This window comes from Trichoderma harzianum (genome assembly GCF_003025095.1).
Source record: "Trichoderma harzianum CBS 226.95 unplaced genomic scaffold M431scaffold_2, whole genome shotgun sequence".
Taxonomy (NCBI): domain Eukaryota; kingdom Fungi; phylum Ascomycota; class Sordariomycetes; order Hypocreales; family Hypocreaceae; genus Trichoderma; species Trichoderma harzianum.
Window position 1 is genome coordinate 3,143,806 of NW_020209250.1, and position 128,550 is coordinate 3,272,355.

The window sequence follows — 128,550 nt, forward strand, 5'->3', positions numbered from 1 at the left end:
GTTCCAGCGCACAGTGGGCCCGTTTTTTCCCTGGGGGCGCCCGGCTTGGGTTTTAGAAGGCTGCAAGCATCTGGGGCGTGCGGCTAGCAGTCGCGCCTTGTATCTCGTGCCTGCGCATGTACTCAGACTCGTACACACGGCCTTCATAATCGCTTCAGTCGCACCCTTCCAATCCTTTCCCTTCTCCCTTTCTTCCTCAAAGCAATCACAACAACGCAAAACCGTGCAAACGATTCACATCGGGAATCATCTGTCACAGTCTCGATCGTCGCGCCAGCCCTGCCACCGAAGCCCTTTTCTCTTCTTTCCAACATCGCCTTTGTTTTGCCAGGCTGTCTGTCACTGGTTTGCTCCTTTTGGTACGTACTCCGCAGGCACCCCTGGCCAGTGACTCAACCCCCTTTGCCAGCAAAACTTGCATTACCGCTGCTCGAGCATCACCGCCTCTTGCTTGCTTGCATGCATGCGTTTTTCTTTTGTTTTCTTTTTGCCTTCTTCTTCCTTGTTTTGCGTGCGCCGGGCGAAAAACGAAAAAGTACATATACTGACCGAGTCGCCTCCCTTGCCGCAGACTTAGCTCCCAAGCATTTGCAAATCCCGGTAAAAGAGAAAGAAAACAATGGCTTCTTTGGCGACTGCTGCCCGTGATATCCCCCAGGCCTCCTTGAGCCGAGACAACTTAACTGCTGTAGCGGCTCGGAGTGATCCTGCGATGACTGTGACACGATCTCGGGACCTCCCGACCCCTCCAAACTCCATCTCTCCCTCCTTGCCGGCCCACGGCCTCAAGGCCCAGCTTCAGAAGGCCAGGCTCGACCCTATCGACTCTGACTTGGATCTTCACGACAACGCCAGCGGAAGGTCGCTGTCCCCGGCGCTTGAGTCTGCAGGCGCCATCACCAGCTCCATGCTGGCTAAATACCACCTGCCCGAGATTCTGCTAAACCACGGACCGCTGGCCATCCGCCACATCATGGGATACCTTACCACGTCAGTTCCTGGATTTTCTGGCATCCCGCCGACCAAGGCGCGCAGGGTAGTTGTTGGTGCGTTGGAAGGACGTGGTGGCGAAGGTCGCGGTGTCGATGGGGACGTCGTCTTCGAGAAAGTGGGTTGGGGAAGATGGGATGCGCGCCGACGGGGACAGGCTGCCCGACACCGTCAAGCAACTCCGCCCAGCGGCCCATCCTCGTACACCGCTGGAATCCCAATTTCTAGGGTCAGCGGCCGGGGCTTGAGCCTGAGCAGGGCGAGGCTGAACATGGCCGGGTCCAACGGCGGGGATTCGGTGCACTTCTCCCACGACGACCACTATGACATCTCCATGATGGAGCACGAGGCCGATAAGATGTCCATGGATGATGACTCTGCGTCGGCTTCCTGCTCCGAGGCCCCTGACGATGATGTCGCTATGAATGATGACCCGGAGGATGTGACGGACGACGAAGACTGGGCCGCCGTCGGAGCCGCCGCTCTGCGGGCCGACTCATACCCAAACATGGCCGCAGCCTTCGAGTCCGGCCTGTCCTCCAACACCTACGCTGGCGGGATGCGCACGCTGCCTTCGACCTTTGGAGGTGTGGCGCATCCACCACAAGTCAAGATTGACTATTCTGCGTTCCCCGGTCCTTCGGACGCTCAGGAGCGCGAAGCTGTCGAAGCCCTTCTTCGACTAGGTTCTGTATAATACCAACTGCATGCACGGCGTTTGCTTTTTTTTTTTATTTTTCCTTTTTTTAATCGGGTGGGCGCGGCTTGCTTCTTTTTGGGTTCCCACGGTGGGAGGGTTTTCACTCGGGTTCTGGGTGGGCTGGTTGGCTGGACCATGGAATACGTGTCACGCAATGCCCGGGGCGGCGTCCCGGATCAAACCCTTTCATGCTCATGACGACACGGTTGTTCTGCACGCATTGATGTTATGTTTTTGGACCCTTTTACTTTCGATACTCCGCACGCGGCATGTTTCTGTTTTTGCGTTTTGGCCCCTCATCTTCCCCTCCAAACTGAGGGGAGGATCACCACTCTTTTCCATCTGCCTAGATGGGGACGAGCCTTGGGCGGCTCGCATACCTCACTGCGACCCTAGCCTATATCGGCTTTCAATGGGACTCTTCAAAATGAGGAGAGAAAACGGACACACTGATCCGAGTCACCACCAGCACTCGCTATTGGGATATTTTCTGCCTGGATTTTGGCAACTAATGCCCGTCATGCATGTCGAAGAGCAGTGTCCTTACTGCTTTGTGGCACAACCCGCATACCGGAGAACTCTTATACCCTCGTCTCACGACGAAAACTTTTTGGGTCTTCCCTCGATGGGATGACTTGCCCCCTTTGCCCATTTCATCTTTTTCCTATAACGGGCTTTTTTCTTGCACATACAGATTTTTTGAAATGAAAAAAACTTAATAATACGGCGCTTCCCGAAAGCGCTTGGCTCTTCAACACACCACTCGCGGAAGAATTTCCAATCTGCCATGGCTGCCCAATGGCGGCACTTCAGGCTCGAGATGCAACAATTCTCCACTTCAGTTGCTTTTTATTTTTATCTTATTTTTCACACTCCCTTGCTTGATATTGCACAAGAGGAGAGGGGATTGGTTGGCTTTATAGAAATGGGAATGGCATCATGACGGTGAAGGACTGGGTGTTGGATTTACGTGGAGAAAGAGGTCACAAATGCGCAAAGCTGAAAAAAAGAGGAAGTGAGGGGGAACAACAGAGGTGACGTGGCTTCTGATGCTTGTCTCTTTACAGAGCCCCTCAAAGAGAAAGATATATCTCAGTGAGGGAAACACAAAGAAAAAAAATAGTATTAACCGAGGACTGGCATTGCCAGATGGGCTCCTAGCTTCCGGTCTCATTGAGGGACTCGATTATATAGAATGGAAGTATTGACCATTTCCTCAAGTTTTGGCATTTCTGTGGCATCCAGTGACGTGCTTGTGATTGATAATTGATTCAATGTTGGTTGTGCATGTCAAGATGGCTTACTGTTGGAGGTGGAGCGGACTGACTATTGCTGCTCGTATGCAGCACACAATGCATGCCGGCCAGCAGAGGCACAAAGGCAATAGCGTGGCGCTCCTGCAGGGAGCTGGGCTGAATAGGCAAAAAGGTTTGCTGGCAAGATGCTAGGAGGACGCTCGCTGAGTTGTCAGCGCAGATGAGGCTACGATTTGCGTACGAGCAGGGAATGCAGATGAAGATCAACGAAGGGGGGGGGGGGAAGAAGGTTGTCGATCAGGATGCGAGAGCCGAGGAGGGGTCCTTGAACGAGACTTTGGAAAAGGACATGTTGAGTGTATGCGTGTGCAGGGAGAGATTAACATGATGTGGTGGCATGATCTGGTGTTGAGAAGAGAGAAAGTGGAACATGATGGAGAATATGATGAGTGATAGTAAGTATTAATAGCTTTTGTGTAAGCGTTTTTAGTTGATGCCTTGCGTAGAGACGACGTGATGGGTTTAAGAACACAGCCGTGGGCGTTTTCGGTCGATGTTTTGCGTGGGGACATGATGGGTTTAAAACACAACCATATGCTCATACTTATGCGGGAGACATGAGGGGAAGTGAAAAGAAGATGACAGATTGTCACATTTGGAAAACAGAGAAGAAGAAAAGAACAAGAACAAAAATCTAGGATTACCTCAAGGATTGCACATGTAAGCTTAAAAGATTCCATGCAAGTAAGAAATGAGCAAGATGAATGGAAGGATGATTAGATAACAGCTGGAGGGTCTTGGCGAGCAATTGCGTTACGCCCGGAAGGGCTGGTGCCAAGACATTGTCTTTTTTGACGAGATAGTTGGCCATTCTGATGTGATGGGACGGAAGAAACGCTCCTGTTGGACACGGGATAATAAAGGTGCGGATTTGAGACTGGTTTGAGGCTCGGGTTTATGGCGATACGTTGGATACGAAAGGTCTACTAATACTGCTGTTAGGTGATGGGTGATGGTAGTACAGATACAGGAGTAGTAGTAATACGGAATCCTTCCGAATTGCTTGGCTGTTTTTCTTCCATTTTATTCGAAATCTTTGTTCCTATGAGAAAAGGAATTGGTGAAATAGAGCTATACTATCATAATGTGCCTATCTTGATATCTGGCCTTCTTTCGAACCTCCGCCATGACTAACAAATTGTGTAATAAGCACCTCGGAATTCTCAAAAGACAAGGGATCTTTTCTCTTCTATTTTTTAGGTTCGATGCACTGCCACCATCCTCGGGGAAAGGTGTGTGTAGCGGACAATGTATGTGTGTCATTGAAGAAAGTAGGAGCAGGTGGCGGCTCCTTGGCAAAGTGGCAATGTTTCTGGGCATTACGGAGTAGTGGGTTGTGCCCAGCTGGAATGGCTTGTCTTGGCGATAGGGGGAATATGGAGTCGTTTTGATGGGAACGGCCTTTTTGGTTTACCGAGGAGGGGTCACTGTTTGTGTGTGTATGTGCAAAGACGAGGGAGGGAGAAAGGAAAAGCAATGAATAATGAATCATGTGTGAATGCCCGGGGGGGTATATGTGTGTTCCAAGTATCAGTATAAACTGCACAATTGGGTTAGATGAGTTTGTGGTTTGGTTATTGAATGTTGGCCAGGAGAACGGCCAGAACGGAATCGGAAACAGCGGTTTAGGTGATGCAAGAGCAGCAACATTTGATGATATCTACGGACTTCTGCCAGGTAGAGAGACCCTGGCCAGCATAGAATTGACATAGACCTCCTTCCTAGTCCATGGCATTGGGCCAATCTGATGGTATCCAGCATCCATGTGTCAGATACAGTCCATCCTGTATTAGGTAGTAGATACCCGGACAGACATCAAGCAGCGTCAGCATCAGGTACGAGTATGGGGTACTGCGTACAATTAGCCAGGCACAGGCGCCGGGCCAGGGTCCTGTACCAGTGACCGGCTGCACGGATTGCTCAATCAGGAAAGGGGGGTCAACAGGACACAAAGAAAGGCCCCAAGATGCAATCAATTAGCACTTGGTTGCGCCGAGGAGGATCCATTCATGTACCAACAACAGCTGGTGTAACTCTCTGGATGTGAGAAATGATGGTAATAATAGCAAAAGCTGGCTACTCGTACTGGTAGTGAGCGTAATGTATAGCCACGGAATCCAGAGAGAGCGTATATGTATATAGCCGAACGTTATCTGGCTATCGGGATTGGTCGGAGTTCTCTGGGTCCGTCAGGCCGCCAATAAAGGAGCTGGGCCACGTTTGCACTCTGCCGTAGTCAATCGACTGAGAGCGAGTTAAAGTCAGATCGCAATTTGGCACCGGTTTCCGTCCCCCATTGCAAATGACCCCTGGTCCACCGAGCCACCCCATCTAAGGCCATGCCTCAATCGTCCAGCGATGCTACTCGAGGTGACTTGGAGCGATGCAAGCGATGATACCGGAGGCAAGTTCAGCACTCCGTACGAGCACATGTCCCGACGAGCTGAACCGAGACCCAAGGAACAAGCCGTTGTCGATCAATGCTTTCGGTATTCGGTACGCGCGAGCTGGCTGCGCGTGCAGCAGGCTTGAGCAGGCTAGCGGCTTTATCAATCTTCAACCTTCTCGCTGCTGGTCCCTTGCACGCGACCTGGCTGAAGGGAGAGGCGCTGACGCGGTGCTCAGACGCCAAACGGGGCGCTAGAGTTTGATTTGGGGAACATGACAGGCTAGTGTCGTCTCGGCGAGCTTGGCTTTGTCTCTAATGCGGCGGAAAGCTTGATTCAGGCGTCTCGAGATATGCATAATGTTGTTCCGACTTGGCGAGCATACATACGAGTACATTTACAGGTATACTGCTCATCCCTCCATCAGCTCCATGGGCATGTCATGTCATCCGCACATGGCCTGTTGTTTGGAAACGACAAGCTCAACCGTTGAGCCAAATGAACAGGCTAGAAGATAAGAATTTGCCACGGCCAAAGCAAATTGAAGCGTGGTGAGACCTGCGGCGGGTATAGGTCCTGCGCAGGTATTGCCGTAAAGGAGCACATCTGATAAGACGGAGGGCCAGACTCCGCATACGATTTCGTACCTGTTTCCAACTATTTCGTACTTGGTGCAAATTACTCCGTACGGGAAAAAAGAGCACCGCTTGTTTGCTTTGTTAGGGCCGCGTAACCGTTAGATATCGAGGCAACTCGCGGGTTGTTGCTGCTGCTGCTGCTATCCGTTGGTTTGGATGTTGTCATTTCCATCATGTCTGACAAAACGAGGTTCGTCCCGTCTTGTCTATGCCGTCTGAACCGGCGGTCCCTATTTTCATTGATGCTTTCCATTTCCATACATACGAGGTACCTGCAGCATAGGTGCCACCATACTCGTACCTGTATGGATATGGATGCATGCACCCATCCAACGTTTACTGTACAGTACCCGTATTAGTATCTGTATCACGCATGACAGACAGCATGACGGTACAAAGTAAAGTACAGTAGCACTGCCTCGCCGTAAATGCACGAGAGTAAGCCGACGGGAACCAGGAGACAGTAGAGAGAGGGAGAAAAGGAAAGAATTGGACAGTGACAGACATGTGCCATGGCTCGAATCGATTTACACAAAAGGTCGGAGTGAGCGGCCACAGCGACAGCAACTGCGACCAGAGCGACGCTGGCGAGGGCCACGAGGCCAATCGAGAGCGCTGGGTGGGCACCGCGCCAAGGATGCCAAGTCTTGGCATTTCTTGGCATTGTATGCGCCGCTGCTCTCCGGTGGGCTGGACTGCTAGGGGTTACCTGTGGGGGACCTTGGGAGACTACCAGAGTCCGCCTGTCAAACAAGTCTTCCTGAGTCCCCCTCCATCCGAACCCGCTAGCCCAGCAACGCCAAGAAATGCCAAGAAATGCCAAGAACGCCAAGAATTTCCGCTTGGCCCTCTCGCGCCTGCCCAGGCCTTTGTGTCGATGTAAAGGGAGCCTCTGCCCCCAGAAAGCCTCGACCAGAGGCGCGAGTCTTTTCCCCCGGAACTTGCGTCCATCATAATCCCATATTTCATATCCCGGCATCCCGTATCCCCCAGAAATTCCAGCGTCTGCCTTTTCGAGATAAAAACGCCCTGCAACCGCCCGCCCGCCGTTGTTGCGCATCCCGAATCTTGCATCTGCATCTCCCCTTCTGAAATTTTACTGCTACTGCGCCCAAAGCGCCTCTTGGCCCCTCCCCGAAGATCGCGGCACCTCTGGTTGACTTTTCTGCTGCCCCACCACCAACAAGCCCCCCGACAATGTCGGCCCAAGTCCCCGACCAGGCGTCGGCTCTGTCGCCCAGCCATGATCACAAATCCGCCTCACCAACTGATGCCTCGTCCACCACGAGCCCCAATGGCAGCACCAGCACCGGCAACAATGCCAGCAGTGCCTCGTCCAACGCGCAGGTGTCGCCGTCGCTTGGTGACGCCGTGGATGCGCCCCGGCAGCTCGTCTGCCGCTGGAACCAGTGCGGCTTGAAGTTTACCAACGCCGAGACGCTCTATGTAAGTGATTGACTGATGGATGATAGCATGGTAGCTTGGTAGCAGACATGAAGATGGTCTAGCTAGTCCTGAGCTTACTTTACTATACACTTTCTTATGCGTGGATGATGATGCTGACCAGATCTCGTGCAGGAACACATTTGTGAGCGTCATGTTGGTCGCAAGAGCACAAACAACCTGAGCCTCACCTGCCAATGGAACTCTTGTCGCACCACCACTGTAAAGCGTGATCACATCACTTCTCACATCCGTGTTCACGTCCCTCTCAAGCCTCACAAGTGCGAGTTCTGTGGCAAGTCTTTCAAGAGACCTCAGGACTTGAAGAAGCACGTCAAGGTACTTATTCTCCATGTTGGCGACAGTCGAGTTCTAGTTGACTTACTCATTCTCCTAGACCCATGCCGATGACTCGGTTCTCTCCCGACCTGGCCAGGACAACCAGCCCGGCATGAACTACAGACCACAAGCTCCCAAACGTGAGTACTCTGCAGCTTTGTTTCACTGTCTCGACCTTTCATCGCCACTAACTCGAATATCTCTTAGCCCCTAGCTATTATGACCACAACGGACAGATGCGAAGCCCTGTCACCGGCTTCCCTCAACCACATGCTGGCGGCTATTATGCTCCTCAGCCGTCGACCAACTATGGTCTCTACTTCAACCAGCAGCATGTCAACACGGCACCCCGCTCTGAGCACATTGGCTACGCTGCAAGCTATGACCGCAAGCGCACTCATACTCATGAGATGGTGGACGACTTCTTTGGCAACGTCAAGCGTCGCCAGATCGACCCGACTTCCTATGCTCAGATCGGACGTTCCCTGCTCCCTCTTCACAACGCCCTGTCTATCCCCAGCGGACCCATGGCCGCCACCGAATCTTACTTTCCTCAACCGGCTGGTCATGCTGTAGGTCACGGTGTGGTCCACGCCGCGCCTGCGCCCGCGCCTACTCAGAATCCCTTGGCTCAGCAGTACTATCTGCCCATGCCCAATGCAAGGTCGCAGAAAGACCTAATTCAGCTCGACCAGATGCTAGGGCAGATGCAAAATACTGTGTACGAGACCGCTCCTCAAATGACCACAGGAATGCACCCCCATGAAGGCCAATTCGCCGGATACCGCAGCACACCATCGCCAACTACCCTTCACCGCGGCCCAGATGCCATGCACGTTGGTGCTGATGGCTACCACCAGCCTGTCTCAGCAGCAAGCATGGCATCCCCTCTGACGGCCATCTCGTCTACCGGCACCCCTGCAGTGACACCACCGTCCAGCGCCATGTCATATACTTCTGGTCATTCCCCAAGCCCCTCTGCCTCTTCGGGATTTTCACCACAGTCCCGCCACAGCTCGACTGCCTCATCCATCATGTATCCTAGCCTGCCCACAAGCCTGCCGGCTGTTAGCCAGGGATTCGGACAGTCCACCACGGCAACGCTGGGCCCTAGCTTTGACGCCGGCGAGCGTCGCCGATACTCGGGTGGCATGCTCCAGAGAGCTCGCGGCGCACCGCCACGATCTGTCGAGGAGCCCACCGGTGCAGTCACTCCCAAGGCAAGCGAGTCTACCCAATCGATTGGATCTCCCTCCTCGGAATCATCAGACATCAGTGATGGCACCCGCGAAAAAGAGGAACAGTACGAGCGATGGGTAGATAACATGCGGGTGATTGAGGCCCTTCGCGAGTACGTCCAAGGGCGTCTCAAGCGCGGTGACTACGAAGACGAGTATCCTAGCGTTAGCAAGATTCGCAAGGATGTTGATGCCATGGACCTCGAAGGCAAATCCAGAAGCCCGCTTGCCAACGAGCGCCCCATGTCCAAGGAGAGCAACCCTCTATACCCTGTCCTGCCAGTTCCCGGTACCTAAATCATGTGCCCAGCTCATGAGATTGCTTGTATGAGGTGGCTTACTTTTCTTCTCTTCACATTTTTTTTTCATATGGTACCATGTTGGTGAAATTTGACGGATCAAAATGACGCACTGCGACGTTCATGGCATTTGGCGTATGTGATACTAGGTTTATTCTCTATTTATTCCCAATGTGTACGATTCAGGCTGGTGAAAGGGTTTTATATACTGGTGTGGGGAACAAATTCAAAGGGAATAGTATGAAGTGAATATTATAAGCTTGACTGTCCCCTGATGGCTGTACCTCGTAGTCAAGTGCAAGATGAGCTGTGTGCATGTAGAAGAGATGTATTTACCATGCTGTATTTTTACTAAGTACGTTTCACATTCTATCAAATAGATTAGTAGATATCTAGTGCCAACAAAGGGCAATAGAATCTTTGACTAGCGGAATACTGTGTCTATTTGCACCGAGTACTTCTCGCCAGAGTCTAAATTTAGAGACAAGGTGTCTCAAGCAACTCACGGGAACAAGCATCGTCATTTCTTAATCACTGTGCAACCACCGCAGAGTACACTGACGCAAAAGGCAATTCCCGAAAACAACGTTAACTCTCGGTGACGTCCTCGACGGTGGTGACGGCATTGACAAGATCAGGAAAGACCGAGAGAAAGGAAAGAGTCGGATCCTCTCTTGGCGAACCGAATGAGAACGTTGCTGATGTTGGTGCGGCTGTTCAGGTCTGGAACATATTAGTATGTAAGAGCATGCAGCCTCAAGCCAAGTAGATGCCCGTGCAGTGATTGACGGAGCGGGAGATTCTAATTTTGGGGCTGGAATGCGGCTGCAGAGTCGAGTTACACAGATGATGCTCAGATGGGGAGAGTCTGTGTGTACTTGCATTTACATTATGTAAAAAGAAGAAGAGGAAGAGGCAGGAAGGCCAAGAGAAGGAAGAGGCAAAGAGGAGAGTGACAAAAGGGCCGAGAATGTTTAAGGAATGAGGAGCTGGAATTGGGTGTTGGCAAGTAAACGAAGGAAGGAGCACGAGGCAACGGGAAGCCATGAGGAGAGCAGGGAAAGAGCCGGTTGTGTCTCGTCCGATGTTTCTCTCATAGCCCTAAGCTACTAAAGTACACGGACCATATCTCTATTCATTCTTCTTCCTATTCAAAACTCTCAACAAATCCGCTGGAAAGCCCCTTCTCAATTCTCATTTAACTCTCCTAACTGGATCTCTTCATTTTCTGCTTTCTCCTGGGATTTTCGTGTGCAAAAATCTGCCCTTGTTTGCGTCTTTCCGCCTGCGCAAACCAGAACACCGCACTTCCTCCCGAGACAGAAACGAGTGTTGGTTGCCCCAGACTGTCTTTGATTCTGAGACATTTGGCTTCCCTTGCAGGTAACTGACGGTGAGAATAAAAGCCGACGGGCCGCCGCCTGCGCAAACGAAACCAGCGACGTACAAAAAAAAAAACACAAACAAGCAAAATCAGAAAGAAGAAGCCCATCATGAAGATGCTTTCGTTTGCCGCTCTCTCGGTGCTCGTGTTGGGCGCTTCGGCCCTGGTGGCGCCGCCGGCCCCCCCCCCGGCCGACAATGGGTGCTGCTGCTGCGACATCAACAAGAAGAGAATCGACTGCGACAGGTCGATCCCGGCGTCGGAGTGCATCTGCCCCCAGGTCGTCTGCCCCGCCGGCGCGCCCACGTTCACGCACGGCACGCCGCCGAAAGCCACCCCGCCGCCCACGCCGCTGCCGACTTACAAGCAGTGCTGCTGCTGCAATCCCAACATCAACAAGATTGTGTGCTCGCTGAGGCTCGTGGAAGACTGTATCTGCTTGGCTGTGGCGTGTCCGACGGATGCAAAGACCATCTTTGTCAAGCCAACTGGCGTTCCGACTGCTGCTTAAGAGTATTCGTTGTTGAGCCGACTTGCCTGAATCCTGGACCGGGGACATGACATGGGGAGAGAGAAAATCCAAGGAAAGGCATTGTTGATGGTGAATGCACAACACGCGTGGCAGACTGGCCGAAAAATTGAGAATTTACTGATGGGCGGCTTTGGAGCTGACTGAAACTTGAGATGGGGCATGGCGGATGGGTTACTTGACAGTATTTACACCGTTTCTATTCAACATTGAATGGAATTCTCTATATAATTGTTAGTAAATTTTAACCGCACACCGCGGCCATGGTTGCATCTGATAGCCACGAATGTTGTAGAACAAAATCCAAATGCTTTTTTTATTGATTGAGTAGTTACACTGCATCATTGTAAAATCATTTAGGTATGCTACTCGGGTGCTCCCTCTAATTCCTTAAGACACAAATATGTGCTCAAGTTGGCACGGGTATGGCCCTACCGCTCTTTCTTTTTTCTTTTACCCATTCGTCGATTCTCCCCCCAGTATTAAATTCCAACTCCCAACACCAACACCAATACCAACAGCTAACAGCTAACAATATCAGCATTTCATTACATTATCAAAACATTCCTAAACCGCGGCTTGCCGGCTTCCAGGCTGTCGATGGCCTTCTTGACGTCGCTGAATTTGTACCGCTCAATCATGCACTTGACCCCGTGCGTCATGGCGAACTGAATGGCCTCCTCGCTATCCAACGCATGGCCACTCGCCCAGCCTTGCACGCTGGCGCCCTTCATAATCAGCGTCACAGTGTTGATATCGACAGAGCCAACCGGGGCCAAGCTCAGGATCTTGCCATTGGGAGCGAGGCCATCAGCCAAGGCGCCGACAACCTTTGGATTGGGCGCCGTCTGGACGATGATGGAGGCACCGCCCATCTTGGCCAGCTCGGCAGGACCGTCGGCCTTGCCCGTGTCGATGTAGTGGTGCGCACCCAGCTGCTTGGCAAACGACTCCTTGTCGCTGCCGTGGGACAGCACTGCCACCTCGTAGCCCATCTTGCTGGCAAACTGGACGGCCAAGTGGCCCAGCCCGCCGAGACCCTGGATGGCGACCAGGCGGCCCTGCTCGACTTTTTGCTTGCGGATGCCGTTGAAGACGGTGACGCCGGCGCATAGCAGCGGTGCGGCCTCGGCAGGGTCGATTTCCTTGGGGATGCGGACTACGGCCTCGGCTCGCAGCAGGACGTATTCAGCGTAGCCGCCGTCGCGGGACACGCCGTTGATGAGCTCGTTCTTACAGTACTGGAACTCGCCGCGTTGACACTCGCGGCACACGCCGTCGTGCCCTCCGTGCCACGGCCCGCCCACGCGCTGGCCCAATTCGAGATTCTTCACGTCGGAGCCGAGCTCGACAATGTCGCCGACGATTTCGTGGCCTGGGATACGGGGGAAGACGTCGCCCATGTGGCCGTGTGCGACTTCCATGTCGGACCAGCACACGCCGCAGGCGATGACCTTGACGAGAACCTGGCTGGCCTCGGGGTGTTTTAGGGGGACATCTTGGAGCTCGATGGGGGAGTTTGGCCCAGTGAGGACAAGGGCTTTGTAGGTTTTGGGGAGGGAGGGCGTCATTTCGAAGTTGTTTTGCTTATGATTCACCAACTAGGTATTGTATATGCCTGTCTTTAAGCTTCAAAAACAAAGTGCTGACAGACTTGGATTGAGAGACAGGGAGCTCAAGTTTGAAGAATTTGAATGTGCCTGAATGACAGCTCTCATGGCACAAACTTAAATTGGGAATGGAAGCTTCCTAGATATTTATAGCTTTTCCATTTCCTTATTGCCAGAATTGCTTTGCTACAAGGGCATTTAACAATGCCCATCGACCCAATGGGTCAAGCTGGTCTCCTCCCACTTGTACCACAGCACCGGCATCTAATCAGCCGAAACAGCGGTTCAGCTCTGCAATATCCATGGAAACTATCAAAAAGTTAAAAAGCCCATATCATCCGGGCGAGCTTGCTAGACGGAATGGGAAAAGAAGGACAAGAGCTAGTGCGACGGGCTGAAGTCAGTGTGACTTCACCAGTGGGGTTGGCTGAGTGCTCTGCAAGGAAACTGAGCTGATCGGAGGTAATTGGGGATAGGAGAAGGGGGGAAGCGACATATAGGATCTTCCTTATCTTCTATATCTGCGTTGTGCGCGAAGAGGTGGGAAGCACTTGGTTGGTTGCGAGCCGGGGGTTAGTGGCTTCTGTGTCTTGCATTTTGGTGTATTAGTGATTACTGGGATCGAGATTGCGACATTGGGACTGACACTGCTTACTTGTCTATTTTCCCCCGATGTCCGATTTTGTAGACTATCTGCTAGGAGTCGAAATGTTTTCTTTCTAATACGGAGACTTGTTGGTCCTAATGAGATGAGTGGAATTGGTTTTCTTCTGTACGCTCTTAGTTCTAGTTGTATATGCATTGTCGGACGACTCTCAGCTCTGAACTTGCAACCATCCCCATATGTTCCTGTGAGAAGCAATGGCTACCTAGTAGGAAAACATGATTTATTACAAAGGATTCGTACCACACCCTATTACTCATGTAGCTATGTATGCGCAAAATCAAGATGCCAACACCTTGGCGATCTCTTCTCTTATCTTCAACTTCCCCCAAAATCAGGAAAAAAGCTCCCGGGTAGCCTTCCATCATAGAAGCCCATCTATGACAGCGGGGAGGCGAACTTGGCGAAATCCCCCACGGCTAATCCTCGCTCCCACCCATCTCACCCAGCCAATCAGCGTCCTCGTAATTCCGGCATCACGGGGCGAAAGAGGCGAATCAATCAATCAATCAACCTATCTTGGTCCTCCCTCAACCTCGCCCAGCTTCTCTCCAACAGCCGCGGCTTCTTCAATCGCCCAACCTCCCCAACAGGTCTGTTCGTTTGAAGCTCATTCGAAGCTCCTGTTCGCCTTTCCCCCCTTCACAGCAGCAATGTTGCCGGCAACGCGATCCGCGGCCTCAATGGCCATCCGAGGTGCGTCAAATTTTCCAAAGCAGCCAAACAACACAACACACACGCGCTCTCTCTCTCTCGTGAAGCCAGCACAGCAAATATAAACCAATGGGATGAAAGTTGCTAATGCAGAATCTTCGTCACAATTTTAGTCAAGCCTGCCTCTGCGCTGATTCCCTTCCGAGCTGCCGCCGCCTTCACAACAACGTCTCGACAAGATGCCACCTCGCTGACCCCCCACTCCGCGAGCTTCGGCAAGGTTCGCAAGGAAGTTCCCCTCCCCAGCGAGGAGGGCACCAAGGGCGTCATGCAATATGCGCTGTACGTTCAAATCTACCAGAAAAAAAAGAAGAGGCAAAAGCAAAAAGCAAAAACAATTTCTAACCCATCAACCACAGCACCACGCTCGACATCGTCGCCAACTGGGCCCGTCAATCCTCCCTCTGGCCCATGACCTTTGGCCTCGCCTGCTGCGCCGTCGAAATGATGCACCTTTCCACCCCACGATACGACCAGGACCGCCTGGGAATCATCTTCCGTGCCTCCCCCCGTCAATCCGACGTCATGATCGTCGCCGGCACCCTCACCAACAAGATGGCTCCCGCCCTGCGCCAGGTCTACGACCAGATGCCCGAGCCCCGATGGGTCATCTCCATGGGCAGCTGCGCAAACGGCGGCGGCTACTACCACTACAGCTACAGCGTCGTCCGAGGCTGCGACCGCATCGTCCCCGTCGACATTTACGTTCCGGGTTGCCCGCCTACGAGCGAGGCCCTCATGTATGGCATCTTTCAGCTGCAGAGGAAGATGCGCAACACCAAGATTACGCGAATGTGGTACAGACGGTAAAGGAAGAGCGAGGGAAAGAAGGAAGAGAATGAGGCGGCAACATGGGGTGGACATGTCCAAGTGGTTTCAACGACACAGAAGATGCTATAAGGAAGGATTGATGAGGGAGGAAAGGGGGTCCCCTTTCACTTTCTTGGGAGAGAAAGAAATCACTTGGCGGATTTGGGATTTGAGATGAGATTCAATGGAATCCAAAGAAAGAAAGGAAGCAACGTCAAACATCTGACTCGACGTCCCATAATTCTTTTTTATTTAACCTGTTTTTTTGTCTTCAAAAGTGTACATACACTCGCTGGGTTGTGGGAGGTTAGAGGTGTAAAGTATCTACCAAAAATACTGTACCAATTCCAAAGACCATAAGCGATCCAAGAATGGAGCATATCATGATTGTGTGAGCCAGTAATAACAGCCTCACTTGCCAGAATGAACAATCCCTTATAAGGGTTCAATCTCAGCCCATCAAACTATTGAATTAGAATGAAAAAGGGAGATTGGAGAAATAAAAAAGTCAAATTCCATTCAATGCTTGCCTTTACTATATATATATCGTAATACCTCCAGCTATTAATAAATATTGGCGCTCCAATCATTCACAACATCAAAAAATGCCCATGCAACAAGGCACATTGGTCATCGACATTCGAGTCCAAACACCTTGGTGCACAAACGCTAGCCCATCTCTTCTCATCCGACATCATGGGCTGTCTTTTGATCTCGCATCTTCTTTTTCGCTCTCATGTCAATTGACAGCGCTGCATTTCGTTCCATCCCGTCTCGTCTGATAACAAATAGATCCCACCAGCGCCAAACCAAGCATACCAAGTCTGTCTGCTGACTCTTCAACCAAAGCATATGTACCCAAAGAAAAACCCAAATACTGTCAATGAGGGGATGTGAAGGGATCTGAGTTAAAAAAGCAATACTGCTACACAGCACTGTACAGGGCTGTGGCTTCAGGGGGCCCCTTGATTTGGGCACTCCATACACCAAACCTCTTGTCTATTCTTGGCCAAAGCCCATGGTCTCCTCAACGGCAATGGTAAGCTTCTGTTGTAGCGTTTCCAATGTCTTATATGCAGGCAGATCAATTCGGTTGAAGCTGTGTCAAGATTGTTAGCTTTTTGCGCCTTCTGCTTTATGGAGAGATATAGTTAAAAAAAACTTACCAAGTGTGCGCCTTGGGTAGGTTAGTCAGGTCACCAGCCTTTTCAATAGTGAATCTTCTGGGGCCATCACTGCCCTGAAGGTCCTTGAATCCGTTGACTGGGATTCTGGAGGTTCCTGTGGTGAACTGCAGCAGACGCGACTTCTGCTCGCCATCCCAGGACCGTACGGTTGCCCAGAAGTTCTGGATAACCTCATCGGACTCCGTATATCCGCGGTAATCTGTGTGCTTCTTCCAGTCGTCGACGTCAATCTCAGCAATGCCACCGATGAGCAGTTCGAGCTCACGCTCGTCAAATACGTTGATGAGATCCTGAGGGATCAGCTCCTGGAAGCCCTCCTTGAAGGCTTGGAATTGCTCGGCAATGCGCTTCTCGATGCGCCACTTGACCATGAGCTCCACATACTCCTTCTTGTTCTCGTTGGTCACCTCAATATCACGACCGCCAGGGATCAGATCCTCCGTCGTCAAAACTCCGAAGCGCTCGTCTTCCGTGGAGAATGTTTGCTCAAGGATACCTCCCGAAATGTCGTTATCCAGCATCCATTGCAGTGAACGATGGAAATCTGCATCTACACCCTCCATATCTGCCAGCGTGACACCCTTGCCAAGCACCATCTTGTAGAGAGCACCAATGAAGAAGGCGTCCAAGAATCGTCGGTGGAAGATGGCCATACCAACCACGCGTCCGATAAACTTGAAGTAGTTGAGATGTTCGGGGTTGATGCCGGAGTGAGGGTTGATCTGGAGGGTATAATTATCGTGCGCTGAGTATTCGAATAAGCAGTAGAAGGGATTGAACATTTCGTGAGAAAGGAGGAAGAAGAACTCTCGGGAGAGACCGCCGTAATCCAGGCCGTCTTCGCCATCAAACTTGATCATGAGTCGCTTCTTCAGATCCGTAGCAGACTGGCGGGTGATTTCGGCGAACGAGTCTTCAAAAATGTGTGATCGTCGGACCTTGATGTGGCACTGCCCGCTAAGAATGCGCATGGCAGGCTGAGATCGGAAGTAAATGAGCTTTCGTCTAAAATCTCGCTTGTACTGGGGCACATTTTGATCCAGCGATGAAGGAAGGCGTGGATCATCCCAGGTAGTCGTCTTGGTATTGTGGTCAACAAAGTAGACTCTGGCCGTATTTGTGAGACGCATCTCCCACCCGCTGGGCAGAGGGCCGAGCTGAGATACGGGCTGCTGCTGAATCTGGCCATTGGTGTTGTTCTGGCCGTACATGCGGATGAACTGCTGGCGGCGTGGGTCGACCCACGTCGTGGTCCGCGTGTTGTGGTCGACAAAGTAGGGGCGTCCTTCGGGGGTCCAGCGCTGTTCCCATCCTGGAGGAAGCTCACCGGAGCCGGGCTGGGTAGCACCCGTATGCATCATGGCCGTGTGGCTGTTAGGGGCGGCATTGCTAGCAGCGGCGCTGTTAGGGCTGCCCGCGCCAGAGCCTTGTTGTTGCTGCTGGAGAGTGGGCGAGCTTGTACCGGTCCTATCCTCGGGGAGGGTTCTGTTTTGGTGTCTCTGGCGTTCAACCTGAGTAACGGCCTCTCGCTCGTTTCGGGTTTCCGCGGCGCCGCCGGCGGCCGTAGGGCGATTCCAGCTGGTGGTGCGAGTGTTATGGTCAACATAATATGTACGGCCGAGGTTATCCTCCCTGCGTTCCCAACCGGCAGGCAAACGGCCTTGGGAATCCTCAAACGGGCTCAGCTGACTATTGGGGCGGGATTGAGAGCCATTGACGCTCGAAGACGTGGGTACGGCACTGACACTGGCGGGATGGTGGGAGGAGAGGTTGGGTTGAGAAACAAGCGCGTTGCCGTTGGGACCAGACATGGCAGAACTCGGCCGGTCACCGGCCGGAGCGGACAGGGTCGATAGGTTAGAGGCACTGGGCGCACCAAGGGTAGGTCTGTTGGATGACGCTTGGCCTGCGCGAATGGGGGTGCTAAGATTGCAGGATAGGTTGAGAATGAGTTTGCCGTGCACGACGAGGTTATCAGTCGACTTCTTCAGGTCTCTCGTAATCATTTGATCTGGAAATAACTAAGCGTTAGCGAGCTACTAGCAGGCTTTGAGAAAATAAAAGGGGGAAGGGAGGGCTGAGACATACCGTCGGCTTCGGGTCCGACTTCTGGAATCAGGTCACCGATTCGGATATTGATAACGCCAAGGAAACCCTGGTCCTTCTTTTTAAACTTCTTTTGATCGAAGACCTGGACGGCCAGGATGCTTCCCTCGTCGACCCGACTATGCAAATATCAATATTCAGCTCATCAATGGGGCACATGGTGGATGCGAGGGGAGGATATTGGTCGTACAAATCAAAGCTCTCGTTCCAGTATGGGTTGAGCGTCTTCTTGCTCACAGTCGTCGTCTTGGTCTGCTCTCCATTGATGGTCGCTACAGCAAAGGGGTCCGGGAAGCCTGGTGTTGTTAGCGAGATCCGAACTGGCGAGAGGAAGCGGACAGCGCTTATTAGCAAGCAGGAGGGGAAGACACATACGAAAGACATCTCGCTTGTACAAACCATCGGCGGCGATGACTATGAGAACGCATCCATGTTAATAACGAACATAAGGGTCTCTTAAGCGGGAGTGGGCTTTGTATCTAGGACGCACTTGTAATCCGCAGATTGGGTCTACTGTACGACATGCGTGTTAGCTGGACGAGGCTTGCATAAAGATAGGCTCCGCGGTCTGATATAAAACCAAAGCCAAAACAAAAACAAAACAGTGAATGTGATGCTTACCCAGAATCGTTTCGGCTCGCCATGGTGACGGGATCTCGGTCGTGTTCGCAGCGCTCCAGGCACGGCAGCACCAGCCTTCCGACAAGGCACAGCAGGCAAGACAAGCGGACGGCAGCGGTTGTCGATGGCGCAGTTTAAGGAGAAGGACGACGAGACGCTGCAAGTGACGACGATGCGAACTGGACTGAGCAAAAGTTGGGGCTGTGCAGCAATAGCAGCGCCAGACACTCCCCGCTCTATGGCTTGGGTGGCGGGCGATAAGGAGCACGTGACGCGATCTCGTGCTCAGCAGCGAGGGCAGCGACGAGAGGCAGACGCGAGGGGCTGGGATCTCACTGCAGCAGCGATAGTGATGGCAGGGCAATGGGCGGGATGGCAGAGCTGATGATGGAGGAGATGGAATCCAGTTCGAGTCGGGATTGCAAAGGCGGGCTGACAAGTGGAATCCCCTCTCAGCGTTACTGTAACGGGGCTGTTGCGGCCAGTGCCAGGGTGGGGAGCCAAGAGGCGGCCTCCTTTGGTCTCCTTTAGGCTTGCCGTTGCCGCTGTGCTTTCAATTCTTTACAGTGTATTTGACCACTCTACGGAGTACGGGACCGGCATCTAGACCACCTACTTATAATGCTTTTAAGAAATCGATATTTTGCCATGTTGTGTAAGTATTTATAATACTTGTGGATGAACCGACAAGATGAGCCCGCTATTTTGCTTGTTCCGAAAGCAGCTACAGTACCTGTATTAGTAGGTAGAGGGCCATCTGGTGACGTTTTGGGTACATTACCCTTCACCTCACGCTTCTTTTCCTCTCTGCAGCCTCTACTGCTTCTACCAACACCAACTACCACTAACTCCTCCATACTACTTCGACACGGCCAGTCGGCACAGAACAGCCACAGAAAGCTTGCTGCTAGTCGTCCTCCCCTGCCATCTGATTGGATGTCGCCCTGATGTACTCGTACATCCTACTGCCAACACGCACCGCTGATACTGCACTTTGCCCGCTCCAGACCCGGTAGAGGTACCTCGCAGTAACCAGCGACGGGCAATGCAACAAGCACGGGAGCATGATCCTGGCGCGATAGACACCTTTGACGCCCTGACAAACTCCTAAGGCGCCCGACTGATTTGCATGTTTGCCTGTGGGAGCACGACATGCCCAGCTCTTCCGCTGGCACTGCCTCTATCCGGGGGTGGGTGCCGTGCTGTATCTTCCTTGCTAACCACCAGGCACTAAGGCACCCGACTTGTAGCACGAGCACTGCACGAATCGCCCACCTAGCTAACCTGTCAATGGAATCTCTCAAGGTGCTCATATTAGTGCATAGCTGCTCTCGTTCTCTTGTGGAACATGAGGAGCCATGTCGGCACAGCCAGCCTTGACTAATGCTGTCAAATCAATTTTATCGGGGCAGCGTGGTTGAAAGAAGCCCTCTCGTCCGTGATGACCAATGTTTACAGTGCAAAGGTACAGCCGCTCTAGGGCGCAGTTTTTGCCATCGAACCAAGCGGGTACAGAACAAGCACCGCTTTACGGAGCAAATCGAATCCATCCCCCTCTATTACTCAGACGTCTGTACGTGTATTACTCTGTACTTTGTACCACCAACTGCCTTCTTGTGCTGTACTATTATTGGCATCAAATGCTCAATCTGGAGATGGGGGTGCCGGACTGGTGACCCCGACCTCATCCAATCCAAAGCCAGATCGCTACCCCCCAGTTTCCGAGTAGCACGGAAGATGGATAGGTAAACTAACATGGGTTGGCTGACACAAGCTCCCAACTGGATCATGATGTGAAAAGGAATCGGAAGTTGTGCCAAAAGGGATTAAGCAAAATGAACAAGGACCAAAGAGAAAAAGAAGGGGATTCGAATGCTGTAGGCTGAACGGCAAAAGTCACAAGCCACCTGGCCTCAAAATGAGACCATCTTGTTGGTGTGGCCGGCCGGCTTCTGCGCGGAGCTGTATCATCAAAAGATAAAAAACGCCACCTTGCAAAGCCCATGCTGCTTGGTTTGTCATCCTTTGGAGCAACCTCATAGGGCGTGCCATGACTCTGTCAAGTCGGGATGACCACTACGGGCATGGATCTGCTCTATCTTCTTTGTCTATGATGTGAGAATCGGCCGAAGGAACGTCGAATGTCGTCAATAGTAGGGCGGAAGTCGGTGGAGGAGGGGTCACCTTCCCCTGCATTCACGCTTTGTAAGAGACGCCCTAAAGAGTATGATTGACCAAGTTTGAATCATCACATATCACGATGTATGGCAATTGACTGTACATGATAACCTTGCAACAAGCATAGCTTAGACATGATGCGCCTTAACTGTACGCCTTAGCAGTGCGCCTTGGCAAAGAGCAAATCGTAATAAAGCTAACAAGCATAGAAAATCAATTTACTTCTCGTCTAGCCTCCGATTAGCATCTGGTGTCAATACCAAGGCCTAAAACTCCAGATCCTTTCCCTTGTCGAATTCTGATACTATACACGCAATCTCGTCGCCCATATCTGATCCTGTCTTTCTCAACTTGGACTCGGCTACTGGATGACACGCAGCTCTTCCATCAAAGTAGAGCAATACCGGCGTCCTCATCCCCGTCCATTTTCTTGTTGTAGCTCCCCCCCAGCCCTTCTCCTCAATTATGCCAACCTAGATGCTGGATATCTTTCGTCATCTGCGTAGAGAAAAGAAGGAAAAAAGAATCCGCCATAACTCTCCAAAACAAAAAAAAAAGTCAAAGAAAAGCAAGCAACCGTTTTAGTCGCGAGAAATGATAAACCTCCCCTCAAAGCCGGTACCTAAAAGACCATCACTCGATCCATCGCCCTGGGCAGGTCGTGTAATTGGAGAAACACTTCCTTGCTCCTAGTAAGGGGCGTAGCCTCGTCCACGGCCCCGGTAACCGCCACGGTAGCCGCCGCCGCGGGGGAATCCGCCTCCGCCGCCGCGTCCAAAACCTCCCCGACCACCGCCGCGGAAGCCTCCTCTTCCACGACCGCGGCTCATGCCAGGAATATTGGTGCGCTTGGGGGTGACCTTGATGTTGCGTCCTTTGAAGACGCTCTCGTTCAGGACGAGGGCTTGGGCCACCAAGCTAGGCTCGGTAAACTCGACATAGGCGTAGCTATAGAAGGGGGATGCCATTGTTAGCTTATAGGTTGCACAGCAATAAGAGAGAGAGAGAAGGGAGCCAGAAGCTAGTTAAGGCGGGATTGGTAAAGATGTTGTGCTTACCCCTTGGGCTGTCCGGTGAACTTGTCTAGAAGGATAGTGACTCGGTTGATGGAGCCGCAGCTCTGGAAGTGCGCCTGAACCTCCTCAGGAGAGGCCGAGTAATCGACGTTGCCCACAAAGATGCTGCGCGCATCCACAGACTCCTTGTCGTCGGCGAGATCAGCAGACTGCTGCTCCAGCGTCGCCTGCATCTCGCGGAGCTTCTTGGCTTCTTCCTCCATCTCAGCAACTCGGCGCTTCATCGCCAGAATCTCCTCCTAGCAGGCAGGCGTGTCAGATCCATCACGTAACAGCTTCTCGTCTCGAAGCGCGCGTCAAACTAAACCCACCTCTTCACTGGCCGCAGTCTCGTGCTCCGGCTCACGCTCCCCCTCGGGGATGCCCTCAGGCTTGTCTGCGTCCGACATTGTGCTTGACCGAATGAATCGACAGAGTCTCTTACTGGGATAACTGAAAAGGACGACAATGGTATCAGCGATGGTTGTTCGAATGCGACCAATACAGCGGCTTGTCTTTGTTACATCAACAAAGAGCTGTTGATAGGACGGGAAGAAAAAAAAAAAAAGCTAGGATGCGAACCACCCCTGTGCAGATTGGGAATAACCTTTAGACGGAGCCTGAAGCGCGACCGCTTTAGGTTTTCTGCGTCGAAATAGGATTCATCGAAGCGCCAAATGCTACTGACCTGGATTAACTGGCTGCAGCGATATCGGACGCGACAGCTCGGTTGTCTGCGACGTAAAGGACAGTAACGGATCTGAAAGAGCAAAGAGAGGAAGAATTCGAGATGGGAACAATCGTCACTTGAGCCTCGTGTTGCCGCGACGCAGAGCCGAAGTTTGCCCGCCCATAAGGCTGCTTGTCGTGCGCGGCCCACTGGAGTTACTGCTGGCGCAAGGCGGTGGTAGCTGGGGCCTGGTTATGTGGGGGAGCAGATTCACTGGGTTACAGTATTATCCACTGGCTAAATGACTTCACATGGATTGCTGCCCGCGTATCAGCATGGATGGATAGCTGTTGACGAGCATCTTCAGCTCAACCACTCAAATCACTAGCAGCTGACACTCGATACCTTGCTAGACTAATGCATTCCAGCTTCTCTTGACTTGTAGCGTCCTTTTTCTGCAGTGCAAAATCCCGGGCTTGCTCCTAGACCTGCGCATATATCTTGAGGCTCTGTAGTGTTGTTTATCTCCGACTCATATCAAAACACTGACAATATAACTCACTCACCCACCAGCCTCCCACGACTACTATCTCATCATGGCGGATCGTGCATCCGCCCCCTTGCTTCAGTCCTACCATGGCGACGACAGCGATGATTCTCCCACCTGGGACAGGTCCTCCCAGCAAGCTTCATCTACATCTCGCCGCTGGCAAGGATGGCGCAGGACAAGCCAGCGCCTCCTCGAGTCTCGTACCAAGCACTTCGTCGTCATGGGCATCGTTGCGCTGGATGTCGCTGCGCTTCTTGCAAACGTCTTTATCCAGCTGATTGCTTGCGAGATGCACCAAAACGATGAGCCCTGGGTGGAGCAGCTGACCGAGGGTCTGGAAATTGCCGGTCTGGTATTCAGCAGCCTCTTTCTCATTGAACTCGGGGCATGTTTATTTGCTTTTGGCTTGCGGTAGGTCGAAAAAAAATCATTTATTTGTTTGTTTGTTTTATTAAAATTGCTTTTGTTCATGTCTATCTAACTCTGTTGGCAACCTGAAGCTTTCTTGCCTCTTGGTTTCATCTCTTTGATGCTGCTGTCATTATTGCCAGCTTCGTCATAGATGTAACATCTAGAGGCTTGACTGAGTCCATTGGATCTCTGATTGTCGTGCTTCGTCTATGGAGACTGGCCAAGATATCCGAAGAAGTGGTGCTGGGCGCTACTGAGAGAATGGAGGTGCTGGAGAAGCAGTTGGAAGACCTCGAGGCCGAGAATAGCAGATTGCGATCCCAGCTCGGCATCGAGTTCTCTGACCATTCAGGCACTGAGTAGGATTCGAATCAAAAATTGGTATCATTGACATATATTACAGTTACAATTAATCTGTTGCACAATCAATGGCCCCCAAAACAAATTCGCGTGTCCAGACAATTCAGAGCTGACATGTTAGCTCTGATTCATGGTATATGTATGTTCCTAGATTACTCCCATTCATTCCTTCTATTCGAGACAAACTCCAGGTATGTATGACAGAATCCTTCATCCATTTACACCATCGATGCAGTTTCGTTCCTCCAAAATGAAAAATAAAAAAACGCCCCTGATATCTATGCTACCTCCCGCCCATGTCCCGCAGTTGCCCTATGTTCCCATCCTATGTATACGAAATATGTGGCGGTGCTATGTCTGCCATCTCTGAACGACATGGTGATCGCTGGTAGAAAAAAAAAACAAAGAAGAAAGAAAGAAGCGTCGCTGAGAGTGGAAAGCGATCATGTATGTCGACTGCGTTTGCTTCCGTTGTTCACAGGATCTTTGCCGCCTAGGCAACCTCCAAAAAAGTCGTCAAAGTCCATCCTCCGTTTCGTTCCGGCTCCGCGACCAAGGTGTGGTGAGGACCGCGGGCCCGTCCGAGAAGAGCTTCCTCCAAATTTGGAACTGAAAGATGTTGGGAAAGCAGGTACCTCCTGCTGTCTTTGGTCTGATAAATCCAAGGTGGCGATATTAGGATACGACGAGTGGAAAGTAAAGGCGTCTTGCGTGGGTACGACGAAGTGGGTTGGTTCTTCGTTCATAGGAGCGACATGGACGGCAGCAGGAGGGGAGACGGTTCGTGTTTCGATCGGAATTGGTGTCGAGGTGGATGGTTCGGCGCTGGCTCTAGCGATCTCGGGAGATGTGTTCCGTTCGCCCTTGTCGACCTCATCCTCGCTCTCGGCGCTCTGGTGTCCCGCATCTCGGCCATCAAGCCTTTCCGTGGCCCACCTCCTAATCCGCCAGCCCTCGCCATCGTCCAAGCCAATGTTTTCCCTGTCCAGGAACAGGAGCAGTTCGTCCAAGCACTCCTGGTACCCATCTGCACGAGCGCGAGCTTCTGCCTTGGCGGAGGTCTTGTAGAGCTTAGTAACGGAGAGGGCGGCGGCCTTGAAAACGTCGAGAAGCTGTTCAGGTGAGTCATACTGCGCCGCCTGCTTCCCAACGGCGCTTCGGGTTTTCGACGAGTCCATCTTCAAAGAGGGTATTTGTTGTTATGGCAAGCGCGTGTGTGTATGTATGGCCTAGCTTCTGGTTAGGGTGGCGTAACGACAAACTGGGAGCTTTGTGTTCCTACCTGAGGACTCGTATGGATTCTAGCAAGCAGGCTCAGGGAGAGAGATTCCGCGGCCTGGTTTTAGGGGGTCGCACGGCAGAGACAATGCCGAGTTGTGGGCTAGGCAGCCTCAAAGAATATCAAGCTCTCAAAAAAGGAAGAGAATGAGCGAAAGCTTTGGAGATGGTCCCCAAATCGGATCAAACGATGGAGGGGAAAGTCCTGGCAATTTAGTCTGGAGCGGCAAACTTCGAGGTCAGCAGGTTCGAAAGGTGGGCGAAGGCGGTAGAACGGCACGTGGGGTTGATGGGTCGATACCCTGGCATCTACCACGTGACTTTGAAGCTGGCCGCAAGCTACTGCTATTAGACGAGAGCAGCGAGAGATGCTTTGAGATATGAGAGCGATACGGGAGAATTTATTATTAAAGTTCAAGGCTTTGATTATGAGGTGTGTATGGCGAGCTGCTGAGTGCTGGGAGCTGGACGAGACACGTGCACGCACCGCGCGGTGATTTCAAATGCTACGAGTACGAGTTGCATGCACTGCGCACTCCTTGCAGGCCTTGAATGACGGGAGGCAAATCCCCTGCTAAATTGAACTGCATCTGCATTTGCAGCGCTGAAAAGCCCCTGACGCTGTTGACGTCGTTGGCTAATCCCGCTTGGGCTCCGGACTTTTCTTGTTCCTTTGAGCAATAAGTGGGGGGCCCGAATCGGCTTTCTTTGGCGGAGAGACAAGGGTGGGACCTGCACAAAGCGCTAGGCCCAAAGGCGACAACCTCTGGATGAGCACGTCGAGCCTCTTGCCAGGCGCAATTCTAGAAAAAACATCTTCTCCTTTCCACCAGCAACAGGGAGGTCGATTCACGGCTTCCAACACCGCCCAAAACATCTCGAGAAGCCAGAGGCCACTGCTAGATTTACGGAATCATCACCGGCCCCTCGCACTTTCGCCCAGCGGCGCATTTGAAGCGCGTTTCGTGCACGCAAGTCGCGTAAAGAGGCTCCCCTCTGAGATTTTAGTCGCAATGGCTCCGCGACCTCGAGCCAACGGCGTGGATACGGACGCGTCCATGTCTGATGCTCCGGAGCATCCTCATGCTGAGGAAATGGTATGTTCATCTATTTAATTGCTACTTTTCTCTGCTTGATCGATGTTTAACAGCTATAACCCCAGGAGGTTGATGAGACTCCCGACTATACCGATTCCGACACCAACCCCAACACCACAGCTAGCAGCGTAGCTGGTGAGCCCCTCACAGATGGTAGGAAGCGACGTAGCGAGGCGAATCAATTGCGTCGGAGCATCTTCGGAAAGAAGCATGACCGCCTTGGAGAATCAAAGGTATGCTTTCCTATATTGCCCAGTTATAAGACAGTGTCCGCTGGGGATTGTATTCGATATTAACGCTTTGACCCTTTTCTTTCTCTTTCAAACAGGAAGATGATACCATTCGAAGATTTCGATACTTGCTCGGCCTTACCGATCTCTTCCGGCACTTTATCGAGACGAACCCCGACCCTAAAATCCGTGACATTATGGCCGAGATCGATCATCAGAATGCCGAAGCTGCTCGAGGCAAGAAGGGCGCTGGAAGAAAAGGTGGCGCCACGAGTGATCGACGGCGACGAACGGAGGCCGAGGAAGACGCGGAACTCTTGAGCGACGAGAAGCATGGTGGATCCGCAGATACAGTCTTCAGAGAGTCACCCTCGTTTATCCAGGGTACCATGAGGGATTACCAGGTTGCAGGCCTCAACTGGCTCATTTCGCTGCATGAAAACGGCATTTCAGGCATTTTGGCCGATGAAATGGGCTTGGGTAAAACTCTGCAGACCATCTCCTTTCTGGGCTATCTCCGCCACATCATGGGTATTACTGGTCCCCACCTTGTGACGGTGCCCAAGTCGACGCTCGACAACTGGAAGCGAGAGTTTGCAAAGTGGACCCCCGAAGTCAATGTGCTGGTGCTTCAAGGTGCAAAGGATGAGCGTCACGAACTCATCAACGAGCGTCTTGTTGACGAGAAGTTTGACGTTTGCATTACGAGCTACGAAATGGTCCTGAGAGAAAAGGCACATCTCAAGAAATTTGCTTGGGAGTATATCATCATTGACGAGGCACATCGCATCAAGAACGAAGAGTCATCTCTCTCGCAGGTCATCCGACTCTTCAACTCCCGTAACCGACTGCTCATTACCGGCACCCCGCTGCAAAACAACTTGCACGAGCTCTGGGCTCTCCTCAACTTCCTCCTGCCCGACGTCTTTGGCGATGCTGATGCGTTCGACCAATGGTTTTCAGGACAAGACCAGGATCAAGACAAGGTGGTGCAACAGCTGCATCGAGTTTTGCGTCCGTTCTTGCTCCGACGTGTCAAGAGTGATGTTGAAAAGAGTCTTTTGCCGAAGAAAGAGGTCAACGTGTACCTGGGCATGTCCGAGATGCAGGTCAAATGGTACCAGAAGATTTTGGAAAAAGATATCGATGCCGTCAACGGTGCTGGAGGCAAGCGGGAGTCCAAAACTAGGCTTTTGAACATTGTTATGCAGCTGCGAAAGTGCTGCAACCATCCCTATCTCTTCGAAGGTGCTGAGCCGGGTCCTCCCTACACAACTGACGAGCATCTGATCTACAACGCTGGCAAGATGAAGGTCCTGGACAAGTTGCTAGGACGACTTCAGAAGCAGGGGAGCAGAGTCTTGATCTTTTCACAAATGAGTCGACTGCTCGATATTTTGGAGGATTATTGCGTCTTTAGGCAGTATAAGTATTGCCGTATTGACGGTGGTACTGCTCACGAGGACCGAATTGCAGCCATCGACGATTACAACAAGCCTGGATCAGAAAAGTTTGTCTTTTTGCTCACGACGAGAGCTGGTGGCCTGGGCATCAACTTGACCACGGCCGACATTGTCATTCTCTACGATAGTGATTGGAACCCGCAGGCCGATCTGCAGGCCATGGACCGCGCACATCGTATCGGACAGACTAAGCAAGTCGTAGTGTACAGATTCGTCACTGATAATGCGATTGAAGAAAAGGTCCTTGAGCGAGCGGCCCAGAAACTGCGACTCGACCAAGTCGTCATTCAGCAGGGCCGTGCCCAGGTTGCGGCCAAGGCCGCTGCAAACAAGGATGAACTCCTGTCCATGATTCAACATGGTGCCGAGAAAGTATTCCAGTCAAAAAGCTCTACGGACGAAGCAGCAAACAAAGACAAGGAACTGGACGATGAGGATATCGATGAAATCTTGACTCGGGGCGAGTCCCGTACCAAGGAGCTGAATGCCAGGTACGAAAAGCTTGGTATCGAGGATCTTCAGAAATTCACTTCCGAATCTGCTTACGAGTGGAATGGAGAAAACTTTGCAGCTACAAAGAAGAACATCGGCATGAACTGGATTAATCCATCGAAGCGAGAACGCAGGGAACAGAGCTACTCGATGGACAAATACTTTAGACAGGCCATGTACCCTAACCCCAAGACTGATGCCAAGCCAAAGGCTCCCCGTGCGCCGAAGCAGGTACCAGTTCACGATTACCAGTTCTACCCTCCCCGACTGCAGGATCTGCAGGACAGAGAGACTGCCTTCTATCGGAAGGAGATTGGATACAAGGTTCCATTGCCTGATGGAGACGATGATAACTTGTCCGAGCGCGAGGCTGAGAGAGCACTCGAGCAGCAGGAGATTGACACTGCTACACCTCTCACAGAGGAAGAGCGAGCTGAAAAGGAGGAGCTTTCTAATCAAGGTTTTGGCCACTGGAACCGTCGTGATTTCCAGCAGTTTATCAACGGATCGGGGAAATATGGCCGCAACGATTACCAGGGCATTTCCAATGAGATTGATAGCAAGACGACGGCGGAAATCCGGGCTTATGCCAAGGTGTTCTGGCAGCGATACACGGAAATTTCCGACTATCCCAAGTACATCAAAGTTATCGAAGATGGTGAGGAGCGCACCAGGCGCATCGACCATCAAGGCAAGCTCCTTCGGAAGAAGATGCAGCAGTATCGCGTTCCTCTCCAGCAACTGAAGATCAATTACTCAGTCTCAACCACTAACAAGAAGGTCTACACCGAAGAAGAGGATCGGTTCCTGTTGGTTCTTCTCGACCGCTATGGCATCGACTCCGAGGGCCTCTATGAAAAGATGCGAGACGAGATCCGTGACTCTCCTCTTTTCCGCTTCGATTGGTTTTTCCTGAGCCGCACGCCTATTGAGCTGTCGCGACGATGCAACACACTGCTCACAACTATCGTGAAGGAGTTTGAGGACGGCCCTGGAACCGGAAAGAATGGGGTCAATGGCAAGTCCAAGCGCGATCTGGACGAGGAGAATGATGAGGATAGCATCCTGAGCATGGCACCGGCAAAGAAGAAGTCTAAGAATGGCGTCAAGGTATGTAAAGTTGCCGAGTCAATTAAAGGGGTCAATGCTAACACATGTCTTTAGAATAAGGCTCTTGACAACGTCAAGTCAAAGTCCAGCAAAGCCAGCTCAGCTTCCCCTTCAAGAGCCTCCAGCGTCGCTTCCAACGCTAACTCCGTTGCCGGTGGCTCTTCCAAGGGCAAGAAGACCAAGACCGCGGGTCGAAAGAAGAAATGAGTAAGATGAAAAGCGGGAAAAGCAAAGATTAAGGGCAAAACAACTCGGGCTCAAGGAAAGGATGCGGATACGAGGTTTAGAGAGGGGAATAACGTTGCTTTATTATGTCGACAAAACTTATGGCGTTTTCATGATTGGGGGATTAATGAGGATTGAATCAAGCTTCGTGGTGGATAATTCTGTCGGCAGGACAGTATCTCGATCCCGGGCAATGATGGTGTAGGAAGGGCATCGACGATGCTCCAGCTTCTGTGTCAGACGAAAAAAAGATATAGTTTGTGTAGTTGTACAGTAGTAATGCAATGAAGGAACTCAATTTGAGAGAAGTCGTTCACATCTTCTCTAATTAGGTATTTTTACCATCTGATCAAAGCCTCTGAAACAACAAAACCAACCGGTAGACAACACAATACACCGTCTCGTACTCGTATCTCCGCCGAGGCGCGACTCCATTCCCAGCGCCCGGAACAAAGTGGGCCCCGATCTCCGATCATCCCATCGAGTACCCGGAGAGCTCCAGAGGTGGCACCATCGCGATTCCTATTTCTACTCGCATGCTCGGCAAGAGCTCGACAATGATCAATTGAGCTGCCAACATGAGCCTTCAGCGCGCGGATGGCGCTGCAACGGCCCTCCTCAGGCTGTCAACCGCCTGGAGGAGAAGCGCCGCCTCAGCGACAACCCGATCCGGAGCCTGGCGCATCCTGAGCCGCGGCTTGAGCTCAGCTCGCAACTCGACCGACGATGGCGGTGCCGCTGCGAAACGGAGCAAGGCTGGGAAGCTGCCTGATAACGCAAGCGTGGCCGTTCTGGGAGGCGGCCTGACGGGCTTGACGACGGCGTATTACCTGGCCAAGTGGCTGCCGGCGACGACCAAGATTACGCTGCTCGAGGGCGGCGATCGGCTGGGTGGATGGATTAGGACGGACAAGGTCCCTGTTAAAGTTGGCGGTGTTGAGGGAGTGGTGAATTTCGAGCGTGGCCCGCGGTCGTTTTCGTCGTTGAACAAGAGCACCTGGCGGTTTGACGACTTGGTGCTCTGGGATCTGGTGCGTCTGCCTGCGAGGAAGAGGATGTTCAAGTGAAGAAACAGAAGGCTAACAAGGCTGCGCTGCTTTCATAGGCTCTCGACCTGGGTCTCAAAGTCGTCTCGCCTCCCGACCAACCACGATACATCTACTATCCCGACCATCTCGTGCCGCTCCCTCCACACACCAGCCTGGCCGCGTTCGCACGCGAGCCCGTCGTTCTCGAATCTCTATGGGCCGGGTTCGGATACGTGATGCGACGGCTCTTCAGCAGAAAGGACGGCGTGCCCGTCCAAGACCTCTCCATCGCCGACTGGATCTACCACATCACGGGCAGCAAAGCCGTGGCCGAGAACCTGGCCTCGGCCATGGTCCACGGCATCTACGGCGGCGACATCTACACCCTTAGCGCGCGGAGCGTCCTCGACCGTTTCTACTGGGTGCATTATCTGCCGGCTCTGGGGCCCAACATCCGGCACATGGCCATCTCGGAGCAGACGTTTATGGAGGCCATGGGCCAGGATCCGCAGATCCGGAAGCTTGCGCAGCAGCCGAGGGGTGCGCTGTTGAATTTTGGCGAGACGGGCATGGAGACGTTGCCGATTGCGTTGGGAGATGCTCTCAAGGGCCAGGCGAATGTTGAGGTTAAGCTTAATGCCAAGGTTACTGATATTGATTATGACTCGGAGACTGAGCTCATCAAGGTACGGCCTAACAACTGACATGTATACACTCGTTCTTGCTAATACCTCGAAATCCAGGTCACAACCGACCAAAACTCATCTGAAAAATACCACAAGGTCATCTCTACCCTGCCCTCCCAGCATCTCGCCCGCATCACCAATGACATCCCCAGCCTCGGCTCCTCACACGCAGTCTCTATCATGACCGTCAACATCTGGTATCCCCAGACAAACCTCAAGCCCCCCGGCTTCGGCTACCTCATCCCCCTCTCCGTGCCCGCCGAGCAGAACCCCGAGCGCGCCCTGGGCGTCTTCTTCGACTCCGACGTTGGCGTCAGGGGCCCCGACGAGCCCGCCGGCACCAAGCTCTTCGTTCTCATGGGCGGCCACTACTACGACACCAAGAAGGAGCACGGCCCGACCGTCCGGGTGCCCTCCGAGGAAGAGGCTATCCAGCAGGCAAAGGTCGTCCTCGAGCGCCACCTTGGCATCCCCCAGTCCACGCCCTGCTTCGCCATGGCCCGCCTCGCCAGCGAGTGCATCCCGCAGTACAACCGCGGCCACCAGGATACCATGGCTGCTGCTGACCAGGAGCTGCACGATAGCTTCAAGGGCAGGCTCGCCGTTGCGGGAGGGTCGTATACGAAGATTGGCGCCATGGGTGCGCTGCGCAACGGCTATGACATTGCCAACACCGTTGCTAGGGAGAATTGGCTCACTACGGGGCTGGAGCAGCTGGAGTTCCCGACGCAGTTCTGCGGCGTGCCGACGGAGAGGATTCCCGTCAGGAGGTTTTCTAGAAGATAAATAAAAAGGGGACATCTGTACGAATCTCTTCCTCTGTTATTATCATATAGATGGCGGAAACGAAAGGGGAAAAAAGTACATATCAAAAGCTGGGTTGGTTCGACAGCAATCACCACTTTTCATCACCATAGCATAGACTTCGCATTCGACACATAAATATATATAAAAAAAAAACAGGGCATTAGAACCAAAGCAGGATCCCGCCGCACGTTATGCACATAACATTAATTACCAGGCATCTATCTCATAATACAAGCCGCCTCCAATCTTCCATCCACAAAATCTTTTTTTTTCTCGGTCAAAAGGGGGAGAGAAAGAAGAACAGAGTAATAAAAAGACGAATGATTATAGAAGCCCCCCCGTCCGCCCCCCTTCCAATGTAGATTACCCTGGCTGATGAATGCTCCCATTATCCAAATTCTCTCGCTGCGTAGTGAGCTTTTTTGCACGTTTCACTCGAGGTATCATTAGGCGAAAGAAAAAACAAAAAAAATAGACAAGAAAAGGAGCAGGAAAAAAAAAGCACGAATGCCGCAAGTTGCCCCCTTGATACCGAACCGACCAAACCCCCCTTCCAAGCTTCGTAACAGCCGCCCTTGGTTCTTTCGCAACCCGCCCCCTTTTTTGATATATCAAGTCTTGGCGGAAACTCTCCGCAAGATGGTCGTTTCGTTCGTGGAGAGTAAATATATATATACCTCTGCCTTATACCGTTGTAGGACCTCCCTTGCGACCTTGTAGTTAGTCTAATGTTATCACCTCCGCTTTCACGCCGCCAGGTGGTATTGATGGTGATGCATGTACAACTCCTCGAATCGCAGCATCAATCGCAAGCAGCATATCCATGACAGCCTCATTAGACTGGGCTGCTGCACCACTGGTAAGACCAAGCCAGTTGTTCCCTTTGCCTTCCCACACAGCTTTCAAAGCCTGGTCAAGATCATCAGGTGCTGCGTTGGTGGTGGACCGCCAAGCGTGCCACCACCCTTCACCACGGCGGGCCTTCATTTTGACATCTATGGAAATGCTCCTCTTGGTCTTGTCTCCCGGTTGACCTGTCGCAAGGTCCTTATACTTGAGATTGATCCACGTCATGGATTTCATGCTAAAATCCAGCTGGCCCTGTCCCTTTTTAAACAGCTCAGTCCACTGGGCGTCCAGCTGGACAAGAGCCTTCATGGCGTGTAATGACATGGGAAGCCAGGCCATCAGTAAGCCGATGCCACCTTCGGTGCTGGCCAAATTCCTTGCGAGATCGATAACCCGGACATGGGGATTATCCTTCTCCATGTGAATATCGATGTCTTCGCTGGATAGATCCATCTTCACTCTCCATAGTTCGCGAGCTGGAGGAGGAGCGGCAGCTTCCCCATCCGGCGGCGCGGGTAGCGGCGAGCTATAGCAAAACACAACTCCTTTCAACGTGATCGATTCGCTAATGATTGAGCCCTTAGCGTTCTCCATAGCTTCGAGAAAGTTGACAAATCTGTCAATTGCCTTGATCCGCGACTTGAGGATGTCAAAGACCGGCTCAGTGACGCGACGCTGGACTTGTAAGATGAATTCGCCCCTCTGAGGATTGTAGGAAACATTCCGATCCACCACGCCCTTCAGGTCCAAGAATCTTGTTGGTCGTCGCACTCTGATCACTACGTCTGAGGTGCAGACCAGCTCATGGGTTGTTGTGTAGCTTCCTTCGCTTGTCTCTTCACGTCTGGACTCTGAGTGAACACCCTTGAAGTTGATTGCAACCATATTTTCCGCCCACGGTTCCCTAGCCGAGGGAGAGATTCCCGCCTTCAACCGTAATAACGCGAGTACCTGCGGATCTTCGTTCAATCCAAAAGCGCTGTGGTGCTGTGATTTTACTTCGTCCGCGTCTTCTTGCGTGACTGTTGGGAATATGGCCGATAGCGCCACTTCGATGGATGGCATTCTGACTTGTTGAGGTAGAGATAAATCGATGCTTCCGTTCGATTGGCACTTAACCCTACGCCGATGTAGCTCTCTCATATCGACTGATTGAGTGATCATGCCACCTGCAAATAGATTCAGGTTATCCCAAAAACTGCCTGACATGTGAGGTGTCCCCTTGTTAAGTGGAAGCTTGGTGTGGAATTTGGAGACACCATTCGTTTGAGTAGAATCCCTAAAATTCTTGGTTAGCCGCGAGAGAGAAAAAGGGGGAGGAACAAGAAAAGATCAAGCTAAGAGCGGCATATACTCACGTCTCGAGCAACCACCATTCGTCGCCCTCCAGGCTGAGAATCACTCCAACAAACCAGGTTGAACCCCATCCTCCATGTTGTAGCCATAATGTACGGCTCCATCTCCGCATCTTGGTAATCGACCTCAACTCATCAACGTTTACGGGTGCTTTCCGGACAGACCAGCCCCTAGCAGTTCCCATTCTACCCAATTCATCTTCTATAATTGCGCATCGCAGGTGTTCCAAGAAGTTGACTCCGTCTTCCGTTGGGTTTTTGCCATTGTTCAGCTGAAGCTCCGGCTGAATGGAAAATTTTGAATGTGGCTTCATGGCAAAGGCACCGCTCGTTGGCTCGATTAAGAGTGACACTGTGCCATCGTACCCTACTTGCAGATTTAGGCAGGATGCCACCGGATCGGTTTTTGATATGTTTAGTATCACGCCGGTTTCGCGATTCTTGAATCTTGGCGCTGCCAGTAGCCCAGAGTGAATATTTGACAGGATGTGCTTGATGTGCCGTCCAACGACGTCTTTTAATAATGATTCCGCCGATAGATTCTCGGTATTCACCTTAATCTCAACGTCTTTGACTTCTTTACCATCGCGATACCACTTTGCTGCCAAGAAACTCGATGCCTTTGGATCTGTTCTGCCTCCATGCTTGCGTCCGCTGTTTACCGCTACGATGATCCAATTTTTCAGACCAGTAGCGGGTGAACGAGACGTCCAGTACTGGATGGACAGGGCTCTGTTTAGAGGTTCCACTGCCAACGTGCCAGTCCATGATGTCCGGCTCAGCTGCAATGCTTGGCGCTTCAGCTCATTAATCTTGGTTGTTAAGACGTATTCGTGCAAAAATTGATAGCAACCGGTTAATCCATCCTTTGCCAGTGCCTCATTTACGCAGTTTTCGAGTGGTGTTCGTAACGATTCGGGGAGTGATAGTGCCGCCGGTCGAAAGGCAAATCTGAAGTCGATGAACCAAAACTGCTTCTCGAAATCTTCGTCCGCAATCGTCAAATCCACTTCAAATTCTCCAGCAACTTTGAAAGTGACCCGGCCTGATCCAATCGTGTAGTTTCGGAACTGATGCGGAATTTTGTCAAAATCATCAAGGTTTAGCCGCAGAGATAGCAACGTATCCAGATCACCAATGCCCCTCAGCTGCTCCTCTGTTGTCAAAGGGGGAGGCTCAATGTATTGAAGCTAGAGACACGAACTTGTAAGAAAAAGGATCAATCTTTTTGGAGGTTTAAGAGATTTCCACTTACGTCTGGCATCCATGGCGCTGTTCCAGTGGAAAGAACTTGTAGCGCCGTCTTCAGATCAGGGCTTGGCATTCGGGCATACGTCAAGTCCCGCCTCACATTGATAATGCTATCCAGGGCCGTATCGTAAAGGATTCGTTGTTGATCGAGATGGAATTTGAGATCGATAAGTTTGCTGACCATGGAAGCCTTCCTGCTCCATTCCACAATAACAAGTGCTTTGACCCATTTTGCATGCATATCCTGGGTGAAGTGTAGTAACATCGCCTTCTTTCGAAGGTTTTCGCCTGAAGTATCATCCGGAGCGCTCTGAGTGTAGTTTGTGGTCCCATTCGTGGCAGCAGCAGGAAGTGGCAGTTTGGCCAGCTCGGCGATCTTGTCTTGTAACATGTTGTGTGTAGACTGAGCGAGTCGTGTTAGAAGGAGGGAGAGCGGAACGAAGCCCTGAGTGATGTGAACGATTTCATCAGGGAGATTGTTCATCCGCGAAACTTGCTCGGTCGGAGAATTTGATCGAGCCTCGCCCTCGGGCCCCCCTCCATTGACGGCATTGCTCCCATTGTTGGCTGTAGTTGTAGCTGGCGCCTTTCCCTTATCTGGCGCGACTCGCGGCCCGTCAATGCTCTTGACACCGTTAATGCCGTTCACGGCCGAGTCCTTGTGGTGGTCGGAAAGTGCGCCATTCTGGCCTCCACTGTCCATAGTGACGACGCCAGGCATTTATCGAGCTGTGAAAACGAAGTCGCCGCAGCCCCCACGCAGAAACTGATACTGCCAGCACCACGCCCCCTAACAACGCAATCGGCCTGGCTCGCGAGAGAGATGTCGAATTATCGCGCGCGTATCATGGAAGGGTTATGTTCTGCCTCTTTATGAGCGGCGGCAGTGGAGCATGACCGTCGAGGTCGTCTGCACCGATGCGGACGGTCGGAGGCGCGTTGGAAACGAGTTCGCATATAAATTCAAAGGCCGCGCTGGGGACTCAGGCAGCTATTCCGAAGAGGCTGCTAGGAATCAAAGTTCTCGATAGATGTCGCAACAAGATCAGCAGCGGCTGAGGGCGTCTGCACGTGTTGGATGGCTCGGTTTGATTATGGGCCTTTCGCGAGAGAAAGTGGCACGGAAGCAGCCGAGAGAGCGTGAACGCGGCTTGAATTCAGGCACTGAATGTTTCGAGACTCGGCGATACTAGCGGTGCTCGGATCAGTGCACCTTGAGGTGGGAGGAAGATGAAATACAGGCGCGGATTGGGTCGTGGTCGGGGGTTGAGGATGATGCGCCAACAAAGCCGCCCTTCTCCGTTTTCAAAGATTCGAGGTAACACGGGCAAGGCGGACGCCGAAAGCTACGGCAGATCACGTGAGTCTGCGCACGGACCAGATGGACTTAGGAAGCGCCCATAACCACTGCCCGACACGAAGTACCTGAACGGCCGCATCCTTAGCCAGCAATTCGGATGGTGGTTCCGATCAGTGCATGACAGCACTATATCGCCTAAAAGTTGGGTAGAATGGGGGTCATGTTGGCAAAGGAATATGGAAACTTGACCTTGAATAGCATTGAGTTCTAAAAACAATCAACCAGTCAAGTCATTAATTGCATGGTACGGTGTACGGGTGATTACTACTATTGATGGGATCGTTTGATTGAACTACCACACAAACCTCTTCCAAAACGTTGCGACATCATCACTCGGCAAAGACTACAACAAAGAAGTTGGAACACTAGAATGCGTTTCGGCAAAAAAAAATTGTCATCCAGAATTTTTATTTTCTTCATATTGCGAAATAGAAGCTTAAGCTCTTGATAATCCAGTACGTGCCACTGCAGCTTAGACGACGCTCAACTTTTTATGAAATCCATACTACCTCACAGCCATATCCCGCCTGAGACCCATGATACGTCCAATGCATTATATTTGGGGACGATGTATATAACAAAGATTTTTTTTCTTTTTGTTTAACTGCAACAATTGTTACTATGCTTGCTCCATCTAGGATCCAAGGCAATACATGTCAAACATTGTGCATTGCAATTGCACCAGCCACTTACAACTTGGTAGGAGGGGCAGCCGAGGTTGTCGGCCACTGGTAGCCGGCAGCATCGCTGAACTTGTATCCATAAGATGCTGTGAAATCATCCAAAACAGCGGGGCCACGAGAACCTACACCGACGGATTAGTTTAAAACTCGATTGAGATAGACCGCGAACATGCCCGGGGGCTGGAAAAGATGAGATCGAAACTTACCGTAGGGGTACTCCATGGGGATAATCTCCTTGTTGTCTTCCAGGTAGTGCAGCAGGGGAGTAAACATGCGCCAGCTAGCATCCAGCTCGTCGTCACGAACAAAGTTGGAGTGGTCGCCCTTCAAGCAGTCAAGGACAAGTGACTCGTATGCCTCGGGGATCTTGAGGTCCGAGAATCGGCGTCTGTAGGTAAGGTCAAGCTCGGTAACGACGGTCTGGGTGCTTAGTCCAGGAAGCTTGGAGTTCATCTTGATGTAGACACTCTCGTTGGGCTGAATGCGCATAACAAGCTCGTTCCGTGGAATGTCCTTGAAGATGCCTGAAGTAACGTCCTTGAATTGGATACGAATCTCCGTCTTTTGCTCGTTGAGGGCTTTGCCAGCCTTCATGATGAATGGAACGCCATCCCATCGCTCGTTCTTAATGTAGGCGACAAGGGCGCAGAAAGTTGGGCATCGAGAGTCCTTGGGCACAGTGTCGTCCTCCTTGTACGACGGCTTGCTGCCATCCAACGACCTTCCATACTGTCCAATGATGACGTTCTTGGGCTCAATAGCAGGCATGGCTCGGAGGACACGGACCTTCTCGTCTCGGATATCCTCGGAGTCGAAGGAGATGGGGCGCTCCATGGCCAGAAGAGTGAGAACTTGGAGAAGATGGTTTTGCATGACATCTCGGATAATGCCAAACTCGTCAAAGTAGCCTCCACGACCCTCGGTGCCAAAGGGCTCCTTGAAGGTGATTTGCACGTTGTCGATGTGGTGTCTGTTCCAGGTAGCACCAAGGAAGGAGTTACCGAAGCGCATGATGAGAATGTTCTTGACCATCTCCTTACCGAGGTAGTGGTCAATACGGTAGAGCTCCTCCTCCTTCCAGTCGGGCTCAAGAGACTTTTGCAGCTCGCGAGAGCTGGCAAGATCCTTGCCGAAGGGCTTCTCAATCTACAGGCGAGTGATTAGGAGGGGAATGGCAATAAAATGAATGAGACATCAAGGCAGAAAAGAAGCATGCCGTCAACTTACAATAACACGAGCGATACCCCGGGTTGGGTAGCAGCATCTCTTCAGGTGCTGGGAGACGATGGTAAAGACACTGGGAGGCAGCGCCATGTAGAACAGGCGGTGCGCCTCTGGCCATCCCTTCTCCAAGTCCTTGAGGTGGTTGTCCAAAACAGCAAAGGACTCATCCTTGTCGTACTGGCCGGAAATGTAGGTGCACAGGCTGGTAAACTCCTCAAGCTGCTTCTCAATCTCAGGGGTAGGCGTCTTGATGTATGACTTCACCCGTCGCAGGTACTCCTCGTGGTCCATCTTTGTCCGGGCATATCCGACGATTTTGACGCCCTTGGGCAGAAATTGGTTTCGGTACTAAGAATTGTCAGGTAAGCTGGTGCACATCTCGATGGCGGCGCTTCTCTTCAAAAAAACGCATAGCCTATCCTGTGGTTATGGTTGGGCTGCTTACCAGGCCAAAGAGCGCGGGGTACTGCGAAGTGCTTGTGTCAGCGCAAAGAGTTACAAAACAACGATGGATTAAGGTGGCCTCTCACAGTCTTCTTCTTAGCAAGATCTCCGGAGGCACCGAGAACGATAATCGTCGTGTTCTCCTTGAGCTCGAGCGCTTGGCTGCATCGCAATTGTTAGCAAACCGTACTCTCGCGGATGCTCTTTTTTTCTTTCTCGATGCCAAAGTTTTGGCTCAACCCCGCCGTGCATTGTAGCTTGTAGACGCAGTGACGATAGCTGGTGTCATGGTGGGGTTGCCGGTACTTACGGCTGGTTGGGGTCCATTGCTGCGGTTTGCTCTGGATTCGGACTGGATAAGGTAACGCGGGAAAGTGAAAACTGGCTTCTTGTTGAGCGTGCAAGAGAGTAGCAAACAACCGGTCGGGCTTGGGACGAAGATTGAAGGTGCAGGCGCCGGTCCAAGATCAAGGTTCAGCGTTGGGTTGGGGAGAGAAGAGAGGGAGCTTGAGGATCGGAGGGGGAGACGCGGTGGGCTTGCTTGGTTTTTTAGGCGACGGGGTTAGAATGCGCTGACGGAGTTTGGAGCTCTGGCAGTACAGCGTCAAGTGCTCCAGTGTTAGCGCAAGTCCTGCTAGAGCGCCCCTTAGTGCTGTTCTCCGTCGGTGCCGTCAGGTACCTGCTGGGCTGCAAAGTCATCAGGAAGCTCGGAGTCCTGCTAGCCGCACTGCGATAGTCACGTAGCCTCCGGGGCTCCTTTCGAGGGTCGTTCTCCACCATCTAGCACGGTTAGTAATTTGCCCGGCTTGAGTCTACCGGGAGAAGGATGGGGGTTTAACTGTGAGCCAGCGTGGGCGATACCGGGCGGAGGCAAACAGCCAAGAGACGAAGCTTGAAGTTTACGGCAGTGAAGTCGGGAATATCATGAAGGGACTGACCGGAGTTGAAAACAGGTTACTTGTCCAGGTAATTGTAAACCACTATTGTCAAGTATAGCACAACGGGGCATTCATTCAACTGGCACCTACCTATCATGGCTGTAGCATCTGCATAATTGCACATCGGCATCTTACTTTGCCTTCGTGGGTATGTACATGTAACTGACAAATGTAAGCACCGTATGCCTATTTCGTACTGAGGGGGTCACCCGCAGATTGAGTTGCAGATAACGCCTCAACTAAACACCAATTGCCAAAAAGGGCCATATTTGCATCCCCTAGCACACTCGCCAAGAGCACAAGATTCGGGACGGGAACATTATTATTGATTGTTAAAAATCTTTTGTCGTTTTCTAGTCATGGATCACCCCTTGTGAAGTATGTTGCTTACAAAGTCTGGGATAATCCACCTAGGTACCTTATGCGTGGAAGGAGAGGAACACAGTGGAAGAAAAAAAAGCGCAGCATAGAACTTGACGGATGTTCCCGATGCTTGACTGGGCCGAGCAACTAGCCAGCCCGTCTACTCTACACGTTATAGGACCTATTGTCCCGGGTTCCAGAGACATCAGGTGGTGCTTCTCTTTGGTTCTCAGGGCCTTGTTGCCGCTACGGGAATTCGATAATTCCGCTGGAAGCGCAGCAAACCCCCTAACACCGCACCAGTGGACCGAAAGAGCGAGTATACGGCAGAGCCTGTACAAGATTCTGCGAGTAATACCACATGGGAGGGATTGGTAATCTTACTTCTGCCTGTTTCGAGGTCTGGTCGCCCCGGCTTGCCCCCTCATGGAGCCGGGAACTTTTAGACGGCCTGTGGTTGATCAGTCGCCGCATCTTCCGAGAACAACCCGGGCCGGACTAGGAGTGGCCTCGGCGATTTTGGCACGCTGAATGGAACATTGGAAACTTTGTCCGAGCATCCATCCATGTTGGTGATTTACCACTAGCACTCGTAATAGCCATTCAACCCATATAACTTGCCTAATGCTGCCTCATGCCCTTTTGCCTCGTGTCTTCTTTTTTTCCGTTAGTTGGGTTTTCTTTTTCTTTTTACTGTTTTGTGCCAGTGCCTTGAGTTAAGTCAACCTGTTCAAATACATAGTCTCCATAGTTGGGTTTCATCTTGATGTGTGATAGCCTAACTATCATGGATTACCTAGTGTCTTTTGCATTTACCCAGGTAGGTAGTCGGCCTACCGAAAGTGACGTATGATCCCGTGGGCATAGAGATGGACAATTAATGGATCAAGATCCAAGAGAACTAAGAGAGCAGCGCTGAATGATTCGATCAATGTTATGCAAGCGAGGGGCTGAGCACTCAGCCGGCTATTTGATTGAAGAGGACAACGGTGACCAATGGTTAATCCCCGCGGCCCCCAACATTTTCTCTCATCTTCCAGAGCTCGGGAAGAATGATACGTTAGTATCTAGCTTGGTCATAGATTCAAGAAGGGAAAAAATATTCTCCGAAAAGCGTGATATCTCAGAGAGATCTAAGCAGGTAGGCCGTCTTCTGTAGAGGTAGGGCGAATTATTTGGACCAAAATGCATGCTTTTCCCAAATAGGCTAGCTGATGGAAGGCTTTAGCGAGAAAACCAAGTGTGGCTACTTATCGATATCTCAGATCACAGGAAATGAGGCGGTGCTGCACTCTTCAGCACTCTCCAGCCACAGTCGCTTGTGAACTAAAATGCCCTAAGCCACCACGTGATGCCGAGGGCTCAAATTTTCGTGCTAGAGCCACCACACACGATATCGCATCCACCCCGTTGCCATCAGTTCGACATCACGACAAACGACGAGCACCAGACCTCCTTGTATATCGGTTACTTGAGAGGGCGGAAGCTACACAACAGACACGATGCCTTCCGAAAGTGGTCACAGATGTGAGTTGCCTTGCCTTGCCGATGGACTCTGCGAAATTGTCATCTAATCGTACTAACTTTCTGGCAGTATACGTCAAGTAAGTAATTGCGATCGCGAATTCCGAATGGCAGCGGAGAAGGAGAGGGAATGCACAGAGATGGAATGGGAGAGATGGGTGCCTTCTTGGCTTTGACGAGAATTGCCTCATCACGTCGCGAAACACGTTCCTCCTCGAAATCTCCCGACTGCTTTGCACCAGATCCGAAAGAAACCGATCGTTGGCTAACAGAGACAACCATAGGGGACGTCACCTGAGCTACCAGCGCTCTCGTAACATCACCCACCCTGGCACCAGCCTGATCAAGATCGAGGGTGTTGACAGCACAAACGCTGCCAAGTACGTTTCACAATCTCGAGCGCAGAATGATGGAGAGGGCAACAGTACTAACAATGCGAAAACAGCTTCTACCTCGGCAAGAAGGTCGCCTTCGTCTACCGTGGCCAGAAGGAGATCCGCGGCACCAAGATCCGCGTGATCTGGGGCAAGGTTACCCGACCTCACGGTAATAATCTATTCTCGTCACTGAAGCCATTTTCGATCCAACTAACGCTCTCAACCAGGTAACTCCGGCGTTGTCCGCGCCAAGTTCGCCAAGCCTCTTCCCTCAAAGTCTTTCGGTGCTTCCGTTCGCGTCATGCTGTACCCCTCGTCGATATAAATAGGATTTCGGATTGGAGTTGGTTGTGAGGGCGGTTCTCATTTGGTTGCATTGGTCGAGGCAAGGATAAAGCATATCGCCTTGCTTTGAGGCTTTAAATCAAAAAGACGTCAAATTCCCAACTTCGAAAGGTTCTTGGGCATCTGTGACTCGACGTATGTGGCAGAAAATTTTGCGAACTGCAAAAATGGAGACTCGAAACGAAACGAACTGAGGCTATGGCAGACCAATTCTTCTTCTTTCTTCTTTTTCCCCCTCCAAAAATTGGCGCCTGTCTTGTTACTCGGTCTCTGGGCTTTTTTTTGTCGTGTATCCATCCAGCAAGAACTGCCTATCTCATGATGGCTTGCAATTCAAAGGAATTGCGCATAAAAAAAACAAAACAAAGAAAAATGATACACGACAGATGGCGGAGTATTCGTGATGCGAACCCTGCTTGGTGTTTTATATTGGCTTTAATGGATTTTGCACTGCAGAGCGACACTCCAGTCGCCTGCCCACGGCAATTCTCAAATAGAGAAGATAGTCGTCGGTTAATTCTTATGACTTCACTGCTGCTCTGTCTCCTCCAATTCGTTACTCCGCAATTCCTTTGGAGGCTTTGCAAGTCCACCCATGTGAAGATAAATGTAACAAGCCATTGAAAGGAAACACGACGGACCCAGTCTGAGCCGTAGTCGCCCTAATCCCAATGAGACCAATTCTTCACAGATCAGATCTAATCAGATCTATCGGACGTATATACGGCAGGATAGTAAGAGGCAGAAACAACACAAGTACCCAGGGCAGAGTCGTACCTAGTAGACATATCATTTATATAGAACGGTTGTTGCCATACTGAACTATCAGCTACCCAACGGTTCAAATTCATCAGTTCTACTCAATAGGCGAAGCTATTATTAGGCATTTTCACATGATAACTGCGAGGATATTCAGGCTGTATGTACCTCTAGGCAGCTCACAGGTCAGTTTATACATAGGCAGATAGGCATTAATCAACCTCGTAAACAATCGGTCACCCGCCTAGCTCTTTATCTTCTGTGCTACAAAAGTTTCCAGAGAAGAATGCCGCCGTTCTGGAAAAGATTGAAAGAAAAGCAGCCGAGTGCAGATCCGAAGAAAGACACCGGAATACATCTGTCTGCCAAGCCTGATTTTCCGACTGTGCCCAATGAATCTGTACCCGGTCTGAGCTTGCGCCAAACTGTAAGCCAGATTTCAAACCCAAGCGGCTTCAGGGGAGGCTATAGAATGAAGTATACGAACAGCTGAAGTCAAACAATGCCGAATCAGCCCATATAAGGAAATATTGCTACGTAATAGGCCAAGGTACGGAGTAGAGCAAAGAAAATATTGATTCAACAGTAAAACGAGACTGAGATTCCCATATCGACTGAAGAAGTTCTAACAACGACTATATCGAGTCAATGTTGAAGTCCATATCGAAGGACTAGATCTCAAGCACCTTCCCATAGCATATGGCCCGAGTAATAACACCAAACTGCCCACGTGTACTAGAATAGAAACACCATACGGTTCAAGCACAGTCGTCTAATTCAGCGGATGGAAAGCTTCAGTCTTCACAGTCTTCATGAGCTAGCATGTAAATGGGGAAACCCGCTTTTCATGCTGCAGAACAATAAGTTCGCATTACTTTTTACATTCCACATACGGGTCAGTACTTGTCCATCTCTAGATCTACTCAGTTACAATACTCGTATTCAGCAGCAGCAGCAGGCTCTTGGATCACCTCCAATCGCAAAATACAAATCGATATTTCACAGACAGATATCGCAGTGCGACATCGAAATGTGCATTCCACGATCATCATTCTACAAGACACCAAACAAAGCCAAAAAATGACCGACGCCCCCGCGTCATTATAGCACTTTGACTTTAATAGGACCCCTAAGTTCATGTGCGCGCGCAAAAACATTAACAAAAGACAAATCACGTCGAATTCCAAAAAAAATCCGTGGTGAGACACATAAATTCCATCGTTCCAGTGACGCCCAATGAGTCTCAGCCCGTGTGCGACCTCAAATGTCTTGGATAAGCACGCTTAAGCTATAACCACACTCCCATTATTTGAGTCAAAAAAGGATCTTACACGAGGTCTATGAAACCTTGTAAAAAAGAAGGAAAAAGAGAAAAAGAGAAAATTGTGGCGAGGGAAAGATCTCGGTCTGTCCCCTCTCATGGGCCCCGCGTGGCTAACAATCAGCTCACATGCCGTTATGGAAACGCCGAAACGTTCAACTCTAAATTCAATTCCTAGAGTTTTAGCATTTCAGCACATTGTTTTGCCGCTGTCGAAAAGGGAAGATTCAGTACAAAGGGCCAATCTCTTGACACGCTTCTCAGGCTTCGTGGAACCTGGACACACAGCCTCGGGCTCAGTTGCAGTTTAAAGCACAGTGTGTGCGGAATACTTACTCCGTGAGTTATGCTTACAACAAGAGAGAGAAAAAAAAAGGAAGAAACGCCATTGCCAATGGAAAACTAGGCTGGCCGCAGAAGCCACACGCCGCCAACTCACGCACTTGCGCAACCCCGAGCCACGTCTCTGAATGGATTGGGCGGATTGGCCAGGCAAGGTAACCTAGTCCCTGCAACTCTGTTCCCCCTCAAATCCTGTGTGTGCGATTGTTCGCTCGCATGTATGTGCCGAGAAGAGAAACATCAAAACAGGCTCATTGTCCGGGAGGCTCGGGACTGAGACGCCAATGTGTGGCTTGGGCATTGATGCATATCCCTTCATGCTGTTGTACTCCGTAAGGTACTTGTAGCCCTGAATTATAGTTTGCACTCTTTGCTTCGTATTACTTGCTTCTCAGCCTTCGTGTTGGCAGTGTCAGTCAGAAAACGCCCAAGATGTCTTACAATCATACCTTAAACCACTGTGGCTAGGACGCGCCACAGAAAAGAATGCTTCTGGGAGAGGCGTCTGGAGAAAGAACCGCGTCTGCATTCCATCCAACAGGAATAGAAACATAACGCCCGTCCTCCTGGGTTATGATCGGCCCGTCCTAGTGTCACGGTTTCTGGACTAACATCCAGCCATTGCCCCTCAGTTACTGGGATTCACCGAGTCTTCTAGAGTAAACAAAAAACAAAACAACAGATGAGGTCACTAGCTCTGGCTGAAGCACCTTTTAGCCGAATAATAAAGGAGCTCAAGTTTGGTACGCGGAACCACTACGGGTACGAGCACGTCCCAGAATAGTACCCGTACGGAGTCTTCTGTGGAATGATCGTCGATGGTCATTGTCTCGGGCATAAGAAAAGGATTGAGGCAAGCCTGCCTAGTGGTAGCCCCCCATCTCCCCCCCTCCCCCCGGGCGTGGATCGACGATTTGAGATGGCAATGCTGTTTGGCTCCGGCAGAATGCAATGCAGCATGTCGCAAAAATGACAATTGCATTATGCCGGGGAGGGCATTCATGACACCCAAGCTGATCCCATCGGGACATCCCATGAATAGAGAACCAGAAAAGAAAAGCATTAGTGTCCCTGAACGAAACAGCGCACCCTGGTAACTTGGAGGCACGATGAGGTGTAAGATACGTCAACGACATAGAATCGACAAGGGAGAAAGGAGATTGGTAGTGGCTTTTCGCGCGCCGTCTCTTCCAGGCTGGCGCGATAATCAAATCAGCTTGTGCATGCTTGGCATTAGTGCGCTGATTTCGAGAGCCTAGTAATTTTTTCTTTTTTTTTTCTCCATTGGAGGATTCATCTGGTCGTGCCAGTTGCCAAGAATCCGCTATTGAGAAACTACTCTCAATCAGCTCTGTGGAGTGGAATTGAGACAGCATGAGAGTCCTGCAGCTGCGACTGAGACAGAACAATTCGAAAGCTGCATGATGCCGTGATGAGCTCACGGTATTACTCCGTATTCCAGAGGGGAAATGAATTATCAAGACTTACCCCATATAGCCTGGAGGACGAGGCTCATGGTAAACGAGGAGCTAAAGAAGGTCGCTTGCAAGGTTGTTGGGGGAAAGGAGGGTGTGAGCAACGCCAGAACACGAAGCTCGGTGCCGACGCTTGTCCAGGAACATGAGGGCACACCTACTTGGCCGCGGCGCTATTGCCATACAGGTCGCACTGCCTGCGGGAGAATGCAGACTGATAACGGGATTTGATTAGTATCACTCGTATGCTCCGTTGATGCATCATTATCTATTTCGTAACGGCTCTTCGCAACCCATTCTGATGTCGTGGAATCAAGGGCAACCTGTGCAACACCTGACTTAAATTGCCATGTGTCTGGCCGAGCGCACACTTGTAGTATTCGAGCCTCTCATGTGACACGGCATCCGAAATGGAACGAGAAAACAAGATATCAGCCAGGTTGGTTCATTACTGGGAGGTAGCCGGTGAGAGTGAGAGCGAGGGCAACCGGGGACCCTATGGCATATCGTTAAGCTCAATAGCTCCTCTCACAAGCATTAAGGTTTGGTTCGAGGCCAATCTGGTCTCCGCCTCGAATTGCCTATCCCGGCCTTTTCCTGCCAAAATTAAAATTCATTGACGATTGCGGGTTGGACGACAGCGCGGGAATGGGGCGGACGGTGGAAAAGCAAAAAGAGCGTGAGGCCGAAACCATTGTCAAGGGCATGGCGAATTGGCCGAGCTCGAGGCAGCTGGTGATACTAGGTGCTCCATAAATGCTCCGTACAAGCAGCCCTAGCAGACGTAACGTGAAGGTAGCACTCCGTGGGCTTGCTGGGGCACCGGACTGGGCAAGTCGAAGTAATCGTGGCCAGGGCTGGGGGGGTTGCGGATATCACCGTCGAGACATAAACAAACCAGAGGCCTCTTTCTGCTGTTCTGCTGTTGATGTGATGTGCTCATCAAACCAGAAACAATGAAAAGCAGCGATGGCTGCTGCATACAGTACAAGAGGTATGCTGGTATGGTGTCACTGCCATCGGTGGGCAAAGAGGATTGACGCGCAGCTCGCCGCCACAGTTGTCGCACCTGTTGATCCCGGGTTTCGCAGACGGCACATCACATTAACTCCCGCTTATCAAAGCACTGGGGAAATCGTCAACCATCGAACGCCATGCGGGCATATGGCGCTTTAGGCGGCGCTCGCTTGCTGTTTTGTCTCGCAGCGAGGCGCATCCGGTGTCTTGATTGCCTGAGTCGCCCTGAGCTGCGGCGTCTAACTGCTGATCAGATCCTCGTACATATAGCGGGCTTGGATCCCGCAGGCGTATTCTTTTGCCGCCGACCTCGTATTCAGCCAGCATTACGCACATTACGCACATGCTTTGGTTGTCGCCTGAGCCGCCCAATCCCACCTCGCAGCACCTCGTTGTGCTATCGTAACCTGATCGATATTAGTTCTCTCGTCTTTTTCCATTTCTTTACCCTCCTCTTTTCTCGCCCTTCCCTCCTCCCATCTAGTTTTTCGTATTTGGGGCAGTATTATTCGTCGGTGTCGGACTAGTCCGAAATCTTGGACCATCGTCATCGTCCGTGCTAATCAATTTTTTTTTTCTTCTTTTTCTTTCACAGCCGCCGCATCTCGATTTGTCGCCTTTGGGTGGCGCCGAGACACACACGCGCTCCACTTGTTTATATTAACCAAGACAACTGCATGCGGTCTGAGACGGGCGGTTGTGTCATCGTCGCTCAAGAAGCCGTCAGTGGAGCAGGGGAAACCGGCAGACCAGTTCCAGGAACTCCGTATCGTCAGCTAGCAGCTCCATAGTATTTCGCACCAAGCCCTGTAGTGGTGTGCAAGCTCTTGGCCTCTAGCCACTCGCGTCCTCAGACGAAGAAAAAAAAAAAAGATAGACAGACGCCAGAAGCCTGCCCAGCTGGACCAAGCTCCTATTTCTAGCTTCCGGCTCCAGCAATCCAGTCCCCCCTGGGCTAGGCCGCGCTGTACACGTACTGGGCTTGTGTTTGATGCTGGACTGGACGCGGAACAAGAGCCAAATCCGAGGAACAAAGCGCAATCAATTGACGTCAGCTCACTGATGTGGTGACAGAGCGTCAGAGTACACGTTTGATGTGACTGGGACGGCACCAGCCACATTTGATGTCGGTCGATTCACTAGCCGCACCCCGTTTTCCGCAGCTCCAGTAGCAAGTACCTGTACCAGCACCAGTGGCTGTAGCAGTACCTGTGCCGGTGCCGGTGCCTTGTGCCTGGAACTTTGCTTGCATTGATAACTGTGCAGTAAGCGGCAGGCCAGGCCAGGCCGAGCAGAGAGGCACGGACAAGAACTTCCGAGGCCGCTTCATTCGCCCAACCTCGAGCTGTGAAAAATACAGTCGAAACGAGAAGAGAAGAAAAGACGGGCCCAAAGAAAAGAAAGCATCGACTTCGGAACAAAGAGACTCCAAAGGTGGCACAAGCTGCGCGCATTCAGCTGCTTACCTACGGGTACGAGCACGACTAGTTGGTGCTGTAGCTCAGCCACAAGGTTGTTTGCAGGCATCGGATCGAGCATCAAGCCATCGTCGTCGTTTTCATCTGCAGCATCGCAGTCACGACAAGCTCTCCCCATTTTCCCTTGCCTTTCCATCTCCATCCCGGCTGCGTTTTTCTACCTAAGGTTGTGCTTTTTGTCTTTTTGTCCTGTCCGAGCTCCATCTCACCTCCTTCGTCTGTTGTTCACTTCTCTTCTGTTATCTTCTTTCTTTCTTTCCTCTCCCCCCTTTCCGTTCCCCCTGCCACCGTCGTTCTGCATCGCTAAAGGGCTCTTCTCCCTTCGCCTTGCTTGGTTCTCCAAAAGCAAACGTCACGCCGCTTCTTGTGCCCTGTCGCAGCCCTGGTACCGCTACCAGACTATTTCATTCCCTCCTGTGCAGCTTCCAGCAACTGTACAAGCGGTTGACCTCCCGTTCTCGGCATTCCCCAGCGCCGCTACCAGGTACCAAACGCGTACAGACGCAGCTCCCTGGCCTGCAGCGCTTCCGCACACCCCTCCCCCCCTGGCACGTCGTTCTGCTAGCACTAGATTCCCTCTATCGTTACCCGCTGCCACGCAGTTCTGGCACCACAAGCTACTGGGCTACAGCTTCTTACAGGCTGCCCAGTTTCCACTTCTGATAGCCAAAAGGCTCCAGAAGCATCGTTCGCCTCGCCCCCAACCTCTCTTCCGCCAACCTCTTTTCTCCTCCCCCCAGCCCATTCCCTCCCGGCGACTCGTCAACACCATCGCGAGAATTCCAACGCCAGGAATTGTCTCTGTTAGCCGTCTCATTTTTTGGGCTCCACGCAAAACCGCTTCTTCTGGCCAGTTTGCTCGTCATCCTAGCATTGTTTCGACTCGACTCAGGCTGCCGTCGACCCGTGCCCGCCCCATTTGTGCTTTGGACAGGGGCCCCCGTAACATTAATTACTAGCACTGCTGTGCGACGACGACAAGAGTCAACCTTGGACATTATCGTCCGTCCTCTCTGCGACCCGCATTGATCGCTCGATCCCCACGACCGTGCCGAGTGCCCTAGGCGACGTCGTCGCAAGAGCCCCAGCTATCTCGTCTAGCTCAAGATAAAGAAGCTCCAGTCCCAGAATCAGGCACCATGGCGACTCCGGCAAACAAGGAGCGCCCTCTCCCGTCGCCTACTCAGCAGGCCTTCTCGTCGCAGTCGGCGCAGCAGCAGCAGCAGAGGCCCAATTCGCGACGATTTAGCTTCTTGTCCGACAAGTCTCGCAAGAACAGCGTCACCAACAAGATCGACCTGCACGAAACGCACGCTGAAAAGGATTCTAGACGCCTCCACAGCAAGGCCGATCCCACGTTGGCCATGAATGAAGCGGAGCCATGTATGTTATGTTCCTCTCCTCAGCAACGCGCCTAAGCAGCCTTGCCGCTTGGTCGTCCTTTTTCTGACACTTGGTAAAATAGCTGTCGAAGCTGTGATGACAGCGTCGTCACTGTCTTCTCTGCGCGCCATGCAACACAAGGATTCCTACGGGAACGTGATAGGTACGTGATTCTCCTTTGTCTGATACCAATGGCATTCGTTACTTACACTCCATTCTACTTTAGCCGACCCTGATTTGTCCAATCCGACGCGCAACCGATGGGAGCGACCTCTCGATACCATCCGAAGCTTCGAGGCGGCCATTGAAGGCGACTATGCGCGCAGGTCCATGCATCGTTCAGGTATGTTTGCATTCAAAGGAGAACTTTCATGATAAGCGCCTCAAGCTAACCCTACTTTTTTAGAAACCGACCCTGCTGCGAACTTTAGCCGTCGAAACAGCTACTATAAAGGTACGTTGGTGTGATACTCGCTGCTGGAGCTTACGCATTAGTTATTCTAACACTATTTGTTCTGTGGAATTAGCAAATCAGCCACCACGATTTCCTCAAGATAGCTACTATGGTAGCCGTGCGGCTTCTTTTCGAGGAGAGGAAGGCCCATACGGAGGCCCACCACCTGTCTCGACGAGGAACAGCTACTACGATAACCAGCATTATAGCAACAATGGCGGCTACTATACTACGAATGCAGGCCCTAGCGGCTATGGGCGCCGCCCTTCGCGAGAGCCAAGGATGGCTTCCGAACCACACCTCCGAAACTACGGCCGAGAGCAAAACGTCTATCCTTTGCCTCACAAGGATCGCTCTTATGAGACAGTGACGTCTGCGGCCGCCAGTGGAAATTCCGACCCCGCAGGCTACCAAACCGACCCTACTAGCAGTGATAACAGCTCGATTCATCGAACTTCTCCGGCTAAGCAAGTAAACGACTACGGCATCGCTTTCAGCCAGTCCCAGTCCTACAAGGCTCCGACCTTGACAGTGAACCTAAACCCTCCTGGAAACGGTAAAATGCCAAGCCCACCGACCGCGAGCTACCAAAATCCTCTCCCAGCGATCCCTAGAAAGGAGGCTTCGTTGCTTAAGAGACAGGTCTCTACTACGCCGTCTGGAGGAGAGAAGCGAAAGAGCTGGTTTTCTCGCCGGTTTAGCAAGAATTCCTAAGTCTTCTGGAAAGTCAAATACCCGATTACATCATCATCATTCCTTTACATTTTCCTTTGAACGCTCTACTGGACTTGGCTCCCTTTTGTTTGTCTTCTGTCTGTTTGTTTGTTGGGGTAGAAAAGGCTCCATTAAGTTGCTTCACGATTGGTTTTTTGGGCATTCATTGCTTGTTGCCTATAATTACGCCATTATTGCAGGTCTAGGAGAGACGAATACGGCTGGGCGGGGATACCATCATTTTTGCTTTTCATTTTTCATTTTTCTTTGCACCATTGGGAAACTCGTTTGTTTGAAGAGCTCTATTAGGAGCTCTTAGCACATGACATTCTGGACGAGGATGGGTATATACGCGGATAAACTCCGTATGTGGCGTTGAGGTGTTGATAAATCCTTGCCGTTGGCTCTGACGGAGAGTAATAGTCTGCTTCAGATGTATGGCAAGAAGAGCATGGATCTGTTCATGGCAATGATGCTAAATCATCCCCCGTCGACTAAGCTGATTGTGGCATATAGACGTGGTCTCCTGAGAGTAAGATTTCAGGAATCCGCATGTTGATGATGACAGGCTCTACAAACATAATGAATAGGAGATGTCTATTTTTTCTCGTGTTTTTTTCTATTTTGAATTCTTTTTTCTCTGAATTGGAAAAAATTGCTTCTTGTTCTGTCTTGTGAAATGTGATATTAACAACTATGATACGATGCGCCCCGCACACCTAGCTATTTACTGTGTCTTTTTGCTCTCCGGTTTGGTGCCCTCTCTTAGATCTGTTTGATCTTCCTTCATGGCTACCACTATGTATGAAATAAGCACAACGTTGGCCAGCACAGCAGCCATACCACCGGCGAGCGACGAGTTCCCTGCATGTAAAGAAAGGTAAATCAGTCACTAGATCTGCGCTGGTCTATGTCAAACGAAAGAAGGGGCGCTACCGTTAAAGACTGTATGGACGGTCGCAAAATATGATCCAATGGGGATAATGATCATGGCGGCGGAGAAGCCGAGGAGCTTGTAGATGACGTCTCTGGTGATTGTGAGGGGAGTTAGTTAGCTGGAATGCGCATATGTGTTTTCTTTGAGTTGAGAGTGCTCTCACTTGGGGACAGCGGGGCTGATGTTGGACTTTTCCTCCGCGTCATCTTTTTCGAGGATTGTCCTTTCGGAGTTGACGATGCGGCGGGTGGCCATTGTTGATGGTGTCGGTGATTGGTCGTTGGAGTGAAAGTGAGAGAGAGAGAGAGAGAGCTGGGTGAGATTGAGATTGAGACTGAGATTTAGATGAGATGAGATGAGATTGAGATGAGGCCCCCGTACTAACGAAACAAAGACTGATGGAGCTCTCGCCAGAAGAGGGTCCCAGCTATTCTTATCGACGCTACCCGTTAAAGTGGCTGGGGCAAATGCCAATCTGTACCTGCCCGTGCTTGCTCTCACTCTTTCGAGGTCTTTGTCATCTTTTCTCTCTTTGTTGAAACTCGATCTTCTCCAATTCTCGTCCTTGTTAAGAGCCCTTAAGCCTGTCGTCTGCTGCCACTGAAGCAGTCATGTTGTCCTTCTAAACTTCGTCCAGCCACCGCATCGAGAGTAAAGTGGTCATGTGACTTCGCGACTTGGTGTTCTAGGCACGGCGCGTCTCGGGTTGTCACGAAAATTGTTGCAAAAAAGTGCCACTTTGTTGCGCTTCAACTAACACCCGCCACCAGTTTCTTCTTCGGCTTTCCCCGTTTGTACGATCGCTACGCCACTTTAGATCTGGGCATCTGGCGGGCGGGTGCTTCAGATCTCTTTTTGACCCTGTGTGATTTTTTTTTTACTCGTTTCCTCACTTTCGTCTCACTTCCATCTCAGCTCTGCGTCAGGCTGCGGGCGGGAAGTTTTAGCTTCTTTGTCTTAGAGAACGAAAATCGCTTTTCCTCACTAATTGGCTCCTCCACTCTCGCCCCCTGAGGAAGAATTCTTCTCTTCTTCTCTTCTTCCTCATCATGGCACGAAGCTCATCGCCGCTGCCACCAATTGCGCATCTCGGCATTGTACCGCGAACGCCTTCTCTCGGACGAGGACGATTACAACCGCAGGCCGAAGACATGGATGAACTGGCTGGAGACACGATCCCTTGCTCACCGTCAGTCTTCATGAAAGATCACGACACCACCCAGGCGACGCAGGTCCTCAGCCGCCCTGGGCTTACAATGGCCGGGTCTTCCTCTCCCGCCCCGAGCGTAATTGAGGTTCCTGCATCATCGCCATTCCAGCCAAAGCTGCAGCAGACGCGGTTGGGCTCTCGTCTGGCACCAGCCGGCACCGTCTTCCGCCCCCCTCGACCACAGCCAGTCTCTGAGAAGAGACCAACGCCAGAGCCCATTGATCTCATCTCAGACGACGATGACGACCTTACGCCACCGAGAGGAAACATCCGCCCTACGAATTTTAAGGCACAGATTGCAGCCTTTGCTTACAAACAGCCCGCATCTTCGATCGACGAAAAGGAGACAACAAGGAAGCTACGGCAGATATTTGACGTTTTTGGCGATCGGTACCCGTCGGATAAGGTTAGGGAAGCTCTTAGGACGTGTAAAAACGACTTGGACGATTCAATAGAATGGCTGGAGCGCAATGTACCGCGCCAAACTCAGACTCAGAGCCGGATTGCGAAGCCTCCTTCGAACCCTACTGTCAACCGACGCTTGGTATCCAAGGGCCAAATGCTATCACTTTCAAAGCCCGCGTCTCGTGCTACTTCTCCTTCCATCACTTCTGTCACTTCAAGTCCTCCCAAACCACAACCCCCGCCGCCCAGGCGCCGACTCATGCAAGGGCTACGCAAGAGACGTGCCTCTACACTCGAACCTGACGTGGAAGAACTGCCCAAACCGGCCTCGAGCGACGATCCGCTAGTCATAGACCTGGTAGATGACGGCAGAGAAGAATCGTACGAAGCAGAGGAATCCCCGCTGGCCTCCCAGGAAGATGACGACAAGGTGCTTGACAGCATCAATGAAAGTAGTGTTCAGGAGTTGGCAGCCATGACCGGCATGAAGGAGGATCTTCTTAAACCTATCATCGACAAGCGTCCCTTCCACGACCTGATGCAGGCCAGGAGAGTGAGCGTCAACAAGAAGCCTGGCGCCCGCAAATCTGCCAGGGTCAGCATCGGAGAGACCGTTGTGGATGCTGTCGAAGTATTCATGGACGCTGTTACGGCCATTGACAAGGTCGTGGCCAAGTGCGAAATCAAAGGTCAGGCAGTTAAGGGAGTCGTCGATTCCTGGGACCTCAACATGTTTGGTCAGAACAAACGCAGCACGAGGTCGACCCCCTCCGATGACGATGCTCCTCTAACGCCGACGAGCTTGAGCAGTACCAAGTATTCAAAACCACTTGTCCCTCGTCAGCCGAAAATGATGGACGGTCACTGTGTAATGAAGCCGTTCCAGCTCTATGGCTTGAACTGGATGTCGGTCCTCTATAACTATGATATCGGCTGTATCCTTGCCGACGAAATGGGTCTCGGCAAGACCTGCCAAGTTATCTCATTCATGTGTCACCTCGTAGAGGAGGATGAGAGAGAACCCAAAGACAGACGGCCATGGCCAAATTTGATTGTGGTACCACCCAGTACATACAACAATTGGCTCGGCGAATTCAAGAAATTTGCGCCTGGACTATCCGTGATAGGGTATCGAGGGTCTCAAGCAGAACGTGCCGAGATAGGCTATATGGTTGAGCAAGACCCTGACTCCTACCATGTCGTCCTGGCTACATATTCGCAGATTAATTCTGAAGAGGACATTGCCGCTATGCGGTCGTTTGACCTCAACGCAGCCATATTTGATGAGGGGCACAAGATGAAGAACCCAGAAACCAAGATCTACAAGGACCTTCGAAGAATTCCATCCGCTTGGAAGATGCTACTTACAGGTAGGTGCCACCAAGCCCACTTATAGATCAGATTTTATATATATGGTGAAGAGGCAGGGGTAAAGGGAATCCGGAGAGCTAACAATGGTATGATGATATAGGCACTCCTGTTCAGAACAACTTACTAGAGATGACTTCGCTCCTAAACTTCATCAACCCTAGACTTTTTGACGGTTACATGAATCAGATCCAGTACATCTTCAGCCAAAAGGTCACAATCCGCGACGTCACGAATGGCGCTTTTCTGTACAGTGAGCGAGTCAAGCGCGCGAGGACAATTCTCGAGCCGTTTATCCTGCAGCGACGTAAGGATCAGGTTTTGTCTGATATGCCTCGCAAGATTTGCACCGTTGTTCACTGCGACATGCCCAAGGAGCAAAAGGAGGTTTACGATGAATACGAAGAACTGTTCAAGATGGAGCCATCACAACGCACCGCGCGAGGATCTCGCGGGCGTCAAAACGATCAGAACAACGTGTGGATACAGCTACGAAAGGCGGCGCTGCACCCGCTCCTCTTCCGCCGCCAGTTTACAGACGAGAAGATTACGGAAATGGCCAAGATACTAATGGATAGGCTCCCACAGTCAGAGCTTCATCAGCCGGATATCAAGCATCTCATCCAAGAGCTCAAAAACTCATCCGATTTTGAGCTTCATCTTTGGTGCCGCGATTATCCCCGCTTGTTGAAGGAATTCGACATCCCCCCTACAACAGAGCTTGACAGCGGCAAAATCAGAAAGCTCCTGGATCTTATTAAACAGTACCAGGAGAATGGTGATCGAGTCCTAGTCTTCAGCAAGTTTTCACGAATTATTGAGCTTTTGCAAGAGGTGCTTGCGCGCAAAGACATTGATCATCGCGTGCTCATGGGCAACACCAATGTGTCAGAACGACAGACGCTGATTGACGAATTCAATCAAGATACTAGCATCCCCGTCTTTTTGCTAACTACGGGTGCGGGTGGCACCGGCATCAACTTGACATCGGCCAATAAGGTCATCATCTTTGACCAGTCGGATAATCCACAAGACGACATCCAGGCGGAGAATCGCGCCCATCGCCTGGGACAGAAGCGAGACGTGGAAGTTATCCGGCTCATCTCAGCGCACACGATCGAGGAATTGATATACAAGGCCTGCCAGAAGAAGATTGAATTGGCAAACCAGGTTACCGGTGCCATTGAGGAAGATGCCGCAGACGCGAGCAAGAACCTCGAGCAGGAAGTTCGCAAGATGATGGAAGAGCAAATGACGCCCCCGTAGGTCGGTGAGGCCAGTCCGTTCTAATCACTGCCGAAGCCTTGGTTTTCTTATTCTTCTTCTATTTTGTTTTTTAAAGAGCATCATCTTAATGAACGGCATTTGAAAGAGCAGCATGATCAAAAGGAGCGTTGAAAGAATCGAGGGCAAGAGGAATAAAGAAGAAGCATAAATGCATACGTTAGCTTTAACATCTTGAGCCTGTTTTGCTACGTTCTTGTTCTGTTTATATTTCTTATTTGACTTTGTATAGATTATATGTCAACCAGTTATGCGATGGGGCCTGGTTGGTGAGCATGGATACCAACGTACACGCCTGATACAGTGCTGGTATAATGTTGCTTTGCAATTCAGAGCGGGATGGCATGATAACTTTGTCATCTACTTACAAGNTTTATTATTTTTGAGATTACGAGCTTTATTATTTTTGGGAGGGTGAATAGAGGAGAGGAGGATGAACGGCTGGGGAGATATAAAGTAGTAATTACATATAGAAAGCGAAAAGATATTACGTTGATGACAATGTTAAAAAGGGTGAAAGTACATGCAGCGAGGTGATTGTGTCTGCAGTCAAGATGTTAATCTAGATCGATAAGTCAAGTGACCATTGTTTCTACCTTACTAGCTGGAAGCAGATCCCTTGAAAGAGTATATGAGTATTGGGCTTATAAATTGAAGGGAGTAAGAGAGACAGGCCCGATTGCCATATTGAAGGGCTCCCTTGTATACTAATCCACGGAAAGTCACCGCGTTGAGATGGCTGGAGTTGGGATTGAGAGGTTTATAGATAGCGTTCCCTTTATGGATTGGAAGTGTTGACTCGTTTTTAGTGATGTTTTGTTTCCCCTTGGCTCTTTTGAAAGTTTGTGCCCTTGGTATGTTATACTCCCGTTGTTTCTACGCTTGTATCAATCCATTTTGAAGCAAAGAGTAGGTTTTGTGCAATGTTGATTATACATGTTCACGAGGTTTCACGAGGTTGACATACGAGACAACAACCCATTAGATTCACCACGAGCTTCTCTTCTCAAAGCTTAAAGACTACTTGTCAAGCTGAATCTGTTGAGCGGCCCCAAAAAATAATACTGCAGAAAGGTAACTGCAAAAGGAGTAAAGTTGTATGTGTCCTCCCTTGGCTGAAGGGGCGAGAGGAGGCTGGAAGCGTGGATACCTGGGGCTGGGGTTCAACAGATCGCCTTCTTTCGGCGGATTTAGCAGCTTGTGTGAAACAAAACGTGGCTTTTTTTTTCTTCAAGGGATTCGTTAAAGTGGTTGCATCGATGGATTGTGGCGATCTCTGAGTTGGTCCCTTGATGACGTTTCGAGGGCGCCCATCTACACAGACTACGGTAAAGTAAGTGGCTGTACCAAAGGTCACGAACAGGCAGAAACTCGTAATAATAATTATTTTGACTTCTTTTTTTCATTGTGCTGATCCAGCTAGTAATAGTAATAAGTAATAAGTAGCGGTAATAGTAGTACCGTAGTAATAGTTGTTGTAATAGTCCAAAAGGTAATAATATCCACGGCACCCAATATCCAGGTGTGCCTCAATAAAAAAAGAAAAAGCGTACAAGTAATAGTAGGTGGTAGTACCTAGTAGTAGTGAGTCTCCCCATTTCCTTTGTTTTTTCCCCTCGACGCCAGTGCCCGAAAGATATGCGCTGTTTACAGGTAGATAGATGATGAATTGACAAAGTAGGATGTTGTTGTTGGTACAATGCTTGACAAGATTAAAAAAGAGGTAATAAGCCAACAAAGCCATCTGACAAAGGAAAACAAAATAGTTGTCGAAAAGACAGACATATTAGTAGGTAGGCAGTAAATAATACACCGCTAGCTTGATCAGATTCGACGCCTCCCCCACAAAAGTACACAAGGAAAAATAAAGTGTAGTAATAAAAAGGATTGTAAGTGAATGATAGGAAGGGCTCATCGCCAAGTCGAGTGGATTCTCGCTCGGCGATTCCTCGTCTTGACGCCAATGTCGCCGTTCATAATGAGGCTTTTCCAGCGCCTATTGACGCTGTGCCGGTCCTTGCCCAGACTTCTCGCGCAGTCTTTCCACTCCATCTTGGACAGCTTCAGCTTCTCGAGCACCAGCTCAACCAGGACGCGGTCGTCCTCGACGCTCCATTCAGTGCCGTCCGCCTCGACTTGGACGTCTGTACCAGGCTTTTCCGTCTCCTGGTCAAGGGCGCTGCCTTCCTGGAGGTGGACGTTGTGAAAGTCGGAGCGCTCGAGGCCCAGGGGAAGTTGTTCGGGCGAAATGCGCGCGCGCTTGGGCGTCGACGGCGCCTGCGGCGATGATGATGACAAGGGCGGGATTTGTAGTGCTTCAGCCTCCAGCTCGGCCTCAGTGTCCATGTCGGACTCGTCGTTGCGCCCCATGTCGTCGTCGTCTGCGCGCCGGCGTTTGTTGACGCCTCTCGGGGGCGCGCGCTTCGCGATCCTCTTCCTTGCCACGGGAGTCTCGTCGCCTTTGCCGTCCGTCTTAGCGGCGCGCGACCGCAGGCGCAGCTTCATGGGCGTCGGGGCATGTGCGAGGGGCGGCGTAGGGAGTTGCGTGAGGGTTGGCGCGGGCGCAAGCGCGCCGTGGTCGGTGTTGGAGGCGGTCATGGAGATGAGAGACTGGAGGGAGCGGCAGGTGTTCATGATGTTGTCGATGGAGTATTGAGCAGACAGAGTCGTAGGGCTGGAGGGAGGCGATACGAAGCGGCCGGCCTGTGATCTGGCTTGAGGCGCGGCGTGCGATCCGCCATCGCAGGAGAACGCGGACGGGAGAAGCATGTTGATTGATGGTGGTATTTTCTTTTCCTTCGCAGGTAATTGTAGTATTCTATAGTTTTGGGTCTCTTGGGAGAAACGTCTTTTGAGTATTTGCGCCCAGCTGCGCTTGGATGTTGGTTGTTGTTGTCGCGACTTGGATGTTCAAGGATTCGCGCTCTCACAAGCCAGCAGGCAGACTTGATTGACTGAGGCGACAGAAGGGAAGTGAATGGACGCTGATTGCACAGTTGTAACTTGGTAAGATAAAACGGCGTATTGGATAATAGCGGATGCCAGCAGCCGAGGGTGAGCGAATTCGTGGTTGTTCAAAGGAATGAAGCTGTTGTTATTGTTGTTGCAGAAACTTGGAGATGCGGGAGCGGGAGGGCGAAACGCAGGTAATATGAGCGCTGGGCGGTGCCTGGGGGGGATCATGGATGCGACATGGCAGGGGGGCCATCCGTAGAATTGGGCGTTAGTGTTAGCGTTCCCAGAGGACCCTTCAGGCACTAGAGACAGTTGGCAGCGGGAGGGTCGAAAAGGGCCAAACAAGGTGCAAAAACTGGGAAACGACGGGCACCGTGCGAGCGACGCCTGGAAAGTTTCAGCACCAGGCGCCAATATTCAGTGACAGGGGGTTGTCCTTTAGGGGGCCTTGACGGCCTGGAGGGTCCGGCTGCTGCCCTGGGACAGGGGTTGGTGGTAGCCGGATGCGGATTGACGTCTGGCGCGGGTCTAAGGTAGCGCGTGGGTAGCCGCTGAGTACCTGGCTGCGTACCAGCTGCGCGTAAAGTGTCTTGAGACGAGACTGCTTTCGCACGGGCAGCAGTACGGCACGGGTACCTACAAAGGAGATGAATGCACGGTGCTTTTCTGACGCTCTGCACACGGTTTCCGCCAATACTCTCTCCAGTAAGAGGGCCCACCAGTCCAAATGCGGCGACGGTACTTGGTGCACTATCAGTTTTTAGTGTCGTTTGCATCTCTCTCACGTCTCCTGAGATTCAACCTGATGTTCACTGACAGTCGAGCTCTTGTTGTGTTTTCCCTCTCTCTCCACAAATCTGTTGACAAACAACGACGATTCCGTGCTCTTACAAAACAACCAGAACGATTTCTCAATCCGTTTGCCAACGTGCCGCTGCACCGCCTCCCCCGCAATCTCTCGCTCTTGGGCCTCGTGTTTCTGCTATTTTTTGTGTGGCCTCGTGTCTCTTCACCCGCCCAAGTCAGCCCAAGCTCCTCATGCAAGCACTTTAGGCGCGCCTTGCAGGGCCATGAGGGAAAAACCGCTGGTGCAACATTCGGCGGAGCTTACAGTACGAGATGCGGCCTCTATCAGGGCTCACGGCGGGCTTCAACACTGTGCCGCATGCGGACACGGACGTTGGGCACCTCTTTTTTTGCGAATCTCTGTCTCGCCTTGTCCCTCGTCGAAGCCCTTTTGCTCTCCCTCGCCAAGCCCTCTAGACCTGCCTGGATCAACCCAATGCGATTGCTATCTGCCGAGAGTCAAGTCGTCATCTGCAAAGCATTGCGGGGGACTGTCTTGGATCTAGTCTCACGGGAACGCCCTGACAACAGGCGCCATGCGAGAAAGAGAAAAAGAGGAGGCAGAAAGATAATTTGACCAAGCTGCTAGTTTTGGTCCATTGAGGGAGTCTTTGTCTCTCTCGCCTCTTTTTTTTTTTCCTCTTCAGCAGCTGTTTCTGCCCCATCGATCCCCATGCGTCTTGTCTCGGTCACACACACCTGCACACTTGCTCACATATTCTCTTTTCGCCCTCTCTCTCCGACTCTCTCTCCGACTCTCTCTCCACTCACACTAGCTACATGCAAGTAGCACCAAGTTTAACAGCTTCAAGCCCATCTTTAGTGGCACGGGACCAAGAGGAACGGCTCGCCCTTGTTAGTTCAACTCCTCTTTTCATCAGTTGCAGCAAAGGGACGGAAGACCCAACGTTGCCAAGAGATGGCAGGCCAGATGAAATCGGAAACGCTTCGTCAAGTGACGATTCGATAGCTCCTCCGTTGATTCCAGCACATTCTGATCCAGGGACACTGCGATATTGCTCGTACAGTATATTGGTCTTGTTACAGCTCTACGCCATGCAAACCAGCATCCCCCATGTCCACCGTGAATGGGATCTGCTCTTTGTGCCCGAAAACGTGCGGAGCCCGGGCCAGATTCCGGCATAATGCGCCGCTGACAAGTTCTTATTTCCCCTCTGCCTCTTTCGCTTCGTCTTCCCCGTGTATTCCGGCCGGCTTCTCGTACTGTATGATGATAACGACTTCGATGGTTCCCCAAGACAGAGATGTGCACGATGCCAGTAGCGTCATCAATGAAGTCAGTGCCTCCCTCTAAACTGGAGTTGCCTGCCCTCCCCCCTGGTATACAATAGTTGTTCCGAGTAGACCGTGAGCCCTTGGAAGGAGTCAAGGTCGAAGCCATTGCGATCTCGATCCCTCTTCTCCTTTCCATCATGACGCAGCCTTTCCAGCTGATCAATGGTTTGGCTTACTGTCTGGGTTGCCCGTCGAAAAGGTCATGGTTGCGCAAGACAAGAGACATTAACTTGTTTGCCGTTCGTACGTGCAAGTGGCTTGGGATGACAAGCACACTCCCAGCTGACAAGCCGAAGGGAGGGAGGGCAGGTGTTTCCTTCAGTGCCAATAGCTGGCAACTATTGGCACCGGCGATACCCATATCCGACGAGCTCGTGTTCAGGTGTTCACGGTCAGCTTGGCCGTATTCTATTCTACGAGTACTGAGACCATCCTAACCAGCTTAGTACCGAGTCATTGGCACCAGCCTACCATTACCACTCTCCAAGAGCCGTCCATCCGGACAAGAACAGCTTGCCATTCGATACTCTACGGATCGGCCTTTTGCATAGCCGCTGCGAGCCAATCCAGGGGCCTATCTTATCGAAAGTCATCGAAACTCGGCCTCATCTCCGCACTGAGGCCCCAATTGGCACATGTGAGTGTGAATTGCCTCACATCACATCGTGAGGGGCTCGACTGGAGTCATTATCGATACCCGCCTCAGCCATGGCCTAGTGACGATTGAAACGCGCCTCCACGCGTGTCTGACGCGCTTTGACACGCCCCATTAATGACGCAGCCTTGGAAACGCCGGCCAATAATGCATCACGGTTCGGTGGGCCGAGTGACCAGCCCCCCCTGCGAAGCATATTCCGCTTAAGAGCTTGCAGCCACAGCCGCCACAGGGTGCATGTCAAGGGTTTGAATGGGTCCCTTGGCATAGCATGGCCGTGAGAATGGAAGCCTCTCCATGGAACGAAAATGTCAAGCTGCTCACTATGAATACATCCCGGGTAGTTGGATGGCCCGGCAAATGGACGAGTGATATCGAGATGCCACAGTTATGCCCAATGCTACATACAATGGCATATCCTGAGCATCTCGAGTATTCTCCGACTTTTGATAAGAATCACATGCAAAGTTCCCTCTACTCTACACAGACATTCATTGGGACTTTGCAATTTGAACATTCAACTACCATAAGATCGACCCATGATGGTCTCAGCTCTGTGGAGCTCGCAGGGGTACCAAGCTGCATAGCCCGCACGTGTCATTGTGAAAAGCGCCGGGCCAACCTTAGTCTTGCTTCCAGGCAACGCATGACATTATCGCAACGGATTTTAATATAGCCCACATGTGTCTGCCAGGCACTCCCGTTTCACCATCTGTCCAATCGAGACGCTCCGGTGACGACACATGTGTTGATCGGTTCCGTCGACCAGATATCCGGGCTAGTCGAGCTTCAATATGTTCATCTCTAGCCTCGTCGCAGATTGAGTGCAAGGGCAAATTGGCCAAAGAGTGACGAACTTGTTTACATGCTTTGTGTCACGGACAAAGGCCTCCCCCGCATGCGCCTTGATGGTAACACAAACAGATATGCGTCAACTGACTGAGCCCAGAACCTATGAACTTTGGTGTAACCTCGGGGGAAGCTCGATCCGTACCGAGGCCGTCTTTGTGGGCATGTTACGTGATACTTGGCGGGACGATGAACCAACCAGCTGTTGGTATGCCAAAAGCAACCCGCCTCGCAAAATGGTCACTCGCCATCGAATCTCATTCTCATCCCGCCAAACCAAACATTACGCAGCGTGGCTAGTTCATCTTCTCCATCTCCTTGCTTCTTTTCGCCTCCGTGTCACTCTGTGTACTGCAGGATCCCCGGTTCCATAATACTCTCTGAAATGCAATTCAGCTTGGGAGAGCGTGGTATAGCCACATTCCTCTATTATCAGCTATTATAGCTACCCATCTATATGTTTATAGTGAATAGGTATTCAGTTCCATAACGATATTCGTCCAGTACTCAGTATTATTCGCGTCACGAGATGCTGAATAGCAAAACTAGGTTGCTGAATAGGGCATTCCCAAAACTGATCGTCTAGTAGCCGGTTCACTATGTAACTTCTTTCTCTAGACTTTTTTTCGTAGTACTGTAGTGTTCGGTGTAATCAACACATACAGCAGCCCTCTTCAATAATACTGACTATCCCAAATTACCCATCACTCTAGTACATCAAACCTCCATCTCTAAGAAGCATCCAAAGGCCACGTTATCTACCAGAACTACAAGCCCTCAACGCCATCAAAGCATCACCAAGCAAAAGACAAAAATCTCACTATTCAGTTTTCATTCTCTAAATAAAGACGCAGCATGCAATGCCCATATTATCTGCTCCCAAGCAGGATGCATTTTTTTGCTACTTAACTTGTCAACTCCCTCTACACAGCAACGCGCGCGCGCAAGGGAAATAAAAGGGAAAAAAGCAGAGCCAATATCCAATAACACACACTGATTGATGCAACTCCCATAACGCCGCCGTGAGCAGTTAGAACACAGAAATTTTGAACAGGCAAATGAAAGAGAGGAAAGGGGTAGAATAGAGTCAAAGGAAAATAACACAGCGGCAGCGCAGCTGTCCAATTTCCATCCCTCTGCAGTCTCTTCTCAAATATGCAACAAAAAACAAAAGGCGTCCAAAAGAAGAACAAGAAGAAAAGTGCAGTGGTAGGCTCTCATTCCCCTTCGAAAACAAGACATTAATCTCAAAGGCGACGGGAAGAGTCTCTTTCTCTCTCCCTCTCTCCCCAGCCTCGCCTTCGTCGTATGTATATATAAATAAAATGAAAATGAAAAAGCATTCAGTCAACTTAACAATGCCTGCTGTATCAACCGTTTTGAAGATTTTTTTGTTTTTGCTTTGTTTCCCCTTCGCCAGGTGATGATGTGATTTTTTGCGAGGGAATACAGTCCTCTAAGTCGAATCCGAACTTGTTCCCGCCCCCTTATCCCACTCTCCATGTGGTGCTCTAAAAGGCCCTGCATGAATAAACCAGAAAATTGCAGCATATGCTCTCAAAATTAGATATAGATCAAAACTTGGCATAAACGTCGTGAGGCCACGCCCGTGAATATCAAAGCTTCCAAGACAAAAATCGACGCGGGTATGTAGAGATTAAGAAAAAAAGGCGGAAAAAAATATTATCAAGGAAAGTTTTCGACGGGAGTCCATCTCTCAAAACATCCAAGGAGAAAAGTCGTCAGAAAGTTTCCAAAGCTCGCTTGTTCGTATTAATCATGCCGCGGCCGCCTAATCGTTGCTCTTTTTCGTTCGTGTTATGTCGTTCTTCCGCCTGAGTTTGATTTGAGTGCAAGGTAATCATTTTTCCTTCCTTCTTTTCGTTCTTCTTTCTTTCCCTTCGTTCCCAGCTTCTCACATGACAACACAGTCCTTGTCGTCTTTGCCTCCTTTTGCTAATTTGCCGTTTCTCGGGGCGCCAACTTCCATGGGAGTTCCCTGGCCGCTCACAGCTGCTTGGATGATGGATAACCGCTGCTTGGCTCTCTCATCGCCTGCGTCTGCAGCCTTGACGTACCAAACATTAGCTTCCAGAATGTCTCGTCTGCAGCCAATGCCCATCTCCGTAAAGTATCCAATGGCGTACTGAGCCTTGACGTAACCTGAACGAATAAAACAACATAATTAGCGATCATAGTTGACGAAAAGGTGAAGATGACTGAAGAACAAAGCTTTCAACTTACCCATATCGGCAGACCGGCGAGCCCACTCATAAGCCTCTTCCTCGTCCTTTTCTAGCATTGGCGGAGCACCAACCATGTACCAGGCACACAAGCCCATCATGGCGGGAGCGTGTCCACGTTCAGCAGCACCAGTATAAAAGTGAACGCTAAGCGCCGGGTCTCGCGGACAGTTGAGATGACCATGCTCATAAGCGTCACCCATGCGGAAGTTGGCCTCTGGGTGGCCCAGCTCTGCAGCCTGTGTGTACAGTTCGGCCGCATAGTTGAGGTCGAGAAATATATCGTCGCCATAGCCCGTCTCGTACAAGCATCCCAGCTGGTAAGGGGCGGCGTTGTACTGCGCATCAGCAGACTCTGCAGCCAGCTTCAGCCACTTGATACCTTCACGATACCTCTTCTCGCCCAAATCTCCGGAAAGGCATGCCTTGCCGAGGCGGGTCATAGCTCCCGGGTGCCTCTTAGAGGCAGCCGTGCGTAGAAACTGAACTGCCTTAGCAGGGTCCTTTCGGCAACCCCAGCCGAACTCATAAGAAAGAGCAGTTCGGTATGCGGACTCGGCGTGTCCATGCTTGGCGGCAAGGACAAAGAGAGGGAACGCTTGGTTGTAGTCTTCTTTGCCTTTGTTAAAGAGCCCAGAGGCATAGCCATCGGCCAGGTAGTACTGCGCAAATGGATAACCTCCACTGGCCAGGCGCTGCAAGATCTGTTTGGCCTCCCGGACCAATTCAGTAGGGCTAGCCACGGTGGCCTCAACAATGGGGCTATCCAGATCGCGGAACGGCTGCGGGCTATTCTTGCGGCCCTTGGGATCAGAAAAATCCAACCCCTGCTCCTGAGCCACAGAAATCAAGAAGACGGCGAAAGAATACTGAACCGTAAAATCGTTGGTTTTCTTGACATTCTGACGGTACATCTCAAGTGTCTTCTGTACACTGAGCAGCGAAGCATTGTTGCCCACGACACCACGAAGCCCCGAGTTGTCCATAGTGATGGGCGGGGGAGCCTGCTGGGGATAAGGAACATTGAGAAGCTCAGCGTATGTAGAATTGCGGACATCAGGCGACTTTCGCGACTGGACTGACGGAGCGCGCATATGTGAGCCACCAGGCATCAAAGCAGGCGACCGCCCACGCTGCCCCTCAGAGAGCACAGAGTAGGCAGATTGGGGACGCGGCAGGGAGCTTCTGCTTATGTTGTTGGACGTGGGAGTCAGGTGACGCTTGATATTGCCTGCGCTGTCCACCAATTCCGGGTTGGAGGGAGTGCGAATGCCATCGTTCGGAACACTTGATACGCGGGGTGGATATTCCTGCTTGCGATACTGAAGCTGCTGTATCGACGCGCCTCGAGGCAAGTTGCCCTCGATGATGGAGCTGCCGGGAGAGTCTTCGTCGGGGAGGTATTCCGGTCCCTCGTTTATACCCGATAATGAGCTTGCGCTCGTTGTTGCCGAAGATTTGAAAGAAACGGGTTCTTGGGAGGGGTTGGTTGTCTCATCGGACTCACGGCTATTTCTGTCCACATCTTCCTTTCGCACAAGATCCTGAGGGCTCGTAGCAGTCGAATCGGTTCCATTGACCGTAGCGGCAGGTGGAATAGGCGGAGGGGCGCGGTCAGGTGTGGGCAGGCTGCTCTCAGCAGCAGTCGGGTTAGAGACGTCATCCTGGGACGACTGTTGCTTCGAGGTTTCAAGGAACGGAAGCTGTAAGTCGAGAGAACCCGAGACGGGGCTGCTCAGCAGTCCCGTAAACGGTTCCTGCTCTTTTGGGGGAGCTACTGCCTCTGGTTGTTGAGGCGCATCGTTGAGATTCAAGTTGAAGCTCAGGTCAAGTGGCTGAGTCCAGCTATCGTGCGCCGAATTCGTCTGGCCGGGAGACACCGGAGCTTCCTGCGGTGATGCTACCTCTGCAGAAACGACCGCTGGAGCTGCCTGCGGTACGGGCTTCCGCACGGTCCCTGCGACTGGCTTCCTCGGTGGTGACAGGGCCTGTGGTATGGAAACTGAGTCTCGTTGACTTGGCGAGCTGGGAGAAGTTGCAGTTGGGGGCGGCGAAGCGGTGGCTGCGGCCATGATGGCGGCGGACAGACCGGCACGTCGATGAGCTCGTCGTCTTCTTGGCCTCTGCAGGCGGTCAAGGGTAAAAATAAAGGAGAGAGTTTCGTGGCAATAAGATGCGTCAAGCCGTGGGAGAGGCAGCCGCTAAATGATGCCGTTTAACTAGCGAATGGCGAAACGAATGCAAAGGCGCTGCGGTCGTTGCCGCTACGATCTCCTCTCTTTCTCTGTTTTTTTTAACTTGGCCGTAAAACGATGCTAATATAATCGATATATTCCCTTCTCGCGGCGACAAGCGATTTGGCGATGCCGAACGCAGCTGTATTGCGCGCCGAGGTCTGCAACTCTGGTTCGTTGGTGCGGCGTCTGGAGCACAGCGGAGAAAGCGAGCGACTGGATGGGCGTGCGACGGCGAGACTGCGCTGGGATGTGAGCAAAAGGAGCGCACAAAACAGTGAGGCAAAGGGATTCAGCGAGAGGACAGCGGTGATAATAATAATTGGCCCGGCAGCAGCAGCTCGGAGGAAGCTGGAAATTCGCTGGCTGGGGGGGTGGAGGAGGAGAGGCGACTGGAAGTTGGGGGAGAGGGCCGACGATATTCAGCGAGGAGGGAAAATTCCACAGCCCGAGACAGGCAAAGACAAGGTACGCTCTTGGTACCTACCAAATGAGTAAAGTGGAGGGAGCGCTACGGCTCAGCGAGGGTACAAGCACTAGCAGGTGCGGGAGACGTGCAGGCAGGTTACAGGTCACAGGCAGCCAGGCCAAGTACCGCCAGGTATTGACTGTAGCGGGCAGCTCAGGTCCAGTATTTACGAGTTGAGCCCAGGTGGCCTGCCTGTAGCTGCAGTGGATGCACCTGCTGAGGTCCAGCCGGCGCTCCGTCAATCAAATGCAATTTGATGTACAGTGAGTGGCAGGCTACTCCTTGTAGTCAATACTATTGATACCAAGTACCAGGTAGTACCAGTCAATACCCGGACTGTGATATTGAATCAATAGATCAACACAAAGGGATGGTAGTTGTGCCAAGCGGTGCAGTCACTGCCCGTTTATCAGACACTCGTCGAATGGATCAAATCAAATGCCTTCAATGCTGTTGGTATTAGCATCCTTCTGTCAGCACCCATGGCATGTGGTGGCGTGAAATACAGTAGCGCCAGAAAGGGGGTAAGGTTAGGTTGATGGGCAATACGGAGTGGGCAAGGTTCAGTTAGCACCAAGGCTGGGTACGAGTCCATCCATACTTACATAGAAGGGTTGAAAGTTGAGCTCTTACAGGTCCATACCTCAGCCCAGGGACCGGCCAAACCTTAGTTCCTGTCGGCCGAAAATAAGTGATCAAAGCAATCTGGATTGAATTTGCCAGCGGGCGATTCGGTGGGCGGGCGCTGCTAGCGGGCTCGTGGGTGCCTCCAGCAACGGTCCAGTCGGGGGTTATGGTTGTTGAGTCGTCACTTTGCACCTGTTTTGGGGGGACGGGATTTAATCTTGTTTTTAAGCCAGGCACAAAACCTCCCAAAACAGCGTCCACCAGCTCCAAGATGGAAAGGACAAGGCAACAAAAGTCTCGTCAATGCACGCCATTGACTCAAGTTCAGCTCCAAGGCTTCCACGGCGGCTCTGGTTGGTGCTACAGCTCCAATCCAGCAGAGCTGAAGGCTAGAGCAGTGGGGTTTCCTGAGCAGAGAGCCTCATCATCCCGCTAAGGGGAGGGGAGGGGAAACAGAAGCGCCGAGCTAGGAAGGACGAGCAAGACAAAGAGCCTCATTCAAGACCAAGGAGAAACAAAGCGTGAAGCAGAAGGGGATCCAGCTGAGTGCGATTGAGCCTTGTCTGGGCTCCGTCTCCGTGCCCTTGATACGTGGCCCCTCTCACAAGAGGGAGCGAAATATCGGTTTTGCATATGTGCTCGAAACACCAAAGATCCTGCCGATGGCGTCGAGTGTCTAGCCTTGCTGTTTAGGCTTCGACTAACACTAGCGATTCTCCATGCTTTAGCAACTGCCCTCTAGCTTCAACTTGCACATCAGCTCCGGGCCATAGCCCCAGCGCCAGACAAAACTGTTGCGTCAATGCCAAGCCCAGGCTCCATATCTCGAGCCCACATCGGCCTTAGCACGATGAAGCAATCGGCGCGGCGAAGAGGGAAGAAGCTCACAGATATCGAAGTCGTCAACCAAGTCGCGGCTGTAGCGGATACGAGCGTATCGAAAGCGCAGTTGCGGGCATCCCAAGCACCAGAACCTGTCGAGATCCATACAGGCACGGGCCCTGCGTCGAATCCCCGTACTTCCTACACAGCCTTTTCCTAACGCATGCACGTCTGACGAGACCAGACCCCGGACTCGTAACCTTCTCTTGCCGGCTGTCATGCAACGTCCCAAGGCCAGCACTTTGGGCTTGCATTACCACCATACTGGTGCTCGTACAAGTAAGTACAGAGTGCTCCGTAGGCCGTGATACATATGGACAGCACCTGAGTAGGTACGGATGCAATGCAGTCAACCGCCAGCGAATTCCTCCTTAGTTCGGGAAGCCGGCTTTGCGCTGGATCTGACCAGCCACAAGGGCTGGGGCAACATGACAGCGACCATCCAGAACGCACAACGGCGGGTTGCCTGCACCCGAAAATGGAGTGCGGACTCCAACCATCTCCAGACACCGTATCCCGCCCTGTCCTGACACCGGACCTCTGGATGGTGCCAGCGGAGTCACTTGAAGTACATGGTAGTCCACCGTTTGCGTGTGCTTCGAGATGCTGCCAAGAGCCGATTCCCAGTTATTACATCAGAAATATGCCCCCCCTTTCCATGACATGGCATCGCATGGCATAGTGGTATCATGCCGCGTCGTATCCAGAGTTCGCTGGTCATCCGACACTACCAAACCTCGTACAGAAAATGCACTCGCCCACAGATCCGTATTACCTCCCTTTTACGGCCGAGATCTGCCGGTATACGGCAACTGGCGCTCTGGAAGCCAATGCTGGGCTTGCCGCTTTGCTTTGTCTTTATCTGTATCCCCCAAGAACAAGCTGTTTTTGACCCCCATATTCCCACTTTTCCCCAATGGATCACCTTTGAGTCCCTGCAGCTTGGTGTTCGTTTCCTCTCTTGACCTCTGTCATTCTTTTTTTAGTTCTCGTTTCTGCTTCCACTCGTGTCAACTCGTGGCAGTGTGGAGATGAGACGAAATAGTATCGGAGACTGCTTCATCTGGAAAACCCTTGACACCAAGTCCCTGCAGACAGTCATTGGCTACAGTTACCCGAAGCGACCTCCAAGAGCAGCCCTCAGAAAAGAGAGGCAGGCTAGAAGTTGAAGAACCACAACGGCAAAACGGATCGCCGCCGAAAACGAGGCGAGGCTGCCACCTGCATTCTTGATTTGACATTCGTGATCCTGTCAAGCCGTAGTGAAAACGGTACGGCTGGCTTCTTCCCTGCTAGCACTACTTGTTTGTTCAGATTTGGACGGAATGGCAACATGGTAGCCCCAAACAAGAACAATTCCCCTGGATAGATGGACTCCGGTCCCAAGCGCCATCTCAATAGTGCGCCTGTCAGTACGACTTGATCATTTGGCGCCAGCACTCAACGGCGCTACAGCATGTCAAATCATGTCGAGATGTTTCTTTGGGGGCGTGCGCATCCGGCCCGCTTGGCCAGCGCCTTACATACTCCACGAGCTCAGGCGGCATCTTACCGGCATCCTCAACTCCCGAGCCAGCGCTTCACTCGACAGCCTCTCAGCCATTCCATGTGTCATTGCTCGCTCCTACGGCTTGTCAGTGAGCGGCAGAGGCGCATGGCTGGCCTTGGGACTCTTTCATGTAGCATCCATGTCAAGTCTCCCATCATGAATCCGTCCTGGACTGCATCAACTTTCCCAATATAAATCCCTGCATCCTGTCGAGTGTAGCTATCGCTGCTGTTGCAGTAGGGTTTTTACAGTTAGCCGGGGCATAATATGACGGCGGCAATCTCCCCATGATTGGTGAAGAGTGTGAAATTTCCCATGTCTATTACGAAGACGTCCAGCTGCCCCCTTCATGTGCATCTCCCATGCAGTCAACCAACAGGCAATTGAGCGCTCGCTGGATAATGGCCTCCTTTTCTAAGGCTTTATTGGGATCCAAAGCACTCCGAGCATGTGTACAAGCATGGAGCAATAGCAACCCGGCTCCGTTGATACTATTGCCCAGTAGCACTTATACTACTGTGTAGTGTGGCCAATGTTAAAATCAGCTGGAATGGGGGCCCATCTTGGATCCATAGTTGTCCAAGCTCCCTGCGTCTCGAACCCGTGAGTAAAAGGTTTCTCTTCTTGGGGATGGCGATGTGAGTGAGAATTGACTTTGAGACGATGCACTTGCAATACAAGCAATCTTACCGTGGCAGCAGACTTGCCGAAGCCGACTTGCCCTGGGCTCAAGATACGGCGGAGTCCCCTTTTGCCAGACCACCAAGTGGCCTCGTATTTGACAGGGCAAAAGTCTTGGCGTTCCCCATCCCAGCACATCGGAATAAGAGTGTCCATCAATGGGTCGGTTTGTGGTCCCCACTGCTGCACATCACTCCGCCTGTAAGTAAGTACAGACTTGTACTCGTCCGCAACCCGCGCATCAACGTCATATCTCGGGTTTGAGAGAGCGACCGGCGGGAGAGCTCTTGTTCTCTGCGCTATCTATGCAGATGCCGGCTTATATTGCGCCACTTTATACGACGAATCCTTGACCTGCTAGTTGTGCCGGCGACAACTGGACGAGTAGAATGTGTGCCTGGCCTAGAAGTAAGAAGAGAAAAAAAGATAGACCAGGTTTGTCGCAAGTGAGTGCATTAGAACGCTGCTCGCCTTTTTGTCGGTTTCGATGCTAGTAATATGACTCTAGTCCTCGTCTGGATTAGCGCCGGGCAGTGCGCCAACTGTAACGCCGGTCAGGGTCCAGGTGTCGATGCAACGTCCAGCCGTACCACTGCTTCTAGGGACAAGTACACGTGCAAGTAAAGAGCACGACATCAGTGATGAATGGTGATGGTAAGTGTCCTCAGGAAAGACGAGTTCCAAGCCCCGAGTCACTGACTTTGTACTTCAGTTGTTGCAACACCTTGTCGAAGTCGAAAGGCAGTAGTGGCGATCCAGTTGCGAAGAATACGAAGTACGGGGCACGCTGTCGAACCGTGGTGACGCCGCTGCCGTGGACTGAAGCTTGACTTTCGACTCGCCCGCCCAAAATGTATAAACGACATATTCATCAAGTGTTAAGGTTTCGAAACGTCACATGGTAATATCGGGGGCGGTGGGATGCTATGTTAACACTTTCTCCGATTATGGCGCGGTGAGACGGCCTAACTAAGGTAGCGCTTTTAGTCGTGAGATCTGGTGACTCGGCAATTTTCTCATCGGGCTTTCGGCTGTCTTACCCTGATGAACTAAGGCACAAAGTACGTATCTGATGGTGAGTTGTGTTTCGTATTGGACAGGTCTGTAGTGTTGATTTGTCAATTGCACGCAGTATGTGGTTGATCCTAGACAGGCAATGGGTTTGAAATGTAGAATCTCGCCGTTTTTGCCTTTTTTCGCAGTTCAGAGACACTGTCTAGCTGGGGCTGAGTATCGGATACGCTAACGGCCAGCTCATGTACCTACCTATGCAACGTTAGGATTGATTCGTTAGTCAGCTCTCCAGCAGCGGTAGGCTAACACTTAAGATTGGTGCTTGCTGGGTGCTGGGCCCATGTCGAATAAATAAGTGTGAGGCGAGGACATCGACGAAATTGGGAGAGAAATGGTGAGAAAGAAAAAATCCAAGCGAGAGACGACGTTATGCGTCTCCAGAGCAAGATGTGGAAGCTACGATGAGTTGATGCATGCACTTCCCATGTACCTGCCATTGCACGAAGCATATTAAGCTTGGCAGGAACGAACTAATGGCAGCTCATGCAGTGGCGGCCGTGGCGTAACTGGCTTGATTTTAAGGTGAAGGGATAGCCACTCAAGACTGTCACCATGCACAAAACTTTGATGAGAATGATTATCTTCCATTTATGTCCCTAGTATATCCACACACATGGTGACCATCAAGCAGTAGAAAGTATTGATGTCAATGTCGCCATTTTTGTTTTGCAGTTCCCGGGTAGCAATAGATGGATGGAGCATTTTACTTCTCCACCGCTGACCAGATACGAGTGCTTAACTCTAGTCCAACCCTGGACTTAAAAAACTGTTTTTCGGACGGGGAAAAAAGGATACCTGTGGGGAGCGGGTATCTAGATCATATGTTCCATTTATCATGGCACAGCAGTCTTGCTTGTGGACGTACGAGCATTAATTAATCAACAGATAAGGATCGTCTTTAATTACGCTGGTGGAGTCCTGCACCCGTGCATGCGGTTGGAAACAGGAAAACTGAGAAGCAGATCAGAAACAAGGAGCAAAAATCAAGAAAAAGAGTAGAAAACACACCAGGAGCCAATGAGAAGAGCGGAAAAAACAAAAGCACGAGAGCGCAAGAGCGTTGACATCCAGGAACCAAGCAAGCGAGACTGGTTCGACTAGGTAGGAAGGTACCCAGCGCCACGCCTGTACATGCCGTCTGGGGCAAAGCAAGGGCTCCAAGCCCGTACCCCTTGGCCATGCAGGACCTTCCGCAGCAGGTCGCGGATGTCCACTGGTGCTAGCACCACAACGAATTAGCAGCTGCGAGCAAGTCAACCGCACATCGTATCCATCAATCCAGTCACTAACGCAACAGGCCATGCCATCTGGCTCGGCGCCTCTAGCGGGCTAGTACCGCCTAAAATGCTCCCCGAGTCGCCCCCCCGCGCCTGCTTTTGGGGCTGGTCTGGTGTCTGGGACAAGAATAGCCACGGAGGGCGCCGTACAGCTCCAGGTCGCTTTTTCCTCCTCGCCTGGACGAACTTCCCCCCTAACCCAACCAGAATCTCTCTGCGAGCGCTGGGGACGAGGCCGCGCTCATCGTCTCTCGTTCAGTTCCTGGGACTTCCATTCGTTCTCGCGGCGTGTCTTTGCGCGTCGCTTCTCGCAATCGGTACGACTTTGTCCATCGCGCCTGTTTCCATCGCGAGCTGCGTCGTCTGTTCCAATTTTCGCTCTATCCGAAACGGTTCCGCTGGGCTCGTGTCGCTCGCTGCCACCGCCTCTACTTTCGCTTACCTCTCTGCTGAGCGCCTTATTCCTACCCTTGGGAACCATCGATCGTTTGCGTCTGCCTGTGCTGCCTCGATCGATTTCCCCCTCTTGGCCCCGAGTTCGACTGTCGCTTAGAATCGCATCTGGTCAATTACTCGTGCTTCAACGGCTGGTACAAGCTCGTTGCGAGTGGGCCATCGTGGAAGCTGGATTTGATTTGATTAGCACCTGCTTAGGCACTACGGAGCACTGCTGCGTCCGCTAAGACAGCGCACTCACTCGCTGCAAGTGGCCTCGTGTGGTTACAGCCTCCATATTTTCGCTTCCCCACCTGCGACGGCTTAGCGCAGTTTCTGTTTCGGGCAGGCTGAACAGACCACCGCCCGTCTCCCAAACAACCCGCCTCTCGCCAATTGGCTGCGCATTGTTTGTTTGCTGCGCTGACTTCGCATCGGGTGAGCAACTGTTGTTTATTTCCTTCCGTTGTCGCTTCACCTTCGTCACCCATTCTTTGCCCTCAGAAAGCAAAGTAGAAGAGTGACTGTTGATCTTCTCCCTCTTCTTTTGTTCCCTTTTTGTTCCCCTGGGCTTCGGCCACTGAATCATCGCCTGCAGCGCAAGGGCGGACCTCTGCTTGTCTGTCCCTTTGGAATGCTGTCCCCAACGGCCACCCTGCCGCAGCAACAAGACGTTTGGTCACTGACATTCTTCATATAAGAGCCATGTCTCTGCCTGAGAGGCCTGGGGCTAGCCCCAGCTACGATCGCCGAACGAGCTATCGAAGTCCGCCGGCATCGCGACGAGCACGACCCATGGATGTCGAAACCGGCGCATACGAACCTTCAGTTGCCGGTCATCATCGTGGGAAATCCGTCTCCTCATATGCCGAAACTATTTCGAACTCTAATGTGAATACAGAGAGCACTCCTCTGTCCCCTACGGAGATGTCGGGCAGAACTCCTGACCCTGCCTTCACCCGCAAGAGAAGCCTGATCAGGCCGGAGAGGAACCGCATCGACAGAGACCACAGGAACTACCACTATCACCGCCATGCCGCTAATATGACTGTCCTGCCCTCGTCCACTGGAAATGACCCTCTGTTGGAAAATTTGGCTGGGTCGACAGAACGATCTGCCAATACCGAAAGTGTCACCGATGAGACTCCACGCCCGTCTCGTAGCCGAACCGCCAGCGGAGACCACGAAAAGAATGCCACCACAACCCAGCAGCGCCGCGTGTCGGGGAAGATCACAAAGGAAAAAAGCAAGCGATCTTCGAAACACAAGACCAAGCAGATAGAGGAGCTGCGGCCGCCCAGCTTTTGGAATGTTTACTGCGCCATTGTGACCTTCTGGTGCCCTGATTTTATCCTCGGATGCTGCAAACCGACGAGAGCCCAGCGCCGAGCATGGAGAGAAAAGATGGGATTGATTAGCATCATCTTGGCCATCATGGCCATTGTCGGTTTCTTGACGTTCGGCTTCACCGCTGCCGTTTGCAGTGCCCCTCCCGTGAGACTACGTGTGAACGAGGTCTCTGGCGGTTACATGATTTTCCACGGCGTAGCCTACAACCTGGCCAACTCTCACCACCCCCCGGCTGAGGGTATTCCTTTGAGACAGGATGGCCTCGGCGCCAACGTCCTTTTCGACCTTCCCCAGAAGCACTCAGGAGAAGACGGCAGCTTTCTTTTCCAAAATGTCAATGGCAACTGCAAGAACCTAATCACCCTTGCCGAAGGCTCTGATGTCCCAACTGATCCCTCAGGCGACCTGGCTTGGTATTTCCCGTGTACAACCTTCAGGCAAGATGGGGGCTCGGAACCCAACTTGACTATTCCGTATTACCTTGGCTATGCCTGCCACACCTCAGTCAATGCCCGAAATGCCTTCTATGTCGACCTTCACGGCACGGCCGATGTCTACTTTACTTGGGATGACATTAAAAACAGCTCCCGCAACCTGATTGCTTATTCCGGCAGCGTCCTGGACCTCAACCTTCTCAATTGGTTCAACGAAAGCCAGGTCCAGATCCCTGATCGTTTCAAGGAGCTGCGAGACACTAGTTCCGACGTCAACAAGGCGATCCGTGGTCGCGATGTGACGCGAATGTTCCAATCTTCAGCCGACAAGAAGTATATGCAGTGCTTCCAAGACATCATCAAGGTTGGCTCCATCGATACCGAGACTGTTGGCTGTATTGCCTCCAAGGTTGTGCTCTATTGCGCTCTGGTCTTGATTCTCTCGGTTGTCGGTGCCAGATTCGCCCTGGCCCTTGTTTTCCAATGGTTCATCAGCCGCAATTATGCCGCCGCCAAGACGTCTCAAAGTTCTGACCGGAGAAAGCGTAACCGTCAGATTGAAGATTGGTCTGAGGACATTTACCGTGCTCCTGTTAGGCTCCCGGGTGACGGCAGTACTGTTGTGACTTCGGATAGGAGCAAGCGAGCATCCTCTTTTCTTCCCACTACGTCCCGATTCTCTGGTGTATACGGGCCAGACCGAAGCTCCTCATCCCGTCGTGTTCCCACAACCATGGCCAGCCAAGGCGGCTCCAGCTCTCTATATCCACCTTCTCCGATGTACAAGCAAGGCAATGACAGCCGCGCGAGTTTCCTTCGGTCAGACCCGTTTGGCTCTGCGCCCATTTCCGAAGGCCCCGGCCCCGCTGGCTTTATTCACGAGGCCGTCGTGCCCCAGCCTCCTTCCGACTGGATGCCCTTTGGATTCCCTCTCGCACACACCATGTGCCTGGTCACGGCCTACTCCGAGGGAGCTGAAGGTGTCCGAACTACCCTTGATTCAATTGCTACTACGGATTACCCCAACAGCCACAAGGTTATTGTCGTAATCTGTGATGGTATCATCAAGGGTGCGGGCGAGACTGTGTCTACCCCAGATGTCTGCTTGAGTATGATGAAGGATTTCTCTATTCCTCGCGAGATGGTGAAGCCGTTCTCGTACGTTGCGGTAGCGAGTGGATCAAAACGACACAACATGGCCAAGGTATATTGCGGGTTCTATGACTATGGGTCCTCGTCTCGAATTCCAGCCGACAAACAACAGCGCGTGCCCATGATTACCATTGTCAAGTGCGGAACCCCCGCTGAAGAAAAGGCATCCAAACCCGGTAACCGAGGCAAGCGTGACAGTCAAATCATCCTCATGTCGTTCCTCCAAAAGGTCATGTTTGACGAGCGAATGACGGAGCTCGAATATGAAATGTTTAATGGATTATGGAAAGTCACTGGCATCTCGCCTGATTACTATGAAATCATTCTCATGGTCGACGCCGATACAAAGGTTTTCCCAGACAGTCTCACCCACATGGTGTCTGCCATGGTCAAGGATCCGGATATCATGGGTCTCTGTGGTGAGACCAAGATTGCCAACAAACGAGCCAGTTGGGTGTCGGCTATTCAGGTGTTTGAGTACTTCATCTCTCACCATCTCGCTAAATCGTTTGAGTCTGTCTTTGGTGGTGTCACCTGTTTGCCCGGATGTTTCTGCATGTACCGCATCAAAGCACCAAAGGGAGGACAAAACTACTGGGTGCCGATTCTGGCCAATCCTGACATTGTGGAGCACTATTCTGAAAACGTCGTTGAGACTCTTCATGAGAAGAACCTCTATCTTCTCGGCGAGGATCGTTACCTGACCACGCTCATGTTGCGAACCTTCCCCAAGAGAAAGCAGGTCTTTGTTCCCCAGGCTGTCTGCAAGACCACGGTTCCAGATGAGTTTATGGTTCTGCTGTCCCAACGACGTCGCTGGATCAACTCGACCATTCACAATCTTATGGAACTGGTTCTTGTCCGCGATCTCTGTGGAACTTTTTGCTTTAGTATGCAGTTTGTCGTTTTCGTCGAGCTTATCGGTACTCTTGTGCTTCCAGCAGCCATTGCCTTCACCTTCTATGTCGGTAAGTTATTGAACCCCATGAAAAAATTCATCCCACATTTAGATGCCTCAGCCGCTGACTTGTCGCTTTTATAGTCATCACGTCTATCATCCACCAGCCACCCCAGATCATCCCGTTGGTGCTTCTGGGTCTCATTCTTGGTCTTCCCGGTGTTCTCATCATTGTCACTGCGCACTCGTGGTCCTACGTCGTCTGGATGTTCATCTATCTCTTGTCTCTCCCCGTCTGGAACTTTGTCCTCCCGGCCTATGCTTTCTGGAAGTTTGATGACTTCTCGTGGGGTGAAACCCGCAAGACAGACGGCGACAAGGGCAAGGGCGGCCATGACGAGAGCAAGGGAGAGTTTGACAGCAGCAAGATTACGATGAAGAGATGGGCCGAATTCGAGCGCGACAAGCGTGTGAAGAGCGCTTATTGGGGATCGAGAGAAAACGTCGTTGGCGGCAACACCAATAGCTGGGCTATGCCTCCTCCTGGCCACCACAGCGAAGAGTACCTCTCTGACGCATGATTGAGCCGTTATGGCATATGATGACCCGAAAACTAATAATATCGGACCCCCTTTTTATATTTTATTTTTATCTTTGAAATAATGGAATACATATGGTCACATACGCATATTTTTACACAAACAACACAAGCTCACCTGCGCATATGATTCGGAGAGAGAGAACTCGCTCGCCTTTTGTACCACCATCCTTTGTTTCCCACCTGTCCTTCACTTGGCGAAGGAGATGACTGATGGCATTTTTAACGAATCGCGATTTGCTACATAGAGGAGGACGTTAACATGACGAACAGAAGAGGGGGGAGAGATGTTTTTTGGGCGTCAGACTTGTTTGTAATGAGGCAGGCGATTGATTGATTGATTGATTGAGTCTGATTGACTGAACTGATTGATGGATTGAATGGTCGATGAAGTTTTTGTTGTACATAGTTATTTTTGTTGATTTGAGCCCTGGTTCTTGGGGGAAAGATCTTTTATGACGATGCCGGTTTATTTGTACCATGTCCCCTTAGCTCTCCAGAGCGATAATAATAAGCACGTTTTGTTGATGACTTTGTTGCACAAGTGATTCAGTAAACTTCCAGTTCTTTTCCTTGAAACTATTATCTATTAGGAGAATATTCAACATGATTTCTTCTCTTTTTTCGTCTTTTTGCCCAGTGTCCAACCAAAAAACTCGAGTTCATTCATTCAATCATTCATCGCACAAACCAATATCAACACGTATCAAACATGTGTAAAGAGGGTATTATATCCCATTTCAAACAAAAAAGAGAGAAAAAAAGCAGAAGCCATCTTCCCCTGACAATGAGCAGCCAGCCCTTCCCCTTTCCCCACCAACGCCAGAATTCCCAGAAAATCCTTCCATAGCCCAAAGTCCGTCGACGCCATTTCAACGCCGGCTTACCATCATAGCTGTTTGATGCATATGAATCGGAGAGAGATAGAGAGAGAGATAAGAAAAAGGATCAAGGCGAACAAGGCCTTCTGAATACTAGGCATTTATCATTCATAATGGCCTTGTCCTCTCTTGATGAATTAAACCAAAAACACAATGCCTTGTCTGTATAGCCCAGCTTATAGACCCCAATCGTCGCGGTAGATTCAGTAGGTTCATTTCTTTGAATTCTCCACCTCCTCGCCCAGCTCCCAGGGTTTGCATGGGTCGACAAATGTCGATATGCGCTGGTCACCCCATCGAGCGCCGATGGTGACCCAAACGTGCTTTTGGGGAGCGGTTGCATGGACCGTCTCTCGGTATCCGGTCCATCTCAGACGCGATTCCCTCTCCATGGAGCTGTTGCCGAGACCACCGTTGGTAGCCCACTCCTTAACAACGTCCTTGATGAACTCGACCTTTCGGCGGAAGTCATTCGCCGCAGGGATGCCTTGAATCTCTGGTTCGATCTCAGGCCGCCTCCTCGATGCCGTAGTCGCAGTTCGCGTTGATGATCTTGCCTGGAAGTTGAGTAAAGTCTGTAGGGGATATGACAGTGTGGCGCGGTCGTCCAGCGCGGTGGCACCAATTGAGCCTGTACTGGCGAGTCTCTCTGCCGCCTCCTGAGGTAGATGCCAGAAGTGACACCAAGTTCCTGTTGCGTCTAGGACAATCTTGGTATGATCAGGGAAGTTGAACTGCGCAAAGGAACCATTAGTATCTCATTCCACGCTACAAGGGTTGCAAATCTTATCAAAAGTCTTCTTACCTGAAGGTGTCCGTCGCCAAAGACCCAACAGCCAACATCTCCGAATCGCTGGTAGAAAGTTACTAGCTCTGCAGGCGTTCCCTTTTGCCCTGGAGACAAGGTGCTATCTGCCTCATCCTCTTCAGCCAACACGTCATCCCGGCCATAAGCAATCATATAATTGGCAAATTTCTTCCATAGGATGATCCTTTCCCGCTTTCGATGTTGAAAGACGTCCTTGCCAGGGGCCATCTTGCCGGCTGTACCATCATCGTTTATCGTCACTCGAAACTGGTCAGGGGAGATTGTAACCTGGGAAAGGCCAGCCTCGCCATTGTTCTCGAAGAACTTGATGGGCTCTGTCATTGGTACTGGCTGATGGCGGTCTATGTAGGAGTCATCTTGTCGCCGAATGATATGTTTCTCTGCGCTACGAATGAAGACACCTGCTGGAGGGAGTAAAGCAGTTTTGCTACCTTCAGTGGTAGGAATATCGCGTAGAATGCATCCCACGCTGCCGTCGTTCAAAATGTAACCGAGACCAAATTTATTCGTGTAATCAACCCACTTGACGACGATATGAGGATGTGGCGGTGGCGAGGTCTTTGAAGAGATGATGGCCATGGTCCGGGCGTTGAGAGCTCGCTCAAGCTCCGTCTGGAGTTCGCGTAGTCGGTCGAGGATATCATCGGGCTTTGACCCTGGCATTTCCGTGGGCGACTCGGCGGGGCTAAACAAAGTGGCAGATCGAATGGATTCTGAGTTTCGTCTTTTGTGCAATGGTACATTCGCGGACGAGCCCTGCGCTGCCCTCTCGTGTAAATTCGGTGCAGACCGAGCTGCTGATAGCTGAGCTCTTGCTGATATACGCATAGTTCTGGCAGTAGTACCAGGCTCAGGGGCCTCTTTCGACGGAGGTGACGGCCTACGAGTAGCGGAATCTGGTCGGTCTGAACGGGGTCGGATTTTGGTACTTTGTGAGGCAGTGAGGACGGCCTCGGGAGCGGTTCGACTCCTTGTAGAAGTAGATGGGGCGAGAGGTCGGCCTTGAGATCGTTGTTGAGCCGCGAAACTCTGAGGTGGTTGTCGTAAGAGGCCTGTGGGAGGAGGCATCCTTTCTGAGCCAACCATGGCATTTTCCTGTCCCTCCATGGCCATTGATCGTGCAGAGACGGATGCTGCATGCCTTGCGCGGATCTGCTGTTGTTCTCTGAGCCAGTCGTCAAATGGTCGATAGACTACGCCATCGGCGAGAGGGATGATCGGTGTCAGGCCTGCCTTTTCCTCGGCGGCCATCTCTTTCCAGATCTGAGTGTGTGAAGGCTTTTCTGAGCTCCAGGGTCCAACATTACAGTCCCGGCACTGCTCCTTGAGGTTACGGTGAGACTGAGCTAGCGTAGAGCTGCTCAGGCGCGAGGCATAGTACTCATCCGCCTCAGGAGGGATTTCTCGTAGCTTGGAAGTGATCTCCACGGATGATGGCATATAGCCCGTAGTAAAGAATGGATGCTGGACGATGGCGTCGGGGTCGGGCCGCTGGTCTGCATCCTCAAGCATCGTGGCCACCAGGTCTTTAGCCTCCTGGCTAATGTATTTCTGGGATACCTCTGCACTTGGCCATTCATAGTCTCGTTCCCTGGCGCGGCGATAGATTTCGTCTGTAGTCGAAGACTGGAAAGGCGGTTTCGAGGTAAACATGGCAAACCTATCCGTTGTCATTAGCTTTTTGAAAACTGTAATGCAAATTTCAAATTGTCAGTCGACTCTTACATGATAATGCCCAAGCTCCAGATATCAACCATGTGGTCATGGCCTTTCTTTCCCTTCTCAAGGATCTCAGGAGCAATGTAGTTTGGTGTGCCACATAGAGTCGTTCGTCGGATCGTTTGCATATCCCTGCCGGTGACTACCAATGCAGCAAGGCCGAAGTCGCCAATCTTGGCATTCATCTGGTGATCCAAAAAGATGTTGCCCATTTTCAAATCTCGATGAATAATGCCCTTGCCGTGCATGTACTTGATAGCACCGGATATCTGAACGGCATAGAATCGGACCTCGGGCTCGGTGAGGCCCTTTCGACGCTTCACCATGTCCATAAGAGAGCCATTGGGGCAAAGCTCAAGCGCTAGGAAAGTGCAGTTGACGTATGAAAATGCCCTGAAGAATTGAACGATGTTCCTGTGGCGCATCTTGGAATGGATTTGCAACTCGGTTTGAAACTGCCGCGTGGTGAGCGGGTTTGAACAGCCAAGGCGAAAATCGTAACGGTACTAACCTTTTGTTCCATTTTGGAGGGCATTTGGCTCTTGACAATCTTGAGAGCGAACTTTTGCTTGCTTGGTAGCAGCTGGCCGCTGTAGCATATCGCGAACCCTCCCTTTCCCAGTAATTTTCCAATGTGGTAGACCGCGCCATCTGGACGATCTGTGCTGCTCGGCTCGACAACCTCTGGCGGAGGAGGGGGTGGGTGTTCTTTATCCTTGGCAGCCTTGAGCTGGGCGGCCGCCTTCGCTTTGGCTTCTGTGGGTTTGGGCATTCGCTGGGCGTTGACATCCCTAGGGGACAACGCCTCCACGTCGATGCCTCCCCTGGGGACTAGCCTGTGTGCCATGGCGACGGAGAGGCTGCTGGTGCGAACGAGAGAGCTGATCGATTTACGTAGCGATGAGGAATGGGCAAGCTGAGAGATTCAGCAGTTGCCCGAGAACGTGTCGTGAGGAGCCTGAGCAGAAAAATTCAACGCGATTAGAAGAGTTATCCCTTTTGCGAGAGAGCTACGATGCAGAGGCAAAGGTGCGCGCCCAAAGCCCAGCGAGGTGGGAGGCAAATGGACGAAAAAAACAAAATAGGGCGAGGCTCTCAGCTTGTGACATAAGCCGCATGAGAGCAGACGGGCGATGCTAAAAAAGGTCAACTCACAGGATGCTTGGACACGCACAACATGCAAAGGAGCAACGATGCAGCGAAGGCGTTTGTTGTGACCAGCTTCAAAGCATCCAGCCCGCCGCTGTGTCAACAAAAGGCATCAAGCAATGCTGGACGGCTGTCAGGCGGCTGCTCGGCCGGAGGATGGAGGTTATGATGCAAGAAAAGGTGAGCGCAAGCGTGACCAGTCGCAGCCACAGAAGCCCTGGCAAGTTGACGTTGACCCCATATTGTGATTTGTGTACTTTGTGGGAGCTGGTTGCTGCTGGCAACAGCATGGCATCTTGCGGGTCTCACCGCCATTGCCGTATTGATAAGTGGCTGTAGCGAGGTATTTGGGCCATTTGGGGGCCCACAGCGGCCAGATTGGCTGATGTGCCGTTGGGAGGCGCTGCGAGGGAGGGCTTAGCGGACGGTAGTGGCTAGCTCCCACTGAAGCTCTGCCCACTAAGCACCAGATAGCGGGATGAAGTGTGTACAAGCACATGCCTAGACAGCTCCAGCTGTCATGTCAACAACATTGAAGTCAGCTCTGGCAAATCAAGGCTGGCATTGAGATGGATTGGTGTGGTGCCTCGACACATTCAGAGTATAGCCATAGGCACCTAGTTTAGCGTTTTGCCCCAGTATGAGCTGGCAGCAAATCAGCTCAAGTAAGGCTCAAGTTACAGTAGTTGGGCTGTGCTGTGCTGCGCTTTGCTGTATGCTCTCCCGAGGGGCCAGCGCCGGTGGGCACCGGAATAATCGCGGGCTCCGGCGCGGACAAGAGGCAAAACCATGGCGATGGCTGGCTAGCTCTTCCCGTAAGGCCTCCATGAGAGGCACATAATCAGCCCAAACCTCGCGCTTCGAACAAATTGAACCTGTGATGGAGTAATTGATAGAGACGAAGCCGCCCGAACTCATTGAACCGGACAGGGAACCCCGCAGACGGCATCGGCATCGGCCCTAGACCTCACAATGGTGCCCCTCCCCTTGTTCAAGCTCGCCTCTCTTCTTGTGCGGCACGTCTCCAAGTATGGCGCGGTACGTATTGGATCTTGTTGAGCCCCATTACCGTCGTTTTGATGCTGATGCCATGTCATTTCTAGAACCGTATCAAGCTTCAGGCCCATGACCACCCGCGATTCCGGGCGTTCGCAGCCAAATACGGCCAAATGATCCACCAGCTCAACATGAAGATGTCCGTCGCCCTCCTCAGAGACCCCGAAGCAGAGCGACGAGCAAAGGAGATTGCCGAAGCGCCCACAGTCAAGACGGAGGAGCAAACAAAAAAGGACGAAGTAGCCAAGCAGAAGGCGAAGAAGAAGAACGAGCCCGAGCCGGCAAGCTATCCCAGATTTACCCTCCAGAACGTGTGGAGGCGTAAATTCCGGCCATTGCCAGAAGGAAAGGCTGTGGATCTGTTTGCCGATGTTGCGGGCGACACATTTATACTTACCGTGGCGGGAGCATTGATTATATACGAGTACTGGAGATCGTCACAAAAGCCCGATGCCAACAAGGAGCGGTTTGAAGAGCTGAATAGAAGGTTCGAAGAGCTCCAGAAGAAGGAGGAGGAGCTCGCAGATGCCGAGGAGAAGCAGAGACAACGATTCGATTCTCTTGAGGATGCTCTCAGGACATTGAAGGATCCAAAGACGAAGCAGCCGCTATTCCCGTCATTACAAGTCAGCTCCTAAGCAGCATATTCACCAGCGCCGTGGCCTCATCTAGTTACCAACGTAGGCATTGCGATTTGCCAGTAACTGTGATATGGCGAGCTTGTAAGATATCAAACCTGGTGGATGATATCTTACATCTCTAGGCAAGGGCAAGATTCGGAATCGCATATGGGATCTGAGGCTTCTTGGTGCAACCAAACTCGGTCTTTTGGGCCACTTAACACTCCACTCAACTTCGCAAGCAATGTGTTTTTTCTTCAATTTTTACTTATGCTGGATATAAAGCGTGTGGAATAAAGGTCGATGGATATAAAAAGGATCAATGGGAAAGGAATTGGACATGAATGGCGTGGGGAAGGAACGAAGAGGCTCATTCCTACAATGAACATGCTAGCTGTCATGGGGAGCGTGGCTTAGGTATATCTACATCTTTCATACATACAACACGAGTAGAACCCTAAAAGGAGAGGGAAATTAGAAATTACTTGAAGAACAAGACAACCGAATTGCCAACTTTCCTTGTAACTACAGAACCAACGGCTACAATGTTTTGCTCGTCTCTACGGCAGCGAAAGGATTGGGCACCAGTGGTTCCAGCTCTTTCACGAACCACTGGCTCAGGCTGGAAAGGCGAGTCAAAAGCTAAATAAGATCCCAATATCCAGAGGCAGAAGCTGATGCCAATTGCTCTCCAGAGACGACTCTGGATGGCTACGACGTTTCCTTCGCACTGGCACCGCAAAGCAGGCACCGTCAGAGCTTCTTCAGGATCTTGCTGCTCTCATCTGAAGAAGCCAAAACGGCAGCTGCCAGAGCAAGAATCGAACGACTTTCTATGCTCGACGGCGGAAAGAATATAGCTGTGATGCTGCTCCTAGACCAGAGTGGACGTGTGGACTCACTGGTTGACTTGCAGATGAGGTGAGAGCTCACATACCTGACCTGCACCTACATGTAGATAGTATGTATGCAGGGCATCTTGCGCAAGCGCCCGTCCCTGACAGAAGAGCCCCAGCATCGTGACGCACGGCATGGCCTCCGTCCCCATAATCCCCATGTCGTCTGCAGCGGAACTAGTCGGACGCTTGGATGCCCTGCGCCGTCAATGTGCCCAAGCCCATACCGCCAGCGTTTCTCGTCGCCGCCATGCCGAAGAAGTGGCAGAGATACGCGGGCTCGCATCGCATTGCGTGCACGGCCAGGTTCTCCCTCCGGAACATGTGGACATCCTGACTGACGTTTCGGCGGGATTGGGGAGCTTGGCACAGCTCGTGTTCAGTGTAGAGGGACAGAGGAAGATTTGCGACTTGCTCGGTGATGCGCAGGGCGGCAGGGTGATTTCATTTTTCACGCATGGGCACGAGGCCAATCGCCGTTTGAGCATCTGGGGACAGGCTCAGTCATCCAAGGGCGAGAGAGATGGACATGGCCAGTAGAGATTCGAGTTTGCGGTGAATGGCTTTCTATGTACTTTCCGTCTTTTTTTAGAAGATCAATAAGCATGATGAAAGATGCCTACTACAGGACTTGTACGAGTACGAGTGGATGCTTGAGCGGGGATGAAAATACGTAGAACCAGCTGTCCGTCATTTGTATTTGGCTGGCAATGTCATCCGATCCGTCTGCTCATTCATACCGTCAGTTCCGGGCTACATATCTCGTCACCGAGCTGTGATTGCTTGTCAGATTTCCATTGCCGATATCACGGCCATGATCCATGCGCTACCAGCCCACGTGAAGAAGAGGAAATCTGATGAAAATGGGCCGGCATGGCGGTCAATGCAGAACAGAGCTTTGTAATGGGGCAAAAGACCTAGTGCTGGTCAATAGATGGTGATAGCGGCCGTGGTTGGCTGGGGGAACAAGAGGGGAGCCAATCAGCGAGGGTGTAGAGCCGCCCTGAGGCTGAAGAGGGCAATTCCAAGGTAATCCGCTGAGGGCCACGGTTTTCGACGGTCTGTCTGGCTACGACTCGAAATAGCGAGTAAGTACGAGATGGGGGTTTTCTCTTTTCTCTTGTCAAGCAAAAAAGGCCGTTTAAGCGGTCTGTTGTTCATCCGACGGAGGGCCCTCGGCTTGCTTTAGGCATGCTGATGCAGAGTGATTTGATGTGATGAGAAAAGGTGACGGATAGTGTATGTAGTAATAAGTGATAGCTAGGAAGCTGATTTTGGGCTGCTCCATCAAGTCCCGCCATCAACAACCAAGTATGAAGCTGATGGTAGAGATCGTTTCTACGGGGAAGAAGCTTATTTATTCGATTCATGCGAAACAAAAAAAAAAAAAATGTTAAAAAAGCCAACAAACGCAATGTAGCATCGCCTGTTCCCGCCAACGTGGCAAGCGGGAACGATGGGACATGGAAATGCAAGCAGGACGCTCAACCAACAGCAAGATCTCAAAGGGCTCGGAAGCCAATGATGAGTGACGCCACAGAGAAACAAAAAGAGACTGGCATCGCGACCCGCAAGTTTCTATTTCTAGGACCCCCCGGACGAATGTATCATGCACAGGACATGGGTGCACTTTTTAGTAGCTTGTAATTTTCTCTCGCTCTGTTTTTTTGCGTGAAGACGACCAGGGGAGGGAGAGTCCCGCAGAGGAGGAGGCTTTGCTGCCCTAGACGAAACAGGTCAAACGCGGCGTGCTTCACAATTGGGCCATGTGAGACTGCGATGGTCGCGCCTCTGTTCGAGGAGTCGAAAGAGGAGTTACAAGGTCTTTCGTCTTTTTCTTTCGTCTTTTCTTTTTGCTATTGAAGAAATGGCGAAAAAAAGAGAGAGAGAAGCTGTGTTGTTAGTTCATGTAATAATATTGACTGCATCCCGAATGCAAGGCATGCGGAGCAACAAGATGCCCGGATCAGACCTCCGAACTGCAAGGGAAAAAAAAAAACAACCAACATACAGAACATCCAATGCGCCAGTCCTAAACAGGCCTCCGAGATTTTGAATCATGCCGACGAGCCTGTTCGCTCTCTCTCGCCAATGTGCGGTTGCAGCGGAGGTGGCATCGCATCTTTGGTCGACAAGCTCTACCGCAATAATACTTGGCAGACACACGCTGGAAACGGCAATCATCCCGCCCAGCCAGTGGTATCTCTCAAGTACTGCCCGTCCGTCCATCAAGCTCCAATGTCCAGATTACAGTAGAGGCAAATTGGTCGCATCGCAGGGGTCCCGTATAAGCCAGTGGATCATCCATCATCTCCCCCCTGTTCCCCCGACGCACAGGAGCAGCGGCATGCGCGCTGATTGGCCGTGGGCCTCTCTGTAGCCGCCGACGATGCACCAATCGCCGCTGCGCTGCCCGGCTGGACACAGGCACAACACCAAAAGAAGCAGCACGACAAGACAGACAAGAGGCCTTTTCGCACACGCCATTTGTGTGACGATGCATGGCTAGCAGTAGCTCACCTGCAGTCTGCAGTCGGCGGTCCCACTGCGCCCGCCGGCTTGGCTCGTCCGATCGCTGCACTGAGACCTCCATGGATTACACGCACTCGTAAAGACGTGCAGTATTTCATCCAGCGCCTACACTGCTACAGTACATGTACTCGAGCATTCCCTCCTCTTCCCCCCTTCGCCCGCATTTCTCTTGCTCCCACTGCTTCAGAAAACCTGCATCGTCCTTTTTGATACCCCCTCAGCGTTAATCCAGTTGCACGGCCTCCTTTGCAGGCCTTTTTCCTGTTTTCTCTCTCCCCTGTACGAGACCACGACTGCCGACGACTTTCGTTACTTTGCTACTACGCCTAGTCCAGCAACTTGAAACTCTTGTCTAAATAACCTCCCCCCTCTCAACCCCGGATCTGGTTTTTCGAGCTGCTGGCCAGCCCGTACAATCTTTTTTGCTTGCGCTGCCCCCCAGTCGCCAAACAATCCTCAAACAAGCTCCTCGTTAGAGATCTGCCTCAGGTCTCTCCACCCTTGCTTGGCTCGAAACGGATATCGATCTATCCGACCTTGTCGCCCATCGCCTACATTGGCAACGCCAAAAGTCCATGATCCAAGCTCGACAGGCCCAAACCAGCATCGCCAGCACGGCCACTTTTACCAAGACGGGCTACCAGCACGCAGAGAACCCTCCCCCAAAGCTGAGGCAGACCAGTCGATCCCTCGGCTGCCCATCTCGCTAGCTTCCGGGACCTGACACAAGGCCTCAAACCGTCCATTTTGCTCATCGGCGCCAAAAAGAACCAAAACGCACAGGCCCAAAGAGAAACCAAACCAGGGACTGTCGGAGGAAGCCCAGCCGCTCTGGCGGGTTCCAATATAGACTCGAACCGCCCTGCCTTCTTCTGCTGTCTCGACTTGGTTCTTCCTTGGCCACTCTTTTTCGTTTCCTTTGTGTCACCAGCTGCGAGTCTGCTCGGTGTCCTTTTTTCCTTCTTTTTCACTTCTCTTCTCTTGATACACAGGTCCGGTACCTGTTTTCTTTTTTAATCAAACTTTATTTTAACCTTTATTTTTTTCTTCTTTTTTTTTTTCGTCTTCGAGGAGTGTTCGGTAGATCCGATTTGGCTGTGGTTTATTGTTCAAGGGTTCGAGGGGAAAAAACAAAGGAAGAGATATCTGGGAATTCATAAACGCCTGAGACGAGAAAGACAATACGGGAAAAAAGAAACCGGATCACGACGACAATTTTCTATTCTATCCTATAAACCGCAACCATGGGAAAGCTTATCAAGAACCACTGGGCTCGGCTCATCATGTTGACGGCCGCCACCTGTATGTGCTTGCTTACTTGTATATACAAACATGTGCAATACTAACACCTCTCTGCTAGACCAAATCGGCGCCGCCATCGAGGGCTACTTCTGGCCCAAGATCTTCTGGGACTTCCTCACACACTCCCTCGACGCCGCCGTCAGGCCCGCCCCCATCCTGCAGACCATCAACCTGGTCTTTGGCATCGCCATGCTCGCCCTGGAGTGGCCCCTCCCCCTCATCGCGGGAACCAGCATCCACCGATCCATCGAATTCCGCCTCGCCATGCTCCCCCTCACTGCCCTCGCCTGTCTGCTCATGTATCAGTCAACAAACCCCGGCATCTACTATCTGATCGGAATGGGTGCTTATTTCTGGGCTTACAGTGAAGGCGAAGTACGTTCTTGGAACCTCCTCTCCGTTTAACTATTATCATTTCAAAGTGACTAACATGTTCTCCTTGTAGATTATTTGTGCAAAACCCTGGACTCTACCTCCGCGAGCAGGCAGCTCAGGCGGCAAAGTCTGAGAGCAAAGACAAGAAAGGAGGTGGGGAAAAAGAACAGTGAACAATTCGCATGTTCTCAGAGAGAGAGAGAGAAATACCAAGGGAAACAGCATTTGGGAACACAAAGAAAGCAAGGCAGAGGAAAGGGAAAGGAAAGGAACAAGCCAAGGATCAGCGTTGCATGTACAGTAATTTTTTTTTTTCGGAATCCCGCGATGAAAACCGCCAAATCGAACTTCTCTACAAGAGGCCTCACGAGAGCTATCTCATTCTCCGTCTCCGTTTCCTCCGTTCCTATGCATTTTCCTTTCTTTGCATTTTTCTTGCATCGGTTGGCATTTGGTAGCGTATGCTACAGTGTATTATTAGTATTGTTCATGTTAACGGGCTGTATTTCTTTTTATTTCTTTGTGTCTTTTTTACAGTATTGTTCTTCATTTAACCTGATTTGAACATGCACGAGAGAGATGAACATGAAGGAAATACCACGGTGTTCAAAGGAAAGTACACCAGATTTCGATGAAGAATGTGAACCATATTGGGACATCATAATAGCACAATGCAATGAAAATATCACAGATGCCTCACTGAGAATCTCATATCATACGGAGACGTTGAAAATGCAATGCTTGATTATTCCCTTGTAAAGAGATTCCTACTGTAGTTACGTAAGAAGAACGACGTTGTGCAGGCATGGCTCATAGCATGACCTCTCTGTCACGGAGCGCTGTAGCTGAAACTTCCTCGTCGCTCAATCAGCTCATATTCCATATTCCTCGCACCACCATCTCGCTGCCATAGTACCGCTAGAGAAAAAAAAAAAAAAGATGAGAAGGCGGTAGGCATCAAGTGCGAGGCACTCAACACAGCTGATGAAGCGTTTATTTCACCCTCATCGAGCCCGTAGAGTTGTTTGTAACTCCTTATTTCACCCTCATTGAGCTCATAGAGTCGTTTGTAACTCCTTGCCGACCAGGCATCTATTCAAGAACCACCATGATTAGTCTTCTGTCAAGAGCAGGATTAGATCTGGTGGATGAAGTGACTTACCTCCATAGTTTGCATGGTACCTTCCTTCAGGATCCGCTCAATCGCCTCATCGGCATTCTCAGTGTCAAACTCGGCCGCTAGTGACATCTTTGACGGAGAGTCATAGGTTCCCTGGGCACCTTGTCTGTAAATGAGTATCAAGTTAGCCGTCTGTACATCTCTATTTTTTTTATTTTATTTCGGAGAGGTGTAGTAAAAACATACCGATGTGTCTGGAACACCTGGAAAGTAGAGATGAAGTGAGCTAGAGGAACGCTCTTGTCGCTCTGCCACTTCTTGTAGGTATCGACATCGTCCACGAAGACAAGGAAGTCTTCCTGCTTTCCCTTGTAGTGAACCATGGACTGGGTGGATTCTCCTCGAGTCATCTTGGCGATTTATTCGTGAGACAGGGGTGTGTTTGTTAATTTAAAGTGGTTGGAGGGGTCGCGTGACGTTGCGCTAGAGAGGTAGCTTGATTGGGTGTTGTAGGAGTCGTGTGTAGATGAGAAGTAGAAAAAATCAAAGACGTGCTGGAAGAAGAGTTGTTCTTATTCTTTTGTCTAAAAAGGTAGAGTTTAAATGTTCAATGAGGGGAGAGAAGCAAGAATTGGAAATTGGGAAGAAGCAGCAGTCTTAAAGAAGTGCTGCGAAGAGGGGAGCTGTCACTGCCCACTACGTCATCGTGGCGTGCAGACTGTGTACATCTGCGCACACCTGCAGTTGGTACCAAGGCTGCAGCTTCCCCGGCTCACCGTAGCTGATTCACTGCACCTCCACAGCAGGCATCGCAACTGGGTACATGATGACCTCATCATTGTCTGTATCCGGCACTGACGACACGCGCAATACGTAAGAGTTGCACTTTGCTTTGGCCAGTTGTGGATCGTCTTAACCGGCGATCCAGGAACAATTCAATTCCATGGCAGCTCTTGCAAGGCATTCACCGTCTTCAATCACAGCTCGTCAATTGCTTGCTTCTTCAGCCTTCTACTGCCATCCTCGGTCCCACCTCCCACTCCTCTGGTCTGGAGCTGTGGTATGGCCAAGGTATGGATGCACGGGCACAGTCTCACAGTCTCGCCTACATACTTCTCCCTGCTAATGTGGCTCGCGGCAGATGACATACCAGCTGCTCTAGCCCCAGATCGTCTCAAGATGCTGTAGCACCTTGTTGTGAAAGAAATAGCGTCATCGCCATCCATTGGTCCTTCATAATCGATCTGCTCAATCTCATTCTCACGTGAATAATCTATACCCTGCCTTCTCCAGAGTCTGTAGAACCAGGGAGCTAAGCATACGAGTACATACACACAGCCCGTAGATATGCTTATTCTGTTAGTAGCCAGACAAAGACAACTATCCACCCACAATCCCACGCTCCCCATTTCCAAGTAATGTGCATCCAAAACTTGCTTGGCCATCCCCACGCATGGCAGCATCTTCTCAATTACAAATCTCTGCCAATTGAAAGAAGCCTTCTGAAACCGCCAGGTCCATCGTTCTTCCCCACACCAAGCTTAGCCCAGCGACCAAGATATCGGACCTTTTCTGTTGCTGGCTTTCTCGTCCTACCAATGCTCTCGTGAGGCATCGCGGCCTGGGAATTCGTAGGCCTTGTCGGTCGTGGAACGTTCGTGGATGCTATGCGAGCGGGAAAGATGTACGTGTCGCTGGTGGGATCTGACCGTGAGGGCGCATTCTCCTGTGCTCGGCGTCGTCGAAAGCTTCCCGTAACCTCCTTCATGCTACGAGCGGGCGTCCCCAGTAGTACGTGCCCCTTGGCGGTGCGCTGTCTCTTCACCTTTCTGCCTGCTTCTTCACCTATATACGCATCGTCACTCGTAATCGAATCCATTGGACGTAGAATACCCCGGCGCTTGATAGTTTCCATGGCAATATGTTCACAAGATTGATTCTTGTGGGCAGAAGAGACGGACCTCTTTGTAAAGGTACTGGCGAAGCTAGCCACGCTGAGTTTTCTCATGACCGTAGATGCCGAATTTCGAACCAGATTTTCACTTCGAGACTTCACCGTCATTCCGGGAAACGGGAGTACTTCTCTGCTCCATACATCTGACAGAAGAGCCTCTAGTCGAGCTCTCTCGCCTCTTGGTGGCGCAAGCACCGGTATTCGAGTTGTGGTTGTTAGCAGAGACTGAGAGCGGTTGATGGTCGAAGCCGTAGAAACATTCCCGCCGTGATCTGTCAATACATTGGTATTCTTTAATATGACTTGGCATAGAGGCGATTTGGCTCCTCCCACAGTGGTGGCCCGCTGTATAGATATCCGCCGAACGAGTGTGCCTTGGGAGTCAGTTAGCATATGATAGACTCATTCATGTTGATGTGGTGATAAAGTACCCTGCTTTCCAAAGACAGACCCCAAACTCTTTATATTCATGTGTATTGTGCTGAACCCATCCGGCCCCTTTGCCCCTTGGTCATCGCTCGGCGGCCGAGATAATCTTGCTCTCCATTCCATTTCCTCCTTGGATGTACAGGCTGTCATGATGATTTCGTATAATTGATGATCGCATTCGAACACTACCTTCCAAGAAAAAGGCGCGGTGTGGCACTGTAGCCCTGGTAACTGTCAGTTTTGCCGTCTACAGAGCTGACTGTTATTCGGAGTGCCAGCTAGGTGCCTGAAAGGCTCACCTCGTCCATTGTCCACTTTTTCGATCCTGATGCTGTCAATATTGATACAAGCCATGATGGTGTAAATCGGGTCGACTTTGCCCGCAGAGGCAAGACAGAGCATATCGCGATAGAGTAGACAAATGAAATATTGACCATCGACTCCTTCGTCTGTCTGCCAGCATACGTGAAGTGTTCCGCAAAGCCGAATGTGGCCAAAGGACCGTATTTGTCTTTTAGAAATGGCATCGAATTTCTAGACTGAGAGTCAGCTGCTTTAGACCCTATCATGGATTGTCACTTTGAATATACTCTGTCTGGGAACACTAATCGATCCTGTAGAATCCACGTTTTTTCGAGCGTGGACTTGATGTTCCCGTCATTCGATGCCCTATTAATCTCTGTGGTTGCTTCGCGAAGCCTGGTTAGGGTATTGTCGACTTCCATGTGAGAGTTTGGACAGTCTGATATTGGCGTGCACTTGAGTAGCTCGGAAAAGATGAGTGGGTATTTACAGATCCTCTGGATGGGCTGTAGTATGTGTTAGCTATTTTCACATGGACAGTGGCATTGCCTGAATGAGAACACCTTGACAAGCAGGTCATTTATAGTCAGAGCTTTTTTGGCCCCATCTTCGCTGCCTTTGACGGAACCCAACGCCATCGCCAAGGCTTCAAGGCCTTTTTGATACGTCTCCTAATCTGGTATCGTTTGTTGGGCTGAAGCGATGTCTTTGATCATCATCTCATATGTTGCTCCGTATTCCTCGTATATGAAGAACCGGCTTATCTAGAAACAGAGTAGGTTAGTCGAATTACAGTTCCGGAAAATGGGAAGTTGATACGATGTGGCAAGTAGCTACCTTCTTCCCAAAGGCTTTTGAGACCTCTGCAGCCACCTGAGGGTCTGACAGCATGCCCGGGGCTTTCAATAGCCACCTTGCTTTCGTATTTTGCTCTGGCACGGCACCGAGACTAGACCATCGCCTGTGAGAATAAGGATAATCGAAATTTGGTAAATGAGTCAATGGGGGAGTCGCGTCGGCTTGTGTGTATTCCGAGTGTGGAACTGCTCGGTGCAATTCGCCAAGGAGTTCCTCGTGTAACTTGACTATCTCTGTCAAATTTTGGTTGATGGATGACCGCAGGCCGACACATATGGAGGGTAACGCAGCCAAGATTGTGACGTATACCTGGATACCAGTTAATAAGTCAACAAAAGATGGACCACAATGCCGCGGATTAGTCTCAAATTACATTCATGAGGAATCGTATGTCGCCAATGTACCCTTCTTCCGTGCTGATGAGCTCTTCTAGCACTCTTCGTCGCTGCAGTGATCTCTCCATGGCAGCTAAGTTGGCAAGGGATTGATTTTCCCGGAGCCCACTATCTTCAGAGGCACGAGGACCCGAGATGGATGCTCTGCTGCTGCGCTCCGTTGTAGAGAAGCCTTGTGAGCGCGGTACGTTTCTTCGTGATCGTGCCACAACACTGACGCTGGCACTGGCAAGACTGGCACTAGCACTTCGGACCGCCGAAACAAAAGCAAAGGAAGATCCAGAGGACGATTGTCGATGGTGTGTTCTTCTCCAATGAGCTGTATGGCTGTGGACATCAGGATCGAATGGCGGCCGCAGAGAACCAAAGCTTTCGTCCGACCGTGTGTGTCGATGCTGTGCTCTACGATGTATCGTCCGCATCCATTTATGAAATGGCCCCTGTGATTTGAGTTGTTCAAGATTCTCTGACTCTATCTCGGGGGTAGGGCTCTGATCAATGATAATTTGGGGTACCTCGGCGGTGATGTCCATAGTGGTAGTTTCGACAATTGTCTGAAGCTCTGCATCAATATCTTGGGGGCCTAATGGAATAGTCTCAGTCTCTTCGAGATCAAGGTTGGCCATTTTGGTAACCACTTGGGCATCGTCGGCGTCATATACGGCATCATGACTTGGATACTCGACTGCATCTTCATAGTTTTGCATGAGAGCAGCCCAGCTGGAGCGTCGAGAGCTGGAGTTGGAGCCACTGGGACTCGAAGATGAGTCGACGGGAGCCATTTCAAAAGCAGATCAAGAATGAAGAAGAAAGACAAGACCCAAAAAGGAGATGCAAAAATAGGCTCCAATACGTCAAGGATGAAAGAGAAGTAGAAGAGGAAGACCAAAACATGACGTGGTGCAGAAACTGGGAAAAGAATAATATGGACATAGAAACCATTTGAGCTTGTAAAGAGGAGAAGAAGGTCAGAAACAGAATTGAGTACTTGATGGGTGCAATAGCGGCGATGGAAGCTCTAGGAACGATCAAATGTGGTTGGCAGGGCATTGGCTCTTTCCAATAATTGGGCGTGAACCTGTACCATTAAGGTCACATGCTAAGTAGTTAATACATGGAAGACACTGTAAATTCAAGAAAAACTTAAGGTAAATGATATGTGGATATTTGATGCAATCATGATATTGAAGAATACACTGCTAATGCAACTGATAATGGCATACAAGTGATGTTTTGGTAGCATACACATCTCTGTACTTGTATTTTACAGGCTCTTTTAGGCTCTTTGAGTCTTTGATAACATTGCACATGTAAAAGAATGACATCACCTGGATCTGAAGCACAATATCGTCAATATCTCAAACTGTTCATCTGAATTCTTCGCTTTGCCACCTCGAATCGGAGCCATGATATGCGGACCGACACGGAGCAAAATTGTGGAGTTGCACGGCTTCAGCTGGGCCTCTACGGAGAAAGGCACTTTGGCTGTGGAGATGCGATTGACGGCCGGTTTGCCCAGGATTGGTGGACAATCATCCAGTGTTTTGCAAGTGAGGGTGGCGTCTGGTCTTAGTAATGGAACAATTCGCTGCATGCCAGGCCAGGCATCTGCCGCGTTTTGCCATCCAAGGGAGAAGAGCCAAAAATGAACACGACATGGCATCGACCGTATGAAAATGAAGAGTACGAAATAATTAATTAATTAATCGGTTTAATATATCATGCTTAATATTGCAAGGGCCTTTGCCGAGTCGTAGTGTTGCATAGCCCTCCAGCTTTCTCCGTATCATCAATCTAACAACCTGGAATCCATGCCCTCCAAAACACGAAGATGCAGAGCCTGCCGCCTCGAGATCGCACTGTGGCACTGCCGCATTTCAGTGGACCGACACCCGCCAAAAGGGCGCCGCCGATGGCCCGCGACCTGCCGCAGCCACTGTGCGATTAACCATCCTTGATCCCATGCAACCAATGCCAGGGCCGACTCGCCTAGCCGGGCGCTGCAAAACGGCCCTGAAGCTAACCGCACAGGGGCAAGCCCAAGCCCTTTGCGCGAGGCAATGCAAAGTTCCGCCCCTTCGGTCCAAACGAACACGTTGAACTTTTCTGGTGACGGCGATGAGACCCCCCCAACTTTTTTTTCTGCTAGTACTGGAGAACCTATAATATAGAGGGTAGCCTTCTTTGCCCGCCACGTGGAGCCTTGCGGAAGCCTTGACAAATCGGCCATGTTGGCATATCGCTGAAGTGGCCCTGCTGATTCTCTCTCTTTACCCTGACATCCTCTTCTTTTCTTGTCTCGTTCACCCTCTTTTGAGTTGACTGTCTGTTGTTGTCTCGAGACTTGCGTATAGCCTCATCTCGAGCAGACGATAGCACGATAAGGATCTAGAGCCCGTCGCCCCGCCGCTCTCGGCGCAACCCGCCATCATGGACAACGCCTATGCTCTCCCCATCGACGCGGTCCTCGCCAACTTCAAAGTCGAGGAGCACAACGGCTTGACTGATAATCAAGTCACGGAGCTTCGAAACAAGCACGGCCGCAATGGTGCGCAGTCCCCGAGTCCCGGAGCCTCAGAATCACCCCGCCATATCAGGGCGGACGGGCTAGGCCTCGACTTGATATGTATCATGCTAACATGGGCGTAGCGATTCCCGAAGAGCCTCCTACTCCCCTCTGGGAGCTGATTCTCGAACAATTTAAAGATCAACTAGTCATCATCCTCCTTGGTTCCGCCGCTGTCTCCTTCGTCCTCGCTCTGTTTGAAGATGAGGGCGGCTGGAGTGCATTCGTCGATCCCGCTGTCGTAAGTGGACATGCCAGGCTTCAACCCGTTCGGCTATGGTCGCTAACTATATTTCGTTGCACATGTAGATTCTCACAATCCTCATCCTCAACGCCGTCGTCGGTGTATCCCAAGAAAGCAGTGCCGAGAAGGCCATCGCCGCTCTGCAAGAATACTCCGCCAACGAAGCCAACGTCGTCCGCAACGGTGGTCACGTATCCCGAGTCAAGGCCGACGACCTTGTTCCTGGCGACATTGTTTCCGTTTCTGTTGGAGATCGAATTCCCGCCGACTGCCGTATTGTTTCCATCGAGAGCAACAGCTTTTCGGTTGATCAGGCTATCTTGACCGGAGAGAGCGAGAGCGTTGGAAAAGACTCCACCGCGGTCGTCAACGATGATAAGGCTGTCAAGCAGGATCAGGTTAACATGCTCTTCTCGGGAACCACTGTTGTTACTGGACGTGCAAAGGCCATTGTCGTCCTGACTGGCTCCAACACCGCTATTGGAGATATCCACGAGAGCATCACCGCTCAAATCTCTGAGCCTACCCCCTTGAAGCAGAAACTCAACGACTTTGGTGACAACCTGGCCAAGGTCATTACCGTTATCTGCATCCTCGTCTGGCTGATCAACATTCCCAACTTCAACGACCCCAGTCATGGCAGCTGGACCAAGGGTGCTATCTACTACCTCAAGATTGCCGTCTCCCTGGGTGTGGCTGCCATTCCCGAGGGTCTTGCGGTTGTCATCACCACTTGTCTTGCTCTGGGTACCCGTAAGATGGCGGCTAAGAATGCTGTTGTGCGTAGCTTGCCGTCTGTCGAAACCCTGGGAAGCTGCAGCGTCATCTGCTCCGATAAGACTGGTACGCTCACCACCAACCAGATGAGCGTCAACAAGGTCGTCTATCTCAACGAAGCCGGAACCGACTTGACCGAACTTACCGTTGAGGGCACAACATACGCCCCCAAGGGTAACATCACCCTCAACGGCCAGATTGTCGAGAACCTTACTGCCTCTTCTACAATCCTCCAGATGGCCGAGGTTGCCGCTCTCTGTAACGACGCTCACTTGGCCTATGATTCACGTACTGCTGCCTTTTCCAGTGTTGGCGAGTCGACTGAAGGTGCCCTCCGTGTTCTTGTTGAGAAAATCGGCCCTTGCGCCCCTACCGGAACTGCTCTTGAAGACTGTGGACACTTTGCTAGCGCTGCTCACGAGAAGAGACTTCCCCGGCTCGCCACTTATGAGTTCTCCCGTGACAGGAAGAGCATGTCAGTCGCTGTTCAGAATGGTTCCGCCAAGAAGCTGCTTATCAAGGGAGCTCCCGAATCTGTCATTGAGCGCTGCACAAGCACCATCATTGGTGCCAACGGTAACCGAGTCCCCTTGAACGAAAAGCTCCGTAGCCTTCTGCTCAAGGAAGTTGTCGAATATGGTAACCGAGGTCTTCGCGTCATTGCCCTGGCTAGCATCGATGATGTTTCCCAGAACCCGTTGTTTGGCCACGCCAAGTCTACCGAACAGTATGCCCAATTGGAACAGAACATGACCTTCCTTGGATTGACTGCCATGTTGGACCCTCCTCGCCCCGAAGTCCCGGCCTCTATCAAGAAGTGCAAGGATGCTGGTATCCGTATCATTGTCATCACTGGCGACAACCGCAACACCGCTGAGAGCATCTGCAGACAGATTGGCGTCTTTGGCCAGCATGAAGATCTCCAAGGAAAGAGCTACACCGGACGTGAATTCGACAACCTCAGCCCCAGCGAGCAACTGGAGGCGGCTAAGAAGGCCTCGCTGTTCTCTCGTGTTGAGCCCGGCCACAAGTCCAAGCTGGTTGACCTCCTCCAGTCTCTCGGTGAGGTTGTTGCCATGACCGGTGACGGTGTCAACGATGCCCCCGCTCTGAAGAAGGCTGATATCGGTGTGGCCATGGGTTCTGGAACGGATGTCTCCAAGTTGGCTGCCGACATGGTTCTGGCTGACAGCAACTTTGCGACCATTGAGGTGGCCATCGAAGAGGGCCGCTCCATCTACAGCAACACCCAACAGTTTATCCGCTACTTGATCTCCTCCAACATTGGCGAGGTTGTTTCCATCTTCTTGACTGCCGCCCTGGGCATGCCCGAGGCACTGATCCCCGTTCAGCTGCTCTGGGTCAACCTCGTCACCGACGGTCTCCCCGCCACGGCTCTGTCCTTTAACCCGCCCGACCACGGCATCATGAAGCGCCACCCTCGTAGGAGAGACGAGCCCCTCATTGGCGGATGGCTGTTCCTGCGTTACTTGATCATTGGCACCTACGTCGGTCTTGCAACCGTTGCCGGTTATGCCTGGTGGTTCATGTACAACCCCGAGGGCCCCCAGATCACCTTCCGACAGCTCTCCAGCTTCCACCGCTGCTCGGCCGAGTTCCCCGAGATTGGATGCGAAATGTTCAGCAATGAAATGTCCAAGTCTGCTTCGACCGTGTCTCTGTCGATCCTGGTCGTGATTGAGATGTTCAACGCCATGAATGCCCTGTCATCCAGCGAGTCGCTCCTCACCCTGCCGCTGTGGAACAACATGATGCTTGTGTACGCCATCGCCTTATCCATGGCTCTGCACTTTGCACTCCTTTACACCCCTGTTCTGCAGAACCTGTTTGCCATCCTGCCGCTGAATGCGCTGGAATGGCAGGCGGTCACAATTATCAGCGCGCCTGTAATGTAAGTTTTTGACGAGTCTGATTCTCTTTCATATTTCCATGGAAACTAACCAGCTATTAGTCTTCTTGACGAGATTCTCAAGATTGTTGAGAGACAGTTCTTCATGCAGCAGAAGCCAGCTGACAAGGCTATCAAGGCGAAGAAGGAGGAATAGACGAGAGCTTAGAAGAAAACATATACACATTTATACACACACAATGCATACAGGTATATAGACGGAAAGAAAGGCGTCACAAACTCAGCTTATTGTAAAATGGATGATTCATTGTGTTTTGTTGCCCCATCTGCCTGTGATAGTTTCACGGTGAACAAAAGTTAGGAAAAAGCAAGGTATGGCGTGAAAGACTATGGCGCAATAACTTGAATGGAATTTTCATCAGGTTTTTTTTATTCTCTTGTTTCATTTGCTTCTTTTTGCATGCATTAGTAATTCGACTCGTTGGGTGTTTCGAGTCAAACTCTCTATTTCATACAGCATACACACGTTCAGTCACTTGCAGACCGCAGGCGTATGTCATATTCCCCCATCTCTATACGTGGCATGTAATCAACCTTAGTCCTGTCTACCCTTTAGTAACCTCTTGGTGACCTTGTCCTTCTCGATGATGTACACGTGGGCTCCCCAGCCGGATAGGGCATCACGGTCGACGGCGTTTAGGAGGGCTTGTGAGATGGTCTCGAACAACGCATCGGGCTCCTAGAGAGGCAAACATATGTCAGTAATGATTTCGTCTGTAAACAAAAGAGGATGAAGAGAGTAATAAGAAGAGCGTACCAAATCAGGCTCCCACAAGCCTTCGCACATGCCAAACAGCTGCTCCGACGCCGTGCCAGACACAATAAAGTCCTTTGCAAAATCAATGCAGCCAATACTGTCAAACCCGCAAATAAACGGCTTCCCCGTCTTGGGGTCCAGGCCAGCAACGACGGGAGACACAAAGTAAGGCCCGAAACGGCGCTCGTAGAGGGAGGAGGAGACGAGGTTGGCAAAGGTGCGCGGGGCGATGGCGCGCTCCTCGCGCAGGCGGTACATGTTGACCTTGTAGCGGAAGAGGTCGCTGACGGTGCTGACGTCGGTGGCCAGGCCCGTCAGGCCGAGGAAGACGTCGCCGTACTGGAAGATTTTGGGGAAGTTGTTGGAGATGGTGAGGGCTTGGAGGCCCAGGCGGAGGTCGCAGGCGATGGCGACGCAGTCCTTGCCGACCATGGCGACACAGGCGCCGCCGTCTGGGGTTTGTTAGTTGGGGGACGGTGGTGGGATTGGGGATTAGATTCGAGATGGATACTGACTGATCGAAAAGGGAGAAGACTATATTGAGCCATGTTAGCATGTGCTATCATCGGATTGCTGGTAGTGATGCTGGGTTGGGTATACGATACGACATACCATGATGCTTCTGTTTGCTTGTCTGTAGCTGGCCGAGTAAATCGATCAAATTCCGAGCTCCAACCAGAGATTGTTACAATCTGTTCTCTCCGTCTCTCTCTAGAGCCTCGTCCGAATCAATGCCCGTTCGTGAGATCGTACGTCAGTTTCGTTTAAGTTGTTTGGTGTATGTATGTATGAAGTAGTCAGTTGAGCTTCCCTCCAAGCTTGCACCAGCCCCAGCTCCCCCCCCCATCGCTGGCACGCAAAAGCGGTAGGCAAACATGGTCTGGCGTGGCCGCTTGGCTGCCAGAGCGCTGTGGCGTAATCGGCCGGGGTTCTGCCGCTGTGGCTGGTGCTTGTTACGTACTGCGTCGCCTTGGGAGGCTGCCTGCGGATTGTTCGAGAAAGAGGGTGGGGCCGGGATTTGATATCTAATCTGGCTTCTGAGCTTCAGACAGTTTGGGGTTCGCCGGCAAGAAAATAGTGGAAGAAAAGAGACTATAGTTCTTTTCTGTTTCAATTTGTTTGTGATATTCTCATCTCTTCGATTCATCTGCTGGTGTCACTTGTCACTTCGCAACCTGTTTTGTGCTACTTGAGCTTGTCGCCTTGTTCCGTCAGTTCTAAAGTACTCCGCCGAGCAGCTACCTGTAACCCCACCATAGACGACATCCAGCAGCATTCCCAGACTGTTTCTCGAACTTTCGTGCTTCAATTTAAATCGCTTCTAACCCCCGTCTCTTCCTTCGGGGAGCTTGCTCAACTCTCCCTAACCAAACAACTCTCACATATAATCTTCATCATGGCGTCGCACGTCGTCGTCATAGCCACGGATCTGAGGCGCACAACCGTCAAAGTCAACCCCGGCACATACCTATCAGACGTTCTCCAGGAAGCTTGCAAGAAGCTCAGCCTGGACAGCGACAAGTTCCTGCTAAAGTGCGTATCAACCCCAAGACACTACGAACATCTTATTACATGCTCTTCATAACTAACACGACCGTCCAGACATAAGCAGAAACAAGTCGACCTTTCTGTACCCTTCCGCACGTCTGGCCTCATCGCCGGCGCCAAACTGGAGCTCGTGCTAAAGTCAAAGACTCCCTCCGCTGTGCAAATCGCCCTACAAATCCCCCAACCCGAGGCCAAAGAAATCCCCGGCGGCCGATTAATCAAAAAGTTCCCCTCCGACTTGTCAATATGGCAGGTGCTGCGACAGTTTGAGAGCGGCGAGGCGAGCGCGGGCAAGAACATCAACATCACCGCCAGAGGCGTGGCCCAGACGGTCGACACCAACAACTCTGGCGCCGGCCAGCTGTACTACGAAACACCGGTCTTGAACATCATGGGGAGGGAGCTTGGGTCGTTTGCCGATTTCCAGAAGACGCTGTCGCAGCTGGGCCACAACTCTGGCAATGTCCTGATACGGCTGACGTTTAGGAGGACTGAACAGACGCTGTACGAGGCGATGGAGCAGATTGGTGTCTTTTTCAAGGAGGAGGCGAAGAAGAAGGAAGAGGAAAAGGAGAGTGCAGTTTCAGGCGCTCCAAAGGAGACAGCAAAGAACCCATCCGCGGATGGAGATGTGCCCATGGCTGAGGCTCCAGTAGAGCCTGCGAATAATACGGCTGAAGCCCGAGAAGCAGATCATACGGCTCCTCAGGTCACACAAGACTCACCGTCACTACAACTCGATGCACATCAGACCTTGCCCGAAGTCAATAATTCGGATCCACAGTCACGCCTCCAACCAGTTAATGTATTTCTCGCCCCCACGAATTCGACTCCTGCCGCTGCTCTTCTCCCAGCCGAAGACAGTGATTTCACACCGACCGTCGCTCATGCCCAGCTGCATCAACAGCGCCTGCTAGAAAGCTCTCGTAATAAGCGCCTCCTATCCGACAGAGAAATCGAGGAAAAGGAGGCAGCTGAGCAAGCCAAGATCGACGCCGTCAAGTCTGTGCTCATCAAGGTGCGGTTCCCAGACAACACCAGCAGCGACTGGGAAATTGGTCCGTCAGACACGGGTGCCTTCTTGTATCAAGCCGTGCGGCACGTCATGGCCAGCAATGAGCATTCCTTCCATCTTGTCATTCCTGGTAGCAAGACGGTGATCAAGGACGACGACACCCCCAAGCACAACCTAATCCGGGCGTATAAGCTCTTGGGTAGGGTGCTCGTTAGTTTGGTGTGGAATGATGGTGTGCCGGCTGACATTCGAAAACGGCCTTTTCTCAAGTCCAACTTTGCCCAGCAGGGCCAGGAAATCAAGGTGCCTGAGATTCCGACGGCTGAGGATGAGAAAGATGGACCAACGGTGGCACCCAAGGCTCAGCAGGCGCCGACGAATAGAGACGGGGGAGAGGGTTCTGGGAAGAAGATGCCAAAGTGGTTCAAGCTTGGAAAGAAATGATTAATTAATAGCGAGCAGTGAAGTTGTTTTTGTTTCCTTCCTTTTTTTCCGCATCCAGAGAACATGTACAGCGGAATAGCATAATGTATGTATATATCACGGGCAATTTTACAGCAAAGACGCAAGAACGGAAGTTGCATACTCAAGACAGGTAGCACAGGCTTCTTAAAACATTAATCAAGGCATTTTGTACCCATCATGCTGGGCGTTTGAAGTCAGGGAAGAAGAAAATTTCTCTAGGTTGGGTCATAAAGACGGCATGTCTTGAAGAGTTTAAGAAATTCGATGAACGAAATCGCAGCTATATAACCGCTGCTGCGCCCGCATCAAAGCCCCATTTGAATTCAATCAAAATTCATGACCACGCCAAATCCATGCGAAACCCATAGTGTGTTTAAATTCATTTCCCTGTTGAAATAATTTTTGTTTTCCCCATTACCAAGATGAATCTCCCCGCTCGCTTAAAGCAAATCGTTTAGTGAGCACGACGAGACTCGGCGATGACGCGCTGGAGCTCATCGACCTTTCTCTTGGCACGGCCGAAGGTACCGAGCCTCTTCTTGGCCAGCTTACGGGCACGCTTGTCCTTGCTGTTTCGGAGCAGTTCGATGACACGACGCTCGTAGGGGGCGAGGCTATATAGTAACACACACACTCAACGTCAGTATACATCCCTTCAATTATATCTTTTTTCTTCCTCCTTGATCCCAAGACCAAAGATTGAAGAGCAGCAATAAGAGATGTGAAAAACTCACCCAGCAACCTCCTTGACGACCTCACGCACGAAAGCGGTTCGCTTGCTCAGGTGGCCCTTGGTGCGCGAGACACGGGGCTTGACGACACGAGCAGTGGTCTTCTATATTGAGGAAAAATAACACAAACCAAACGTCAGCGTCCATCGTCTGCCGATATTCAAGGGGGGCAGAGATCCTCCACGAGGTGAGATCGCGAGTTGTATTGACGTACGTGGCCCTTGTTCAGGCCAACGGCCAGACCGGTCTTTGCAGGCGTTTCCTTAGCCATCTTGAATGAATTGTCGACTTGTCGAGAAATTTCGTTGTCGAAGAGAGGAGTAAAGAGACGTCTCTTTTTTTTTTCACAGGATAATTCGACAGCGCTAGTGGGTAATTTTTGGCGAGTGTGTGGGTAGGGTCGGTGTGTCTAATTTTCCGGTCGGAGGTTGTGGGTCACGTGCACGAGGGTAAGCGATAAGATAAGATGGAGTTGGTTTTTTGGATTTGGCAGAGAGCGACGACGAATGGATGTGATTGGTGAAAATGAGGGTTCCATTTTCTGGATTGGGATAGTGCATAATCTAGCAGCTGTGTTATGTAATGGCAAAATCGCGACTCACTGAAGCCATGACTGATATCCTCGGTATCAAAGACAGAGACACACGATAGGAAACTACTTGGTGAGAGTTTGCAACTCTTGCTCAACTGAGCAGCAAATTGCAGCACACAAATAAACCATTCAATTGGTCACGATGAGTTTGACTCGTCTTATCTAAAGTCTCTGCTCGTGTCCATTAGCCAAAGCACAGTGTCATAGCCATAGCTGAGTCTTGCCAACTCGCACGTGTGTACTAGAGGAATTCTAGAACAAGGCTTATCTCACAGCACGTCTTCTTTCACGAGTCATGCAGCGGTTGTGTTGAGAAGCTAAGCTGTAGCCTCACGAACCAGTTGCTAATGCAATAGATATTTCCGTCGGTTAGCCGGCTGGCGTAGCTAGGATTTGTCCAGGGGGGAGAAGAGATACAGAGCGCGAATTGCTCGACTCTGTGTGATAACGGGCAGGGTCCGAAGCCATGTCCGGATCGCCAATCGAACTCGATCATGATTGAGCTTGATAATGGCCTGTCCTTTCCCTCGGCACAAGTAAGGGGTCACGAGCCACGGACAGGGCCATACGTAGCATCAGCAAGCAAAAGAGACAGTTGAACACCCTTGCTCCGCCGTTTGGCGATGCAGCTGCTCGTACTTGTGCAGTACGTATTATGTACAATACAGCAATTAATCCGTCAGAAGCTCCCCCTCATGGGCCCTGTTTCTCCCCCGCTTCATTCTTTGAGCTAGTTGTTGGCCGTTCGAGGTGAGAAACAACAGACCAACCGGCAGTCGTCAGACGGGACGCTAGGGCGGAACTGTGTCGTCTTGCATCCCAAGCGGCGTTTTTGGTCGCCATCGTTGCCCATTGGCGCTCTGCTCATCGTCATCAAGGCGGCGACAAGGGCGCTTAATGCCATGATAATATTCCGTACTGCTGCTGCCCCAGACTCCATAGCAAAGGAGGAAACGAGGTGATTTTTCCCATTGCGAACCCCCCCTCCCCTTTATCGGTGCCCCGGGCCATTGACTGCTCGGCTCCGTCGTCGCGCCCGTATGAGATGGAGATGGGCTCACATCCTGGGCTGTCGTCTTGGAGTCGTCAGATCACCGCCCGCTCGCATCGCAAGGACACCTTCTGTGTTTGGAAGTACCTGACAGCTGCCAATGCTTTGTCCATGCCATTGGGCGGGTGATTTAAGGTATGAGGCGGTTGTCAGGTCGGCACACGGTGACGTAGTTTTTGGAGAGACGGGCCAGGACCGGCTCAAGCGATGGATCGTGGATGTATCTTTGGGGGCGAGTTGAGTTGAGACACTTGACTCGGACAGCTCATGATTCTATGTTGTTAGCGCGCTGCTGCTATGTAGCACTGCAATGGCGACCTGCTGCACTCAATGTGGCTATCAATTCAACTGATCAATCGCCAATTCTCGCAGAATGCCATGCACGTGTGCATCTGCATCCGGCTCTCGTTATCAGGGGGTTGATCAATTTCCCCCTGGTGACTTGCGGTCTGTCTGCTTCGTCTGTCCTGTCCTGTCCTGTCTTGTGCTCCCTTTGCTCCGTGCTGTACCCGTGCTACCCGTAGCTGTACCTGTCTGTACCTGTGCCTACTCCGTACACCTGCACTAATTGTCCGGCTTGATCAATGTCCATGACGCTTCAATGTTTTCACCTCGTGTAGTACTGCCAGGTAAGGTAGTAGTAATGCGTACCACATCGTCAGGCAATTTCTCCCCTCTTTTTCTCCCTCGTCCTTCTCTCCTCTCTCCTCTCCTCGTTCCAATTCCCCGCCCCCAAAGATGCAATCAGCAACAGAAGCAACACCACTCCCCTCCCCAATGCTACTGTACTATGCCTCCTCCCTCTCCTTGTGTTAGTACATTAGAGCTCAACTCGCAAAAGGCCAAGTGCTAACGCAAGCACCAAAGCGCGGGGTGACCCAGCCTAGCGGGGGCCCAAAGAGGGGGGCTGGACCTCTTCTCCTCTAGGCCCTGTCTCTTGTCTCTTTAGCGCTTTACCTAAGATAGGGCCCGCTGCGACAGCTTCCCCGACGCTGCTGCTTCTGCGCATGTACGAGTACCTGTGCGGCCGTGATATGATAGCAGAGAATGGACCCTCTTAATACCTCAGTGTGTCTTATTGCACCGAGTGCGTGACTCGCTTCTTTTGGCTCTCATCTCTCGTCCTTTCCCCCTTGTGCTCGCTCTTCTGTCATTTTCTTTATCTTTTTCCCAGCTTCTCTCCCTTTATTCTGCCCAGCTGCGAGAACGACGCGCTTTCAGCCATTCGCAATGACACGACGATAAAACGCCTTGCTACACCGACGTCATCAGCACCCACTCTGTCCAGATAAGGCGAGGCAGCGACTCACCTCCATTCTTGCCCATCACCACCATCGCCAACCAATCTCGAGCGTCTTCACCGTCCCATGTCGCTGCGGAAGCAGAAACCACAATAACAGAGGGGGGAAACAATAAAAAAAAACTACATATACAAACCAAACAGGAGGGATAGCGCAACAAAACTTCCCTATATACAGACACGGAGACCACATCACCCTTGGACAAGCAAAGCAAAAAAAAGACTCCTTCATCATGTCCAGTCTCCCGTCACAGCATCCTACCCTCTCCCTCCACCTCACCGACCTCACCCTCACCCCGCTCATCACATCCTCCTCGTCGCCCACCCACCTCGAATCCCTCACCTCGCTCACCTCGAGCGCCATCACCTCCCAGACCACCGCCCAGCGCGCCAACCTCGGCCGCCCCCAGCGCATCATGGTCGAGTACCCCGACTCCGGCGCCGTCGTCCTGCAGTCCTACCTCGACCCCCGCGAGTCAGGCGGTGGCCACTCGGAGCCCGAGCCCGGCTCCAAATACAAGCACGGCCACGACCATGACCATGACGCCGACGCCGACGCCGACCCGGACGACGCAACGGCCAGGACCGGCAGCGACGACGCTGCTGCCCCCGTCCTCATCGGCGTGGTCGTCGCCGCCTCGTCGGACGATGCGAGGGAGGCCCGACGCGCTGCTGCCAGGTTGGAGCGCATCGGCCGCGAGTTTCAAAAGGAGTGGGCGGCTCAGGGACTGGAGCAGGACACCGACGGGAGGAGCACTCCTGAGTGAGCCCAGCACAACCCTCAGACGCTTCCGCTGCCATATACATCTAGCAGCAATAAATAGCAACGATTAGCAAAGAGAGACACGAGAACCATGGATGGTATATATAGCCCATCCCCCATCTCTACCGGCGACAAAGCTCGACACCGAACCAGGCGGAGTCGGCTTTTATAACAGCTGAAAGAGAATGGATCCGAAACAAGTCAGCCGAGGCACGTGCTAGATGAGAGAGGCCGCACTCGAGACGAAATAATACATGGGGGTGCGGAAGAGAACAGCATTTTTTTGGGAAGCGCGGCGCAGAGAGAAAAAACGGATGAGTATACAACGCGCGTTAATGAGAAAGATGGCTGGATCGCTCTTTTTTACCTGTTGTTTCTTTTCTTGTTCATTCTATATTTATATTTTCCTACTTGTTTCTCCAAATCTCACGCACGCAGAGTCAAGAGTCGGGTTATAGCATACAGGAGATTTAGCTACCACGTTGGCTCCACTGGCGTTTAAAAACAGGGTTATCATAGGCAATTGACTTTTTCATCTTGAGGTTTATTTTGTTCAATTTTTTTTCTCATTTCATCTATTTGCGATATATAACAAAAGGAAATCGAACGTTTCCTTTGATCTCAGGGTACAGTCGTCACAACGTGAAATCATATTTCCCTCCCTATTTTTTAGCAACCAGCGATTTCTTTCCACATGTTTTTGGTATGATTTAAATTTTTATAAAAGAGTTTTTTATTGCGTCTGCCGTAAAATTTAAATGAGCTGCTGGAAAGCACGGTTGATGGGAGAGCGAACGTTGGGGACATCCTTCCAGAAGTCGATGGTGAGGAGAGCACGCTTGGTGATGCCCTCGGGGGTGAACTCGAACTTCTATAGCGATGGGTTAGCAGGCTGTTACTTTCTCTACGTTGTACTTCTCTTCTTCTTTCTCCTTCTTCTCCAACGTACCTTGTAGACATCCTTGTAGGCACCAGAGGCACCGAATCGGTTGAGGCCAAACTGCTCGTGAGTGTAGCGCTCCCAGCCCATGGTGCTCATCACCTCAATGGACAGAGAGGGGATGCCGTCGGGCAGGACGGAGAGTCTGTACTCCTTGGACTGGGCATCGAACACCTCGAAGCAAGGGATAGAGACGATGCGGGCCTTGACGTTGTGCTTCTCCAAGAGCTCCTTGGCGGCATCCACGGCAATGGAAACCTCGGAACCGGTAGAGACCAGAGTGATCTGAGCACCCTCGACCTCCTGCAGGACGTACCCACCCTTGATGGCCTTCTCGATGATGGAGCCCTCGAGCTGGGGCAGGTTCTGACGAGACAGGGCAATGATGCTGGGGGTGTGCTTGGAGGTCAGGGCAATGTAGTAGGCAGCGCTGGTCTCGTTGCCGTCAGCAGGGCGCCACACCATGCAGTTGGGGAGGGCACGGAAGTGAGCCAGAGTCTCGATAGGCTGGTGAGTAGGACCGTCCTCGCCCAGACCGATGGAGTCGTGGGTGGCGACCCAGATGACTCGGACGCGGGACAGAGCGGACAGACGGACGGCACCGGCAGCGTAGGAGACAAAGTTGAGGAAGGTACCACCATAGGGGATGATGGTTCCGTAGGCGGCCAGACCGTTCATGATGGCGCCCATACCGTGCTCACGGACACCATATCGGATGTATCGTCCAGAGTAGTCGCCGAGACCAGTGGCAGGGGGCTGGAAGTCGACGGCCTCCTTCCAGCGGGTAAGGTTGGAGCCAGTCAGATCGGCAGAGCCACCCTGAAGTTCGGGGAGGATGGTCTGAACCTTGCTGAGGACGGTCTCGGACAGCTTTCGGCTGGCAATGGCAGCGTCGCTGGTGCTGTAGACGGGCAGGCTCTTCTCCCAGCCCTCGGGCAGCTCGCCCTTCAGGCGGCGAGTGAGGTCAGCGTGCTCGGCGGGGTACTTCTCAGCGTACTGAGCGAACAGCTTGTTCCACTCCTCCTCTTTAGCGGCACCCTCAGAGGAGTGTCTGCCGTAGAGCTCAGCGACCTCCTTGGGGACGACGAAGCTCTCCTCGGGGTTGAAGCCGAACTTGGTCTTGAGCTGCTTGATGTCGTCGGCCTTGAGGGGAGAGCCGTGGACACCGTGGGTGCCCTCCTGGAGGGAGCCGAAACCAATGGTGGTTCGCAGCTTGATGATTGAAGGCTTGTCCTTGACGGCCTGGCACTTCTTGATGGCGGCCTCCATGGCCTCGAGGTCGTGGTCGCCGTTCTCGACGACCTCGACGTGCCAGCCGTAGGCCTCATAGCGCTTAGCAACATCCTCGGTGAAGGCAACGTTGGTGTCACCGTCAATGGAAATGTGGTTGTCATCGTAGATGCAGATGAGGTTGCCGAGCTGGAGGTGACCAGCCAGGGAAGAGGCCTCGCCGGAGACACCCTCCATCAAGCAGCCATCACCGAGGAAGCAGTAGGTGTAGTTGTCAACCAGGTTGAAACCGGGCTTGTTGAAGGTGGCAGCAGTGTGAGCCTGGGCCATGGCCAAACCAACAGCATTGCAGATACCCTGACCCAGAGGGCCGGTGGTGACCTCGATACCGGGAGTATCGTGAGCCTCGGGGTGGCCAGGGGTGATGCTGTCAACAGTCTGTAGGTAGAGGACACGAGTTAGTGCTGCTCGACATATCCTAGCCTCTTTTGCAAAGGCTAGGCTAATTGAGCTTTTTTTCCCTTCTCTTGTTCAGTTCGGAGCTTGGCGCAAACTTACTCGGAAGGCCTTGAGGTCATCGATGGTCAGGGCGTAGCCGAACAGGTGAAGCAGAGCATACTGGAGCATGCAGCCGTGGCCGTTGCTAGATTGGGGCGAAAAAGTAGCACCTGTTAGTCGTGCGATTCGCAGAGCGGGGATATTTGTCTCTCCTCTATTCCCTTCAGAGGGAGGGGCGGGACGGCGAGAGCACTCACGAGAGAACGAATCGGTCACGGTTCAGCCAATCGGGGTTCTTGGGGTTGAACCTCAGGAACTTGTCCCAGAGAACGTGGGCAATGGGAGCCATGCCCCTGCGATATCATCGTTAGCAGCCAGAACGGGCGGAAGTGGCGGGAGCGGAGCTTCGCGTCACGAAGCGTGGCCAGACTCACATGGGGGCACCGGGATGTCCCGAGTTGCTCTTGAAGGTCGCATCAACCTGGAATCGCAAAGCAAGTCAGTCAATGCTCTCCGTCCTTGTTCTGTTCTCCTTGTGTGTCCTTTTTTCGTCCTTTTCTCGAGTGTGTTCTTCCTTTGGCCGCCTCGCAAACCTCCACTGCCGTCGGGCGTAACCAAAACTTTCCAGCCCAAAGCTCTCACACAATGGAGGGGCAATGGCGGGGTAAAAAAGCAAGGGGGAAAAAACATACCGCGAGCAGGCGGATGGTGTTGATGGCCTTCTGGTCAACCTCTGTGTAGCCCATGATTGCGAATGGTTCGGATCTGCGCTATTGAAGAAATCGGGTATCAAAGTAATTGGGAATATGGAGAGAGAGAAACGGACGGGGCCTGATGGGGGGAGGGCCGCATATAAAGCTGGTGTTGAGGGAACCTTTTTGTTGAGGGGTTAATGTTATGTCACGGATTAGGGGATGCTTAGCTCAGGCCATCAATGTTCCCTCTATCGGCCCCTCTAACAGCAGCCCTGGAAGAGCTTCCCAAGTTCCGTGGCCCCTCCACGAGCCACTCTGATGCCGCCCTACTGGAGCCCCGGGGCAGCGCAGCCAGGCAACGGCAAATGGCAATCGGAGCGCAAGTTCCAGCGGGGCCCGTTTCCGCTACTGGGAGCCCGCCCGTAGCTTGTTGCGGCTTGCTGCAGCGCCGATTCGCCCTCTTACTGTGTGTGCGTGTTGTTTCGTACTTAAAAGGATTTTTAACGTGGATTCCACGCTTTCCAGGTTTTTTTTAAACTCCGTGCTCACCAAGGGCTCCTTGTGACTTATGGTCCCCTGTAAGTTTAGTAGTATGCAATTTCTGCGAGGAACCTTTACGGGGAACCTTTACGAGGAACTTTACAGGTACTCCTGGGTTAATGGAATCAATGGATGTTTATTACCCTCACTCGACCGGTACATACATAGTGCCATTAGATAGCATGCACTGCTGCTTACACACAAAACGTCTTCAGAGGCAACAGAGGCAACAAGATCTACCGCCCACTTGACGCAATCCTATCCACCGGGCAAAACGCTCCATTCCCGCAACAAAGAGCGGAGACTCTAACCGCCCTGACAGCAAAAGACATTTGAAGCCATCAATTCCATTGTCCCTTGCCTTTTGCAACGGCAACCTGCAACGGCATCCCGCATTCGGATACTCCGTTTCGGCCCGGCCTCTGACGTAGGGGCTGCTGATGGACCTTATCATCGCCTCACTCAAATCTCACAAGACGACGGGAGTCACAAACGGATGTGATGGATGGATGGTTACAGGCTCCCAGGCCAGGCAAATCACTCTCTCTGACCCTCGTGAAACAACTGCACCAACGTCTCCAAACCCGGGCAAGCCGCCAATGCAACTTTCAGACGTGAACTGCACCAAGTCCATCCATCCACACACACGATAGGCTACCCTTGATCTCAATGCCTATCCGCGTCACCTGCAGCAGAATCCTTGGCCTTGCTTGGCCTTTATAAGCGGTCTCGAGCGTTTCCTAAGCAATCGTTCATCGCCTTGCCAAACGAGTCCACCAATCAGACAGGCCAAATCAGACACCTGAGCGGCTGGCGCTATTCCAATAGCCGATCTAGCATCCCGGAAGCTGCGCGTAAAGCGGCGCTGGCCGGATCGTTCTTTAAGACGGGGCTGAAAGTCAAAAAGGATTTCAGGCTATTTGTTGCCCTCATACTACAGAGGAACTAGCAATAAGCATTGATGAATAAGTTTGTATGTAAGCATGTGTCGGCACCACCATGAGGATGCAAGCGAATGAATCACAGTGAAGATGAGATTTGCAATTTTGCTGAGAGCTGCTGTTTTTATCATGTGTGTGTATTGATGCAAGATGGAAGAGAGAGAAATGAATTGAACTGAGATACACTCGTTTCTAAGTGAAGGCTTACCAGCGCTACCTACATCAACCTACCCACTTTCCGTGAGAAACTCAATTTTTCACCACATCAAATCCCCCATCTCATTCAACCAAGTAATTCATCACGGCAACAACGTATAAAACAATGGTTAAAAAACAGGCCCCTAAGAAGAATCCATCCAAAAAAGACAGACAAGCATCAGCAGCTGACCCCATCCCAACCGTCGACCCCCAAATCCTCATCCATCAGCAGCGCATCCTCAAGCTCTTTTCAGATGCCTTCAATCCCGTCCTCTCATCCGAGGACTTCACAGCCCGCCTCCAATCCATAAAACAGGCCCTCTTCAACCGGGAATTCGACGCCGCCTTTGGGACAGAGGAGAATCTTCAGGCGTACGCTGCAAGATGGAGTCCTACCAGAGCCCTCTGCTACTCGTCCATCTTCCAAACCATCGCCCACCACTTTGATGAGATGGCTCTCATATCACCTCCTCCGACCAATAACAACGATGATGATGAAAACAGCCCAGAAGCAGCTAGCATCGAAATATCAGATTCAAACCCCCGCAAATCCATTAAAATGCTCTGCATCGGCGGCTGCGCAGCCGAACAGATTGCCTTCGCCTCCCTCCTCCACCAAACAAATTCCTCCGGCCATCTTACCCTCCTAGACGCCGCCCCCTGGACACAAGTCGTCGCTCTTCTCCAAAATCACATCACTTCGCCGCCTCTCCTATCCAAATACGCCTCCGCAGCCATCAAGGCCGCAAACACGCCTCTCCTCGAGCAGGCCCAACTCAACACAACATTCTCCCAGGGTGATATCCTAGTATTAGACAAGGAGGCATTGTCTTCACTGCTTGGCCGCGAACCGCTCACTGTGACGCTAATGTTTACATTGAATGAACTCTACACCAACGGAGGCATCGGTAAAACGACAAAGTTCTTGAAATTGCTGGGCGAGGTCATGCCGGACAGGAGCATGCTCCTCGTCGTGGACAGCCCGGGTAGTTACTCAGAAGCCGCCGTGGGAAAAGAGCAGAAGAGATATCCTATGCAGTGGCTGCTGGATCACACAATGATTGATCCGCGTGCACCGTCTCCGGGCTACGAGTGGGAAAAGATTGAGTCTCACGACTCGATATGGTTCCGTCTTCCAGATGGCCTCTCTTACCCTATTCAATTGGAGAATATGCGTTACCAGATGCATCTATATCAGAGGAGGAGTACGTCCTCAACTCAATGAAGTTCTGTTAGGGGAGGATGTTTCGAAGAATGAGGGGAAGGAAAGAAAACTATAGTTGATAAGGCTACCCTTGAGTTGCTATGTATAAAAAAGAGCCGCATCAGGTCTTTTCGTTAGGGATATCTATCTACTAGGTATCTATGCCCACACCAGCTTCTTCAGCGAGTGGCCTAGCTGCTCGAGTAGCCCGGTGCTGCGTCTCGCCGTGTCCAGCGAAATGATATCGCCCTTCTCCACCAGCTTCTTTCGCTCTCCTCCTTCCTTGGCCTGCTGCCGTTCGAAAGCAAGGCGCTCAATCTCTGAGCATATCGTGTCAATGATCTGCATCTCTGTTTGCCGCGGCCCCGCCCCACTCGCCGGCAATGAAGAATCGGCGTATGGCGCCTTGAACGCAAGCTTGCGAATGGCAGGCTCTTTGGAAGCGTTTGCTCCGGAGAAGAGACCAGCGAAACCAGTTGGTGCGGGTAGAGGCTCACCGGTAGCCGTGAACTTGGGTGCGTCTTTGGTGGACAGTGTACGGGTGTTCCTCCTCCGCACGTCGCTTTTGCCCGGTTGATATGACACCACGAAACCCACGTTCCTCGTCTCGTTCATGTGCGCCTGCGAGATGGTTGAGGTGATGTAAGTGCCGATTTTGATATTCGTGATGCTGGCAAGGGTAACTCTTTCAAAGGACGATACCTTGTCCAGATCCCAGTCAAAGCGACAAAGATACAACGCAGCATCCGTCAGGAGAAGGACAGTTTCTTCCATTGGCCACGATTTAAGAACGTTGGCGGCGTTGGGACTAATCAAAACCCAGCCGCCGTGGAATTCTTCATTGACGTCTGCCACGACTCGCTTCTGGCACAGCTCCACGGCACGCTCCCGCATTCTTTCTACGGAAACAGCCGGATCCTTGGTCATCATGTCCATCTCGAATTCTTCAAATACTTTGGCACTGACATTTCCGAGCAGGAAGTCTATGGCAGCTTGGCTGAAGTAGTCGTTGACCATGCTAAAGGGGAGATGATGATCAGCCACTGGGCTTGGAAAGTAAGCAGGAAAAAACTCACCCAGTATAGAGACGTGTTAGGGATATGCCGAGATCATTTAGTGCCCCCCTGTAATCCCTCTTTCGTGTCCTCGTATAGTCACCTTTCATAGCGGATGTAGAGGCGTACTGCTTTGAAACGGCATCGCCGTTGTCAGCCCAGAGAGTATTAAACCAGGCCGTCTCTTGGTCTATTTGCGCACTCATGTCTATGCCTTCTTCTTTCAGTTGTAAATCTAGCAAATGTTTTGCAAAAGAGCTCTGGCAGACGTTTGTTCGGTCCAGGCAGTCCATACAATTTGTCCTAAGGACACCTTGTTGCTTGCGGACCAGCTGGCCATTGTTCTTCACCGTGCTGCCCAGCGTCTCTAATTGATCTTTCAATGTGGACAACAGATGGCTCACGTTCTCAAACTTCATGCCACGACAGGCGTGGTGAAAGTCAAACCACTCAAATGGAATCTTTGCCTTGTCATCGAGCCCCTTGTTGATACGCGCCATCGTATTTTGATATTGCGTTCCAATAGGGCCCTCGACTCCACGTTTCTCGACAAGATTGACAATCTGTACCGTGCCGTAAGATGCCGAGAGCCTTTCAAAATGCTGCTTAGCGGCATTGTAGTTTGCGTCCTCAGAGTGCTGCAAAACCGGCACAGGCTTGAGCGCGTAGGCCGTCTGGGTAAAGAAGAGTGGAATGCTGCCTCTGATCTGAGTAAACGAATACACTGGAGAAGAGGTATCCCATGCAGGGGATGAAAGGACCTGCTCTGTCTCGACAAAGTTGGCCGTATAGCCACCCTCGTCAATGCCGCGCCGGAGGTATCGCAGACCAGCCCTCTTAGTTGATCGTCGCGATACGAGGGTGATGAGGTAGCTCTTTTCAGTAGGACGCAGCTCTAGAGAATGCCTCGCCGTGCCTGAAGGCGGCGAGCCTGGAGCAGATGGCGGGGGGGAGAGGTCCTTGAGCTCCATGGATTCTGTTCCAGGGTCATCTACCTGGGGAGGCTGAGAATCCGCCACAAAGGTTCTCTGGCCGACAAAGCCCTGCATCAGAGGTAGGGTCAAGGCATCTTGTCCGGCATCTATAAAAGGTTGAATAATATGCCGGTTCCAAAAGAATGTCTTCTTGACCTGCTCATAGAGGGAGCCGCTGGGGTTAACCACCGAGGCACTGTCACTCGGACTGCGAGTTATATCCAGGTCATATGAAAAGTAAAAACTACGTGATGAGCCAAACAGCATTTGGACGGTCCGAAGCAGCTTAGGTAGCAGCGTGGATGCCGGAGAGAGACTCTCATCCGCTTCTTGTAGGCTGGCGAGACTAACCACTGGGGTCTGCGAGGCCGATGGCGCAAGGGGCGGCGTGGACGTTGGCGAGTTGCTCATTCCCATAGTCCTTCTCTGGTCGACTGTCCACCCGCTTCGACTAAACCAGCGCTGTGCAAATCTCCCATAGCTGCCCCGTCTCCGGATCACGTCTTCGGCAACGCTGCTCTTGGGGTCCGGCGGGACGTCTCCTTTGTCGACAACATCGTCGTCGACTTCCTCATCAGGAGTCGAAATTGGCATCTCGCCGTCCTCGTCACTGCTGCTATCTTCATCATTATTCACGCTGTTGGACGACTCCGTACGCAGAAGACGTGCCGTCTTGCGCACCGATTCCTCGGCATCACTCTGCGACGAGCACGGCGTCACGGCCACCTGAGTGACGACATAGATGGGCAATCCAAACACCTGAGCCACCTGCTCTCGGCGTGTAATCGTCACCAAATACGTTAATCGCGACACCGTAATCAATCCTGCCGACTGTTTAACACGCCATCACATCACATCGACGCCTGCCCGGGACTCACCAATGACGCCGAGCGCTTCAAACCACGAATCGGGCTTTGCCGAATCAGGGGCCTGGTCGCGTGCCGCCGACACGGACGCATCGCCATACTTGACTCTCGCAGGCTGGAACGGTTTCTGTCCCTTGGAAGACAATGGCTGGATGATGAGGCCGTCGACAGCGGCAAAGATTAAGACCTTGCGCGCAAGACCCGGCATCGTGCGGGGTCTGTGTCTCACCGCAGGAAAGTCCGAGAATTAGAGGAAATGCCGGAAGTCGGTCAAGGAGTCAAGAGCCGGGGCTCGTGGCTACAAGGACGAGTAGGAGGAAGCCATTGAGGTGATGTTGAATCGAGGCGAATAGGTAATGAAGTTGTATTGAAGCGAAGTTCAACGTCATCAATTACACGTACATCTACCTCTATACCTCTAGTAGGTACATCCACCTCCGCCCAGAAGCAGCAAGCCCGCCTAGAGCTCCGAGTTAGTGCTGCTTAGGCCTTGTACTGTAGAAAACGTGGATGCGCTGTCCAACCAGAGACTGAGAGAGCAATGGGGGGCTTATGGGGGACTCCATGCAGCTGTTCAGTCTCGGTGATCGATGGAGTGCCATCCATCAATAGCAATATACGTTTGACGCTACATAGATATTTACGACATTGGCGCCATCTTCTGCAACCTTACTGAAACCTTGGTGCCCTTCAAGCTGGATGCTCTATATCCGCAAGGTTCCAAGTGACACATGGACCCCTAGTCAGAGGAGAGCCACCTCCCGCATTCTCCAACGGAGTTTCTATTTCTAGAGCACCTCAACTACAATCATCGCCCGCCAATTCCTACGCTGTACCAATAGCGGGCCACCCTGAAAGTGCATCAGCAGGTCATACAGACACATCACTTTGAATAAGTGTCGGGATTATATTCCACCCGAGCTAATCACTGCTACAGAGCACAATCCAGGCGAGCTACCGCCTGCGTGAGATCAAACAGCGTCATCTGTCTGTTGTGCTTCGGATTAGTGAGATGCAGAGGGGCATTGCACTCGTGGTTGGCCAGCGACGGCAGGGATCAATGGATGCTCTACAACAAAGAACGAGCACCTCCATTGCTCCAGCAGCCATCTGGAGCTGTCGAGCATCCAACCACTCAGTCCGCGGCCCAGAAAACCCGTGGGGTAGCTCCGTCTGCCCGTCAGCAGCCATGGTCGCCATTTGCATCAACGGACAGGCAGCAATGCATCCCGAGCACCAGTCGGCGTTTGCGGCCTTGGTGGCCAACAGGACGAGCTTGCTTGATGCCACTTGTGGACCTCATCTGCAGTTTGCACGTCGCCAATTGCATAAGCAGGCCAGTGAGGGGTTGCGACGCTGGCAGGACGACATGATCCGACCGAAACTCGCCTACGCAATGCCCATTCAAACGCATGCATCCGTGCCTGGCTGTGAGCATGAGAAACAGAGCCAGAGGCCGGCGTGATCGTGATGGTGGCCGTCACCCATGTTGTGAGTGGTGGTGGCACGGCGGCGGTGGTTGCTTGATTGATTGATTGACGTGGTGTCGACCCCTAGAATAAGCCGGCTGATGATGGGTCACGTCAAGCAAGCAGGAAGAAAAGAGGCTCTTGCAGTGATGACATGGGCAGATGGCTGGCTGCATCCCATTTGCTGCGATCGCCCATTTGACAGATCTGGCGGTCGTGGTGACTGTTGGCATTTGTTTGGGGCGTCCAAGGTCGAAAAGGGGTAGTCCCTGCTAGCTCTCTGCATACATTAAAGCAAGGCTGCACTACCATCAAGTACCTTGCCGGTACCTCATTCAAGAGCCGAAGCGGCAGCTTTGTTTAGCCTTGGCCCATGACGCTGAAAGGGGAGCGCCAGGGCCTGGAGGGCCTGCTGCAGCCAGACCAAGTCACTTCGCACCAATTCTACGCGTAAAAGCTACATGGCTGGGGAGGGGGCCAGCAAGCCTGGATTGGGCTAAGCGTCCACCACCTCACCTCACCACTTCACAGGCCACCACCAGCACTTTTTCTAGGGCCTGGCGTCAAATCTTCCGCTTTCTGTCCTTGGAAACCACCATCACGACCTCTCTTCATTCGCCGTCCCGGCCCCCTGGATCATCAACGAGGCGCCCGAGGACCGCTGTCCGCCTTCTTCTTGTCTTTCTTTCATCTCTTGCCCCTTCTTGACCCCCTTGTCTGGTCTGGCCCGTCGAGATTTGTTTGCTCGTGGGCATCGTGCTTCTTTGCCTTTCTCTTTGTGTCTAGCACCGCAGGACGGGTTGGGCTCCTCACTCCTCCTTGCGGCCCTTTGTTGTTCAATCTCCTCCGACTTGCCCTCTGTCCTCGCCCACCACCCGCCGCTGCATGGTCTCCCTGATCCATCACTCGCCCCTCTCTCCGTCCCCGACGAGCCCCATTCGTCCGCCGTCTAATCGTCTCGCTGAAGCCGCCAACTAACAACCCCCCATCATGGCCGCTGCCCCCCGACGTAGAAAGCTCATCGGCCAACGACGCCGAGTCGAGGACGAGGGCGACGATGAGGGCCGTCCGGAGACGCTGGAGCTGGATGACGACTCCCTGAGCGAGGGCTCCGTCATCTCCGACGACCACGATGGAGCTGATGATAGCGACACCAGCAACATCGACGAGGTGTCACCCACCTCACCCAACGCGCGGAAGTCTGCCAACGGCACCGCAAAGGGGGCCAGCCACAGAGCCGCCAGGGCTGCTGCTCAGGGAGATGGCAACAAGTCTGTATCGGATACCGAGCTGATGCTTCAAGGCCTGTCCATTGCGGATCGGCCGGACTCTGCACAGGAGCTGCAGTTCGACGAGGTGACGCCGTCGCCACCCAAGTCGCCCTCTGCTCCCGTCATTGTCAGCTCCTCGTCTGCCATGCGGTCTCAACCTGGGCAACCAGCCAATCGACGCCGACAAGAGCACGAGGACTACAAGCGCCGGAGGGACGAGGACCCGGCCTTTGTGCCCAACCGGGGCTCCTTCTTCATGCATGATCATCGGCATCCGGGGCCGGCCGCGAATGGCTTCAGGCCGTTTGGAAGAGGTCGGGGCAGAGGTGGTGGTCGCGGTGGCATCGGGGGCCCTTTTGCTCCAATGAAGTAAGTTCACATCATCTCTTGTCGTCGCCATGATTACCGTCTCTTTGAGCTCTCTCTATCCCCCACCTGGCCCTCTTTGCCTCATCTGCTAACGTGGAATTACTATGTAGTAACCAGATGCACCACCCCGCCGATCCGACCACAAACTCCCCATGGACGCACGACATGCACGAGACTGTCGCAGACGTGATCCCACGTCGCCCTCGGCAAGCACCTCATGAGGAAGGACCGCCTAATGGCAATGGCTTCATCCCCACGTGCGAGCCCAGTGCTACTCCCATCAACAGAACCTTGTCGACTGAGAAACACATCGGCAACGCTCAAGTCCGCGTCATTCTCCCTGAGGTGGCCATCTCGAAGGTGTTTCCTGGCTTCCCGGTCAAGCAGTACACGAAGTTGCCCGATCACCGCCCGCCCCTGCGTAGGGACAAGCCGGTGCGCATCTCCCTGCCGAACCATCCTCCGAGATACATCTTCCCCGCTTCGGACCGATCGTTCACCTTCATCCCCCGTGCATTACGCCCCAATCAGCAGCGACTTAGAGGTAAGCCCCGGTCTGCATGGGGTTCCGTGGGTGGATTTTCGCGGAGGACCAGCATATTTGGTGGCAGCTACTATGGTGGAAGCATATACTCCCCCAGTGCTGCCGTCAGCAGGCGGTCATCCATCGTGGTCCACGATAGGGAGGCCATATTTTCGCCTACCGGGTCCATCATCTCCCGCCCCGCACCACAGGCCGATACCAGGCCTGTGGTCCGTCTACCTCCGGCTCCGCAAATATTCAATATGCCGCCTGTTGGAGTTGAGGTGCCCGTAGGCCAATCGGACCCAATGTTGATGACCGGACAGGAGGCTTCGATCATCGACATGCCCCAGCCACAAACACACCCCCTTCCACAGAAGCCCAACTTCCAGGAGAACTTCCCGGCATCGATCCCAATGCACCAGCCTCGCCCTCAGAAGAACATTTCTGTTGCGGGCATCGAGTCGCCAACGATGTCGCAGAATGGCCCGGGCTTCCAGCAAGCCTTCCACCAGCAAGTTCCCGTGCAGATGGCAAACGGATACCAGGACTCGCATGCTCGCCGGCCCTCATACTCTACCCATGTCTCGACCGGCACGCCTCTGTCCCAAATCCCAGAGCGGGCTATACATGCCGCACCGTTCCAGCCCAACACGTATGGTCAAACGGCCTACTATGGCGGCCAGCCGTACCAGCCTCACCCTCAACAGGGATACTACTATCCTCATGGCTACTCTGGCCCAAGCATGCCCGCCTCTGCTGCCACCGCGCCTCCATTCATCCCCCAAGGACAGCCGGGCATGCCTGGAAGCTTTACACCTCAGAATCCAATGGAGCAGCCAGGTGTCACCGTGACGGGGCCACCGGCACCCCCGAATACAAACCTCGTGGCCCAGGAAGTCAATGGCATGGTTTACTATTATGATGCTTCTCAGCTGCCGTCGGTAAACCCTTACCAGTCGTACCCTGCCTCACAGCCATATCAGCCTAGCGTGATGGGAATGGGTGGGATGGTGACTCCCAGCCCCGACGGCTTCTACTACCCTCAACCCGCGCCGGGCATGGTCTACTACTCACAATAGCGTTGATTCGTGTGGTGGATGTGACACCGACGCTGGCCTGATGATTGGCTTCTCAGTGCCCATTGACCTTTAATAACCCTATTACAGACCCTACACATCTCACTCCCTGCACTTTCTTGTTGATTTCTTTTCCCTTTGGTGTCATGGGTTGGGTTCTACGCATCATTCTTATCCATTTTCGCGGTTCGGGTGGTTGGGTGCTCAAAATCATGAACTTTTTTTCCCCTACTTTTTTCAACGTCTGATATTTATTATCTTCATCATGCGTATCCTGGGATGGCCTGCTGGGAACCCTGGGATAGCCTTTACGTCTTTGTGTGTGCGTGTGTATTGGGGAATGGACCTTTTTTCTTGAAAACAAAAAATAAGTATTGGAAGTTGAAGGCTGAAAGATGCTTGCAACGGCATTCATTTGTGTCAGTTGTTGAGGTTATCGTCACCACGGCCAACAATCGATGGCCATATGCGGAGGGATGGAAAAACGTCTTGCGGGATGACCTTTTCTCTTTTTTTCAGTCTGAGCTAAAGGGGAAGAAACGCATGGGTAGCTGGGAGCGATTCTGTAGCGGCTTCATTGCGTCCTTTACCTTTGTTAGCCCGGATGTCCTTGTAACTTCGGGGTTTTTATCCTCTTGTGCTGTTCATGGCAGCGGCGTTTAGCGGTGTTTGGAGGCAATTATGTAGTAGCTTTAAATGTGCGGGAAATGGAGTTGCAATCTGTGGAATATCTTTGTGTCTACTCTCTCTTTTTGAGCTTCATTTGCATATATTTTATTGAGCGAATAGCTTGTTTATTTTATGCTGGATAGTGACTGTTTTGGTGAAGAATGAGTGATGGTAGTGAATGTTGTGCTTTGAATGCGGCCCGGTGCTACAAACGTAGAAGCTAATAACTTTGTGTGCTAAATCAAGTTCTTGGTTGACTTGAACTATCTCACTTGCGTAGAGATAGGTTGAGCTACATAAGAAGTTCTTCTTGATACCAAGGCAATTTATTGAATTTGATCTCATGTGTTAGTTAGTACTTGGGTAGTCATGGATTCGAGCTAGATAAGATACCTGTTCGTCTTTCATGTTGAGGTCGCATTTGGCTCTTCTTTCCCGCATATATACATTACCATTTTTTCCTTATCTAGAGGATAAATCGGTCCTCCGTTTCAGGTTATATCTCCTCTACTGTTTCAACTAACACTCTATCTCCCCTGTATCGTCATCGCCGATAGCTCCGAGATACGTAGGATTGCTGACGTCCCTCTCCGTGATAGGCGCAGCTTGCCGAAGAGTACAATCAGGGTAGCCCCGTTTGAAGGGCGTAAAAAGTCAGTGGAAGATGGGAGATGAATGGAATGAAATGGGACTTTTGAGGGATAGGTGCAGTGAAATAAACTATCTAGAGGAATGAAGTATTTAGGTTTTGCAGAGTTCGGTGAATGGTGAATATTTTATAGTATAGAGTGAATGCTCGGTGTATGTTGGAATTACGTCGGAAAGACATAGAAGTATATATTGAGATTTTGACAGAAGTCAATTGAGCCCCAGGGCTCCATAAAAGTAGGGGAAATCACCGTTTGCATTTTTTTCTGAGACGCCTTGCTTTTTATTATCTGTTTCATTGATAACTTATCGCATTGGTTGGGATAGTAGTGGGCTCTAATGAATATGCCTGGCAACCTGAGTTGCTTTTCTCATGCATTGATACTCGTCGACCACTATAAGAGCCGTAAGCTCTCGTGTAGATACTACTGGCGTAGACCGAGAGCGTCAGAGAGCAATACCTATGTCTCTTTAACAAATGCGGCTGTAATTTTTCGTCATTGGGGTATTGAGAAAGTGAACTTTGTTAGGCTGCGAGCTTCGTTAGGCAGACTCGATATCAACAATGCCTACAACTGGAGTCTTCCCGGACGGTCCGCAAGCTGGAATATGGCCGAATCTCTACACGTTTCATGGCGTGAATATGCCTTGGTGTATCCCTGGCGCCTAGAATGTAGAAGTAAATCATGATCCTAACAGGCCTGGTTCCGTGTGATAGTTAAGGACACGGTTGATAGCACGTCAAATCTGGCCTTGAGAAATAGCAGCCTGCGCCTGGGTTATAAGCACGGAGCACGTATGCATAATGAGTATGATGTCTTTCTTCGCCCCGCCTCTCTCACCCGATGAGTGCCGGGGCTGGGTAAAGAATACAAGCCAGAATATTTTATCCTGTCTATGAGGATGGATGCACTTTGTGGTACTACGTAAAGCGCCTGCTGACAGACAGGAAGAGCAAGACGCAAGGGAGTGTAATAGGCGTCTACTAAGATTTTAACGAGTAGTGATGACAATGCAAGGGATGAGCCGGCAGATTACATGAGTAGTACCAGGTATGTAGAAGAAGCAAAAAAGAGAAGAGAGAAGCGGCAGCACCAAGCTTCGGGCAGGGCGCATCGAGCTAGCAATCTCACGTACCGCATTGATACTTGGCTTCAAAGGCTAAAGTGAGACATTGTGTTGAAGCCATGGAAACCTTGGGTGTAACTTTGAACTGCCCGGACTTGCCAGAGAGCTCCACAGAAAAGAAGAGCAGAGAGAAGATAATAAATTCAGACGTCTCTCACCAATCATGATGTTGTATGTGGCTTCCCTCTCTGACGGGAGCCTGTGTGAATTGGAGCTTGTTTAGGCCATCCGGTTAGGCAGTCCTTTGTGCTGAGAAAGTAATCGATCGAGAGCTGCTCGTTCTGTGCAATCCACGAGCTGTCGTGTCCCCCCAATGACCACCAATCAATGCTGGAGCCTGGTTGGGATGCTCCGACATGCTCGGCTCGGTGACACGATATGTTGCCACATTCGGCACATCACGCGCACCGAGCGGAGCCAGACAAGCAGAGGTCGCATCGATCCAATTGCTTCACGTACTCGTATCGCGCTATGGCGACAGGCCCGGGCATTATTACTACGAGTCCTGGTATTAGTAGTTCGGGTATTATATAAGAAGCAAAGCACCGCAAGTATCGGGTACTTTGGCAGGCAAAGTACCTGGACCAGAACTCACCGAACAAGGCATCTAGAGTAGCATCGGGTCTCGGGATAGATGCAGTTTGTGGTGTTGGTGTTTGTTTGCCTTCAATCTACAGCTTACTTTGACTTTGGAGCGTCAGGCAATCTACGCCGCCACGACGCCGTAGCATGGGATCTTGGTCTTGTTCTCCCGAGCGAGCTGCAAGTTCCAGAGGCCCCCAAAGTGTCGTAATCGGCCTTTGCACAAGCCTGCCTACGAGATGCCGTGGCGGCCGATCGAGCATGAATCGGCAAGCCCTGAAACCGGAACCAGCTTCACTAACACAACCTTATCCGCTGTCTTTGGGATGGTCGCAGCTGGCTGGTAATAGCACCACGTAGTCGCCGTCGCCTGAGAGGGGTCGGCCGGTCGCCAAGGCAAGGGATGCTCGAGTAGTGAGTGAGTGCGAGGACAGTGTGAATGGATGGGACGAGACGAGGGAGAGAAGCTGGCGTGGCTCCTCTGCAGCCTGGGCTTTTCTTGTGTCCCGTCTCCTCGCCTCATCCGCAGCCAATTGCTTGTGGGAGTGGCGAGCCGTCCAGGCATCCGGAGCCAGCTAAGCTGCAGTGGCAGCGCCATTGGCTCTGGCAGTGACCAACGGCAAGAAGTGATGTTAGCCCCATGATCCGAGAGTTTGACGTCTGGTCTGCTTCCATGAGATTTTGAGTTGCCTGCTATCGGTCTCATTGCCCAGTGGCAGCCTGCGTAGTCTGTACATAGCATAGCTCGGGGCTTGGGAATGGATGGGCCGAGGATACCGTAGGCTGAAGCCGTCTTTGTCTCTGGCGACACCAACGTTACCCAAAGTTTACAGCAAATGACAGCCACTGGATTTGATTTTTGATTTTGATTTTGATACCAGTACTAGAGAGGTCAAAGGATGCGAGGCCCTCCGAGGCGGCACACATGTGATGCAGCGCTCTGAGACAGGACAGGCATCATTTCATCTTTTGGCCACCCGGCTGCTCTTCTTCTTCCTGGCGTTATCGTGCATCGTGCAATCTGCGCTTGACCGCCTTGGTGCTGTAATTCCTTCGCCCCATGTCGCCATTGGCCGCCATGAGTCCACCTCTTGTAGTCCCCCAGCTCGGGGTAGGGTAGGGATTCATTCCGCCATTGAACCCTCCAGGGCGCATACAGTAAATCCAGGTGCGTAATGCACCGTGTGTCCGCTGCAGCTTACGCGCCGACCTTCTCCGCACTTGTCGTTGCCCGCACTGTGACGTCCTGGAGCTAGTCACATCCACTGACACGGCCCACTGAGCACCCGCTGCATCAGCGCTCAGTGCTGCTGCACCTCAGATGCTTGCGGGTACTGTACCCACTACCGTCGCGGTACCTGAGCGCTCAATGGCCGCCAAGCTGGCTGAGTGCTCCGTTCGCTGTGCTCTTCGCCGTGGCTCGCCGTGGTCCCACCGCTAAAGTTCAAATCAATGTTGCCTCATCGCCTCCCTGTCGGTGTGCCAGTGCCAGAGCCGGGTCTGCGTCACTGCACAGTCATGTAGCCGCAAAGTAC

At 51.7% G+C, this 128,550-nt stretch overlaps 46 protein-coding genes across 46 annotated transcripts in view; 26 read left to right on the plus strand and 20 right to left on the minus strand.

Annotated features, from left to right (window-relative positions):
- Positions 1-229: 229 nt before the first annotated feature.
- On the plus strand, positions 230-1,951 carry M431DRAFT_308133 (hypothetical protein). The gene is made up of 2 exons (XM_024914199.1): positions 230-359; positions 578-1,951. Exon 2 carries the CDS (start codon positions 620-622, stop codon positions 1,685-1,687), a length of 1,068 nt encoding a protein of 355 aa, XP_024779263.1. The 5' UTR covers positions 230-359; positions 578-619; the 3' UTR covers positions 1,688-1,951.
- A 5,001-nt stretch (positions 1,952-6,952) lies between these two features.
- On the plus strand, positions 6,953-9,815 carry M431DRAFT_504546 (hypothetical protein). Its single transcript, XM_024918485.1, has 4 exons — positions 6,953-7,477; positions 7,610-7,813; positions 7,872-7,953; positions 8,021-9,815. Exons 1-4 carry the CDS (start codon positions 7,229-7,231, stop codon positions 9,346-9,348), a joined length of 1,863 nt encoding a protein of 620 aa, XP_024779264.1. The 5' UTR covers positions 6,953-7,228; the 3' UTR covers positions 9,349-9,815.
- A 1,034-nt stretch (positions 9,816-10,849) lies between these two features.
- Positions 10,850-11,245, plus strand: M431DRAFT_76763 (hypothetical protein; the record flags this gene model as incomplete). Its single annotated transcript, XM_024922497.1, has 1 exon — positions 10,850-11,245. One exon carries the CDS (start codon positions 10,850-10,852, stop codon positions 11,243-11,245), a length of 396 nt encoding a protein of 131 aa, XP_024779265.1.
- Positions 11,246-11,552: 307 nt separating this feature from the next.
- M431DRAFT_308422 (hypothetical protein) lies at positions 11,553-13,195 on the minus strand. The gene has a single exon (XM_024914202.1). The coding sequence runs from the start codon at positions 12,832-12,834 to the stop codon at positions 11,812-11,814; it is 1,023 nt and encodes a 340-aa protein (XP_024779266.1). The 5' UTR covers positions 12,835-13,195; the 3' UTR covers positions 11,553-11,811.
- M431DRAFT_308263 (hypothetical protein) lies at positions 13,108-13,788 on the minus strand. The gene has a single exon (XM_024914201.1). It carries the CDS (start codon positions 13,673-13,675, stop codon positions 13,382-13,384), a length of 294 nt encoding a protein of 97 aa, XP_024779267.1. The 5' UTR covers positions 13,676-13,788; the 3' UTR covers positions 13,108-13,381.
- A 402-nt stretch (positions 13,789-14,190) lies between these two features.
- M431DRAFT_76811 (hypothetical protein) lies at positions 14,191-15,061 on the plus strand (the record flags this gene model as incomplete). Its single annotated transcript, XM_024922501.1, has 3 exons — positions 14,191-14,233; positions 14,365-14,533; positions 14,611-15,061. 3 exons carry the CDS (start codon positions 14,191-14,193, stop codon positions 15,059-15,061), a joined length of 663 nt encoding a protein of 220 aa, XP_024779268.1.
- A 999-nt stretch (positions 15,062-16,060) lies between these two features.
- On the minus strand, positions 16,061-18,998 carry M431DRAFT_76990 (hypothetical protein; the record flags this gene model as incomplete). The annotated part of the gene is made up of 7 exons (XM_024922525.1): positions 16,061-16,160; positions 16,228-18,259; positions 18,337-18,473; positions 18,545-18,650; positions 18,730-18,768; positions 18,845-18,867; positions 18,976-18,998. 7 exons carry the CDS (start codon positions 18,996-18,998, stop codon positions 16,061-16,063), a joined length of 2,460 nt encoding a protein of 819 aa, XP_024779269.1.
- A 765-nt stretch (positions 18,999-19,763) lies between these two features.
- On the plus strand, positions 19,764-20,575 carry M431DRAFT_504554 (hypothetical protein). The gene has a single exon (XM_024918486.1). The coding sequence runs from the start codon at positions 20,128-20,130 to the stop codon at positions 20,353-20,355; it is 228 nt and encodes a 75-aa protein (XP_024779270.1). The 5' UTR covers positions 19,764-20,127; the 3' UTR covers positions 20,356-20,575.
- A 1,267-nt stretch (positions 20,576-21,842) lies between these two features.
- M431DRAFT_478650 (hypothetical protein) lies at positions 21,843-22,618 on the minus strand (the record flags this gene model as incomplete). The annotated part of the gene is made up of 3 exons (XM_024915695.1): positions 21,843-22,101; positions 22,212-22,468; positions 22,541-22,618. The coding sequence occupies 3 exons, from the start codon at positions 22,616-22,618 to the stop codon at positions 21,843-21,845; spliced, it is 594 nt and encodes a 197-aa protein (XP_024779271.1).
- Positions 22,619-23,232: 614 nt separating this feature from the next.
- Positions 23,233-24,492, plus strand: M431DRAFT_516681 (hypothetical protein). Its single transcript, XM_024920312.1, has 2 exons — positions 23,233-23,839; positions 23,929-24,492. Exons 1-2 carry the CDS (start codon positions 23,475-23,477, stop codon positions 24,200-24,202), a joined length of 639 nt encoding a protein of 212 aa, XP_024779272.1. The 5' UTR covers positions 23,233-23,474; the 3' UTR covers positions 24,203-24,492.
- Positions 24,493-24,642: 150 nt separating this feature from the next.
- Positions 24,643-26,073, minus strand: M431DRAFT_2179 (hypothetical protein; the record flags this gene model as incomplete). Its single annotated transcript, XM_024913534.1, has 2 exons — positions 24,643-25,377; positions 26,014-26,073. 2 exons carry the CDS (start codon positions 26,071-26,073, stop codon positions 24,643-24,645), a joined length of 795 nt encoding a protein of 264 aa, XP_024779273.1.
- A 417-nt stretch (positions 26,074-26,490) lies between these two features.
- Positions 26,491-30,076, plus strand: M431DRAFT_76138 (hypothetical protein; the record flags this gene model as incomplete). Its single annotated transcript, XM_024922430.1, has 4 exons — positions 26,491-26,574; positions 26,640-26,807; positions 26,903-29,869; positions 29,924-30,076. The coding sequence occupies 4 exons, from the start codon at positions 26,491-26,493 to the stop codon at positions 30,074-30,076; spliced, it is 3,372 nt and encodes a 1,123-aa protein (XP_024779274.1).
- A 596-nt stretch (positions 30,077-30,672) lies between these two features.
- M431DRAFT_491209 (hypothetical protein) lies at positions 30,673-32,594 on the plus strand (the record flags this gene model as incomplete). Its single annotated transcript, XM_024916880.1, has 3 exons — positions 30,673-31,125; positions 31,200-31,808; positions 31,866-32,594. The coding sequence occupies 3 exons, from the start codon at positions 30,673-30,675 to the stop codon at positions 32,592-32,594; spliced, it is 1,791 nt and encodes a 596-aa protein (XP_024779275.1).
- Positions 32,595-33,335: 741 nt separating this feature from the next.
- Positions 33,336-36,554, minus strand: M431DRAFT_74104 (hypothetical protein; the record flags this gene model as incomplete). Its single annotated transcript, XM_024922193.1, has 3 exons — positions 33,336-34,743; positions 34,823-36,009; positions 36,075-36,554. The coding sequence occupies 3 exons, from the start codon at positions 36,552-36,554 to the stop codon at positions 33,336-33,338; spliced, it is 3,075 nt and encodes a 1,024-aa protein (XP_024779276.1).
- A 1,565-nt stretch (positions 36,555-38,119) lies between these two features.
- On the minus strand, positions 38,120-40,108 carry M431DRAFT_2183 (hypothetical protein; the record flags this gene model as incomplete). Its single annotated transcript, XM_024913538.1, has 6 exons — positions 38,120-38,235; positions 38,320-39,259; positions 39,341-39,685; positions 39,783-39,803; positions 39,868-39,943; positions 40,092-40,108. The coding sequence occupies 6 exons, from the start codon at positions 40,106-40,108 to the stop codon at positions 38,120-38,122; spliced, it is 1,515 nt and encodes a 504-aa protein (XP_024779277.1).
- A 2,364-nt stretch (positions 40,109-42,472) lies between these two features.
- On the plus strand, positions 42,473-43,692 carry M431DRAFT_504564 (hypothetical protein). Its single transcript, XM_024918487.1, has 5 exons — positions 42,473-42,609; positions 42,677-42,686; positions 42,891-42,986; positions 43,052-43,152; positions 43,211-43,692. Exons 1-5 carry the CDS (start codon positions 42,585-42,587, stop codon positions 43,306-43,308), a joined length of 330 nt encoding a protein of 109 aa, XP_024779278.1. The 5' UTR covers positions 42,473-42,584; the 3' UTR covers positions 43,309-43,692.
- A 2,675-nt stretch (positions 43,693-46,367) lies between these two features.
- On the minus strand, positions 46,368-47,439 carry M431DRAFT_309069 (hypothetical protein). The gene is made up of 2 exons (XM_024914204.1): positions 47,239-47,439; positions 46,368-47,085 (listed from the first exon to the last, which is right to left on the minus strand). Exons 1-2 carry the CDS (start codon positions 47,241-47,243, stop codon positions 46,614-46,616), a joined length of 477 nt encoding a protein of 158 aa, XP_024779279.1. The 5' UTR covers positions 47,244-47,439; the 3' UTR covers positions 46,368-46,613.
- A 1,881-nt stretch (positions 47,440-49,320) lies between these two features.
- M431DRAFT_478658 (hypothetical protein) lies at positions 49,321-49,838 on the minus strand (the record flags this gene model as incomplete). The annotated part of the gene is made up of 2 exons (XM_024915696.1): positions 49,321-49,587; positions 49,713-49,838. The coding sequence occupies 2 exons, from the start codon at positions 49,836-49,838 to the stop codon at positions 49,321-49,323; spliced, it is 393 nt and encodes a 130-aa protein (XP_024779280.1).
- A 1,021-nt stretch (positions 49,839-50,859) lies between these two features.
- Positions 50,860-52,271, plus strand: M431DRAFT_74229 (hypothetical protein; the record flags this gene model as incomplete). Its single annotated transcript, XM_024922209.1, has 5 exons — positions 50,860-51,103; positions 51,186-51,266; positions 51,330-51,446; positions 51,510-51,557; positions 51,631-52,271. The coding sequence occupies 5 exons, from the start codon at positions 50,860-50,862 to the stop codon at positions 52,269-52,271; spliced, it is 1,131 nt and encodes a 376-aa protein (XP_024779281.1).
- Positions 52,272-52,998: 727 nt separating this feature from the next.
- M431DRAFT_491217 (hypothetical protein) lies at positions 52,999-53,463 on the minus strand (the record flags this gene model as incomplete). Its single annotated transcript, XM_024916881.1, has 3 exons — positions 52,999-53,135; positions 53,208-53,299; positions 53,372-53,463. The coding sequence occupies 3 exons, from the start codon at positions 53,461-53,463 to the stop codon at positions 52,999-53,001; spliced, it is 321 nt and encodes a 106-aa protein (XP_024779282.1).
- Positions 53,464-54,257: 794 nt separating this feature from the next.
- Positions 54,258-57,457, plus strand: M431DRAFT_2187 (hypothetical protein; the record flags this gene model as incomplete). Its single annotated transcript, XM_024913547.1, has 2 exons — positions 54,258-56,193; positions 56,295-57,457. The coding sequence occupies 2 exons, from the start codon at positions 54,258-54,260 to the stop codon at positions 57,455-57,457; spliced, it is 3,099 nt and encodes a 1,032-aa protein (XP_024779283.1).
- Positions 57,458-58,816: 1,359 nt separating this feature from the next.
- M431DRAFT_309084 (hypothetical protein) lies at positions 58,817-59,302 on the minus strand. The gene has a single exon (XM_024914205.1). It carries the CDS (start codon positions 59,217-59,219, stop codon positions 58,878-58,880), a length of 342 nt encoding a protein of 113 aa, XP_024779284.1. The 5' UTR covers positions 59,220-59,302; the 3' UTR covers positions 58,817-58,877.
- Positions 59,303-59,386: 84 nt separating this feature from the next.
- M431DRAFT_2188 (hypothetical protein) lies at positions 59,387-60,244 on the minus strand (the record flags this gene model as incomplete). Its single annotated transcript, XM_024913548.1, has 1 exon — positions 59,387-60,244. One exon carries the CDS (start codon positions 60,242-60,244, stop codon positions 59,387-59,389), a length of 858 nt encoding a protein of 285 aa, XP_024779285.1.
- Positions 60,245-61,198: 954 nt separating this feature from the next.
- Positions 61,199-62,102, plus strand: M431DRAFT_309175 (hypothetical protein). The gene has a single exon (XM_024914206.1). It carries the CDS (start codon positions 61,236-61,238, stop codon positions 61,851-61,853), a length of 618 nt encoding a protein of 205 aa, XP_024779286.1. The 5' UTR covers positions 61,199-61,235; the 3' UTR covers positions 61,854-62,102.
- Positions 62,103-65,991: 3,889 nt separating this feature from the next.
- On the minus strand, positions 65,992-68,391 carry M431DRAFT_2189 (hypothetical protein; the record flags this gene model as incomplete). Its single annotated transcript, XM_024913550.1, has 2 exons — positions 65,992-66,239; positions 66,321-68,391. 2 exons carry the CDS (start codon positions 68,389-68,391, stop codon positions 65,992-65,994), a joined length of 2,319 nt encoding a protein of 772 aa, XP_024779287.1.
- Positions 68,392-71,777: 3,386 nt separating this feature from the next.
- M431DRAFT_309193 (hypothetical protein) lies at positions 71,778-72,434 on the plus strand. The gene has a single exon (XM_024914207.1). It carries the CDS (start codon positions 71,988-71,990, stop codon positions 72,273-72,275), a length of 288 nt encoding a protein of 95 aa, XP_024779288.1. The 5' UTR covers positions 71,778-71,987; the 3' UTR covers positions 72,276-72,434.
- Positions 72,435-75,179: 2,745 nt separating this feature from the next.
- On the plus strand, positions 75,180-75,665 carry M431DRAFT_478664 (hypothetical protein; the record flags this gene model as incomplete). Its single annotated transcript, XM_024915697.1, has 1 exon — positions 75,180-75,665. One exon carries the CDS (start codon positions 75,180-75,182, stop codon positions 75,663-75,665), a length of 486 nt encoding a protein of 161 aa, XP_024779289.1.
- Positions 75,666-76,252: 587 nt separating this feature from the next.
- Positions 76,253-79,962, plus strand: M431DRAFT_2190 (glycosyltransferase family 2 protein; the record flags this gene model as incomplete). Its single annotated transcript, XM_024913552.1, has 2 exons — positions 76,253-79,451; positions 79,526-79,962. The coding sequence occupies 2 exons, from the start codon at positions 76,253-76,255 to the stop codon at positions 79,960-79,962; spliced, it is 3,636 nt and encodes a 1,211-aa protein (XP_024779290.1).
- Positions 79,963-81,072: 1,110 nt separating this feature from the next.
- On the minus strand, positions 81,073-84,255 carry M431DRAFT_491227 (hypothetical protein; the record flags this gene model as incomplete). The annotated part of the gene is made up of 4 exons (XM_024916882.1): positions 81,073-81,594; positions 81,666-83,349; positions 83,415-83,863; positions 83,920-84,255. The coding sequence occupies 4 exons, from the start codon at positions 84,253-84,255 to the stop codon at positions 81,073-81,075; spliced, it is 2,991 nt and encodes a 996-aa protein (XP_024779291.1).
- Positions 84,256-85,354: 1,099 nt separating this feature from the next.
- M431DRAFT_309277 (hypothetical protein) lies at positions 85,355-86,725 on the plus strand. Its single transcript, XM_024914208.1, has 2 exons — positions 85,355-85,595; positions 85,661-86,725. The coding sequence occupies exons 1-2, from the start codon at positions 85,530-85,532 to the stop codon at positions 86,249-86,251; spliced, it is 657 nt and encodes a 218-aa protein (XP_024779292.1). The 5' UTR covers positions 85,355-85,529; the 3' UTR covers positions 86,252-86,725.
- M431DRAFT_309292 (hypothetical protein) lies at positions 86,516-87,955 on the plus strand. Its single transcript, XM_024914209.1, has 3 exons — positions 86,516-86,863; positions 86,929-87,154; positions 87,249-87,955. The coding sequence occupies exons 1-3, from the start codon at positions 86,779-86,781 to the stop codon at positions 87,667-87,669; spliced, it is 732 nt and encodes a 243-aa protein (XP_024779293.1). The 5' UTR covers positions 86,516-86,778; the 3' UTR covers positions 87,670-87,955.
- A 2,706-nt stretch (positions 87,956-90,661) lies between these two features.
- M431DRAFT_309316 (hypothetical protein) lies at positions 90,662-91,568 on the plus strand. The gene is made up of 3 exons (XM_024914210.1): positions 90,662-90,963; positions 91,022-91,338; positions 91,409-91,568. The coding sequence occupies exons 1-3, from the start codon at positions 90,906-90,908 to the stop codon at positions 91,469-91,471; spliced, it is 438 nt and encodes a 145-aa protein (XP_024779294.1). The 5' UTR covers positions 90,662-90,905; the 3' UTR covers positions 91,472-91,568.
- A 516-nt stretch (positions 91,569-92,084) lies between these two features.
- On the minus strand, positions 92,085-92,964 carry M431DRAFT_309334 (hypothetical protein). Its single transcript, XM_024914211.1, has 3 exons — positions 92,705-92,964; positions 92,501-92,624; positions 92,085-92,430 (listed from the first exon to the last, which is right to left on the minus strand). The coding sequence occupies exons 1-3, from the start codon at positions 92,866-92,868 to the stop codon at positions 92,374-92,376; spliced, it is 345 nt and encodes a 114-aa protein (XP_024779295.1). The 5' UTR covers positions 92,869-92,964; the 3' UTR covers positions 92,085-92,373.
- A 965-nt stretch (positions 92,965-93,929) lies between these two features.
- On the minus strand, positions 93,930-97,104 carry M431DRAFT_491231 (hypothetical protein; the record flags this gene model as incomplete). Its single annotated transcript, XM_024916883.1, has 7 exons — positions 93,930-94,786; positions 94,844-95,065; positions 95,141-95,375; positions 95,432-95,650; positions 95,708-95,815; positions 95,982-96,311; positions 96,376-97,104. The coding sequence occupies 7 exons, from the start codon at positions 97,102-97,104 to the stop codon at positions 93,930-93,932; spliced, it is 2,700 nt and encodes an 899-aa protein (XP_024779296.1).
- A 1,723-nt stretch (positions 97,105-98,827) lies between these two features.
- M431DRAFT_75309 (hypothetical protein) lies at positions 98,828-102,050 on the plus strand (the record flags this gene model as incomplete). The annotated part of the gene is made up of 4 exons (XM_024922324.1): positions 98,828-98,945; positions 99,047-99,204; positions 99,273-101,896; positions 101,957-102,050. The coding sequence occupies 4 exons, from the start codon at positions 98,828-98,830 to the stop codon at positions 102,048-102,050; spliced, it is 2,994 nt and encodes a 997-aa protein (XP_024779297.1).
- Positions 102,051-102,222: 172 nt separating this feature from the next.
- M431DRAFT_504589 (hypothetical protein) lies at positions 102,223-103,569 on the minus strand. Its single transcript, XM_024918488.1, has 4 exons — positions 103,284-103,569; positions 103,187-103,205; positions 102,672-103,123; positions 102,223-102,593 (listed from the first exon to the last, which is right to left on the minus strand). The coding sequence occupies exons 1-4, from the start codon at positions 103,284-103,286 to the stop codon at positions 102,450-102,452; spliced, it is 618 nt and encodes a 205-aa protein (XP_024779298.1). The 5' UTR covers positions 103,287-103,569; the 3' UTR covers positions 102,223-102,449.
- Positions 103,570-104,067: 498 nt separating this feature from the next.
- On the plus strand, positions 104,068-105,678 carry M431DRAFT_76797 (hypothetical protein; the record flags this gene model as incomplete). The annotated part of the gene is made up of 2 exons (XM_024922500.1): positions 104,068-104,204; positions 104,274-105,678. 2 exons carry the CDS (start codon positions 104,068-104,070, stop codon positions 105,676-105,678), a joined length of 1,542 nt encoding a protein of 513 aa, XP_024779299.1.
- A 475-nt stretch (positions 105,679-106,153) lies between these two features.
- On the minus strand, positions 106,154-106,701 carry M431DRAFT_2201 (hypothetical protein; the record flags this gene model as incomplete). The annotated part of the gene is made up of 3 exons (XM_024913560.1): positions 106,154-106,313; positions 106,434-106,534; positions 106,645-106,701. The coding sequence occupies 3 exons, from the start codon at positions 106,699-106,701 to the stop codon at positions 106,154-106,156; spliced, it is 318 nt and encodes a 105-aa protein (XP_024779300.1).
- A 2,905-nt stretch (positions 106,702-109,606) lies between these two features.
- Positions 109,607-110,140, plus strand: M431DRAFT_2202 (hypothetical protein; the record flags this gene model as incomplete). Its single annotated transcript, XM_024913564.1, has 1 exon — positions 109,607-110,140. One exon carries the CDS (start codon positions 109,607-109,609, stop codon positions 110,138-110,140), a length of 534 nt encoding a protein of 177 aa, XP_024779301.1.
- Positions 110,141-110,890: 750 nt separating this feature from the next.
- Positions 110,891-113,550, minus strand: M431DRAFT_2203 (hypothetical protein; the record flags this gene model as incomplete). The annotated part of the gene is made up of 6 exons (XM_024913565.1): positions 110,891-111,007; positions 111,086-112,744; positions 112,865-112,949; positions 113,062-113,157; positions 113,239-113,285; positions 113,497-113,550. 6 exons carry the CDS (start codon positions 113,548-113,550, stop codon positions 110,891-110,893), a joined length of 2,058 nt encoding a protein of 685 aa, XP_024779302.1.
- Positions 113,551-115,251: 1,701 nt separating this feature from the next.
- Positions 115,252-116,403, plus strand: M431DRAFT_516712 (hypothetical protein; the record flags this gene model as incomplete). Its single annotated transcript, XM_024920313.1, has 1 exon — positions 115,252-116,403. The coding sequence occupies exon 1, from the start codon at positions 115,303-115,305 to the stop codon at positions 116,401-116,403; it is 1,101 nt and encodes a 366-aa protein (XP_024779303.1). The 5' UTR covers positions 115,252-115,302.
- M431DRAFT_504592 (hypothetical protein) lies at positions 116,171-119,712 on the minus strand. Its single transcript, XM_024918489.1, has 3 exons — positions 119,290-119,712; positions 117,459-119,235; positions 116,171-117,400 (listed from the first exon to the last, which is right to left on the minus strand). Exons 1-3 carry the CDS (start codon positions 119,483-119,485, stop codon positions 116,542-116,544), a joined length of 2,832 nt encoding a protein of 943 aa, XP_024779304.1. The 5' UTR covers positions 119,486-119,712; the 3' UTR covers positions 116,171-116,541.
- A 467-nt stretch (positions 119,713-120,179) lies between these two features.
- Positions 120,180-120,750, plus strand: M431DRAFT_309712 (hypothetical protein). The gene has a single exon (XM_024914213.1). The coding sequence runs from the start codon at positions 120,290-120,292 to the stop codon at positions 120,740-120,742; it is 453 nt and encodes a 150-aa protein (XP_024779305.1). The 5' UTR covers positions 120,180-120,289; the 3' UTR covers positions 120,743-120,750.
- A 986-nt stretch (positions 120,751-121,736) lies between these two features.
- M431DRAFT_478682 (hypothetical protein) lies at positions 121,737-123,991 on the plus strand (the record flags this gene model as incomplete). Its single annotated transcript, XM_024915698.1, has 2 exons — positions 121,737-122,386; positions 122,497-123,991. 2 exons carry the CDS (start codon positions 121,737-121,739, stop codon positions 123,989-123,991), a joined length of 2,145 nt encoding a protein of 714 aa, XP_024779306.1.
- Positions 123,992-124,015: 24 nt separating this feature from the next.
- Positions 124,016-124,706, plus strand: M431DRAFT_309708 (hypothetical protein). The gene has a single exon (XM_024914212.1). The coding sequence runs from the start codon at positions 124,268-124,270 to the stop codon at positions 124,649-124,651; it is 384 nt and encodes a 127-aa protein (XP_024779307.1). The 5' UTR covers positions 124,016-124,267; the 3' UTR covers positions 124,652-124,706.
- A 3,807-nt stretch (positions 124,707-128,513) lies between these two features.
- The window catches only part of M431DRAFT_135236 (hypothetical protein), a 3,585-nt gene continuing 3,548 nt past the window's right edge, over positions 128,514-128,550 (plus strand). The window contains exon 1 of the mRNA XM_024912528.1: positions 128,514-128,550. This exon is cut by the window's right edge and continues 284 nt beyond it. The gene's annotated coding sequence lies outside the window, so the exon portion shown is untranslated.

Excerpts from the sequence above, each read along its gene's own strand:
- M431DRAFT_308133 (XM_024914199.1), top strand. The coding sequence starts at position 620 with ATGGCTTCTTTGGCGACTGCTGCCCGTGATATCCCCCAGGCCTCCTTG.
- M431DRAFT_504546 (XM_024918485.1), top strand. The coding sequence starts at position 7,229 with ATGTCGGCCCAAGTCCCCGACCAGGCGTCGGCTCTGTCGCCCAGCCAT. Across the intron at positions 7,478-7,609 it reads CCAACGCCGAGACGCTCTAT|GAACACATTTGTGAGCGTCA; the intron begins GTAAGTGATTGA and ends GATCTCGTGCAG. Across the intron at positions 7,954-8,020 it reads CAGACCACAAGCTCCCAAAC|CCCCTAGCTATTATGACCAC; the intron begins GTGAGTACTCTG and ends AATATCTCTTAG.
- M431DRAFT_308422 (XM_024914202.1), bottom strand. The coding sequence starts at position 12,834 with ATGACGCCCTCCCTCCCCAAAACCTACAAAGCCCTTGTCCTCACTGGG.
- M431DRAFT_308263 (XM_024914201.1), bottom strand. The coding sequence starts at position 13,675 with ATGCATATACAACTAGAACTAAGAGCGTACAGAAGAAAACCAATTCCA.
- M431DRAFT_504554 (XM_024918486.1), top strand. The coding sequence starts at position 20,128 with ATGCCCAGCTCTTCCGCTGGCACTGCCTCTATCCGGGGGTGGGTGCCG.
- M431DRAFT_516681 (XM_024920312.1), top strand. The coding sequence starts at position 23,475 with ATGGCGGATCGTGCATCCGCCCCCTTGCTTCAGTCCTACCATGGCGAC. Across the intron at positions 23,840-23,928 it reads TTATTTGCTTTTGGCTTGCG|CTTTCTTGCCTCTTGGTTTC; the intron begins GTAGGTCGAAAA and ends GGCAACCTGAAG.
- M431DRAFT_504564 (XM_024918487.1), top strand. The coding sequence starts at position 42,585 with ATGCCTTCCGAAAGTGGTCACAGAT. Across the intron at positions 42,987-43,051 it reads GACAGCACAAACGCTGCCAA|CTTCTACCTCGGCAAGAAGG; the intron begins GTACGTTTCACA and ends ATGCGAAAACAG. Across the intron at positions 43,153-43,210 it reads CAAGGTTACCCGACCTCACG|GTAACTCCGGCGTTGTCCGC; the intron begins GTAATAATCTAT and ends GCTCTCAACCAG.
- M431DRAFT_309084 (XM_024914205.1), bottom strand. The coding sequence starts at position 59,219 with ATGGCTTTGTTGGCTTATTACCTCTTTTTTAATCTTGTCAAGCATTGT.
- M431DRAFT_309175 (XM_024914206.1), top strand. The coding sequence starts at position 61,236 with ATGTTCACTGACAGTCGAGCTCTTGTTGTGTTTTCCCTCTCTCTCCAC.
- M431DRAFT_309193 (XM_024914207.1), top strand. The coding sequence starts at position 71,988 with ATGTCAAATCATGTCGAGATGTTTCTTTGGGGGCGTGCGCATCCGGCC.
- M431DRAFT_309277 (XM_024914208.1), top strand. The coding sequence starts at position 85,530 with ATGGTGCCCCTCCCCTTGTTCAAGCTCGCCTCTCTTCTTGTGCGGCAC. Across the intron at positions 85,596-85,660 it reads ACGTCTCCAAGTATGGCGCG|AACCGTATCAAGCTTCAGGC; the intron begins GTACGTATTGGA and ends TGTCATTTCTAG.
- M431DRAFT_309292 (XM_024914209.1), top strand. The coding sequence starts at position 86,779 with ATGTTTTGCTCGTCTCTACGGCAGCGAAAGGATTGGGCACCAGTGGTT. Across the intron at positions 86,864-86,928 it reads CACTGGCTCAGGCTGGAAAG|AGACGACTCTGGATGGCTAC; the intron begins GCGAGTCAAAAG and ends ATTGCTCTCCAG. Across the intron at positions 87,155-87,248 it reads CTGGTTGACTTGCAGATGAG|CATCGTGACGCACGGCATGG; the intron begins GTGAGAGCTCAC and ends GAAGAGCCCCAG.
- M431DRAFT_309316 (XM_024914210.1), top strand. The coding sequence starts at position 90,906 with ATGGGAAAGCTTATCAAGAACCACTGGGCTCGGCTCATCATGTTGACG. Across the intron at positions 90,964-91,021 it reads CATGTTGACGGCCGCCACCT|ACCAAATCGGCGCCGCCATC; the intron begins GTATGTGCTTGC and ends CCTCTCTGCTAG. Across the intron at positions 91,339-91,408 it reads GGGCTTACAGTGAAGGCGAA|ATTATTTGTGCAAAACCCTG; the intron begins GTACGTTCTTGG and ends TTCTCCTTGTAG.
- M431DRAFT_309334 (XM_024914211.1), bottom strand. The coding sequence starts at position 92,868 with ATGACTCGAGGAGAATCCACCCAGTCCATGGTTCACTACAAGGGAAAG. Across the intron at positions 92,625-92,704 it reads CAGGTGTTCCAGACACATCG|ACAAGGTGCCCAGGGAACCT; the intron begins GTATGTTTTTAC and ends ACTCATTTACAG. Across the intron at positions 92,431-92,500 it reads GTACCATGCAAACTATGGAG|ATGCCTGGTCGGCAAGGAGT; the intron begins GTAAGTCACTTC and ends GTTCTTGAATAG.
- M431DRAFT_504589 (XM_024918488.1), bottom strand. Across the intron at positions 102,594-102,671 it reads GCTTGTGGGAGCCTGATTTG|GAGCCCGATGCGTTGTTCGA; the intron begins GTACGCTCTTCT and ends TTGCCTCTCTAG.
- M431DRAFT_504592 (XM_024918489.1), bottom strand. The coding sequence starts at position 119,485 with ATGCCGGGTCTTGCGCGCAAGGTCTTAATCTTTGCCGCTGTCGACGGC. Across the intron at positions 119,236-119,289 it reads TGAAGCGCTCGGCGTCATTG|GATTGATTACGGTGTCGCGA; the intron begins GTGAGTCCCGGG and ends AACAGTCGGCAG. Across the intron at positions 117,401-117,458 it reads CTAACACGTCTCTATACTGG|CATGGTCAACGACTACTTCA; the intron begins GTGAGTTTTTTC and ends TCTCCCCTTTAG.
- M431DRAFT_309712 (XM_024914213.1), top strand. The coding sequence starts at position 120,290 with ATGCAGAGGGGCATTGCACTCGTGGTTGGCCAGCGACGGCAGGGATCA.
- M431DRAFT_309708 (XM_024914212.1), top strand. The coding sequence starts at position 124,268 with ATGGCCTGCTGGGAACCCTGGGATAGCCTTTACGTCTTTGTGTGTGCG.